This window comes from Schistocerca gregaria, chromosome 1, assembly GCF_023897955.1.
Source record: "Schistocerca gregaria isolate iqSchGreg1 chromosome 1, iqSchGreg1.2, whole genome shotgun sequence".
Lineage (NCBI taxonomy): Eukaryota > Metazoa > Arthropoda > Insecta > Orthoptera > Acrididae > Schistocerca > Schistocerca gregaria.
Window position 1 is genome coordinate 1,141,645,694 of NC_064920.1, and position 144,179 is coordinate 1,141,789,872.

Consider the following 144,179-nt stretch of genomic DNA (forward strand, 5'->3'; position numbering starts at 1 on the left):
AACAATTCATGTTACCTCACTTCGCCTTGCTATATTAGCCGCTATTAATTTATAGAATTTAATTCGTAAACTGCGTATGTCCATACATTGCAGCTATTGAACTAATCTTCCTTCTGCAAGATTACAACATTAGATGCAAGAGTCACCCAAGGACACAGACTATAGACGCATGTTTTTACCAGGCAATCGTAGTTATGAATGTGGCTATAGATCGTCACCCCCTGATTAATTACTATTTGCTATTTTTCAATCATTTTTTAATTTTCTCTCGTCTGCTTTCCTTCCCTTCTGTGTGTGTGTGTGTGTGTGTGTGTGTGTGTGTGTGCATGGGCGCACACGTTTTCGTGTTTTAATATTAACTTTAGCAACACGCACTTAAAAACTATACAACAAGTATTGTAAAAGTTACGTGAAAGTGGTGTAGAGACGGAAACAAGCAGGAGGATTTACGTGCTTGATTTCCTATAACAGATTTTACTACACGAAACTGTGCCCTATTTATTAAAAAATAAACAAAACCATGGAAGTGAGCAGTGCGCAGCTCGTATTAATTTGTGGGCACGGTGAATAGCTTTGATATGTTTCATGGGTGTGGTAGACGAAGTGCTCTTTCGATCAGTTAATCATCCTGATTGGGTACTATTGTGGTTTCATTATCTCTCCCCATTGTTCCGAGCGTCTGATATTTGTGACGCCGCAACTAATTACGCACCAGGACAGATATTAAAAGTCTGGTTAACTGACACGAGTCCATCAATGATTTGCAATTACTTTTGTTTTGTAGCGAAAAGAGCTACTGATATGTTCCTGTCTGCAGCGTCCCCTACCGACGTCACACTTTCATAGAATTAATTCATGCAAAATGCCTTCAATGCTGCTGTCATTAGCGAAACAAATGCATGCCGATTACGCACAATGTTAAATGACATTTATTATTGTTCCACGGCGATGAACGCACGGTTCTGCTACGAGTACTTGCACCGCTTGCTACACCTACTGTAAGTGAAATCCGTAACCTCAGCAGACAGGAACTCAAACTTACTATACTGTGACTTTATCACTATCAATGTGCTGTGAATATTAGTCTTCATTTTATTTGCAGGTATAAAATAAACTAGTGCACATTCCTCTATATCGATTTTCTACCACTGCTCTTTACACTCATCAAACATTGTTTCATGCTGTTAAACACAAAAATAAATAGCAAATAACTAATACAGACTACTGAAAACAATGCTGCAGCGGAAGCAAACTCATTTCGAGGTAGTATCAATTGGCGATAAATTAATGTCAAGCTATTTTCCCCGAAAGGGATGTTGGCTTACGGCCGTGTCGTAGCTATGTCTTTTTACACACTTGCCATAACTGTGTTGATATAACACAATAATTATATTCTGCATGGTTGTTTCTGTGGAGAGTATTACTATTGGAATATTACTATCGATCCTTAGGCGACAATAATTTTTCTATAAATAAACCTTCCACAGCTACATTTGACTTCTTTATTCATATAATTTGTTGTAAATCATTTCGAGGGTAAAGCCTGATTATAAAATGTTCGCCGCCATTATACAGCCTTAACAAATGGAACAGTTCATAGTATACTGGAATGGAGACCGAAATTAAAATTAGTCTGTGAATCCAAACCACAGGATGACATTGTATTAAACGCCGTATGTTAAGCCACATTGCATTTAAAATTTCGTCTTAGATGTAATTTATAACTTATGAACTGTATACAAAAGACAAAATAACTGGTAAAGATTTGTCTTTTGATAAAAAAATAAAAGAAAAGAAGATTATCAAACGAGATAAATATAGTTCTACAATGCATAGTGTCCACAGAACTCAATCTTGAGTCTAACGTATAGTAATAAATGGCAGCAAATATCTTCGAACGCGTAAGTACAGGAAGATCTCAAACACAAACCTGTCAGTATACAAACAAAGTCTATGTAATTCTGATGTCAGTAGTTTAGGATTGTTGCTCAATGTTTGTAAGTATGCTGACCATATACATGATCTTGTGCTCAGACGCTAAACCCCAATCTTAATTTTCCTTCCTTCAAAGATCTACGATCGTGTATATTCGGCTCATCATTTGTGCTTCCCTAGTTCCATGCGATGAACCCGTTTGCTCAATGCCGTATTTTCATGTGTAAGAAAAAGAGAGGATAAAACTCGGATATGGCGTGCAGTTTTCTTTACTCGGCTAACATGGGTCCATGAGACATTACTTTCTGCATCTGCATCTACATTGCTACACGGAATTTCAGAATTAAGTGCTTCGCAGAGGGTTCACAGAAGCATTTCCAGACTGTTTCTCAATCGTTCCACTCTTGAATTGTGGAGAGTTGAACATCTCAGTATCTCTGTGACAGTTTTGATTTCTCTCATTTTACTTGGACGGACATGTCTCCCTATATAGGTGGAGGGTCAAAAAATACTTTAGCATTCATAGAGCGTGTTACTGAATGAAATCATGTCAAAAGATATCGTCGCAACCATAAACATCTATGTTTTAATGATTTTTCACCTCAGCTCACGTAGTATGTCGATGACATTCTGTTTCCTTCTTTGTAGTTTTTCAATCTCCTGTGGCAAACCTGTCAGGTAAGAATCCTTCTGAACAACAACAAGCTAACAGTCTCCTTACTAGATTTGTTGCCTGTTCTAACAGTTATAGTAACAAAGTGCCTTTACCACATTACTTTCCCATAGAATGTTCCATGGGCAGGAACAGAAAATCTTTGACAGATGTGTGGTCTAACGTACAACGTAAGCGCAAGTTCCAATAAACAGGAACCTTGCTCATGAAGTTCTGTTCTTTTATGTCTCAAACGAGAAAATAAGTTAGGTAGCTTTGGCGCTTAGACGAGAGCTAACTGCTGATTTGCACGCTGATATGCATAGCATTTATGTCATACAGGTTGATGCGTATCAGATGATCAAAGAATACAAGAACATAGGATGCCATACCGCCATTGCCATCCACAGAGAATAACTGAACACAACTTCTTTTGCCTTTTCTGTGCGTTTTGTATACTAAGAGTGGGATGTTTCTGCTGCATTCTTCTGCTTTCTCTTGAAACACGCAACTTTATTAACCGTTACATTGGCGACAGCATCGAGTCGTCCCCTGCATTTAAGGGTTTTGTGCAGTTGCGAGTTGAGGAGGGAGAAATAAGATACGCGGCCATTGATCCCCTGGCCACCGTCTCGTGCCGGTAGGCTTACAATTTGCTGATTTTGGGCAAATTTGAGCGTAGCAATCTGCGATAGCACGATCGACGCACCAAGCAGCTCGCTACTTACATGTTCCAGCATACCTCATGAATTGCGTATTTGACTTTTCAGTTGTGATTTTGACCCATTAACTTTGAACCTGGCAGCTACCCTCATAAGGATATCCTGTTGTATTTTCTACAAACACTCTTCCATATGTACCTCCCCAAACTGTTAGCACTGTTAGCGTGATTCTATGAATATCCAGATGAGATTTCAGAGAACTATGCTCTCTGTCAGCTTCTAGTGAATTGTGTTCATCAATTATAGTAAATAAAAACTATAGTAAATTATAGTAAATAAAAATGTGTTATAAGCATACGCTCTTAAATTACGACATCTTTTAACTGCAGATGTTTTAACTGTCCTCCAACGCTTCCATGGTCAGGTGACCCAGTAATAAAAAATATAGCCTATTGTACACCTAAACTCGTTGTTCAAACTGCGATGGTGTTATGGTTTCGCACAGCTTCCAAACTGAACGCCCAGTGACTTATTCAATGAAGGTAACGAGCATTGCATTCGCTAGTCTTGTATGATTACAGATTTATGTTTTTCACTTGGCAGGACTGTGTCAGTTTCTCCTCCGATACTAACTTTGCTGTGTGTTGTTTCATGATAATTCAACTAACGACCTTTCAGTATTCATATGTAATAAGCAACAACATTTTTATAGCAAACTGCTCCCCTGATCCAAGACGAGCTATCACACAACTTTCTTAAGGCGATAATGACAGAAAACCATGAAATCGCAATCAATCAGGAATAAAATCAAAATCTGTTTAAGTTAGTAAATTACACTAAAGCGCCAAACATACTGGTATAGCCCGTATAGGCATGCGTATTCAAATAGAGATATGTAAACAGGCAGACTATGGCGCTGCGGTCGGCAATGCCTATATGAGATAAGTGTCTGGCCCAGTTGTTAGATCGGTTACTGCTGGTTGAATGGCGTGTTATCAAGATTTCAGTGAGTTTGAACGTGTGATCATAGTCGGCGCACGAGCGATGGGACACAGCATCTCCGAGGTAGCGACGAAGTGGGGATCTTACCCGTACAACCATTTCAAGACTCTACGGCGGATATCAGGGATGCGGTAAAACATCAAATCTCCGACATCTCTACGATTAGAAAAAGATCCTGCAAGAACGCGACCAACGACGACTGAAGAAATTCGGCCAACGTGACAGAAGTGCAACCCTTCCGCAAATTGCTTAGATTTCAATGCTGGGCAACAACAAATGAAAGCGTGCGAAACATTCAATGAAACATCATAGATATGTTCGAAGTCGAGGGTCCGCTTGTGTACCCTTGATGACTGCATGACACAGAGCTTTACGTCTCGCCCATCAACACCGACATTTGACTGTTGATGATTGGAAAGATGTTGCCTGGTATGGCGAGTCTCGTTTCAAATTGTATCGAGCGGATGTACGTATATGGTTATGGAGACAACCTCATGAATCCAGGACCCTGCATATCAGTGGGGGACTGTTCAAGCTGGTGGAGACTCCGTATGCTGTAAGGCGTGTGCAGTTGGAGAGACCCCTGATACGTCTAGAGACGTGTCTCACTGGTGACGCATATAGAAGCATCCTGTATAATCACCTGCATGCATTTACTTCCATTGTGCATTCAAATGTACTTCGTCAATTCCAGCAGGACAATACGACAATTGCCTGCCCATGTGGCCGAGCGGTTCTAGGCACTTCAGCCCGGAACCTTGCTGCTGCAACGGTCGCAGGTTCGGCTCCTGCCTCGGGCATGGATGTGTGTGATATCCTTAGGTTAGTTAGGTTTAAGTAGTTTCTAAGTCTAGGGGACTGATGATCTCAGATGGTAAGTCCCATAGTGCTTAGAGCCGTTTGAGCGAATACGCCAACCCACAGGTCCAGAATTCCTACAGAGTGGCTCCAGGAACACTCTTCTGAGTTTAAACACTACTGCAGGTCGCCAAACTCCCTAGACATGTACATTATTGAGCACATTGGGGGTGCCTTGCAACGAGCTGTTCAGAAGATGTCTCCATCTCTTGGTACTCTTACGGATTTATGGACAGCCTTACAGGAGTCATAGTCTCATTTTCCTCCATTAGTACTCCAGACATTAGTCGAGTCCATGTCACGTCCTGTTGCAGCACTTCTTCTCGCATGGGCCCTACACCTTATTAGGCAGGTGTACCAGTTTCTTTGGCTCTTCACTGTGGACTGCTGTTATACTGTTTCTTTTTTACAGACGTTACAAGGTGCTGAAACTAGCTGCGATACTCTTTGTGCCACCTAAGGTTGGAAAACCACAGTAAAGGTATATCATTTACTATGCGGTCACCGTCTTCGCCTTAGGAAGAACCCCCATTGATGGAGTGACTTCGAACCTAGGATAAATGAGCCACAGACAGTCATGTCATAAAAATACCTGGAATTAACGACATGAGAAGGTAGCTTCAATAGTTGAAGACAGCTTAAGAGGATTCTGTAGGCTTTCTGTAAAAGTGATCACATGCGGTTGCATGGGTCATACCTGGATACTGGTCAAGTGTACAGGTTCCATATGAAGTTAGATTAACAAGGTATGTAGTGCGTGCGCAAGGAATGCTGGCGCAAACGGTCGCTGGTTTGTCTAAGAGGAGACTAAACCAAAATGCGGAAAACCGTTGTTTATGTCGCGAGAAAATGTTATGGATACTCCAAGGACAATCTTTCGTGATTGTAACTTCGAACGTCCTCTAGCACCTTACATATTGATTATGTACTACATAACTGAGGACATAGATTGCAGCAGTTGCCCTAAGAAGAATGAGATGTAGAGGTTAGCACAGGAAAAAATTCGTGGCGGGCCGCATCAACCCAATCAGAAAACTGATGACTCCCCCAAAGAAAGTCAATAAATTAGGCTGTTATTAGCTCTTACATCTTCAGCCCATCCTCCGTCGGGCAAGTAAACGAGCAGAAACTTTCATATGAATTGCAGTATGATCTTGGCCCCTGCTGTGCTTCATAGGATTTCGCAATCTACCCATATAAATGTGGAAGGGGTAATCATACTTTTAAAAAAACCGAGCTGTTGGCGTGAGAACTGGTATTAGTCTGCCTGTGCACGTTATCCATTCAGTATGACACACGTGCCCTAACGCTGGATGACTCGGCAAATACTGTAGTTGTAGATGACACCATTTTTGGTATTCACGAGACACTTCATTTCGAAAACCATCTCGCTTTCATTTCGGATATTCCTACCAAGCAATGTTTTTTTATCCGAGGAAAGTGAAAGAAATCACTGGCTTCCATGTCCAGATAGAGGTGTGGGCATAGGAATGGGGGGAGGCAAAGTGCATTTGGCATTTTAAAGTTTTTAATGTTGTTGAATTTTAAGTGTTGGGCCTTCAGTCGATTTTGAGTTTGTGTTGTTTTGCTCTTAAGACCTTCAGCCTATATTCAAGAACTATTACACATAAGGCCTTTGGTATTTTAAAAAAAAATAATGTTATGTAGTTTCAAGTGTTAGGCCTCCAGCCGATTTGAATTTAACATGTTTGCTCTTGAAGTGTCTGATTCTTTGGAGCTTCAGCCTAAAGGACTGTTTTAAGATAAGGCTTTGCGTTTTAAATTTCTCTTTTGGTTGCGTTTTGCCTAATTAAGAACAGTTTTAGGTAAGGCTTTGTTTTTTTAATGAATGTTGTTTAGCCTTAAGTGTTGGGCTTTCATCCATTTAGAATTCAAATTGTTTCATCAGAAAATCTCAAATCCCTTGCGCCTTCAGCCTAAATAAAGAACTGTTGAAGATAAGGCTTGCCTTTGAAATTTCTGATTATACTTGCGGCTTAAGTTATTGGCCTTCAGGCGTTTATAAATTAAAGTGGCTTTCAGCCGGTAATTAAGTACCAAAGATTAAAGCTGCTGTGTTTAAAAATATTTTTTTTTCATCGCTTGTAATGTTTGATCAAATAATAAAGTTGTATGTTCGAGTGTAACTGACAGCCCTTTATTTTGGCCCATTTCCACCATTTAAACGCCTGTCCCGTCCTGCAGGTTAAGCACGACGTATCAGTATGGAGTGATATTGTCCATTTTCGATTTCAGACAACTCCTGAGGGGCTACACTGCACGCAGTCTGCGTGATTGAAACCCATAGGCCCTTGACCAAACCATAATTACAAGCGTCATTTTGTTTTCCTTTCTATTGAAAATTTTAAGTAAAATTTAAAATACACTAAAATAATTTATTATTAAGTAAAACAATATAATCAATCATAATCCCCAAAGAAATGATTTATATGTCTTTTCATTGTCTCAAAAATAAATTTTTTGCTTATTTGAATGAGAACCTAGCCTAAAGTGGAAAGTGGTGGACGGAATGGAAATTCGGAGGACCCGTTAACAACCCAAAGAACTGAAGACGATCGCTCAGATTTTCTAAATGGACTCGCCGTTTTGTCTTGTCTACATCTACATCTACATATATACTCCGGTAGGCACCATGCGGTGTGTGGCGGAGGGCACAATCCGCGCCAAAGTCATATTTTCCTCCCTCTGTTCCACTCGCGGATCGCACGAGGGAAAAACGACTGTCTGAACTCCTCAGTAAGACCTCTTATTTCCCTTATCTTTGGAAGATGATCATTATTCGATTTGAAAGTTGGTGGTAATAATATATGCTCTACATCCTCGGTGAAGATTGATTTCGGAATTTAGTGAGCAGCCCCTTCTGTTTGGCGCGTCGTCTATCTGCAAGTGTGTCCACTTCAAACTTTCTATGAGATTTGTAACGATCTCGCGATGGCTAAATGTGCCAGTCGCGAATCTTGCCGCTCTTCTTTGGACCTTCTCAATTTCTTGAATCAGACCCAACTGGTAAGGGTCCCATATAGACGAACAATACTCTAAGACTGAAAGATCTGACGTATTGTAAGCTATTTCCTTTGTTGAAGGACTTTATCGCTTCAGGATTCTACCAATAAACCTAGAGTTCGCCTTACCCGTTACTTGTGTAATCTGATCATTCCATTTGAGATCATTTCGAATAGTCACACTCAGATACTTGACTGATGTTGCCGCTTCCAAAGACTCATCATTTATTTTCTACTCCTTTAGTGGTTTGTTAATGTACTGCGAAGGAGTTTTGAGTGTGTATTAGATTGTAGATATATGTGTACCTGATGACTGAAATATTGTGGCTAACTCTCGGAGGAACGAGAGCCAGGTCGGCACGCCATATCAGCTTCAGCATCCCGAGGAATCTACCCTCGTGGAGAACGTTCAGCTTACAATATTGAATACGGCAGGTATGCGTCAGCCCGGCCGAAACTTATCCCGCGCAACAGCAGCAGCAGCAGCAGTAGCAGCAGGTGGGAGCGAGCTTTAACCAAAATGGAGACTTGTAGGGTTTACGCCGCGGCAGGCATTCGGGAGCCGCCCTCGCTGGAGCACGCGCAAATTTGCAGCCACTTCAGGTTAACAGCAAACAATACGCGGTCATGTGGCGGTCCGCAGACTCTGAGGGGAAAACCGGCGGCGGCGGCGTCTCGGCAACAACGGCGGTCCAGTCCAGCGCAGAGGGCGACGGCCAAGTTATATTGCGGGGGGCCGACTGGCGAGACAAAGTGCGCCGCGAATTAGCATAGCCGGCGTATTTGGACGCGGCGTGTGTACAGCGCGGCCCAAGTTGTTTGCCGCGGGCGCGGGCACGGGCCGGGTGACACTGTTTGCGCAAGTCGCGCGCCGCGCAGACACGCCGTCGCGAGCCACCGCCCCCACAAAGCCGTCGGAAATGCGCGTGGCCGCGAGCGCAAGTGCAGCCTTCCCCTCCTCCTGACCTCTCCACCACCCCCACCACTCACTCACACTCTCTCTCTCTCCCTCCCTCCCTCTCTCTCTCTCTCTCTCTCTCTCTCTCTCTCTCTCTCTCTCTCTCCCTCCCTCCCTCCCTCTCTCGCTCTCTCTCTCTCTCTCTCTCTGTCACACACACACACACACACACACACACACACACACACAGAGACACTTGTACACATGGGGCAGAAACAGGCGTGTCTCGGCTCGACCTTCTCAACGGGTCGCGGGGGACCATTGTCCACAACGGCAGCGGCCATGTAGCCATGAAACTGAGCGGCGTGTAGCAGGGAACTGCTGTTCCCTCGGCTGCTTACTTCCCCAGCAATTCTCTTCCGTCCTAGGATAGCCAACGTGAGATTCAGCCTGTCCGTATCTGTTGTGATCCTTCCAGGGCGTTTGATCGCTTAAGCTATGTTGCTCTCTTATAATTACACAAATTTATATTTTGTACAGTTGACAGTGTTACAAACAAGTGGTCTGAACCATAAGAGATGGTTTATCTCTCTTACCGATTTTGTTTTATGCAACTCGCAGTGTTGTACCAAAGTTTGAAGTTCCTCCTGATGTTCCTTCGATGTGTGCGACTTATAATTTAGGTTTAAAAAAATATCATTCTTAGGCAAACACTCTTTATTTCTTTTCGTTCCGCCAGACACGTTTCGACACCAATTTTCCATCTTCTGCGGGTCGAATTTTATTCCTAAGAATTACGTGTACATTGCCACTAAAACAGGGGAGACAGAAGGAATTGTATTGTATGTATTGTATGTTAACCGGTGACCTAGAAATGACGGAGAGGCTCCGTTCCCGCTGTAGCCGCAATGGTCCACAACCCCATCACGTCTACTGCATTCCACTTGACCCCTCCACCGCCACACACCGAACCCAGGGTTATTGTGCGGTTCGGCCCCCCAGTGTACCCCCCCCCCCCCCCCTACCCAGGGAACGTCTCACACCAGACGAGTGAACCCCTATGTTTGCGTGGTAGAGTAAGTGTGGTGTACGTGTACATGGAGAACTTGTTTGCGCAGCAATCGCCAACATAGTTTAGCTGAGGTGGAATAAGAGGGACCGGCCCGCATTCTCCGAGGCAGATGGAAAACCACCTTAAAAACCATCAACAGACTGGCCAGTTCACCGGAACTCGACACAGATCCGCCGGGCGGATTCGTGCCGGGGACCAGGCGCTCCTTCCCGCCCGGAAAGCCGTGCGTTAGACGACACGGCCAACTAGGCGGTCAGACAGAAGGTCTACTCGAATCATGTTCTACCACTTTTAGTGGAAAATACATGTGACACATTTAGTCACCAATGTGCCATCTTCAGCGTTTCGAATTTTATTCCTAAGAACTACGCGTACATTGCTACTAAAACGGCGGAGATAGAAGGTATCCTCGAATCATGTTTTATCACTTTTGGTGGATAATACATGTGACGTGTTTCGACACCAATGTGCCATCTGCTGCAGTTGAATTTTGTTTTTAAGAATTACGCGTACATTGCTACAAAAAACAGCGGTGACAGAAGATACACTGGAATCAGGTTTTATCACTTTTACTGGAAAATACATGTGACAAATTTTGACACCAATGTGCCATCTTCTGCGGATCGAATTTTATTCCTAAGAATTACGCTTACATTGCTACTAAAACAGCGGAGAGAGAAGGTATACTCGAACCATGTTTTATGTCTTCTAGTGGGAAATACGTGTGAAGTAAAGTTGCGAAAGTTTTAAAAATAACAGTGTGGATAGAGTGTACTCAATAGCAGAAGAAAGAGCTATCCGGCAGATATGTGCAGCAGGACGGAAAATATGACATGCGGTCAAAACGACAGAAAAAGGCAGAAAAACCTATCTATGACAACGCAGTCTCAATAGCAACGTAATTTTCAGAAATAAAATTTGTACCAAGGAAGATGAAATAGGTCTCAAAGCATGTCGACCGATTAAAAAGATATGAAGTTGGCATAATTGGATTATCAAAACGACAGAAACGTTAAAAACTCCCTGGCAGATTAAAACTGTGTGCCGGACCGAGTCTCGAACTTGAGACCTTTGCCTTTCGCGGACCCAAACGTTACATCTAGCGTGCATAAATCAAGCGCAAGATTTTCTCTCACTGGATAGGCACGAACTTTTAAGCCAACAGAAAGTAAGTGAACAGGACCTTTTTGTATTGAGTTTTAGCTAAATTCCGTACTGGGACGCGTTTTCACTAGAGGCCGCCGTTTTCGAGTTATTCAAGACAAAAATACAAAAGTGACCTTAAAAAGCCAACCCATTCTCATATTTAGTCCCCAACGGTCAAGATTACTATACTGCATTCACCGAAACGAAAGAAGGCCTACAAATACACGAAGGCGTATGGCAGGAGCGCTGCCGTCGAGAGATGAACAAGACAGTCTTCACTCCCTCAGTGTAGAGGCGTCCCGCTGCGGCTACTGTATTAGCGATAGCGTGTGAGCGTGCGATAAGTGCAAGGTCATACACTCTTTGAAGTCATCCAACAAAGACAGATTAAGACAGAAGCTTTCGCAAAGTGTAGATGACTTCTATAGAAAAACGATACGAAGTAGAGTACATGAATGTTTCTTTACACCAAATTGCCAGCAACTGACAAAGTGATTGCTGCAGTGAACGAAGGGACAGAATTGGGCAATTTTTAGAGAATTACGTTTTATAAATTATTAAAAGGAATAAATTTTAATACGTTCGCCGTGGACGCGATAAGGTGACAGACATGATATAATTTGAAGGAGGTGGCTTTATCTACGAATCATTAAAATGTTGAGAAACGAAGGAACACCAGTTCGTTATTTGGACGAGACATGGTTGAAATCTCGACGTACCCAGTGTAACATCCCGGTAGATAGTGCCAAAAATCCTCAATACAAGCGTTACTATCCGGATTCTCCACCGAAATCAAGGGCCCACTGGGTAAAGGAAAACGTTGGATTATCACACACATTGGGGGAAAAGAAGGTTTTGTTGAAGGCAGTTTGTGGATTTTTTGACTTCAAGAAGAGTGGAGATTATCATGAAGACATGTGCGTCCATACGCTCTGAAAGTGGTTTCAAAATATACTTGCCGCGTTGAGTAGCAGCGGGGTCTTAGACGCCTTGCCACGGTTCGTGCGGCTTCCCCCATCGGAGGTTCGAGTCCTCTCTCAGGCATGGGTGTGTGTGGGTGTGTATGTTGTACTCAGCGTAAGTTCGTTTTAGTTAGATTAAGTTGTGTATAAGCCTAGGAACCGATGACCTAAACAGTTTGGTCCCATAGGAAATTGCCGTAAATTTTCAAGGTGTACTTCTTCTGCTTTAAGAAACCGCAGCTACTGTTCTTCATAACGCGCCATACCATTCCCGCCAAAACTAAAAAATTCCTAATGCGAATTCCAATGAGTAAAATGTATCAAAATGGCTAAAATCTGAAATATCGCTTTTGAAGACAGTAAGTTGAAGAAAGAACCATTATAAATTGTAAGAAAAGGAAAAGAAATAATTGTAGCACACAACGAACACGCAGTAGATGAAATTTCAGAGTTAGTTTGGATCAAAATCAAAGGCTATGTTGCATAAAAAAAAACAGAATTCAAAATCTCAGAAGTTAAAAACTTTTAGAACAAGCCGTAAGAACAGTGACTGCGAAGAGTGGCACAAATTCGTCCTCCGAAACTCAAATATGGAAATTAGACTGGAGTATAGATGAGAGAGAAGAATATTGTGTTATTAACCTAAATGAAAATAGTTCAATCTCGACAGAATGAAATTAGTTGATTTTTACATGTTGTTACTATTATTGTAACTGGTATTGTTCTTAAAATCGCTTGCGGTTGAATCTACTATGCTATCTGTCGGTTTCTTACGCTTTCTTTCCTTATATTCGTAGTCCAGTGTCATAATACAGGTTTCTCTCACGAGTGACACACGCTTCGCTGTGACGTCAGCCCGCTGGCCAACTTCACTTCGTGCACAAACGATTTTCGGTACCCTACTTTAAGTGGAAGAGGTGATGTTCAGTCATGTGAAACTGTTTACATTTCGTCCCAGCTCTCGATGAATTGACTAATGTTGTTCGTTGTACTCTGTCCTACATAAGTACATAAATTTGCGACTCCACGAATTATTTCGCACATCCGACGTTGTATGGCTTTTGTTAACTGACCTTAGCACGCGATCGGCTTCGGCCAGCACTTACAAATTGTGAAATTGACGTTTGTGTAAATTGTGTTAATTTTAAAAGCACAGAATAAACAACTACAAAGTTGTATTCGTCTGGCCTTCTCACTACGAAACTACTGTACTTGTATGAGTTAAGACCGGACGTAATTGTCAAAGTAATTGGTTTTAGCATAACGTTTACAAACGTCGTTTTCCTTTCATGAGCTCTACGGGCATGTTTAAACTAATAATGTTAACGAAATAGCTGACTTATGCTTGTGACCCAGTCAACAGAGACCGAAAAGTTCGAACATCGGGAGCAGTTCATGCAGGTGGAAGCTTTTGTACGGTGCTGGGAGGAAGCGCTACAAACAACATATTAGAAAACCTTACTGGTGAGGAATCAACGTAGGGGCGGAGAACTGGTTGAAGGTAAGTCTTGTAAATTTTTATTAGAAAATTGTGACCCCGAGGGATAACATATCCTAGTACAAAATTCAATTACATGAAACTTCCTACATATAGGTCTTGTTCATTTTTCACACAGGATAACACTTTACACGTAACTAGCGAGAAAATATGCAAAACTTCGGTCGTGATTTACGAAGCCAACGTATTGTATTGCGGGTTGCATAGAACGACATCGATATGGGATCTGAATCACCATGTTTGTATCAGACAGAATGCAAGAATTTGTGGTGAATAATTCAAACAATATTGGAAGAGAAGAAAATGTTTGTGACTGGGGAGAAATAAAGAAGCGAGATCCACAGAGTTCAATCTTAAGGCCACAACGTGACTCTACAGGTGCAAAACTATTTTTATCAGTCCTAGAAAAAGCTGTTTCTAGAAATTAAATAATCTGAAATTTGTTGATGGCATTGTTTTCTTTGAAAATAGTGTAGAAGTACTTCAAATATGAGTTTGAGAACCTACTTTAATCTGCTCTGGAATGGTGAAAACCAAGGTCATGATAAATGAACGGACAACGGAGGCAAATACATGTACTGAAACTCTACAACTAAAAAAGAGTCAGAAAATGTTTCTATCCAAGCCACCGTACAAAAATGAAATGTGATTTAAAACTAGAAATATATCTATTTATTATATTCGGCTGGCAACGTTACAGAAGATGCTCTTCAGGTTTCCGAGCTATGATGTTGGCTGGGCTGAAGAAAACTGTTTTGGAACAATGTATTCTTCCAGTCATAACTTACGCCTATGAGACATGAACACTGACTGAGTTCATTGTCAAAAAACGTACAGTAGCTAAGTGAGGAATGGGAAGATAAATGTTGGGGTACACGAAGACAGAAAGAAAGCGGTAGATATAAGACGCACAGCAGAAGTGAGTGCGATAATGCAAGGAGCAAATATCTTGGAATGCCAATGGGCTGGTCATGTCGCTCGAAGAAAGGATGGCCAATGGTCAAAACAAATACTAGACTGGAGCCTAATTCACCAGATCGCTGGACAGATGGGACAGAGACGTAACGAGACAGCAGGAATCAAAAGGGAACAGGGAACTTAAGATCGCCAGAAATGGAAATACCTGCTGGTTATGTTACACGCTGGCTCAAAGATGCCAGACCAGCAGCTGACTGAATTGGCTGGTGATTATATGTAGTTTGGTCAGAAAGAGAAAAACTTGTGAGGATGTGCCGCGGTAGGTTGTGCTGAGAAATAATTGCTAAGAAAAAAATTCGACAAGTTGCACGGTTTTAGATTTAATTAACACTGATGTGAGGCAATCAGGTCGTTGCGAGCACAAATTCAAGCACTTCCGTACTATAAATGCGGCAATGTATAGACATCTGTGACATCGTCAGTTGTTGAGATGATTATTACCAGCTGAAATAAGGCTTTTTCATATGTGATACGAGGCTTGTTTTTTAAGTAAGTACTGATTTGAAATTAAAAAAAAGACTTGCTAAGATATCTCAATAACTTCATTTTTACGTGAAAGCCGGCACCTTAATTTACTTTTCTACATAATTTCCGTCAATATTGAGGCACTTGCCATAACGTTGTACCAGTTTTTGGATATCCTCCTCAAAGAAGTCTGCCGCCTGACTTGTTAACCATTGCATCACCACTGTTTTGACTTCGTCATCGTCTTGAAGGCGCTGACCGCCCAGGTGTTTCTTCAAGTGCAGGAACAGATGGTAGTCACTGGGCGCAAGATCGGGGCTGTATGGAGGATGATCTAGAGTTCCCAATCGGAAAGATGTGATGAGATCTTTGATCTGATTTGCCACATGCGGACGGGCATTGTCTTGCAGCAAAACGATGATCTTGCTCAACACCCATGGGCTGTTGCTTTGATTCTGGTGTAACGTAGGCCACTCATGTTTCATCGCCAGTAACAATTTGGCTTAAGAAATCATCACTGTCGTTGTGGTACGCTCAAGGAAAGTCAGTACACTGTCTAAACGTTTGGTTTCGTGCACATCAGTCAACATTTTCGGTACCCAACTTGCAAACAATATTCGGTAATTTACGTGCTCGGTCACAGTGCCATACAAAACACTATGAGAAACATTAGGAAAGTCATCCCGCCAGGAGGATATCGTAAAGCGTCTGTTTTCTCTCACCTTATTGTCCACTTGCTGCACCAAACTCTCATTAACGATCGAAGGACGCCCACTCCGTTGTTCATCATGCGCATTTGTGCGGCCATCTTTAAATGCTCTCACCCACTTTCTTACCATTCCATCACTCATAATGTTTTCTCCATAAACTGCACAGATCTCACGATGAATATCGATCGCTTTTAGGCCATTAGCACTAATGAATCTTATAACAGCGTCAGTGGGACTCAAGATTATCGGAGGCATCTTAAACACTCAGTACACAAAGTAAACAAGGAAGAATCAGACTGTAATGGCGCCAGTGCGCAGATTACGGCACAGGCTTTCATGTAAAAATAAAATTGCTGTGATATCTTAGCACGTCCTTTCTTAAATTAAAAACGGTACTTATTTAAAAAAACATGCCTAGTAATTTAGAGCTAGATGAGCAGAAGGTAAAGTTGCTCGATTCGAGGAACGCAAACGAAGAACATTATTTGCGGTACTTCCTCTAGAAGGCTACTTGAATCTGCGCGTGCAACGACCTGACTGGCTAACTTCAATGCCAATTAAATCGGAACGGGGCAACGAATCGAATTTATTTCTTAACACCTGTTTTTCAGCACTACTTGCCCTGCAAAACCCATTTAAATTTTTCATACTATTTCTGACTATCCTGTGAATGACAAATGACCTCCTATTTAACATCCACGAAGGAGAGTTGGTTCACCAAGAAAAGCGAAGTAAAGCCATTCTTGCATACCATAAATCCCGTAAGAAAGCAGTAGATGGATGGCTAAGCGTTTCTCTGACTCTCCCATAGATTTTAGAAAATATGTTATATTCAGTTGTGTATAACAAATATGGTCATACCAACTATTTTTGTAGCAAGTGAACAGAAGTAAATATACAGGGTAGACTGCACCAAATGTTTTTGGTATAGGTGATGCTGAAATCTTGGTCTGTGGAGGATGTACTACTGAGCAGTTCAGTCATTTCAGCTACTTTTGTTCTTCGTATAATTGCTGGTCGTTGAAAATAATGTATTTTGCATATTTCCACTGAATATTGCCGTTTTCTCTGTTTCTCATTACTTGCAGAGAAAATATTGATTTCTGTAAAGCTAGTAGTGAGAATCAGACGTGATTTTTTACTGATAGTCATCTAGCAAGTACCTCTTCAAACAATCAGAATTTTGACTGCATCTTCCGAATATACGCAGGGTGTTAAATCGCTGTCTTCATTTGTGTGGAAAAAAAATTGTATAGAAAAATTTTATCTGAAGATGCAATTTCGTTTCGCTGAAAATATTAATCATTGCTTGTTTTTATGGGATCGGGGCTAATAAACGTCTGTAATAAGAAACATCATAAAGTATTTTATCTGCAGTGTTTTTTGCTTCCAGATTTTTTCCTTCTATTACAGAGAAAATTTGGTGTAGTTGCAAATGATTGTTTATTACAACAAAAACAGAAAATGTGACAAGAAACCCAGGAATATAAAAATAATTAAATTCACAAATGAAGTTTGATGTCCGTAGCTTAATCGTGTATGGAACCTGAATTTCATTTTTAAAGACCTATCATTAGTAAATGGAATGGGGGTCACATTTTATACGACGCTGAAGTAGATTAGTGGGTGATGGGAAAGACTAACGGAGAAGAGAAAGCGTGGCTTGTCACGTGACGACAATGATGACATCATTGACAAGAAATGGCTTACTACAGTCCTAGATTGTTATGTCAGTGACCCTGCATATAGGCAACTTGCAGTATTACTCGCACTTGACATGAGTGATTTCGCAAGGTTCAATACCGCATTTAAGTGCAAAGAATGCTGGGGCCGCCGTATACAGGGTGTTACAAAAAGGTACGGCCAAACTTTCAGGAAACATTCCTCACACACAAAGAAAGAAAATGTTATGTGGACATGTGTCCGGAAACGCTTACTTTCCATGTTAGAGCTCATTTTATTACTTCCCTTCGAATCACATTAATCATGGATTGGAAACACACATCAACAGAACGTACCAGCATGACTTCAAACACTTTGTTACAGGAAATGTTCAAAATGTTCTCCGTTAGCTAGGATACGTGCATCCACCCTCCATCGCATGGAATCCCTGATGCGCTGATGCATCACTGGAGAATGGCGTATTGTATCACAGCCGTCCACAATACGAGCACGAAGAGGCTCTACATTTGGTATCGGGGTTGCATAGACAAGAGCTTTCAAATGCACCCATAAATGAAAGTCAAGAGGGTTCAGGTCAGGAGAGCGTGGAGGCCATGGAATTGGTCCGCCTCTATCAATCCATTGGTCACCGAATCTGTTGTTGAGAAGCGTACGAACACTTCGACTGAAATGTGCAGGAGCTCCATCGTGCATGAACGACATGTTGTGTCGTACTTGTAAAGGAACATGTTTTAGCAGCACAGGTAGAGTATCCCGTATGAAATTATGATAATGTGTTCCATTAAGCGTAGGTGGAAGAACGAAACTAAAATGATCTCTAACATGGAAATTAAGCGTTTCTGGACACATGTTCAAATAACATCTTTTCTTTATTTGTGTGTGAGGAATGTTTCCTGAAAGTTTGGCCGTACCTTTTGTAACACCCTGTATATACTACTATCTAGCATGTTATCGAACGACCTACAGTTAAGGTAGGTTCCAAACCACATTGCAAATTCACATTTGTTATCTATACAAAGAGATGCGTGCATTGGAAGAAACGATAATTGCCGACTTACGGATTTTTAGTCTGACACTTAGCCACCGAAATAATCTCTTAGTAACGCACAACGCATTTAGAGCTATCGTGATATTAAGGTACTGAATATAATAAACTTAATATTCCACCTGTTGTGGATTATAGTACTTCAGGAGTAACAGACAAAAGGTTGTTAGTCACTAAGCAAGGTTCTGTTGACCGTCTGATGTCTGAGACTGCGGCCCGGCAGATCAATCATACAGCAGAGTTATTTATAGTTTATGTTGGAATCCGAATAACGATGCATTTTCGTGTTTTAGCATTCACAAAAAGTGACAAGGTTAAAAATGACGTAAACAGGAAGAAAGAATTCGTTTTCTTGGTCCGTCACATAATGTGCCTTATATTCCATATTATGTAACAGCAGACTGTAACTTTTGACCAACACGTATACAAAAAGTAGCTCTCGGTTAGTGTTACATTATATGCACTTACCATCTTAACAAGTAAACAGAATCGTTATCAGGGTGCAAAAACACCATATCGGGCAACAGTGAGAATTAGGTGGTTAATACAGGAAATTCAATGTACGTTGCTCTGTAAATCATGAGACACGCTGTTAAATGGGGGGTATCGTTATCAAGAAGTACACTGATGGAGCCAGAAGAGTACCAATGGAAACGAATTCTTTCGATATAAATACAGATAATCGCATCGAGTAATTATAATTACTTTTGTGATTTAATTGCAATTATCGGCCACTTCCGAGCACCATAAATTCGCTGACTGCCCACATTGCAGGTATAAAGGGACAAAAGCGGTTAACTCCGGCGTAGCGACAATGAAAACCCGTTAAATGTGAAATACGCCCATTGTCACCTGAATAATACACCATTAACCTATAACGTAGCGATTGGCAAAGGTGACGCGAGGCGTTTCGGGAACTACGAGAGTAATTTCCACGTAAATTCAATACTGGAGGAGAGGAAATTATGGTTTCGTATCACCAGCAATGAGTCCAGTCATACATATTGTTCAAAGTTAGACTGACGTTATTAATGCCTTCTCTTAGTCGAAACACGCTCTGATAGTTATTTATACTTCATTTAATGGAAATGACACAGGCAGCAGACTCGCGGAAACTACTTAAATTTACGACGTATAACTTCTAGATGATTCACCAGGCCTATCTGTCCACCGTAAAATTACTGAATGTTATATACAATTTAAATTACAAGAACACATCTCGTGGTCGTGCGGTAGCGTGCTCGCTTTCCACGCCCGGGTTCCCGGGTTCGATTCCCGGTGGGGTCACGGATTTTCTCTGCCTCGTGATGGCTGGATGTTGTGTGATCTCCTTAGGATAGTTAGGTTTAAGTATTTCTAAGTTCGAGGGGGCTGATGACCATAGATGTTAAGTCCCATAGTGCTCAGAGCCATTTGAACCATTTAAATTACAAATGAGCAATGCTAACGTCTCAAACCCTACCGTAAAGCGAAGTATCTTAGTATTTGCTGTTAAGAAGCTCTGCTGCTGCAGGAATCTTCGGCCGGCCGAGGTGGTCGAGAGGTTCTGGGCGTTTCAGTCTGGAACCGCGCGACCGCTACGGTCGCAGGTTCGAATCCTGCCTCGGGCATGGACGTGCGTGATGTCCTTAGGTTAGTTAAGTTTAATTATTTCTAAGCTCTAGGGGACTGATGACCTCAGATGTTGAGTCCCATAGTGCTCAGAGACATTTGAACCATTTTTTTGCTGGAATCTTCACGTTCACGAATACCACCGTTAAAACTAATGATTGAGTTAAAATTAACGATGATAACGAAAACATACTAGCGAAGATACGACAACATAGTTATTAATGCCCAACCAAATACGCGAGTAAACATAGAAATCACCGATACTGTTTTAGATATTTGAAGGCTCTGGATAGATTCTTTGGAAATATAGTAGACATAAAGGGAAGTATTCAGCTGTATCACATTCATCCCGTAATCCATCCATCACTGCATCTGTAATCCACAAGACACCTCGCGATACTTGGCAGAGGGTACTTCTGCTACTGTTACCATTTAGCACTATTCCTTTTCTATTAGCAAATAGTGCGTGAAAAGAATAATTGCCGCTAGGTCTCTGGGATTTTCTCCACTATTGCGGTTTTCTAACTTAACTTCTCGCTAGCAATAGATGATGGCAGAAGCAGTACTTACTGACTTATAAAATGTATAGGACTCGGCAACGCATCAACGTTTCTGAACTAACGTACACTCATACGGAGTATCAAATCCGATGCGGAGTGAAAATCTCAATCTGGAAAAAAAATTATGATTGGACTGAGGATTCCTTGGTAGGGAAGACGAAGCATATTTTCTAGAGACTCATCAAAATATGTGAAAGTACTCTCAGGAATGCTTTAGAGAAGTATGTTTGGTCTCTTGCTATTCAGGATGTCTATAATGGCCTGACTGACAATGTTAATTGAAACCACACTTCATAAAGATGACACAGTCGTCTATAATGAAGTAGGGACTACATTCCAAAAGAACTTTACCAAGATTCACACAGATCTTGCTAAGATTTCCAAGTGCTACAATGACTGGCATATGGCTACAAATCTGTAGTGTAAGACTGTGCATTCTGTAGAAAGAAGAAAAATAGTGTCCTACTATTACAGCAGCAATGAGTCATAAGCGGAATCAGAATTTGTCAACTCATATGATCACCTGAGTGTAGCAGTTTCCGAGGATTTGAAGTGGCATTTATTTTATTCTTTAAGTATTTATTCATTTTCCATCCTTGGATCACTTTTGGCAGTGATGTTGGATACGTCAGGATGTACATGAGTGTGTTACAAAGTATCTGGTATTTACCTAAACGCACAAATATATATTATGATGAATGATAACTTAGCAGCGGTTGTAGGTCAAGCAGGGGGTAGTCTTTTGTACAGGTGTAAGAAACTGTGAAAATGGAGTCTGTCTAAAAATAAGAATGCTTACAATGCTCCCTCGTGACCCCTCCGAGAAGCTACTTTGATCCATGCCAATAGGACTACAGGATATTGAACGTATAGATACTGTACGTACACAACAGGGGCATCTTTAACCGTCATATGTTTTCTTTATAGTATGTCGCGGAAGTGCTGAAACCTTAAATACTGTTGTTGAGACAGCCATAGTGCTGCTTTGATCGTCACTGTATGGGCATTTGTTGTACAAAGGTTTTCGCCTGTATTGTCACATTTAAGATACGGGTGGTCTGAATGTGGGCAGAGGTGTCCTAACATAGTCACCATCAAGAAATAGAAATAATACTTCTTAATGAGGGGGCCACAACAATTTATTATATTATAAAACGAGTTGCAGACTATTTTTCTCATGCAGCATTCTGCAAGTTCCTAAAAGGGAATTTTTCAAGCTGTCGATTTTTTTTAGTGTTATGAGGTGACGTATGGCGTCGTGTTTTATAGTTTGAGAGTCACCCATCAATTGCCGCAAATCCTTCAATGCCGAGAGACTGAGGAAAAGGATGGAACAACCCACGGGAACGTTTTGTCCTCTGCTCTGATTCATCGACTTGAGCAAGGACTCGTCATGACGGGGAAATCCGCACTGACATTACTCTTTTTTTATTTTATGCTTTTTAAATCATCATCAGTATAGTTGATGAATTAGCAAAGAATTTTGCAACATTTTTTTTCTAAATTTTTCTTTCCACAGCTTCAGTAATAAACTCTGTTGCATTAGTTGAGACACTTGTTCCCTCTAGCACCCACGGCTTCAAGAAACACAGGTTGACTACAACACAATGTGACAGCAGACTGCTTGGGATATAGGTCGAAGAAACAAATTCCAGGTGGTCTGATTCTGTTCTAGGAATCTGAGAGGAAGCGGTCTACAAATTATAGAGAGTGCTGTAGGCCTGACTTCAAATTTAAAAATGTTGGTGACATAGACGTCCGCAGTGGGGAAGGATGGGGGTTGTCAGAGGAAACAATTGCCCCCTTCTGCCAACCTTATCGCAGACACCTTATTCAATGTAGAAATGGTTCTATGACACACTTAACTCCGGATTCAGCAAAGCCGAGTGAATCGGGAAACACTATGGCTGAAGAAAGGGCTGCATAACTTGGACTTCTTTGGTTGTCAGTATGTTCACGGTAAATCACGGCGTTTACTTTCTGCAGTGGTGATTTTGACGCTGCGTTTCGATCATGGTGGATGCGAACCCTTAGAACCACTGCCGAAGTATATTCGTCAATCACACAGGCTTCGAGTTACCAACTGCGAAGTCAACTGGGAATGGCTGCACAACGTACCAAATTGAGGGGACGACTGCTCTGTTGGTCCAGTCGTAGGTCCAAATGGTTCAAATGGCTCTGAGCACTATGGGACTTAACATCTGAAGTCATCAGTCCCCTAGAACTTAGAACTACTTAAATCTAATTAACCAGAGGACATCACACACACCCATTCCCGAGGCAGGATTCGAACCTGTGGCTGTATCAGCAGCGCGGTTCCGGACTGAAATGCCTGGAACCGCTCGGCCACAGCGGCCGGCTCAGTCGCAGATTAATTATCGGTCAATTTGAGGGCTATTTAGGAAGGTTTATCACATTCATCTCTTTGAACGCTGGCCTTGGGTTACATTTTACTAAATTTTATTAAACTTTTGCAATGACAGACAAAACAAAAGAATGGAAGTATTGAAAGTAACGAAATAGATGTATTAGCATTATCAGATATGAAATTTTGTAAGTAAAAAGGATTTTATCAATCACAGCAGAATAAGTCTTTTTCTTCACTTACTAGAGGAGTATCAAATAGAGACATTTGTTGGTGCTTATTTTCGCTCATATCCAATAGGATTTCTTAAATGGATGATTTTTTTTCTCTTTGGGACTTGTAATTTTCGGCACCAAACTGCCATTGTTACCGTACTAACAAATCTATATTGTGGAAATATTTTCGAACTGTGTTTCGTAAGTCGCAGGCTTTCACCATTTCATCATAAAAAAAAGAATTGTACTTCGCAGATACTACTGAAAACAGCAACAAGAAACACTTCCTCACGTTAAAAGTAAACTACTACATTCGAAGAAACCATAACAGAAAAGAAACAACTCCTAAATGATCAGACCATCTTGTCAAACCACACAATCTTTTAACTAATTGCCGCGCGGGGTAGCCGCGTGGCCTGGGGTGCCATGGCACGGATTGCATGGCCCCTCACGCCGGAAGTTCAAGTCCTCCCTCGGGCATGGGTGTGTATGTTGTTCCTAGCATAGTAGTGTGTAAGTCTAAGGACCACTAACCACAGCAGTCTGGCCCTTTAGAAATTCATACAGATTTGAACATTTTTTAAACTGATTGACTACTTAATACATTAAATTAGCCACAGGCTCCAGTTACAACTACCATCTCCTCCCAGATTCTGTCCTAAGTCCCTATCCGGTCCCATCCCCGCCTACCACCTCCCCCTCCAAACCCCTGGAAATATATATTAAACCCACCCCCACTCCTCTCAAGTCTCTGCCTACGATAGTACTATTACTGGGGCAATTTTTTGTCATTTTCTTAGTGTTAAGCAATTATTTCAGCTTGAAGCAATTGTAAGTCTATAAAGTCTGAATATTCGTATCTTCAGTATCATTGTCGTCGAAGACAAGTCCACAAATTTCACACTCACACACACATTATATATATATATATATATATATATATATATATATATGCCTTTTGTTTCACGGGTTGGTTACACTCACAACCTTGAATCAAAACAAACAGACATAAACACTATGACAGTGCGGAATGAGAAATAGTTTAAGAGAGTTAAGTGTAAATAATGCAGTGCAGTAAATACTGCAGAATGCCAAAATCTGCCAAGTACAAATGTGAAATGAAGCCTTCCGACACCAACTGCTGCTATCAAGGAGGGAAGGAACAGGGTATATAAAGAAACACCGTAATAATGTGCAGACCAGTTTTATTAAGAAAACGATGTTTTTTCTGAAACAATAAAAAATGTTCATACGTATGTGTCCAATTTACAGAATAAAGACGGAAAATGCTTTATAAATAAAAGCGAAATGCGTCTGGTGTAATTTTTTTCTAATTAGACTGCAGTCAGCTCAAGACGGATAACCTGTAATAACAGATACTGAAATATCTTTTACTTTTGGATTTGAAAGTAATCTTAGCTTCACAAACATTCTCTGAATGAACGTCAAACGTTTGAGATACACGTTTCGTGTACTCCCTACCAAATTTAGTTCTTACGAAATAACATGTTTTCATGCTCGCAGAAACTTATACACAAATGGAAATTTAAGAATGATTTTATCTTGGAACTCTGCCATTTGATCCGTGTTTGCATAGAAAAATAGTAATATTAGAAAAATGAGTCCGCCTTCATGCAAAACACCTTATTATTCGTTTATTTCTTTATTCTTCCAAACTACTTTCGGGCGACAAATATCACCATCATCAGTAATCTAAAACATGCACAAAATAGCATGCTTATACAAACACAGTAGTACGTAATTGCATTTTTACTATGCGTTTTTTTTAATATAGTTTAGTATGGACAGTTTTATACTACCTTATTTATCGTATGTTACAGCATGTTTTAAGCAGTTATTGTCGCTGTCTAAGACATATTTTCTGTGCTGTTTTTTATGTTGCCTTTTTTACTTAGCGAACATGTTTACTAACAGCCGCTCACATGGTTGCAGATGATGTTCGCTAAGTAAAAAACGGCAACAGAAAAAAAACGCACAGAGAATATCTCGCAGACAACGAAAATAATTGCTTGAAACTTGCTGTAACATACAATAAATAAGGTAGTATAAAAGTATCCATAGAAAACTATATTAAAAAAAAGAATAGTAAAAATGTAATGCTGTGCTACTGTGTTTGTATAACCATGCTATTTTGCGCAAGTTTTAGAAAAAAAAACCTACTGATAATGTGATATTTGTCGCCGAAACTAGTTTTGGAGAATAAAGAAATAAACGAATAACAAGGTGTTTTGCATAAAGGACCGACTTGTAGCAGGAGAGGCACCACAGGACATTTTAATTTCCACTGTCTATACTTTTACAAGTAAATTCATAAAACTTTGTCAACATGACTGGGAAGGATTCAGAATGCACACTCATTACAGTGGAAGTACGAAAACATAACGAAGTAATTTTTTCTTACATGTGAAATTTCGTCATTTTTTTCACTTAACCGAGTAGTGGCGAAATTCTTAAGGGGGGTAGGAGGTCAAACGGGCCGACTTGGAGCAGGACAGACATCGCTGCACATTTTAAATTCCGGTGTCTATACTTTAAGAAATAAATTCATAAAACTTCGTCAGCATCACCAGGAAGGATTCAGGATTCACTCCCATTGCAATGGAAGTTCGAAAATATAAGAAAATATTTTTTTCTTACGTACGAAATTTCATACTTTTTCACTTACTAATGGCAGCATTTGTTGCTATAGTTACACTTTTCTTCATAAGTAAGAGAGATTCTTCGATGAATTTTGCACAGCATACGAACCATACTTAAAGGTGTATGAAACTCTAGAATTTTACAGATCTATTAAAAACTGTGGTAAACATTGAGATAATTAAGCATAAAATTTGTGTTTTTTTTAAACATGAAGTTTAAAATATAACAGTTCATTCGTTTTTCATAAATTAAATAAATTGTAGAGTTTCATACACCTATCAGTATGGTATATATGCGGTGCAAAATTCATCGAAGGATCTCTCTAACTTATGAAGAAAAGTGTACCTATAGCAACAAATGCTGCCATTAGTAAGTGAAAAAGTATGAAATTTCGTACGTAAGAAAAAAATATTTTCTTATGTTTTCGAACTTCCATTGCAATGGGAGTGAATCCTGAATCCTTCCTGGTGATGCTGACGAAGTTTTATGAATTTATTTCTTAAAGTATAGACACCGGAATTTAAAATGTGCAGCGATGTCTGTCCTGCTCCAAGTCGGCCCGTTTGACCTCCTACCCCCCTTAAGAATTTCGCCCCTACTCGGTTAAATTGCTGCGGACGCCAATGGTTAACGGGAAGCCCTCATTACAATTACTTAAAATTACCCAAATTACCGAAAGACATAGATCTTTTTAATTTTATCGAGAATTTTTGAAGGGACCGGGAAACCTGTTCACTTTATTTAGAGTTTCAAGCTATCGAGTGCATATCGCTTTCGATTGCAGTGGCAGTCTTAACAGCTCGAGGATCCCGACAATACTGCCCCGCAGTTACCAGTGTCGAGAACATTCCCTGCAGAAGTTGGCAGCGTTAAAAGCCGGCGCTGGTCGTAGTTGTTGCGGGCTCTGTCAGGGGCGAATGCGCGTCAGCGTAAAGCCAGCCCGCAGGTGCAGGCGGCTAACGGGCTGCGTAAACCGGGGCGCGCCCGCTGTTTGCGTCACTCGCTCGGTGCCCACCAGAGCGCTGCGCTGCGCCCCTCTTTCCGTGGAAGCGTGCTCCGACGGACGGGGAGCGGAGCCGACCGGCGCTGTTAATCTAATTCACCGCGCAGGTACAGGGGAAAACGAAGCCATTAACGCCGAAAGCGCGTGCATTTATCCGCGCGTGTCCGAGGCTTGGACTGTTAATTCCGATGCAGATTCGGACGAACTACACGGTTAGCAAATTTTCACAGTTATTTCGCTGCTAAAAGTCCCGCCCCTAAGCGCATCCTGTTAATGCACTTTTCGCGCTTATCCTACGGTCTCTTAAGCCGTAGATATTTTCGAAACTCGCGCCCCCTTTCTTTCTCTCTCCCTCCCTCATCTGCGAGCGCGCACAAACACACACACACACACACACACACACACACACACACACACACTCTTTCTATGTGTGCTAGTGTCTTACATGGTGCTAATATCATTATCGATGAAACTAAATTTTATTCATTTGTTTCGCTAAAACGTATTATTACCTTATTTCGCATACTGTTTGTCCCGTCATGTTACTATGCCGATTAAGTATGACTAACGTATTCTGAACCAGGAAAAGAGAACATCAGGCAGATACGCAATGCCTTATACGCCTTTTCGTAAAGTACATTAGTCGGAGCCACGATGGCGAATTTAAGTCGTAACGATCACTATTAAGTTCTAAAGGATACGAAACAAATGCAGATACCGTAACCGCCCGGAATTAGCCGAGCGTCCTAAGGTGCTGCAGTCATGGACTGTGCAGCTGATCCCAGCGGGGGTTCGAGTCCTCCCTCGGGAATGGGTATGTGTGTTCGTCACTAGGATCATTTAGGTTAAGTAGTGTGTAAGCTTAAGGACTGATGACCTTAGCAGTTAAGTTCCACAATATTTTACAGACATTTGAACATGTGAAGATATTGCCGGCCGGGGTGACCGTGCGGTTCTAGGCGGTACAGTCTGGAACCGCTGGAACGCTATGGTCGCAGGTTCGAATCCTGTCTCCAGCATGGATGTGTGTGATGTCCTTACGTTAGTTGGGTTTATGTAGTTCGTAGTTCTAGGGGACTGATGACCTCAGATGTTAAGTCCCATTGTGCTTAGAGCCATTTGAACATTTTATAGACATAACCTATACCATGTATACTGTCTATTCTTTCATAGGTTAAAATTATCTCGGTTGCTTCACTACAAGAATTCACATGATTTTATGTACGATGTATTATGTTCCAGGCGGAAATGTATAAAAAAAGTAATTAATGTGTTACAATCGATATGTACTAACAGTTAAAATTTCTGGCATACTTAAAATTGATATTATTAATTGCGCAATCAAACGTTAATTATTAAATTTGTTTCTGGGTTTCTTTATGAAATAATGATATACTTTCGTAAAGAGTCTTCGCCTGTCAAGAAAATTTGTAACTCTTTTGCTTTTTAAAATCTTTGGTAATTGTGAGTACTACAGAATGTAGCGAGTAGAGGACATGCCTCAGATGGAAGTAGACGTTTTTAGAAATTTGTCACCAACAATATAATTATTGGTTTTTGAATGTGGAAATTATAAAGTCGGTGTGATATAGAAGAATAGAATAAAATAAGAACATATCCTTAGCAATAGGCAACGTTTCATCAGTTATATCGACTTCAAGACCAGGCAAAGTTAAATCAAAATTTTCAGCAGTAAGAATGTACTCCTAGACGCAACAAGATTTTGAGCCAGCAACAACAACAATACTAAGGTAATCAAGATAAGTAAAAATTTCTTCTGTTTTGATTTTACTCCTATTGCAGTTTTCAAAATTTGTGCAATTCAATTTTCATTTCGCTCACACACCATTTCGCTCATTCACAGAGCTACGATCTTCCAGTTATTCATATGTCATGTTTCGCCAATTGTAAACTATTTTCCTGAAACAGGATACTCTTAGTTTCTTTAAGGAAAATTGAGAACTACTTCAGCAGACTTTCAAGGTGATTGGTCAACCATACAGGATAATTCCACTTTTTGAAATTCGATATCACTTTTCACCATAGTTCACGCTTCAGTTACACACGACGCGGAACGCATTCTAGGAGTCTCTTCCTCTAATCCAGACTCGTCTTTGGTACAAACAGATTTCTTATACTGAAAGAGAAGTCTTTCTTCCGGAGTAGAGCATTTCTAACGTTTTCCTTACTTTGGCTGTCTTAGGTAATCTTGTCAAGACACCGCAGAGGTTGGTGTCAACGATATCGCTCTTCGTGCGTTGTTACATCAGTTGTTGTTTCGTTTTACGTGTAGTTAGCATTATTCTGCTAAGCGCACTGTCCTTTCCACTGAACGTATCTTTCAATTCTTACTTTGAACCACAAGGGTTACGTCACCGCCATTTTTCTCTTTCTAAGGAAGAAAACGCATCATATTAGTTCACTGTCTGTTTCAGTGACGACATCAGTCTGAACAAGTTACGTTAGTATATTCATTATTCGATCACTTCAGATTTAGTCCATCATAATGGAAACTGACCGCGTGTCGCATACAATGAATAGTTGTTATTCTGCAAAGCCGTTCCATCAAAACTTTTCTATAAATCGTTCGAATAAACCAAATGTTGTACGTTGTACGTTATTTAATCAGTAGGGATTTTCACTGCTTAAATGTTCCGGTGAAATTCACACTGGTCATGATCTTGGGAATAATCTGCATTATGCAGATACACGCGATGTAGACTGGTCGTTGTCAGACCAACATACAACTGGTTAATTAAAGGCAAAAGCATCTAATTCCCAAGTTCATGTCGTGCATGAGTCGCATTCGATGACCTACGTAAAGAAAATTTATAACGGACAGTTGGCCTGTCTTTTCCTTGATAGTGGACCACTCAAGAATACAGTCAAACAATAACGTTTTTAACGCAGCTGAAAGGTTTTCTTTCAGATACGATGACCTGAAATTAATGCAACCTCCAGAGCCAATGTTCGCAATTATTTTTTTATTTTTTAATATGCAAGCTATGACACATTTTTTAGCCAGGATTTTTAGTTCCCTCATCTAATTTTTGAAATCTTTACTTATTTTCTGTACTTTTTCATTTTCGTCTTAAAAAATTCATTTCACTTTGTAAATCAGAATTATCATCTTGTTGCTTCTTGAATTACCACGCCTAATATTAGACATAATTATCAGAGTTATCAGCAAGCGAAATGTATTCACTAATAAGCAGTGGTGTCCCTGCAGCATGTTAACATCAAATTTATCCCCCTGTTGCTTGTTGAATCATTACGCATAATAATAGGTGAAACAAGCAAAATGATCAGCACGCCAAATACAGCTACTAATAAGTAATGACGTACATGAAGCACAGCAAATTGGGATTTTCCTGATCAACGGCCACTTCAGTAATTAATTGGTCAGTTCTACGAGAGACAAAACGTTTCAAATAAACATTAGCTCGTCACCGATTGCTGTTCTGCCTTTAACATCGGAAGCAATTCTCTTCATGAGTTCTTCTCTTTACCATAAGTACTTCAGTGCTTAAATGAGTAACAGGTGACGTTTCATTACATTTCCAGGTACTTTATTTCCCGCTTCCGTTTAAATCCCAACAAAGGCTTTTTCATTTTCTGACGTCAATTGAATTCTTCATTGGCGATTGACAGGACAGAAAATAATAGGAAAAACTAAATATCATGAGAACGGTTTCGTGTCGATATCAAACATTTAGCCGTCGGAACTAAACAGCCGTTCTCATTTTAATCGCCTTTACTTACGATCAAAAAATTTTAGACGCACAGCTAAAACTGTACTAGATGATGCCAGGGCCAGCTGTTCTCGATGGCAGTGGAACTTCCACGTTAAAACAGAAGAGTCACAACCACGTAGAAGCCACAGAAATGAAATTCCTTAGTACTTACTGGGGGACACTCGTCTTTATGAAATAAGAAACAGGACACACGGAATCAATTACAAATATTTTGCACTACAGGGAAAGTGGACGAAAATAGAAGCTACTGGGAAGAGCGTATAGAAATAGTGGAGAATACAGGCGTTCGGAAAATGACACATTCATGTACACCTATTGGCCGGACGCGGTGGTCTAGCGGTTCAGGCGCTCAGTCCGGAACCGCGCGACTGCTACATTCGCAGGTTCGAATCCTGCCTCGGGCATGGATGTGTGTGATGTCCTTACGTTAGCTAGGTTTAATTAGTTCTAAGTTCTAGGGGACTGATGACCACAGAAGTCCCATAGTGCTCAGAGCCATTTGAACGATTGTTTTTGTACATCTATTGGCCTAAGAAATCCAGGAAGTCGGAGAGCAAACATAGACTGAGTTCGGAATCGGCCAAAGGACCTAACTGCTAATATGATGATGATTCTCAGTATACCAAATCGGGTTCTATTAGTCTAATGAACTATACTGGATGATATATTTGTGAAGACAGTAGATATTTTCGCGTCTTGGATAGTGGGTGACCTTTCCACTGGCATCTATTATTTTCAGAGTGTAGAATAATAACAGAACATCAAATAGTGATGTATATACACTACTGACCATTAAAACTGCTCCACCAAGAACAAATGCAGATGACAAACGGGTATTCATTGGACAAATATATTATACTAGAACTGCCATGTGATTACATTTTCACGCAATTTGGGTGCATAGATCTTCAGAAATCAGTATCCAGAAAACCACCTCTGGCCGTAATAACGGCCTTGATACGCCTGGGCGTTGAGTCAGAGCTTGGATGGGATGTACAGGTACAACCGCCCATGGAGCCTCAATACGATGCCACAGTTCATCAAGTGTAGTGACGGGCGTATTGTGACCAGCCAGCTGCTCGGCCACCATTGACCAGACGTTTTCAGTTGGTAAATGGAGAATGTGCTGGCCAGGGCAGCAGTCGAACATTTTCTGTATCCAGATAGGCCCGTACACGACCTGCAACATGGGATCGTGCATTATCCTGCTAAAATGTAGGGTTTCGAGGGGATCGAATGAAGGGTAGAGCCACGGGTCGTAACGCATCTTAAATGTAACGTACACTGTTCAAAGTGACAAGGCGTGTAACCAATGGCACCCCATACCGTCACGCCGGACGATACGCCAGTATGGCGATGACGAATACACGCTTCCAACATGCGTTCACCGCGATGTCGCCAAACACGGGTGCGACCATCATGATGATGTAAACAGAACCTACATTCATCCGGAAAAATAACATTTTGCCATTCATGCACCCAGGTTCGTCGTTGTGTACACCATCGCAGGCGCTCCTGCCTGTGATGCAGCGTCAGGGGTAACCGCAGCCATGGTATCCGAGCTGATAGTCCATGCTGCTGCAAACGTCGTCGAATTGTTCGTGCAGATGGTTGTTGTCTTGCAAACGTCTCCATCTGTTGACTCAGGCATCGAGACATGGATACACGATCCGTTACAGCCATGCGGATAAGATGCGTGTCATCTCGACTGCTAGTGATACGAGGTCGTTGGGATACAGCACGGCATTCCGTATTACTCTCCTGAACCGACCGATTCCATATTCTGCCAACAGTCATTGGATCTCGACCAATGCCAGCAGCAATGTCGGGATACGATAAACCGCAATCGCTACAGGCTACAATCCGACCTTTATCAAAGTCGGAAACGTGATGATACGCATTTCTCGTCCTTACACGACTCATCACAACAACGTTTCACCAGGCAACTCCGGTCAACTGCTGTTTGTGCTTGAGAAATCAGTTGGAAACTTTCCTCATGTCAGCACGTTGTAGGTGTCACCACCGGCGTCAACCTTGTGTGAATGCTCTGTAAAGCTAATCATTTGCGTATCACAGCATCTTCTTCCTGTCGGTTAAAGTTTGCGTCTGTAGCACGTCATCTTCCTTGTTTAGCAATTTTAATGACCAGTAGTGTATGTAGACTGCAGAGGTGAATGAAAATTTGTACCAAGGCTGGATTCGAAACTGGATCAAGCGCTCACTAAGCAGGGCCATTCCAATAGAGTTGGAAAGTCTCTGCAATGCTGTTGGAGTTTACGGGGAATAAAAAATTCGATAAGACGTGAATGGAATTTGGACTGAGGAGGGAGGCATGTTAGGGTAGTCTTTGAAATAGTGCAAAGCCTCTGTGCCCGTTTTAGTGGTTAGCGCATCTGCCTGGTGATTAGGACAAAATCAGGAGACTCGAATCCTGACCTTGGGAAAAATTTTCATTCGTCGCTTCAGTCTGCCCGTATACATCATAGATATCCGAGACTTGAAAGTGTCTCTGGAACCATACTGTTTCATTTGCTCAAAAATTGGTTTCACACCGTAATACTGATAAACAAGCGGTTGAGATATTCGTAGGTCGTCCTGTTATAAATGTTTGATGTTCTAAGGTAAATGGTTCAAATGTCTCTGAGCATTATGGGACTTAAGAGCTGAGGTCACCAGTCTCCTAGAACTTAGAACTACTTAAACCTAACTAACCTAAGAACATCACACGCACCCATGCCCGAGGCAGAATTCGAACCTGCGACAGTAGCGGTCGCGCGGCTTCAGAGTGAAGCGGCTAGAACCGCTCGGCCATGTTCTAAGGTAAACATAAATTTGAGAGAGACATGAAAATAAACGTTGTGAAGACTCTCAACACAAATTCTCCGCAGTAGTACAGTCGACTAAATGTCACAACACGCCTTTACATTATCGAGTTCGTCCTTTCTCCGCTAGTTAGACTAGTTGGCACAACTACTAAACGGTTGGTATGCAAATGATATCTGCCTCTCCCAACGTTTTCCACTATCAACTTAGCCCCCAGACAGCTCAAGCAACTGCTGAAGGGACTTGACACCGCCTCCTCCGGAATGTTAAGAGGTTACACATGTCACTCCTTATTATTAAGCCGCCCGGCAACATTCCTCCCGAAACGGTACCCTAATTTCAGTCCTCGTAATCGAATCTTCTCATTCCGTAAACATCCGCTCTACCGCTCAATGGGACTGGTTCGCTCTTCCTACCTAAAATCATTACCATTAGTTTCGGCAGTGAAGTACGTGCCCGCTAAACGGCTGCCAACATGTATCACGCCGCCTGCAGACGAGATAACGAGGGTGCCGAGTGAGGGGTTGGAGGGGAGATGGGAAGAAGCAGCAGGGGGAAGGCGAGGGTGGAGGCGCTGCTGCAGCGGAGATACGAGGCTCCCTATTGTCCCCCGTGCCGCACCCACCGCCGCCCTTTGCCGACTCCTGAGGGCCTCTCTGGCTTTAATGAAATCACCGCGCATTACCGTTCCTGCGCGAGCCAGCAGCAAACTGCAAACAGACGGCAGCCTTTTCAAACATTTATTTCTCGGAAGGGATATGAATGGCGGAAATGGGCAGATGGGGCGCCAGTCTGCAGGACACTACAAATACAATCTTCTCGATCGCCGTAAAAGGAGCTGACAGTTGTTGAACGATAATCTTCATATCTACTAGTAGTAGAGAGAGGCCATTGTCGGTAAGAAAAGTTACAATGGAGTGATTTTATTTATTTATCGTGTGATGATACCAAGTTGAGATCAAATACATAATTTTAAAAGTATACAGTGTAAGAAATGACAATCAAAATACATGTACAGAATCAAATGTTCAAAATATTGTGCCAAATTATCTACGCATGATTCTTAGATTTCTAAGTCCAATCTGTTGATCCAGTTGAGCCCTTCAGTTGATGCATGGTGGATGTCATTTATTGATCCCTCAAAGGCGTGTTTCGGGCATTCACTAAGAGAATGAGATTATCACTCTGCAGCGGACGGTGTGCTGATATGAAAATTCCTGGCAGATTAAAACTGTGTGCCGGGCCGAGACTCAAAGTGGGGACCTTTGCCTTTCGCGGGCAAGTGCTCTACCAGCTGTGCTACCCAAGCACGACTCACGCCCCGTCCTCACAGCTTCACTTCTGCCAGTATCTCGTCTCCTACCTTCTAAACTTTACAGAAGCTCTCCTGCGAGATACTGGCAGATCTCGCGGCTAAGGCGATCAGTCCGGAACCGCGCGACTGCTACAGTCGCAGGTTCGAATCCTGCCTCGGGCATGGATGTGTGTGATGTCCTTAGGTTAGTTAGGTTTAAGTAGTTCTAAGTTCTAGGGGACTGATGACCACAGATGTTAAGTCCCATAGTGCTCAGAACCATTTGAACCATTTGAACCATACTGGCAGAAGTGAAGCTGTGAGGACGGGGCGTGAGTCATGCTTGGGTAGCTCAGTTGGTAGAGCACTTGCCCGCGAAATGCAAAGGTCCTCAGTTTGGGTCTCGGCCCGGCATACAGTTTTAATCTGCCAGGAAGTTTCAATGTGATTAATTGCTTGCAGGGCAGCTCCACAGTGACAATCTGGAGATGTTTCCCAGCACCGTTTGTGCTTTCGATATCCGCACTTCCCTTGCCCATTTCGGAGGTGGTTGATGGTTCTCCACTGGCGTCTGGGGATTGTGAAACCTGGAACTCGCATGGAAGGCTTTTGAACAAGATGCCCGTTGAACACTGACGATTCTTCCCAGTGACTTCTCCATACTTCGTTGATGTTAAAGTCGGAGGCTTTAAGATGTTGTGCAGTTCGCCACTGTGGTTTTCTTGACTTCTTATTAATATATCAGTGTGTACGGGTAGCTGGGGGTTCTTCTGAATGTTTCTCCACATCTTCAGGAGAGCATCTGATCTTCGTAGAGCTGGAGGTTGGATGTTACTTAAAACTGGTTGCCATGCAGTTTGAGTGCTACGTATCCAGCCTGTGATAAGTCGCATTGTCTGGTTGAGTTGCGCATCTACCTTGATACAGTGAGCACTGTTCATCCAAGTTGGACAACAGTATTCAGCGACACAGGATGATAGTGTCAAAGCAGTTGACCTTAGGGTTTGAGCGCTGCAACGCCAGGAGGTGCCAGAGAGCTTCTGAATGGAATTATTACGGGTCTTCACTTTTGCGGCCACGTTGGAGAGATGTTGTCGGAAAGTTAGGAAACTATCGAGTGTTGTTCTGAGGTACTACGGTGTGCTGCAGTACTTCAAGGTTTGGTCTCGGAGTTTAACTTCTGGCTTATAGTGAGAGTGTCTGTTCCGTAGATGGAATGCTGAAGTAAAAGTTTTCTTAGGGTTTAGGCGGAGGCACCATTTCCTGAAGTATGTGTACAGGATTTCCAAATGGTTCAAATGTCTCTGAGCACTATGGGACCAACTTCTGAGATCATCAGTCCCCTAGAACTTAGAACTAGTTACTCATAACTAACCTAAGGACAACACACACATCCATGCCCGAGGCAGGATTCGATCCTGCAACCGTAGCGGTTGCGCAGTTCCAGACTGTAGCGCTTAGAACGCTCGGCCACTCCAGCCGGCTCAGGATTTGCATGTTGGCAGTTAATGTGCTTTCAGCAGTCGTGAAACAGGAGCTCTTGGCTAACAAACAGATGTCATCAGCATATATGAGTTTGCTTGAGGTTGTGGCTGGTAGGTCATAAATGTGTAAATTGAAGTGATGAAAAGTACAAAATAAAAAGATAAGTACTAAGACTGCAAACGTACTATGGCTCCTAATGCAACTGCTGTCATAAAGCACATTGGGAGTAACCAACATGGGTGAACAGCACACAGGGTCAGCAAATAAGTTTCTCATTGAATAACATCACTGTAGTACATTAAGGAAAAGAATATTTACGCCTGTTAAAAGATACAAAAAATTCCAAATAACGGAAGGCAGCAGATTTAATATCCTAACAAAAGCAGCCTATCAGAAAATTGCGTTAGCAGTCATTCATAAAAAAGCGGTTGTTACGTACCTCGCTAACTACTATTAGAAAGTACGCTAAACATTACTCACAATTATTAAAACATGAAAATATAGTTAAACTAATGTGCATTAGTGACTGATTTGAAATCTGAAATAAAAACGTCCAAGCGTTTCGCACTCGACTCCATAATTAACAGCTTGGCACATTATATAACATTCCACTAATAGTTTGTTGACTGCGCACAATGGAAAGACCATGACATTGAAACAACAACTGAATATATTTCTGGCTGTAACAAATATATTTCATAAACGGTAGTGTATTTTACAGATACAAAAATATTTATTTAAAATTAAACATATCTCTTGAAGTAACAAAACACAGATATATAATATAAAAATGCTAAAGCTAAAAATGTGGGACTTTGGTTAACGTCCACAAGACTGAAAGACTAAGAGACTTCGTTTACGACTTCGATAGAAGCTGAAGAAATGAACTAGCGAGTGCTCGAACCCAGGTTTCCTTGCTTACTAGACAGCTGTGCTAACCGTTACACTACTGTAGCAGTGTTGACAAAATGGCTGCCCGGAGCAAACTAGTCTAATGCCCTTCTTAACACACACTTTAGTTCATATCTTGAGCGTAATTTCCCCTTTTTAAATCGACAATATTGCCAAGGCTGAGCACCATATCTGAGAAAAATCACAGTTTCAAATTAACGGGAGAAAATACCCAATGAATTTTGGATTAAAGAAGGACAAAGAAACAGTTCAGTGTAAACTGCTCAGAGTATGGACTCTGAAATATGAAACTTACACTTTGCAAAAGGTGACTCTTCCTTGTTTAAACTGCACAGTCAGCTCGTGACAAAGCCTGCAACCGAATCATGAGAATTCAAAGTTCTCCATTATCCAACGGCATACTTTAGCCGATTTCAGGAAAATAAAAGTGTGCCAGAAAATTAAAATATTGTTGAAGGCTACATAAGTGTACCCTGACAAGGCGAACAAATACGCATAAGCAATTTATTAAGTTGGTACGGAGTTTGAATGTCTTTTTAATATTGGTTGATATAGCACCCCCAGTGACTAAGAAATAAACAGAAGTGGTCAGGCAGATATCTTGATGATATGGTACAAAAATTCTCACGTTTCATGCGAAACACGAAGAGGTAGTTTTATTGTTGACATATATGATGAACAGATACTTGCCACGTCTCATGTGGATACTTATGGCTGAGGCACCTTTGCGACGGCCCATCAGGTATTGCCGCTAAGAAACCACTGCTGTAGAGTACAGGGAAAGGCGCTGGGAAACTCCAAACGCTGCCACCCAAAATCTGAGTAAGCCTTTTCTGCCAGAACCTGATAATAATCGCGGTATGCACCCCCGTCCCTCTATAATTATGTATTGCCGCTTTTACGTACGAAGTAAAATGTACATGAACTGATACAGAATTCTGAAACGACCTGTAACAGCCATATTGTAATAGCTGTTCCATAGGTGAGTGAGTAATAACTTACGATCCACATGCACTGCCAAAAACTCCAAAGTACTGCTCAATAGAGAGGTCTGAATTCACAAATTCAGTAAAGTAACCACAATTGTATTAAAATTTGTTGGAATGTGGACAATGAAAAAGGAGGAAGAACAATTAGAAAATGTAGATTCTCTGTAGCACTGCAACCCAAACCTTTGAATGTTTAATACTCACTCACCGACGCAGACATCTATGTCCGTTCCTGGGAAGATTTGAGACGTCCGTCGTTTGCTGTAGGCTCCGGTACATTAAACTAAATGAATCTTTTTACAACTATTACTGACTGTATACAGACTTTGTAGTAAATGAGAATGCTGTTCGTGTTCCAACGATTTATGAGATCTAGTTGATCTTTTGCAAACTATAAAATGTGCATTTGGTTTATTTTAGCAGAGAAGATCTTATCAGTATTATCCAAAAGATACAACAGAGAAAGTAAGTATATTTTAATGGTACATATGTACACGAACTTTCAGAAAAATGAACTGTGATTTTTTAAAGGTTAGTGCATGGAACATACACAATGCCAAGGCTTTTCATTTTATGAGTAGCAGTCAGTTCCATCTATGCCACACTTTTGTTTAAGGCACTAGAACATTGCACACATGAGATAGGTACCATCAATATTGCCTCAGGTACTTGTGCTGCAGGAGGCCGGAGATAAATCGATCTTCGAACTTAGTACGTCAGAAAAACTTTCAAAACTTAAATGTAGCAGCTGATTGCTACCTGACCTACTCTTATACCATATTGCGAAGAACTAAAACCTCATAACCACAAAAGCTTTTAAAATCAAAAAGCAAACTGTTTTAAACCGTCAGAGTCGTCTGAGAGCAGTAAATATTGTCGTGTGCTGGCAGTTCCCACAGAGATGCGGTCACAGATGAGGTCGATTGGCCATACGAAAACAAGTGACACAATGTTAACAGTGAGTCGCTCAACCAGTACTGGGAATTAGATCTAGGAACTCATTAACTGTATCACAACAAATCATCAAATATATTAAAATGTAAATTATTGTAGGAATCTCTTCGTATGTTCTTGATTTTCTAGGGCGAATTCTTTTTACTGAAGATTTCGATGTCTTGTACTACACTCCTGGAAATTGAAATAAGAACACCGTGAATTCATTGTCCCAGGAAGGGGAAACTTTATTGACACATTCTTGGTGTCAGATACATCACATGATCACACTGACAGAACCACAGCCACATAGACACAGGCAACAGAGCATGCACAATGTCGGCACTAGTACAGTGTATATCCACCTTTCGCAGCAATGCAGGCTGCTATTCTCCCATGGAGACGATCGTAGAGATGCTGGATGTAGTCCTGTGGAACGGCTTGCCATGCCATTTCCACCTGGCGCCTCAGTTGGACCAGCGTTCGTGCTGGACGTGCAGACCGCGTGAGACGACGCTTCATCCAGTCCCAAACATGCTCAATGGGGGACAGATCCGGAGATCTTGCTGGCCAGGGTAGTTGACTTACACCTTCTAGAGCACGTTGGGTGGCACGGGATACATGCGGACGTGCATTGTCCTGTTGGAACAGCAAGTTCCCTTGCCGGTCTAGGAATGGTAGAACGATGAGTTCTGACGGTTTGGATGTACCGTGCACTATTCAGTGTCCCCTCGACGATCACCAGAGGTGTACGGCCAGTGTAGGAGATCGCTCCCCACACCATGATGCCGGGTGTTGGCCCTGTGTGCCTCGCTCGTATGCAGTCCTGATTGTGGCGCTCAGCTGCACGGCGCCAAACACGCATACGACCATCATTGGCACCAAGGCAGAAGCGACTCTCATCGCTGAAGACGACACGTCTCCATTCGTCCCTCCATTCACGCCTGTCGCGACACCACTGGAGGCGGGCTGCACGATGTTGGGGCGTGAGAGGAAGACGGCCTAACGGTGTGCGGGACTGTAGCCCAGCTTCATGGAGACGGTTGCTAATGGTCCTCGCCGATACCCCAGGAGCAACAGTGTCCCTAATTTGCTGGGAAGTGGCGGTGCGGTCCCCTACGGCACTGCGTAGGAACCTACGGTCTTCGCGTGCATCCGTGCGTCGCTGCGGTCCGGTCCCAGGTCGACGGGCACGTGCACCTTCCGCCGACCACTGGCGACAACATCGATGTACTGTGGAGACCTCACGCCCCACGTGTTCAGCAATTCGGCGGTACGTCCACCCGGCCTCCCGCATGCCCACTATACGCCCTCGCTCAAAGTCCGTCAACTGCACATACGGTTCACGTCCACGCTGTCGCGGCATGCTACCAGTGTTAAAGACTGCGATGGAGCTCCGTATGCCACGGCAAACTGGCTGACGCTGACGGCGGCGGTGCACAAATGCTGCGCAGCTAGCGCCATTCGACGGCCAACACCGCGGTTCCTGGTGTGTCCGCTGTGTCGTGCGTGTGATTATTGCTTGTACAGCCCTCTCGCAGTGTCCGGAGCAAGTATTGTGGGTCTGACACACCAGTGTCAATGTGTTCTTTTTTCCATTTCCAGGAGTGTATATTGAGTAACCTTCCCTGTAATGTCAAATGTTTTCATGTTATTATCGTTGTCACTAGGAGTGTACCTTTCCGCATAATTAATCATTCCGAAAGTTGTTTATTTTCGGTTTGCTCCCTAAACCGTAGCAGAAATTGGCGTCCAGTTTGGTCAATATAAAAAATACAAGTAACAATCATTTAAACTAACCGTATACTTTCTGGAATTGAAAAACGTTTGTGACAGATATTGTACTGTAGCTATAATTGTAGGATCCTTACTTTACTTTCTGAGTGTATCTTTGATCCGTAACCACCATTAAAAGAAAACTCGTTTTTTTTTTTTTTTTTTCACCAGATGCGTCTCGCTGTGTTGGAATTGTTAGTGGTCTGTAACTAAATGCATTTACAACTTGATTCGTTTTCTGCATCGAAAAACAGTACTTAACTCACTGCAGGTTTTTACTCACTGTAACATCTGCTTTGTTTTTCGTCCACATCAGGAAATGCCGCTTGCTAGCACGGTTTTGGATCCTTTTTTCACTTAGCATCGATAGTTGTGATCTATTTTATGCCAATTTGCAGATCTGTGCATTGTTTACGTTTAATACAGTACAATTTCGCATACCGCTTTTCACTGTTTATTTATACTTCTAAGTGAGCATCGAGTTTTCTAGTGCTGCCGTCATTTCCATTAGTTTTTTAATGTATACTTTTTGTATAATGGTCAGCTCTTTTTTGTAAACAAAAGTGTATAGGAGGGATCGTGTTTAGTGTGTTGAACTGAGCTGGCCGTTATAAAACAAATAGCATAAAAATGGACACAGAGAACACTGGTAAACAAACCAAACCGGAAAATAAAGACACAAATAATGAAAAAACTTACCAAACCACACCAGTTACATGATGACCAAATAAATATCGGAAAATAGATAAAATATAATATATATAATGACATGAAAAAGGGGATTTTTCATCCTTCCCTCTCTCCCCCAATTCCCTCCTCCCTCCCCTCCCTCCCCCCATTTTTATTTGACTTTGCTGCTGCATACCTTTCCCTCCAACTAGCTCTACATCACACCACTATGCACTTACTGTCTACTCATCTTTGCTTCCGTCCCCCTCCACACCCCCCCCCCCCCCCTCCCCATCTATTCAACACACAAAATTTAAACACAATCAGTATTGCTTCATTTCTGTTACCCAGTGCATAAATGCACAATACCATAATTAAACAGAATAACGCATAACTATAAACTACACACACAGAGAGAGAGAGAGAAAGAGAGAGAGAGAGAGAGAGAGAGAGAGAGAGAGACAGACAGAGAGAGAACCTATAGATCAAAGAAAATCTAGGGGAAATGTTGGCAACACCACGAAACACGATACGCATTTTGAAGTATACAAATAAACAGTGAACAGTGGTGCACAAAATCGTGCTGTGTGAAAAATTCATAACGTTAGTTCTATCATACAATGTAAAATTAGCACAAAATTATCAGTTCCTAAAGAAGAACTAATAACGTTTTAGCAGACATACCGTAAGTGGAAATCAACAGTTCGTTAACTAATTTATTTTGATGTAGAAAACAAATCAAATTGTAAATGTGTTTCATTGTAGGCCACTGATGATGCTTTACTTCAATAAACAGAAACTCACCCAGTAAGAAAAAACCATGAATTTTCATCTAGTTGCAAACGATAGAACAAAAACATCTTCGGAAACTGTAATGCAACTAGGGACAGTATGGCCTTACAAATGAAGAAATTTTACTTTATATTTTTTGAAATACATTCTAATTACTTGTCACATCTTGTCGTTGTACGTTACGGACACATCTTTAGAATCTCTTTGCTGTTGCAAATCGAATTATTTACATTTACGTTTTCTTATTTCTGACCTCCTTGCAAACGTTTGTGACGGACTGGGGTATATACAATTGTGTCCTATCGTTTTCTCTTTCATCTACTCGTATTTTTGTAGGCGTCATCCTTATTCACGTTAAAAAGTATGAGGAGTGAACAGAATCTCCCCATATTTTGCATTTGTCATCCAGAAATTTCGATATTCTGCGTGAGTTCTAGTCTGTTCCGTCAGTCAAGCTGTAGAATACACTAGCATGGGCAGAATTCTGAATATGAATTTCTCTTTTAAACTGGCTACATTAAAGTTTCATACTTCGAGATATTTAATTCGAGAAAATTACATTCAAATTCCACGCGGAAGTATAGAAACGAAATAATTTGGCCTCTTATGCTCGGCTTTTCCCCTTTTTCTGCTGGCTTGTATTACATCCTCCACTTCTGTCTTCTTTTTTTTCAGGCATTCATACGGGAGAGAACGTCTGGGCCTTACATCGCAAAGCCTGTGAAATACCGTGCTTCTCTTTGCCTTCATTCTTTTGTTTGTAACTTATATTTAAACGTCGTGTTGTCGGAGAATTTACGAAATAATAATTATTTTTTAACTTTATTCTCTGGTATCTTTTGTTCTAATAACGTCGTGCAGAAACTTATAGCCCGTCATCAGGCTGATTTGAAAGTATCGCTAGTACACAATCGACTAGTTGTTAGGTGAATTAATAATAATTTTAAGACGAAAATGTATTAAATTTGCCGCAGACTATGAGTGACGCGACTGAGACCCTGTGATACTACACCATTCTCAATTTTACAACATATCTAGTTTATTTTTCCACATAATCACCGTTCTCTTTTAAACTGGCTACATTAAAGTTTCATACTTCGAGATATTTAACTCAAGAAAATTACATTCAAATTCCACGCGGAAGAAAGGATATAAGATGAACATCAACAAAAGCAAAACGAGGAGAATGGAATGTAGTCGAATTAAGTCGGGTGATGTTGAGGGTATTAGATTAGGAAATGAGATACTTGAAGTAGTAAAGGAGTTTTTCTATTTGGGGAGCAAAATAACTGATGATGGTCGAAGAAGAGAGGATATAAAATGTAGACTGGCAATGGCAAGGAAAGCGTTTCTGAAGAAGAGAAATTTGTTAACATCGAGTATAGATTTAAGTGTCAGGAAGACATTTCTGAAAGTATTTGTATGGAGTGTAGCCATGTATGGAAATGAAACATGGACGATAAATAGTTTGGACAAGAAGAGAATAGAAGCTTTCGAAATGTGGTGCTACAGAAGAATGCTGAAGATTAGATGGGTAGATTAGATAACTAATGAGGAAGTATTGAATAGGATTGGGGAGAAGAGATGTTTGTGGCACAACTTGACCAGAAGAAGGAATCGGTTGGTAGGACACGTTCCCAGGCATCAAGGGATCACCAATTTAGTATTGGAGGGCAGCGTGGAGGGTAAAAATAGTGGAGGGAGACCAAGAGATGACTACGCTAAATAGATTCAGAAGGATGTAGGTTGCAGTAGGTACTGAGAGATGAAGAAGCTTGCACAGGATAGAGTAGCATGGAGAGCTGCATCAAACCAGTCTCAGGACTGAAGACCACAACAACAACAAATCACCGTTCACATATACACACTTTCTGTAATGTTGCAACAACTTCTTTAACTTTCTGCATAGAAGTCTGCCGCCTGATAACTGAACCAGTTGGGAACGCCTGTCCTGAGTTCATGGCCCTTTTGCAATATTTGTCCACCCAGCCACTTTTTCAAATGCAACAACAAGAAATAGTCATCTGGTAGAAGACCGGGACTGAAAGGAGAATGATCGAAGAGCTCCCAATCAAAATTTGGAATCGTCTCCTGGATTTCCGAAGTGGTGTAAGGGCGCGCTTTGTCGTGAACAAGTATTATGACAAACGACAGTTTCTCGAGGCACTCCTTAGTTTGCTGACCCACGGTCCATGACATCAATCAAAAGGACGCTCTTTTCGTCCCAAAAAATGGTAGCCATCATTTTTCGATTCGAGAATTAAGATTGCTTGAACTTTTCAGGTTTGGACGAACTTGAATAGCACTACCGCATTTACTGTTGTTTCGCTTCTGCATCTGTGTACGACAGCTTCGTCTCATCGCCCGCAACAATGTGAGAAGACAAATCGTCTCCATCTTTTCTATGGCGCACCGAAACACTGTGCACTACTCATTCATCGCTCTTTGTGCTGATCAGTGAGCAGTTTTTGAACACACCTCGCACACAGTTTGAGATATCCAATCTGCTCAGTGACAGTCCTGTAAACTGAGTTTCGAGAAACATTTTGTAATTCCTTAGCCGCACCACTAACTGTCAATGTCAACCCCCTACTACTTCAAAGTTTTTGGTTCACTTGATCAACAATGTCCTCGGTCCGAATACCGAGCCTGCCTCTCGGCATTACATTGTGAACATTTATGCTGTCATTCTGAAATTCTTGACACCATTTTGGAACGTGACTGTTACTCATTATTTTATCCCCATACATTAGAAATGACTCACGATGGAATTCAGCAGCTGAAGATCGTTTTGCCAGCAAAAATCTACCACGCACTTCTCTACTAGCAGGATCTACGATTGCCTAGGCTATTGCAAATCTGCACTGACCGACTGGCAAAGACCACTGAATCAAACCGACACTGCAGTAATTACCTACAGAGTCAGTAGACAGAGCGTCAAGCGTGAAAGTCCTTTCAGACCTACCATCAGTTAAATGTCGGTCACTAGAGCTTAGTTTTGGAAGAGGCCTCGTACCTTAGCTGATGCTAGGGTTAAGGGTATTACCCACACAACATAATTATGTTCCCCTGAGCCCACCATCACTTTCCGAAACCTATGTTTCTATATCTTGAACCTTTCAGGAATAATAGAAAAGTAATTTTTACGTAATTCAGTCTGTATTATGAACTGACCGAAGGACGGATGTAGCGTTGCCGTTCGCTATGAGAATGGAGTGAAAAAATTCTATTATGCAATAGTATAGCCAACAACGTAAGGAAGGCGACTTTTAAAAAGTTCAATAGACCGTTCGCGAGATAACAAAAGTTATAATGAGACCTTCTGCAAATTCTATGAGCAAAATACAGTGTCCTAATTCTGAACTAATGACTAAAGTATGTCGTAGACTATGCAAAGTAATTACATCTACTACATCTACATCTACATCTACATCCATACTCCGCAAGCCACCTGACGGTGTGTGGCGGAGGGAGTTAATTAGTAATTGCAGTGTAAATATGCAACAACGTAAGGTCAGGTGCCTGTTTGTTTTGATTATTTTCAAAGGAACACGATCCATATGGCGTAAATATTTATCAGGAATATTTGTTGCTCGTAAAAGGACAATACAAAAACAACGGCTAAAAATCGAACTGAAGACAAAACAGGAATTTTGTCGCTTGTATTCGCTAATTCCTCCCGTCCATGAATATCACATACAACCCTTCTAACATAGTTATTGTAGGCCTAGTTAAACTATGAAGTATAACTCTTAGAAGGAATTATGGTTAAAATATGTTTAACATTGTTTACTGATTAGAGGCAAACTGTTATTGTAGTTGGTGAGGACATGGGAGAGCCTATTTCTGATGTTATCTTTGCAAACCAGTGGATATCATATGAACGTGATGGGATGTGGCTTCCCAACCCGCACTTCCCGAACGTAAAACCGATGTTATAACCACAACACCACTTTCCTCATTTATTTACGTTCTAGTAAAAAGTGGAAGATTAGGATTGACTCCCCGACGACAGTGAGGTCATTAGAGGCGAATTAGTGGAAGCACTTTTTTACCCTCACCAATGTAGGAAACCTAAACGCTGTTGGCCGAGAGGGGACTTGAATCGCGTTCGTCGCGAATAAGCCATCTTCCCGACGCATCCAAGAAAGTATTACGGCTACGTTGTTATGGGTCTTCCTGTTTAGTGGACATAAAACCTGCCGGTTCGATTTACGCATAATGTGCCAAATGCTTTATACCACACACCGTTGTTCTTCACTTGGTTATAGTTTATAGAAAACTCTTTCCGGAACACTTTCCCTTAGTCTTCTGCAGCGCATTTACCATTCAGACTTACAACCAGGACTCAGAAGGAATATATTTTAGGCATTTTTTTTTTTTTAGCACGATGTCTGATAGCATATCAAGAAGGCTATCTTAGGTATTATTTGAGCTGCTAATACTTTAGAGGTAGGACATGGATCTACATATTTGCGTGATAATAACAAAGGAAACATTTTATATAAATAATTGCTGTTCAATCATCGTACAAGACAAATGCGCTCAAACCACAGCTGGGCTTGAACGTCACAGTGCATAGTCAATTGGAGGTTGTTTGCCCCTTCCCTTCTCTGACTTTTTAAGTGAGTTGTTTAGTTTTGAATGGACTCAAAAATTAACATGGACTGGGAACCGCGCATCAGCGTGTCATTTTTCACGTGCGCAGTTCACAGTCACAGAAGAAGGTAGTGACAAATGTCAGAAAAACCCTTTGACCGTTTGAGGACTGAAATCCAAACTTTTAGAATTTTAGTCTGACGCTCACCAACGTAGAAACCCATATCGGTACCTATGAGGACTGGAGATTTTCGTCGTTTCCTGTAGACTTCAATGAATTAAACTAAATTGATTTTTTACTACTATTACTGATTGTATAAAGATCTTGTGCTATAATGAGAATGCATTTGGTATTCAAACGATTTGTGAGATCTCGTTGATCTTTTCCGGTCTATAAAATGTGCAACATTTCAATTTATCTCAAAAAGTCTGTAACACTATTTTCGAAAACAAGATAGAAAAGCAGTATATTTTAATGGTACATATGTAGGCCTACTCAGAACTTTCGGAAAAAAATAGTTTTTGGTGATTTCAAGAGCAGAACACGGACAATTCATTATGTCTAGCTTTCTCACTTCACGAGTAGCAGTCGTGTTCATTTTAAGTTACATTTTCTGTCACACTTTTGTTTAGGGCATTAGAACATTAAACACATGGCCGGCCCAAGTGGCTGAGCAGATTTAGGCGCTACAGTCTGGAACCGCGTGACCGCTACGGTCGCAGGTTCGAATTCTGCCTCGATCATGGATGTGTGTGATGTCCTTAGGTTGGTTAGGTTTAAGTAGTTCTAAGTTATAGGGGACTGATGACCTCAGCAGTTAAGTCCCACATTTCTGAGAGCCATTTGAACCATTAAATGCATCAAAATGGTTCAAATGGATCTGAGGTCATCAGTCTACTAGAAATTAGAACTACTTAAACCTAACTAACCTAAGGACATTACACACATCCAAGCCCGAGGCTGGATTCGAACCTCCGACCGTAGCAGTCACGCGGTTCCAGACGGAAGGGCCTAGAACCGCACGGCCACAGCGGCCGGCTTAAACTCGAGTTGGTTGCCACCAGTATTGGTCCTCGTGAATGTGCTAAGGTAGTCTGAAGAGAAACCTATCTTCGAACATGGTATTAAAAATAAGAAATGAAGTGATTTCAATTATATAGCTGTTGCTTGCTGTTTCACCTGCTCGCATAGCTTATCATGCAAAGCCCTAGCCTGCTCGACAGGAACGTGAGACAGACCTGATAGACTCGGCACGGCCGATTAATAAATTTGGTGTGATATACTGACCAGTCTGAGTGTGATTTTTACGCAGTTTTCCACGTTCGTCTAGGACCTGGGCAGATGCTGTGCTGGTGGCCGATCTGCGAAGCAGAAATTTTGAAACGCTAGCAGATAAAACACAAAACACACCGTACAAAGTTTACATCATCCACAGACAGACGGCGTGCGGTACTTTCCTCCTTTTGGTTGGGTGACGACTATACGACAGGCCAGCGCGGTTCCGGACCGTAGTGCCTAGAACCGCTCGGCCACAGCGGCCCACACATTCTGAGTAACAGAACGGATGGAAGGTCCTTAAACGATCTAATTTTTTTAAATTTTCCATCATATTTCACATTTGTATCAGATCTCATCAGAACTGGATTTATGAAGCCTTTCATCTTAAACAGTTGCAAATAATATTTGACAACGTCTGGCTTATACTAATGTATTAGTGATTGTATAATTAGGCAATACTGACTTTTACGATTTCTAAACGTACGTATCCTTATAATAGTACACGTCGTTCAGCAATTCAGATCTTCCTGCCTCTCGTAAAACATTTTCCAATCACGAAAACCGTGATCAGCGAATCCCCTCAGAGAACTGCCAATGTTACCTGCCTTGTCATTGATATACATAATGAAAAGTAACCGTCTTGCACCTCAGCAGTGATGCATTTACTATGGTTTAGTATTGATTTACTAACGAATCCTCCAAAAAATCATTTATCAGTATTTCTCTCCCTGATCACATAAAGGGTGAGTCAAGAGAAAAGGTACACGCTTTGACGGGTGATACTACTGGTGATTCTGAAAAAAATAATTCTAATAAACATATGCCCTTTTCTTAACTGTCTCCGGGTAAACCACTGAAAACAACTAGGGACGGGAAAGATGCAGGTGACAGTAAATTAAGATACTGTTATGTTAATTTTCAAGTTCATGAAAATGTTTCCTTTCGAAACTATGGGAAAGTGACAGTGGCTAATTGCTGGGTTTTAATTTTCACCACGACATATCTCAGACTGCTGCTCTTCATACACGCTTATTGTCGTCCAGACTGTTGCTTAATTGGTGACTCCTCTTTCTCCATCGACCGGGCGACGTCAGCGGTGAGGCAAAGCCACAGCCTTTGTTGGGTCGCCACGAAAATCTCGGATACCGCAACATCTGCTCGTCATCGGCAATCAATATCAGCGGCAGTAGCAGCAGCAGCAGCACCACAACCCGAGGCTGTGGCCGTGGTGATGGTGGAGGAGGAAGACACAGCTGCGGGCGAAAGACGAGACGGGAGGCTCCAGGGGCGAGGGGGTGGCGAGGGAGGAGTCCACTGTGCGTCTCGGCGGTTGGATAGAATTCGGATGAAGCAGTGAGGGCGGCAGCGAATACTCGATCAGAAATTAATCTCTCTGAGGACTTTTTCATACATGGATTATCCACAATCCGCGATCTGCTCTTCTACTGTAAAACATAGCTCGCGCACGTGTGAGAGGTGCGGATCGAGCCATCATACTTGACAATTAAGAGGTGTAGCTGTAATATGATAGTCCTCTCTTTTTATTCTCAAGGGTGATACGATAAAAAGGATTAAAGACATCAAACAGATATGAGCGGCGCTGATGCAGAAACAACTTATCCGAAAGCTGAGAAGCGAAACGTGTAGTGGAATAACTCTCCCAGACAGATACAAGAATCTCAGAATCGTTACTCGTTAGGAGAACATGAAATTCTGTGCTTAGTAACCGACACTGTAATGTAGGCAAAGTTTACCGACAGTTAAATGTACGTCTTAAGGAGAAGATCGGCATTGGCTGTAGAATACTTTTTACTGAAGCTCACGACCGGTTTCGCGCCACTAGAAGACGCATCCTCGGCTGATATGTAGAAATAATACGGAAATTATTGTTACGGATCGTCACAGGATGCATCTTCTAGTGGCGCGACACCAGTGGTGGCTTTTAATAAAAAGTATTCTACTGCTAATGAGGATTAATTCTTTCAAAAGTGGCTGCGGTTGACAGATAGTCTGACCTTCTCTATTAACAAAGTTTGTGTGATCACAGAAACATCACTGAGTAATTTTGACTGATTTGAAGCGCCGCCACGAATTTCTCTCCTGTGCGCAAACATTTCATTCCAGGGTAGCATTGCAGCCCACGTCCTTAATAACTTGCTTGATGTACTCCAATCTTTATCTCTCTCTACAGTGTTTGCCCTTGACAGCTCCCTCTAGTACCAAGGAATTTACTCCGTGATTTCTTACACAATTCATACAACTCTGTCGCTTCCTGTTGTCAGTCTTTTCCGTCAATTCCTTTTCTCGTTGATTCTGCGGAGAATCTTCTCCTTCTCTACCTTATAACTCTGTCCAATTTTGAACATTCGTTTGTTGCACCACATCTTCAGTATCCCGATCTTTTTCTGTTCCAGTTTTCCCACAGTCCATGTTTCAGTACGATACAATGCTGTGCGCCAAACAAGTATTTCCAGAAATCTCTTCGCCAAATTAAGGTCTATGTTTACATCTCTGGACCAAGAATGCTCTTTTCGCCAGTGATAGTCTACTTTTTATGTCTTACTTGGCCGGCTACTGTGGCCAAGAGGTTCTAGGCGCTTCAGTCCGGAACCATGTGGCTGCTACGGTCGCAGGTTCGAATGCTGCGTCGGTGATTGATTTGTGTGATGTCCTTAGATTAGTTAGGATCAAGTAGTTCTAAGTCTAGGGGACTGATGACGTCATATGTTAAATCCCATAGTGCTTAGAGCCATCTGAGCCATTTTTGTCCCACTTGCGCCGTGCTTCAGGGGTTAGTTTGCTTCTAGGTAGCAGATTTACTTAAATTTGTCTACTTCGTGATCATCAACACTGATGTTAAATTTCTCGCGGCTCTCATTACCGCTACTTCTCGTTATTTTCATCTTTCATCGATTTACCATCAATCCATATTCGGCACTCATTAAACTGTTCACTACAGCCATCATATCCTGCATTGTTTTTCACACCCACTAATGCTAGCGATGTCGTTAGCGATCTTATCATTGATATCCTTTCACCTTGAATTTTTATCACACTCTTGAACCTTTCTTTTATTTCCGTCCTTGTTCCTTCCATCTATAGATTGAATAGTAGATTACAATTTAATAATGATGAGTAGTAAGCTGAATTTTAAGAGACTACTCAGGAAGAACCAGTGGGCACATAATCGGGATACTGAGGTACTAAGGAATGAAGAGACACGCTTGAGTTATCTGAGGCTGTAGTTACAACTCAGTAGGCGAGTTCAGTCGAAGAGAAGTGGATGTCTCTAAATTAGGAACTACTGGCAGCTGTGTAAGCCAGATTGTCGCAGGAATAATTGACCTCTTGTGACATTTTAGATTCTATATTTTTGGCTCATTATGAAGAAACCTTTGGAGAAACACACAGCCGTTTGTATAGTCTCTTCCACTGCAAGTTTCTGTGTGCATTTTGGCGCTCTCTCGCTGATGTAACAAATCCATGGCGATTCTCTTGTCTTCTTCTTGAATTTCCTTTCGGGTATCGAAAATGGTGTTTGCCTAATGAATAATTCTGGGTAATAGAAAAGATTGGAGTTCCTTAATCCATCTGCATTTTTTCTAATTTTCCGTCGTATTTCACATTTGTATCAGCTCTCCTCAGAACAATATTTAAGTAGCCTTTCATCTTAAACAGCTGCAAATGGATTTTTGGCTAAGTCTGGCTTCTACTAATTTCTTAGCAATTATACAATTAAACAATATTGACCTTTACCACTAGTAAACATACATATTCTTAAATCCGCACACATAGTTCAGCAATCCAGACCTTCCTGACTCTTGTAAAACATTTTATAATCATGAAACGCCGTCATCTGCGAATCCCCTCAGGGAGATGCGTATGTTACCTGCCTTGCCATTGATATACGTAATGAAAAGTAACCGTTCTGCACCTCAGCAGCGATGAAGCTCTGCTGTTAAAATGTCACATTCTCATTTAGTATGGTTTAGCATCTCAAGTTGATTCCGTATTTATAGATTTCCGGAAAGCTTTTGACACCATTGCTCACAAACGACTTCTAATAAAGCTCCGGGCCTTTGGGGTATCGTCTCAGTTGTGTCAGGAAGGTCGCAGTTCGTAGTAATAGATTGCAAATCATCGAGTAAAGTGAAGTGATTTCAGGTGTTCCCCAGGAAAGCGTCCTGGAACTTCTGCTGTTCCTGATTTATATAAATGACCTGGGTGACAATCTGAGCAGTTCTCTTAGGTTGTTCGCAAATGATGCTGTAATTTACCGTCTATTAAGGTCATCCGAAGACCAGTATCAGCTGTAAAGCGATTTAGAAAAGATTGTTGTATGCCGTGGCAGATGTCAGTTGACGCTAAATAACGAAAACTGTGAGGTTATCCACATGAGTTGCAAAAGAAATCCGTTAGAATACGAGTACTTGATAAATAGTACAATTCTCAAGGCTGTCAATTCAACTAAGTACCTAGGTGTTAAAATTACGAACAACTTCACTTGGAAAGACCACATAGGTAATATTGTGGGGAAGGCGAGCCAAAGGTTGCGTTTCATTGGCAGGACACTTAGAAGATGCAACAAGTCCGCTAAAGAGACAGCTTACACTACACTCGTTCGTCCTCTGTTAGAATATTGCTGCGCGGTGTGGGATCCTTACCAGGTGGGATTGACGGAGGACATCGAAAGGGTGCTAAAAAGGGCAGCTCGTTTTGTATTATCACGTAGTAGGGGATAGAGTGTGGGAGATATGATACGCGAATTGGGATGGAAGTCATTAAAGCAAAGACGGTTTTCGTCGCTGCGAAATCTATTTACGAAATTTCAGTCACCAACTTTCTCTTCCGAATGCGAAAATGTTTTGTTGAGCCCAACCTACAGAGGTAGGAATGATCATCAAAATAAAATAAGAGAAATCAGAGCTCGAACAGAAAGGTTTCTGTGTTCGTTTTTCCGCGCGCTGTTCGGGAGTGGAATGGTAGAAAGATAGTATGATTGTGGTTCGATAAATCTTCTGCCAAGCACTTAAATGTAAATTGCATAGTAATCATGTAGATGTAGATGTTTACTAACGAATCGTCTAAAAAAATCTTTTTTTTTGTATTACTCTCCCTGATGACATACAGGGTGAGTCAGGAGGAAAGGTACACGCTTTGACGGGTGATACTACTGGTGATTCTAAACAAAAAACTTCTAATAAACATACGACCTTTTCTTAACCGTCTCCGAGTAAACCAACGAAAACTACTAGGAACGGGAGAGAGGTAGGTGACGGTAAATTAAGATACTGTTCTGTCTACGTTTCCTCACAGAATATGTTCATACAGTCCAACGTCATATTCAGTGCAAGTTGCGGCTCTTGTAGACAGGTGTCGTGTAGCTGATCGGCGCTCTAGCATTCCTTTACCTGGGCACTAGCATGTAAAGTACGAGCGAGGAGTTCCTCTCCTGTGTCCACTCTCCGTTTGTAGACGTCGCTCTTCATCCACCCTCACAAACAGTAATCCAGTTAGGTGAGACCTGGTGACTTCGGTGGCCAGACGATGACTCCACGGCGACCGATCCAACGAACAGAATACGTTGTGTTGAGATACTGTGTCACTGACCATACGGAATGTGTAGGAGCTCTGTCATGCTGGAAGCACAAACGAGCTCTTGCTGCCAAAGATATATCCTCCACCTATTCTGGTAACACATTCTGAAGAAACTCAGCATAATGTGTCTCAGTAAGATGGTTATCCAAAACAACTGTACCGATGAGTTGGTCATCAATAAGAATTCACCACACGTTGACTGAGAAACTTCGATGAAAATTCGTTTCCACAGTAGCGTGCACATTTTCATTTGCCCATACATGAAAGTTGCGCGTGTTGTTGATTTCGTTGCGGTGAAGTGTCGACTCATCAGTGAACAGACTACGTGGAATTAATCAATCATTGGCAGTGATAGATTGACAGAATTCTTGCAGCATCTCCACGATGCAGATGTCGTACACTCTGCCGATGAAAGGGATACAGACCGTGCTCGTGTACTGTGCGTATCACTCGTGTTTGCGTAGTAATTCTTCTAGAGCTAGTGGTAGGATTGCGTTCCACTACTTGAATATTCTCAACTTCATTAACCTCTTAACATATGTATTATTTACAAAATGATGGTTCGTTTTTCAACTAATTTTTTTAATGCCAAAATGAAATATTCAGTGAAGCATAATAATGACAGTAACAATGAAATAATTTTTAGGTACTTAACAATGGACATTTTCATCTCTAAATAGCCCCTGGTTTAAAATCATTAGTATACTCGTGATATGTTTAACCTTTTTTTTTCTTCATAACATTACAGAAATTCTGTGCATCGAAGGACTAAACGTGCTTTCTGGAACACAGTTGTTTCTAAATTTGGCTGACAGGTAGCTCACAATAGACCATACTTTATTCAGTTTGGGATGTGGATTGCTTTCTGCGTTATAGGTTGCATTGTCCGAAAAATGTAAGTTCCTCTTCAAATTGACAGACCTCTTGAATGGTAGAACCTCTCTAAAAATTGGTGTGGCTAATGTAGCTCTTTTAGTCCAGTACATCTAAGTGGGTTTTTCCACAATGCTTTCTAACAATATTACAGCACCAACTATGTACATCTCATCAATTGTTGTTGGCTTTCATGCCGGGACGTTTGTTTGTGTTGCATATTTGTTGGTCTCGGTAATCAAAATTTGCTTGTATCCGTCATCAATGAACAGTCTAAAATAATGCAAGACATCTTCAATACAGGGTTCACAATTAATTTGAGGTTTACCTGTAAAAGGAAAACGTGGTGGAGCAGGTGGCAGTGGCTTAGATGGATCTATCTCGTACCACACTCTGGCGCTTTGCAATGTCACACTCAGAAGAAACTGATTCATCACTACCTTCTTCCGAACTCTCTTCATAGCTATCTTCAGAACTCTCAGACCCACTACATTCAATATCAAACTCATTTTCAATCTCCATTTTCATAAAACATGAGGAAATAACAGGCAAACTGCAAGAACAGATTGTAGAGTAACCGCTAGTACAACTGCCTGATTCAGAGACATCTCTTGCGAGAAATATACACTTCACAGTAACACACCACAGTGAAATCTATCGAAAATATCAAGGAACTGCCAAAACACGAGATAGAACGAGTATATTCGGCCTTTTAAAACGTGTGCCAGTCGGAAATGATAAGCCCGAGTATACTCGGCGTTTTATTATTTCGTCAGAATTACAAAAACGTGTATACTCGGGATTTTATGTTAAGCGGTTAAGAGTTTTTGTACGGGACGTTCAGAGACAACGTTTACGCTGCGAAGCGTACCACCCTCACGCAATCCGTGAAACACACTGCTAAACACCCTGCTATCTGGTACTCTGCGATTCAGAAATCGTTGTTGGTATCCTAGCACAGCAGCTCTGGACTTCCTATTGGACAAATCACAGACAAACACCATGTGAACATACTCTACCTGCGTGAATATCCGTGACATTTTCAGTACACAAAACTGTATTCGTTGTTCACATAACAACACTGTGGTACCGTGCACAACGGCAAGCACTGTCGCACTGAGACTCGAGGTAAACAACTGCACCATGCGCAAGTGAACTGTGTACTGACACGGTTAGTAAGGACGACGCTACACGTTTCCCATTCCTAGTTGTTTTCAGTGGTTTGCCCGGAAACGGTTAAGAAAAGGGCATAGAAGTTTTTTGTTCAGAATCACCACCACCATTATCACCTCTCAAAGCAGGTACCTTGCCTCCTGACTCACCCTGTATTTCGTTAGTACATGGCAAAGTGGACAACTAAAAAAAAGATCCCTAGAAGCTACGAAACATGTCACAAATTTTCGTTCTGAAATCCATAATCTGCTGGTTAAAACCAGGTTCCACAGAGTAGGCTGCGTGGCCGAGCGGTTCTAGGCGCTTCCGTCTGGAACCGCGGGACCGCTATTGTCGCAGGTTCGAATCCTGCCTCGGGCATGAATATGTGTGATGTCCTTAGGTTCGTTAGGTTTAAGTAGTTCTATGGTCTAGGGGACTGATGGCCTCAGATGTTAAGTCCCATTGTGCTCAGAGCCATTTGAACAGAATAGGTATTAATTCGTTCAAATGGTTCAAATGGCTCTGCGCACTATGGGACTTAACAGCCATGGTCATCAGTCCCCTTTAACTTAGAACTACTTAAACCTAACTAACCTAAGGACAGCACACAATACCCAGTCATCACGAGGCAGAGAAAATCCCTGACCCCGTCGGGAATCGAACCCGGGAACCCGGGCATGGGAAGCGAGAACGCTACCGCACGACCACGAGCTGCGGACTATTAATTCGTGATATTGCCAAATTGAATGACAGTTATTGAGTAGATTGTGGAACAGACATGCCAACAATGTATAGAGGAAATGTCAAAATACCTCCTAACTCTGCAATAAGCAGCTCTGAAAGTAATTTCAATCAAACTTATAGAAATAAGCCTTACTACACGGCGTTAAAAGTTTACACTGCAACGTCTGGATTGTAAAATAGTCATCGTATAACCAGTAGACATTACTGTGTCAATACTAGCAGTCCAGATTACCTTCTGAACTACTGAAGGATGTTGTTTAATAACGACGAGTTTCACTATAGACTTCATTTAATTACGGCACTTACGTTTCAGCACCAACGGCTGACTATTCCAAATTCTGCTAAGTACGATATTGTTTCAAATTCGTGCTGTGACTCCACTCCAACGGCGTATTACTTGTATTGCTTCGCTACCAAGGAGACTGAAGCAGTGTATCTTTAGAAATAAAGGAAACTAATCTCGTTTCTGTCTCGACCAAGACATAGGGATCTCATAGCACTAGTACAAGAAGAATTTCGACTACTCGCTAACTACAGCTGTATTCTTAACCTAAAGAGAAAAATGTCTTGAATCAGGAGTGGTTCCAAAGGAAATCGATTGATGCTGCACAAGTGTTCAGTTAGTGGCTTTACCTTCAAAGACGGATCCATGACAGGTGTCAAGCGGTTCCATTTGTTGTTTGCGCCATTCGAAACATGCAGAAAATGTAAATGTTATATGTTGTGACTATCCATACCCTGATGAACTCTGTATATCTTGCTTCAAATTCCCTGCCAATCTCCCAATGTTGATCACTAAGCATTTGGAGACCATCTTCAGCGAGAATACCGTAGACCAGACACAATAGAAGAAGATAAGAACATCAGAAAAGTCAATCAAGCTAGACAGCTAATACATGTTCAAGAAATGTTCCATATACACACAAAGGATTATCACAAAGAAAATAGTTACTCAATGACCAGATAAATACTGGAAACGAGGTATTGTATGAGGTAATTAAAAAAATCACGTAATGGAAAAAAATACATTTTCCTTCACCAACTCTCACTTTCTGCCACTCTACCTAACCTCTCCCGCTCCCTTCATTTAGCTTCTCGCTCATCAGCCCTTTTCCTCCAATATACTCACCATTCCATTACTTCGCATTCCTGTTCTATCATATCCCCCTCCCCTCCGTCCCTGCTGTCTCCGTCCCTCATCTCCTCACATAATCAAACGACTTAACACACACACGCACACACACACACACACACACACACACACACACACACACACACACTCACATGATCACAGATGAGAAAAATAATATTTTCTAGGTCACAGAAAAAACTACCGGTAAAGTTGGTAACACTTCACAAATCGCACGAGGCATATGTAGCCAGAAATTCAGAAACCGTGGTGCTGCTATATTGTGTGTGTTACACGTAAAGAAATTTATAGTTTTGCAAAGCAATATTACGCCTGGATCAACAGTGCCAAACAAGTGAATAACTGAACGTCGTGTTAGAAAATGACGTTTTCTGATGTGAAAAAAAAAAACAGGCAATAAATACCGTAAGAAAAATCAACATCTTCTGTAACCAAATGTTTTTGAATTTAGAAAGAAAGTCACTTTGTATTTATATTTCGTTACAGAACACTGACGATGTTATGTTTAAAAAAAAAAAAAAAGAGAGAGAGAGAGAGAGAGAAAGAGAGAAACGCGTTCGGTGACAGGAACACACATTTTCTTGTAGTTGCCATGACGAAATGAAAATACCTTCAGTATTTAGATAGCAGCTACGGACAATATGGCCACACAAATAAAGGTAGAAGAATACAGTAATTATGTGTTCCATTCTAATTTCCCCCTATCTCATTGTTTATTTTCTTGTCTCTCCTAAGCATCGCAATTTGTATATTTCCATTGCTCACGCAGCTTCCTCAACATAATGAGAGGCGAAGTACTAATTTGAGCTCAATGCACCATCCTGTAATTACGCTCGCTATTTGCAAGTGTTGCACTGTGCTACATAGGCATTAGCGTATACTACGGTAAACATTTTCTTAGTTCTACGAGCAGTCGACTCAGTATTGTATCTGTCCGGACAGTATCGTTAAACATGATAATTATTGCAGAAGGAGAAATAAAGGCAACTGCCTCCTACTGCCGTTATATGCCATGAAAACTGACGGAATCGTGTGTTCTTTGAACCTGTATGACGCGCATTTCAAATGCAAGAACCGATTGAGTGGAAAATATGACTGTCTGCAGAGATTATCTTGCGCTTACGCAGTAGTAAGCACAAATATTCCGTGCATGAGTGGTCAAAGTGTTTCTGGCCGTTATTGGATTTTCTTGGTATGACAACGAGTTGAAGCGGTCGCTAAAACGAGTAATGTCGTACGATTCGATTTCTCAGTGGAAACGGCATAAAGTGAAACTCACCGTGAATTGTACGAGATTTGTAGACTATCGGAAATGCATGGAGTAAAAATCCTAACGTTGTTGTGCATTTAGGCTTTACAATATGCATGTGCGAGAAAAGCTAAGGGATTTTTTGCGTTTAGTTCAGTCAAAATTCTTTCACATCGAGCGAATGAAAGAATGTTGGGAATCCTAATAAACTAGATGCAGCATATATACAGATGCCCCATGCGCTAACTTCATAGCAGTATTATGATCAATAAACTTTCTTTAACTTCGAGTGACATAGGAATAAAAAATACTGCACTTGTTTACGAACAGATAGAGTAATATACCTTTGGTAACGAACGAATGGATAGGCAATTTTAATAAGATCGAAACTGCTGACGAAAGCTAGAGCCTTCCACAAACGTGGCAAGTGTATAGCAACCCATGGCTTTAAATTTCAGCAGCGACAGAATAGTTCGGAGTGGAAGAGTGCTAGGTTTTACCCAAAATAGAGACTTGGTTTTTATTTATTTATTTCTTTTCAAGGGGACAGGTGGGAAAAATCATATGACTTGTTAGAAGCGGCCGCCTACGACTTCATCTTCTGTGTCAATCTCTTCATCTTTGAGTAACATGTGTAACACCTAAACCCAATGATTTGTTGGATACATTCCAAGTTCTCTGTTACCTTACTGTTGCCTCTAGTAGCATGGAAGTTGATAAATTTACCATACTGTCCATTCATAGACTCACTGATTTCCATAAATTTCTTTCTTCGCCTATTATGCGAAGAAATTTCCCGTATCTTATCATTCCACTCCATTCCCATCATTTTTCTGTAACATCACATCCCAAATTCTTAGGTTCTCTTCTTTTTCGATTTTTCCACAGATCGTCATCCAGTTCTATACTGTTGTGCTCAGCATGTAAGTAGTCATAAAATACTTCATCAGATGAAGGCCTTTGTTTAACATTGACAAAATTGTTTTAACATTATTTTCCTCCCAAGGTAGGAGATTACCTTGAATTCCTTCACATCTTGTTCCTCAACTTCGGTATTACGTATTTCGCTAATCTCTTTTACATAATCCTCATTATCTTCGTCTGACTTTGGTTTACTGGCGCTGAGTGCTATGGAACTTAACATCCGAGGTCATCATTCCCCTAGACTTAGAACTACTTAAGCCTAACCAACCTAAGGACATCACACACATCCATGTCCGAGGCAGTATTCGAACTTGAAACAGTAGCAGCAGCGCGGTTCCGGACTGAATCATCGAGAACCGCTTGGCCATAACGACCAGCTTTTAGTTTACTCCTACTAAACAAGTATATACGGTACGACCATTAGAACTCTCATTACATTCAATATCTCCTGTAATTCCTTTTTTTCTCTCTGCAGACAGGAATAACATCATCTAATCTGATAGCGGATAGTGTTTCACTCTGAATTCTATTTCCACTTCGTTACGACTTTCTTTTTTTCATTTCTGTCTCTGCTCCCTTTATAGTCCGAGCACTTCTCTCTCTGTCTTCCATTCTTATTTCCTCTTGTGCAGACTGTAAATTGCACTTCCTTCTCTAGATCTTGTGATATGTTCTGTTGGCGATATAGTGAACCTCAACATCACACAGAAAGTTTTTGTGTGTCCATCCTTCTGATTGGAGGCTTTACGTACTTCGGCCGTTCACTTATGTAATAAAATGAAACACCTTTAACCGTCCTTACGACTTTATTTGTAATATGACTGCAAGACATTCAGTCCTTAACTGACGCTGTGGGGGCTGACTCCAATCGCATACGCGATTCATAAGTTGGTAGTTGGTAATGGTTGGTGACACAACATAGTTGTTAGAGACAGTCTGTGAAAACCGGTTCATAGATGTTGTCAACTGATGAATCATGTATACAACTGGAGGTAACCCCTCAGCCTCAGTTAAGATCTGCAGACAGTGTACTGAAGCACAGAAACTGGTAGCGTCTTGAGGACGGTGTTTCATTTCATTACATCACACAGACAGCTCATGGAAACTCTTGGAACACTTGGCATGTTTGGTCGACCGTAGTCATAATAAATCATATTCGTTCTGCCAACGGCCTTGTCAAAGAGGGTGGAGGAGAGGTTCAGGACACTTTTCTCGTATGGATGGAAAGGTGGAAGAATCACCAGTGATCAACGGCATGAGAATGCAGAAGGAAATGGAAACCTCAGCATTAAAGACAAGAAACGTGTATCCACAGGACATGTGATTGTAATTGAAAAAGTGTCATGATGATATCTATATTGGCAAAAGATTACGGATTAGTCCCTCATTCCGATCTCTAGGAGGCGACTGCCAAGAAGGAGGTGATCATCAGAAAAAAAACCGAATCACTAACGAAAGGATAATGTTCTAAGAGCCGGGACGTGGAGTGTCAGTAGCTTGAACGTGGAAGGGAACTAGAAAACCTGAAAAGGGAAATGACAAGCCTCAATCTAGCTACGGAAGTCAGCGAAGTGAAACGGAAAGAAGAAAAGCATTTCAAGTCAGACGAGTAAGGGTAATTTCAACAGCAGCAAAGAATTGTATAACGGGAGAAAACACGTTATGGATAGGAAGGTAGGGCAGAGAGTGTATTACTGTGAACAGCTCAGCGATAGGGTTGCTCTTATCAGAATATACAACAAACCAACACCGACAACGATAGTTCAAGTATATATGCTGACGTCGCAAGCTGAAGATGAAGAGATAGAGAAAGTATATGAGGATATTGAAAGGGCACTACAGACCGCAAAGGGAGATGAAAATCTATTAGTCATGGGAGACTGGAATGCAGTTGTAGGGGAAGGAGTAGAAGAAAAGGTTACAGGAGAATTTTGACTCGGGACAAATAATGTGAGAGGAGAAAGATTAATTGACTTTAGTAACAGGTTTCAGCTAGTAATAGCGAATACTATGTTTAAGAATCACAAAGGGAGGAGGCATACTTGGGAAAACCCGAGTGATAGGGAAGATTTCAGATAGATTACATCAGGATCAGATAGAGATTCCGAAATCAGATACTGGATTTTAAGGCGTAACCAGGAGCAGATGTAGATTCAGATTACAATACAGTAGTGATGAAGAGTAGACTGAAGTTTAAGACATTAATCAAGAAGAATCAATACGCAAAGAAGTGGGATGCAGAAGTACTAAGGAATGACGAGATACACTTGAAGTTCTCTAAGGCTACAGATAAAGCAGTGAGGAGTGGTTGTCATCGGTCTCATCAGAAATTTGGAAATTTGTGGTACGGTCTTATAGGACTGAACTGCTGAGGTCATCAGTCCCTAAGCATACACACTACTTAATCTAACTTCAACTAACTTACGCTATGGACAACATACACTCCCATGTCCGAGGGAGGACTCGAACCTCCGACGAGGGGAGCCGCATGGACCGTGACAAGGCACCCTAGACCACGCGGCTAGCCCGCGTAGCTTATTAGGGAAGGATGGGGAAGGAAGTGAGCCGTGCCCTTTCAAAGGAACCATCTCGGCATTTTCCTGAAGTGATTGAGGGAAATCACGGAAAACCTTAATCAGGATGGCCGGACGCGGTATTGAACCCTCGTCCTCCCGAATGCGACACCTCTCTCGGTAAAACAATAAGGAATAGCTCAGTAGGCAGTATGGTTAAACACATACCATACGACTTTCAGAAAAATATCGTCTACACAATTCCGAAGACTGCAAGAGCCGACAAGTGCGAGATTTAGCGCACAATCAGCTTAACAGCTCATGCATCCAACTTGCTGACAAAAATACCATACAGAGGAGTGGAAAAGGAAACTGAGGGTGTGCTACATGACGATCAGTTTGGTTTTAGAAAAGGTAAAGACATGAAAGAGGCAACTCTGACTTTGCGGTTGATAATGGTAGCAAGACTAAAGGAAAATCAAGATGCGTTCACAGGATTTCTTGACTGGGAAAAAGCCATCGATAATGTAAAATGGTGGAAGATGTTAGAAATTCTGAGGAAATTGGGGTAAGGTACAGGGAGACAAGGGTAATATATGTAGAAGAGCCACAGACTAATAAGAGTGGACGACCAAGATTGAAGTGCTCGGATTACAAAGCGTTTAAGACAGGGAAGTTGTCTTTGCCCCTAGTGTTCAATCTGGACATCGACGAAGCAATTTATACGTGGGGAGAGCTTTCATGCTATGACTTCATGTAATATAACATGTCAGTTTCATAGCAAGTTCCATAGGATACGTCGAATTGTAAATATTTTAAGCAATCCGTCATATGAATTATAGTCTCCTACCCTATTTTATTTGTTTCGTCTTTGATTCGATTATGGCAGCATAAGAACGTTGGAACATGTCATCCTGGAACAATGAAAGTGTTTACACCGCGGTCGCTGTGTACAAAGTGTGTTCATTTTTATTATTGTACGCTGTTATACAGGGTGAATCACTTTAAAACTTAAACAGCAGATGTTGCGGATGGAGGGTGCTACTGATATGTGGTTTTCACAAAATGGACTGGTAGCCATTAGCTCTTATTGTTAGCCAAACAGGTTGTAATAGTACTTAGAAAGTGTATTTTTGTGCAGACGCACACTTTTTTAAACTGGACGATGACTATTGACATTATAAAAAAAAGTAGAGTAAATTATAATGTCAGTGGCGTTTGTCTGCAGCTCGTGGTCGTGGGGTACCGTTCTCGCTTCCCACGCCCGGGTTCCCTGGTTCGATTTCCTGCGGGGTCAGGGATTTTCTCTGCCTCGTGATGACTGGGTGTTGTGTGATGTCCTGTGTGCTGTCCTTAGGTTAGTTAGGTTTAAGTAGTTCTAAGTTCTAGGGGACTGATGACCATAGATGCTAAGTCCCATAGCGCTCAGAGCCATTTGAACCATTTCAGTGGCGTTTGTTGCAGGTTGGTTGGTTGGTTGTTTTGGGGAAGTAGACCAGACAGCGAGGTCATCGGTCTTATCGGATTAGGGAAGGACGGGGAAGGACGTCGGCCGTGCCCTTTAAAAGGAACCATCTCGGCATTTGCCTGGAGCGATTTAGGGAAATCACGGAAAACCTAAATCAGGATGCCCGGACACGGGATTGAACCGTCGTCCTCTCGAATGCGAGTCCAGTGTCTAACCACTGCGCCACCTCGCTCGGTTATTGTTGCAGGATTCTAGGAACTATAGCAAACACGCTACCGCCTATCGGATTATGAGCTGTTCAGCCGGAACATTATCACCTGCCTAATAGCAGGTGTCTCCACCTTTGGCATCGGTAACAATGGCGATGCATAGTGACATGGAAGCAGTGTGGCCTTGCTAGGCGCTGGAGTGGTTTGGCACCATTTCTGCGCGCACAAATCTCCTAATCCCAGTACTTTAGAGGAGGTGGGCGATGAGGTCAGACGCCACGATCAATCAAACTCCAGATTTGTTTGATTGGGGGTGGCTGCACATCTATTGGGACTCGCCACTATGTTCTTGGAACCATTCCATCACATTACTAGTCTTGTGACATGGCGCATTATCTTGCTGAAAAATGCCACAGCCGTCGAGACACATGAACGTCATGAAGGGGTGTACGTCTGCAACCAGTGTGCGATTTTCATTGGCTGTCACGGTGCCTTGCAAGAGCTTCATTGATCCAGTGGATACCCACATGGATGTACTCCAGAGCATAACGGTACCACCGCCAGCTTGTCTCCGCCCCATAGTAAAGGTGTCAAGGAGCTGATCCACTGGAAGACAACGGATTCGCATGCTCCCATTGGCATGATGAAGAAGGTATCGGTATTCATCAGACCATGCAACGCTGTGCCACTGGGCCATCGTCCAGTGCTGATGGTCAAGTGCTCATTTCAGTCGTATAGTGATACAGATTAAGCATTAGTGAATTTCTGTATGACTACAGAACTATTGAGGATCAAGTGACGATGTCGCAAAAAATTAATTACCGTACTTGTTCCACCGAATTAGTCTCGAATACAAATCGATATCTTACGATTTTAAGTAATCAGAAACAAGTAGTACAACAACGTTTGCTCCTTTGGAACAGGAAAGCAAACCACATGATGGTGAGTGACGGAGAGTCCTTTGTAGACCTGTCCCGTTCGAATATAGTGTGAGGGTAGAACAACTGTAGGTGTATCTTCGTAAGATAAACTGACGAGAAAAAACTGCAACATAAAAAATAATCAATGTAGAATAATGACGTTAGGGGAATACATATTTATAGGTAACATATATAAGTGATGAACACTGAAAGATGGCAGTCTAATGTAAGCGTGAGATAAATTATAGCAAATGTGAGATATTGGCACATTAATAACCGGTGTAACGGCCGAAATGCTGAATGCAAGCGTGTGGACGTGCATGCATTGCGTTGTAAAGATGCCGGATGTGGATGGAGTTCCACGCCTGCTGCTCTAGGTCGGTCAATAAAGGGACGGTTAATGTTGTGTGGATGACGCCCGAGTTGTCGTCCGATGATGTCCCATATGTGCTCGATTGGAGAGAGATCTCGTGATTAAGCAGACCAAAGCAACATTTCCACGCTCTACAGTACATGTTAGGTTACAAGAACGATGTATGGAGCTTCGTTATACTTTTGGAAAACATCTCCTGGAATGCGTTTCGTGAATGGGAGTACAACAGGTCGAATCGCGAGAGTGACGTACATATTTGTAATCAGGGAATAGCCAGAACAGTACTCCTGCTGTCATTCGAAATAACATCCCAACCATAAATACAGACGTAGGCCCAGTTTGTCTAACACGTAATCTGTTTTGTTGCTGGCTCTCAGGTAGCCTCCTTACAATCGACCACTGGCACCGAGGCAGAGTCAGCTTTCATCTTAAAACACAACAGACTTCTAACAACAGACTTCTACCACCTGCTTCAATGAGCTCTCGCTTGACTACACTGATATCGCCAATAGCTGTGGTTTGGGTTTAATAGAATGCACGCTACAGGGCGTCTGACTCGCAGTTATCCTTGAAATAACCGACTTGTAACAGTTCGTTGTGTCCCTGTGGTGTCAGCTGCTGCTCCAGTTGCTACTGCAGACGAAGTGATGCGCCAGAACCATATACCGAACGCGATTCTCGTGACCACCACTGACAGCAATCATGTCTAGTGGCTACATTCCTGCCAAGACTTTCTGTAACATCGCAGAAGAAACAGCCATTTTCTCGTAGTCCCATTGCACGTCCTCGTTCAGACTCACTGAGGTGTCGATAACGACTTATTTACCGCCTTAAAGGCATGCTTAACAAATATCAGCTCATCACGTCCAATCTCAAAGGTAACTAACGCTCACCATAGTTACGGCGTGTTTTTAAAACAAACCTGGATTGCATCCTCATAGTGGCGCTAATTGACATCATGTCTGAGATGTAGAAACACGCCCACCATGTTGCACAACTCCTTCTTGGTGCAGCAGGTTTTTTTTTCTTTTTACGTCAGTGATAGATTTAAGAGTAATTATTAAATTCCCTTTTTCATTTTGGAGAGTTCCCTATTAACATTTCTTGGTAAATCTCTCTTTGGTAAGAAACACAATCCATGTGCAGTGTGCCAGTGGTATTAGATTACAACTTACACGATACTTCATCTCTGCCATCAATTTTACTTGATAAAAATTTTGAAAGTGAAATGGATAGGTTAAAGTTAGATATAGTGAGAATTAGTGAAGTTCGGTGATAGGACATTTGGTCAGGTGAATACAGGGTTATAAACACAAAATAAAATAGAGCTAATGCTGATACTATAGCTCCCTACTTAGCACTCATATACAACCGCTCGCTCACCGATAGATCTGTACCTACAGATTGGAAAACTGCGGAGGTCGCACCAGTGTTCAAGAAGGGTAGTAGGAGTAATCCATTTAACTACAGACCTATATCATTGACGTCGGTTTGCAGTAGGGTTTTGGAGCATATACCGTATTCAAACATTATGAATCACCTCGAAGGGAACGATCTATTGACACGTAATCAGCATGGCTTCAGAAAACATCGCTTTTGTGCAACGCAGCTAGCTCTTTATTCGCACGAAGTAATGGCCGCTATCGACAGGGGATCTCAAGTTGATTCCATATTTCTAGATTTCCGGAAAGCTTTTGACACCGTTCCTCACAAGCGACTTCTAATCAAGCTGCGGAGCTATGGGGTATCGTCTCAGTTGTACAACTGGATTCGTGATTTCCTGTCAGGAAGGTCGCAGTTCGTAGTAATATACGGCAAATTATCGAGTAAAACTGAAGTGATATCAGGTGTTCCCCAGGGAAGCGTCCTGGGACCTCTGCTGTTCCTGATCTATATAAATGACCTGGGTGACAATCTGAGCAGTTCTCTTAGATTGTTCGCAGATGATGCTGTAATTTACCGTCTAGTAAGGTCATCCGAAGACCAGTATCAGTTGCAAAGCGATTTAGAAAAGATTGCTGTATGGTGTGTCAGGTGGCAGTTGACGCTAAATAACGAAAAGTGTGAGATGATCCCCATGAGTTCCAAAAGAAATCCGTTGGAATTCGAGTACTCGATAAATAGTACAATTCTCAAGGCTGTCAACTCAACTAGGTGTTAAAATTACGAACAACTTCAGTTGGAAGGACCACATAGATAATATTGTCGGGAAGGCGAGCCAAAGGTTGCGTTTCATTGGCAGGACACTTAGAAGATGCAACAAGTCCACTAAAGAGACAGCTTACAACACACTCGTTCGTCCTGTGTTAGAATATTGCTGAACGGTGTGGGATCCTTACCATTGACGGAGGACATCGAAAGGTTGCAAAAAAGGGCAGCTCGTTTTGTATTATCACGTTATAGGGGAGAGAGTGTGGCAGATATGATACACGAGTTGGGATGGAAGTCATTACAGCTTAGACGTTTTTCGTCGCGGCGAGACCTTTTTACGAAATTTCAGTCACCAACTTTCTCTTCCGAATGCGAAAATATTTTGTTGAGCCCAACCTACATAGGTAGGAATGATCATCAAAATAAAATAAGAGAAATCAGAGCTCGAACAGAAAGGTTTAGGTGTTCGTTTTTCCCGCTCGCTGTTCGGGAGTGGAATAGTAGAGAGATAGTATGATTGTGGTTCGATGAACCCTCTGCCAAGCACTTAAATGTGAATTGCAGAGTAGTCATGTAGATGTAGATGCAGGAGTAGGTTTAATAATGAATATAAAAAATAGGAGTGCGGGTAAGCTACTACAAACAGCATAATGGACGCATTATTGTGGCCAAGGTACACACGAAGCTTAGGCGAACTACAGCAGTACAAGTTTATTTGCCAACTAGCTCGGCAGATGAGGAAAAAATTTGCTGAAATATGTGATGAGATACAAGAAATTATTCAGGTAGTGAAGATGGACGAAATTTAATAGTCATGGGTGACTGGAATTTGAGAGTAGGAAAAGGGAGAGAAGGAAACATAGTAGGTGAATATGGATTGGGGGTACGAAAGAAAGAGGAAGCCGTCTGGTAGAAATTTGCACAGAGCACAACGTAATCATAGCTAACATGTAAGACATTTCCAGGGGCAAATGAGGTCTCTGACCACATTGGTTATTGGTTATTGGTTATGAACTGTAGATTAAATCTAAAGAAACTGCAAAAAGGTGGGAATTTATGGAGATTGGACCTCGATAACCTGACTAAACCAGAGGTTGTACAGAGTTTCAAGGAGAGCATAAGGGAACAATTGACAGCAATGGGGGAAACAAATACAGTAGAAGAAGAATGGGTAGCTCTGAGGGATGAAGTAGTGAAGGCAGCAGAGGATCAAGTAGGTAAAAAGACGAGGGCTAGTAGAAATCCTTCGGTAACAGAATAAATATTGAATTTAATTGATGAAAGGATATATATATATATATATATATATATATATATATATATATATATATATATATATATATATATATATATATACATGCAGTAAATGAAGCAGGCATAAAGGAATACAAACGTCTTAAAAATGAGATCGACAGAAAGTGCAAAATGACTAAGCAGGACTGGCTAGAGGACAAATGTAAGGCTGTAGAGGATTATCTCACTAGGGGTAAGATAGATACTACCTACAGTATAATTAAAGAGACCTATGTAGGAAAGAGAACCACTTGTATGAATATCAAGAGCTCAGATGGAACCACAGTTCTAAGCAAAGAAGGGAAAGCAGAAAGATGGAAGGAGCATATAGAGGGTCCATACAAGGGCGATGTAGTTGAGGACAATATTATGGAAATGGAAGAAGATGTAGATGAAGATTAAATGGGAGATACGACACTGCGCGAAGAGTTTGACAGGGCACTGAATGACCTGAGTCGAAACAAGGCCCCGTGATTAGACAACATTCCATTAGAGCTACCGACGTCATTGGGAGAGCCATTCCTGACATAACTCTACCATCTGGTGAGCAAGATATATGAGACAGGCAAAATACCCTCAGACTTCAAGAAGAATATAATAATTCCAACCACAAAGAAAGCAGTTGTTGACAGATGTGAAAATTACCGAACTGTCAGTTTAATAAGTCACAGCTGCAAAATACTAACACAAATTCTTTACATAAGAAAGGAAAAACTGGTGCCGGCCGCGGTGGTCTCGCGGTTAAGGCGCTGAGTCAGGAACCGCGCGACTGCTACGGTCGCAGGTTCAAAATGGCTCTGAGCACTATGGGACTCAACTGCTGTGGTCATTAGTCCCCTAGAACGTAGAACTATTTAAACCTAACTAACCTAAGGACATCGCACACATCTATGCCCGAGGCAGGATTCGAATCTGCGACCTTAGCAGTCGCGCGGTTCCGGACTGAGCGCCTAGAACCGCTAGACCACCGCGGCCGGTCGCAGGTTCGAATCCTGCTTCGGGCATGGATATGTGTGATGTCCTTAGGTTAGTTAGATTTACGTAGTTCTAAGTTCTGGGGGACTGATGACCACAGATGTTAAGTCCCATAGTGCTCAGAACCATTTGAACCATTTTTTTGAAAAACTGGTAGAAAATGACCTCAGGGAAGATCAGTATGGATTCCGTAGAAATATTGGGACACGTAAGACAATACTGACCCTACGACTTTTCTTAGAAGAAAGATTAAGGAAAGTGAAACCTACTTTTCTACCATTTGTCAATTTAGAGAAAGCTTTTGACAATGTGGATTGGAATACTCTGTTTCAAATTCTAAAGGTGGCAGGGGTAAAATATAGGGAGCGAAATCCTATTTACAACTTGTACTGAAACCAGATAAGAGTTATAAAGAGTCGTGAGGCATGAAAGGGAAGCAGTGGTTGGGAAGGGACTGAGACAGATTTTAGCCTCTCCCCCGTTATTCAATCTGTATATTGAGCAAGCAGTAAAGGAAACAAAAGGAAAATCTGATGTAGGTATTAAACTCCATGTAGAACAAATAAAAACTTTGAGGTTCGCCGATGACATTGTAATTCTGTCAGGGAGAGCAAAGGACTTGGAAGAGCAGTTGAACGGAATGGACAGTATCTTGAAAGGAGGATATAATATGAACATTAACAAAAGCAAAACGAGGATAACGGAATGTAGTCGAATTAAGATGGGTGATGCTGAGGAAATTAGATTAGGAAATGAGGCAGTTAAAGTAGTAAATGAGTTTTGCTATTTGGGGAGCAAAATAACTGATGATGGTCGATGTAGAGAGGATATAAAATGGAGACTGGCAATGGCAAGGAAAGCGTTTCTGAAGAAGAGAAATTTGTTAACATCGAGTGTAGATTTAAGTGTGAGGAAGTCGTTTCTGAAAGAATTTGTATGGAGTGCAGCCATGTATGGAAGTGAAACATGGACGATAAATAGTTTGGACAAGAAGAGAATAGAAGCTTTCGAAATCTGGTGCTACAGAAGAACGATGAAGATTAGATTGGTAGATCACATAACTAACGAGTAGGTATTGAATAGAATTGGGGAGAAGAGGAGTTAGTGACACAACTTGACGAAAAGAAGGGACAGGTTGGTAGGACATGTTCTGAGGCGTCAAGGGATCACAAATTTAACAATGGAGGGCAGCGTGGAGGGTAAAAATCGTAGAGGGAGACCACGAGATGAACATACTAAGCGGATTCAGAAGGATGTAGGTTGAAGTAGGTGCAGGGAAATGAAGAAACTTGCACACGATAGGGTAGCATGGAGACCTGCATCAAACCAGACACAGGACTGAAGACCACAGCAGCAAGAACAACACCAACAGTAAATTTACCACAAAAATATGTGTAATAGGCTATAGTTGCAATGTTTTTAGTTTGCCTGCTGTCCACCGTTTCCTGTATACACTATAAGGTGTTTCAAAAAGGACTTTACAAGTTAAAAATTTCATATAAATTTCTTCAAAGAAGATACAGGGCTGGGTTTAGTGTTATTTTGAAGGGGGACACATCAAATTTTTCTCACCTTAAACTAAAAATGTTATATATTGCTTTCGTTGATTATTCTGCACACACAGCGTCGGAAGTCAGCTTCTTTCCAAACCCGTTGTAGCATTGTAGGTGCAGCTTGCTCAGTGGCGGCGAAAATTCTTGCTCTACGTTCAGGTAGAGTAGCCGGCACAGGAGGTACAAACATGATATCATTGATGAATCCCCCTTCCTCCCCCCCCCCCCCCCAAAAAAAAAACAAATAAAATAAAATCGAGTGGTGTCAGTTCTGGGGATCGTGGGGGCATCCAATTGATTCGTCACGACCAATCCATTATCCCAGAAAGCAGTTACTAAGAAAATCTCAGACGTCAACCAGGAAGTGGAGTGGTGCGCCCTTGCATGAACTACACACTTCGTTCTTGGTCATCTTCATCGATCTGTGGTATCAAAAATTGTTGTAACATATCCAGGTACGCTATCCAGTTGATCGTTCTCTCATGAAAATAAAGTGGTCGTACACTTCAATATTGCTCAATGCACAAAAAACATTCACTTTAGGGCTATCACGAACATGTTGCAATGTTTTATGTGGATTTTCACTGCCCCAAATACTAGAGTTGTGTGTGTTAACTTTGCCACTTGAGTGAAAAGTCGACTCGTCAGAAGCTACTATTTTGTCCAAGGAATGTTCAACCTCATGTAACCAATTTAACATATCCTCACGTACGTTCTTGCGAGAAATTTTATCGCTGTCCTTTATTGCTCGTACTATCGTCAATCTGTACGGTTTCAAGTGCTACACAGACGTCTGTTGGCGAGATGCATGCCGGGTCGAATTCGTAGTGCTGTTGACAAAACGTTGTCTCACTCGCTCAACTACGTCGCCAGATGTTATTGCACGACCTGATGATTTCCCATGTTATACCTAGCATACTGTTTCTACTAAACATTTATGCCACTTATAAGCCAACTTCAATTCTTCATTCCGAAACATACCGCCAGGACGCTCGGGCCCAGTGAAGGCAGCCATCTAGCGACCTACGGGACACCAAACTTTACGTATTTCACTTCAGCTTGACACTACAGTCACCTCCGAAGATACTATCTATTAAATCATATGAATTTTCAAAGTAGTAAAGTCCTTTTTGAAACACTCTACAGAGTCCTCAGGTTATCCTCTGGAACGGAGATGTCACGCTCGCTTCTCAAGTGGGTGTAGCAAAGGCCCAACAGAAATATTTGACACACGACCTTCTTTGTAATGAGTATTTGATACATCTGCATGAGAACGGAGCTTGACTACAGTTTGTTACTGGATGGCCTAAGAATGTACTAGTGACCGAAACCGGTAGCTAGGAAGCAAAATAAAAACTTGCAATTAAATACTGAAAAATAATTTTTTCTGTGTTGGTCACTGATGCAACCGACAATGTGTAGGGAATATGTACACTTATCATGGTACAAATACAGTATGTAGTGCTGCATCCCAAATTTTCGACCATTTTCAGTGTCAGATACTCAAAGTAACAATAAACTGTTGTGCGCGCTTGAGTGTTATGTACTGTACGTTTCGATAAATTTCCAACAGTTATGAGTTTCCTGCCGTCGGAAAAATATTACGTTGCTCAACTACAGCGGATTATGATTCCAACTGAACGTTATTGTCTAAAAAATGTGCAGCAAATAAGTTCAACTTACACAATTAATTTTGTTGTTCACGACAAGCAAACATTTTCAAATACAAAAAGTGTAGAAGTCAATATGAGTAAACTTTTTCAATGTCGAAGAAACTGAAGAAAGAGCTATATTTAATTTAGCTGGTGTAACTGCTAAATTTATTTCAAATGCTTCTTGAAAATTTTTAAAGAATGTCTTGTAAAACAATAAAGTCGTTTCCTTTTCAGAAGAAGAAGGAGGAACATTGTAGGTTAACGTCCTGTCGACATCTACATCATTAAAGTCGTAACACAAGCTCGGATCATTACAAAGATGAGAGTGGATACTTTCCGCGCCTTCTCAAAGGAACCATCCAAGCAATTGTTTGGAATGATTTAGGAAAATCACTAAGAACATAAATTTGGACAGCCAGAAACGGATTTGACCTGTCGCCCTGCAGAATTCGAGTGCAGTGTGCTAATCACTGCGCCGCGTCGCCCGGTTTGCTTTTCACGGAGTAAACTGTTTGGCTAAGTACTGCCAACATTTCGAGCAAATACGCAAATGAGCAGGTTACAGTACACTACACAGTTACGTATTTCGGTGCAGTGAAATGAGATAGATATGAACAATTGACACTGAATGCTTACCTGGTTGCTATATGGTTACAATAACAAAGTGATGAATTATACTGTACGTCAGTAATCTATACGCCTGATGACTGACTTTGGAACATACTAAATGGCGCAAGAACCATGGCCGACTGAAATATGACTTACAGTTTTTCATGCTTGTGATCACGTTTTATGAGCGTTAACATCCTGCTTTTCTAGGAAACACCTACTGCCCAATAACGATATTAAATTTCGAACTTTTGTAGTGTGAATGACTGCGCCCAGTGCCAGATTCATTTAGTTTAGGTGACAGAGCAGTTTACGTTTAAACAGTAGCTGACATTGTCGTACAGTAGTTACAGTAAAGAAAAAGTTACAAAAGTTTTATCGCTCCAGTTATTCGCACCTGTATTTTAAACCAACGATTTCAATGAAAACAGCTCTGTCACAGTTACAGAAAATATATGTGCGGTTTTTAATCGAAGCGTAAATTTTCACAAGTGAAATAAGAGTCAATACGCAAGTTTTTGTGCACTACTGATTAGTTCCCGCGCGGTATTTGCGTTCCAATAAATATACAAATCATGGTAGTGAGACTCTGACATCTCGAAACTCCTGACTGGACGGAAAAGAAATTTTGAATGAAACTGAAAACGCTAATCGTCAGTAAAATGCAGTACATTGATACAAATACAGGATGTAAACGGTATAAGCTGCTAAAAAAGTCCTGCTAGTAAAACGCAAGGAATTGATTTAAAACATGTAGTAACATGTTGTTCCATTTCCAACAGATGTCCCAGGATAAAACAAAAACAGTTCATCTCCGGATTGTTTTTTTCTAAGTAGGCGCACGAATTAGAGGTGACTCGTGGAAACGTTATGCATGATAGACTGGTAGACTTCATTAATCAGGATCAAAGCACAACGGGGTGCCTGCTCCACGCCTCCCCCGACACAGCTACACTTAGTAAACAATCGGTTCGTGTTATTTACCGCTGCGTGTATTGAGATCGCGATCGTTAGCCTCAAACACGTAGGCAAAACACCCTGCATGGTTGTTGAGTCACTGTAATACGCCAACTGTAGGTAGTCGTCGAGTTACAGTACCTGTGCAGACGTTATTGCGTCTCTGTTAAACTGCAGGATGGAAGGGGGATTTACTATCATTGAACTATTCGATATCCATTTAGTACATAGCGAGGCAAAAGGTGTAGCGAGGGCAGCTGTACGAATTTGTCAAGAACGCTTCCCATAACAAGATTTCCTGCACGATCGATATTTGTTGCTTTTTACCACAGACCTGTATCAGCATAATTCTCTACTTTTACTCGATTACTTTGCAATTCATTCGTAATGAAGCAAAGTAGTTATCTCTACCTTTTTGCATTTAATTCTGAATGTCATACGTATTGTCTGTTCTGATATGGTTTCGTTTTAACTATTAAATAAGTCATGACAGAACACAGCTCACAATTACTTGTTTAATTTGTATAGACTGAGAGATAGTGGCTCTTTACGACCCTCTTCAGAAGGCAGAGGCCTAAAACGTAAAGAACATTCATTGTAAACTGGAGAAAAAATTCTGGACAGCATCCACAAAGATCCTACTCAACGTACTCGAAGCATCGCCCGCCATGTGGGTGTATCGCATAATGTCGTTCATCGCTCTTTGAAAAAGGAACGTCTACTTCCTTATCACTTTCAGCGCGTACAAGAGTTGGTAGAGCAAGATTACCCTCCGTGCCGAGAATGCTCAGCGTGGTTTATATTACAAAGTGCGCGGCATGATTTTGTAAACCAAATACTCGGCACAAATGAAGTGTGTTTTACTAGCGACGGGAAAACTAATTTCCGCAACATGTCGAATACATGTAGTCCGCGCCATTTAGTAGCAACATATTTTCAGCGAGGCTTTTCCCCTAAATGTATGATTACATTATTGGAACTTACGTTTTACCTGCACGGTTGACTGGTAAGAATTTCATAAGCTTTCTATAGGAGACATTGTTACCAACTACATTAGAAAATGCTCCGTTAGCCGTATATCGTAACATGTTGTTCCTCTACGATGGGGCTCCATGTTGGTAACAGAGTACGAAGGATTTTGAATCGATTTCTAGGGCGATGGATAAGACGTTTTAGCGGACGTCGATGGCCAGCACTCAGTCCTGATTTAAATCCAATAGATTTTTACTTTTAGGGCCATATTAAGGAACTTATTTATGCTCGGCACGCAAGGTAATCTAGCTTCTCCGCCCGCTGAGGTCGAGCGGTTCTAAGCGCTCCAGTCCACTACGGTCGCAGGTTCGAACCCTGCCTCGGGCATGGATGTGTGTGATGTCCTTAGTCTGGGGGACTGATGACCTCCGATAGTAAGTCCCGTAGTGCTTACAGCCATTTGAACCATTTGTATTCTGACTTCAGCTACCAGAGACTGTGGACATATATGTGTCAGTTGCTTTTGCGTGAGTGAGTGTGTGTGTGTGTGTGTGTGTGTGTGTTCTACTTATGACAAAGGCCTTGTTGGTCGGAAGTTTATTTTGTGACATTCTTTTTGTTGTGCCTATCTGCGACTCTACTGCATCCCCGCGTATGTTGAGTAGCAACCATCCTTTTCATAATATTGCAGTAAGTAAATAATGTGGACGAACTTACGCAGAGGAATTTCGATGCTGTCAGTACGATAAAGGCAAATGTGCGTGTCTGTGGACGAGTGGGACGAAATTAGGTTCGTCGTAAAGAAGCTTGTGTCGAATCGAATGGTGGTTATTTTGAACGCTTACTGTAGTATTGGTGTAACAGGAATCAAAGTAATGTATATTGTTGCAGGAAAAGAGAAAAATTTGAATTTCATTTTCGTTTTGGTATTGTTGTAAAAACCGGAAACAGTTGATTGTAATTAATGTACGAATAATCATGAGGTAATTGGTTGATTTTGTACGAAGGGAAACAAATTTTATTTGATGTTAGCTTTTATTTACTACCACGACCTTCGTTATGGTAGTCTTGTAAAAGAAAAACGTCTGGTTGTACTTAATTCATTGTTTCCGTAAAACGAATTACACGTTCTTGGCAAGCCAACTACTGTTTAAACTGCGTCTTTCGGTAGTGTCTAGGTGCAGCGCCACGCCGTTGTAAACGTGCAATGTTTGCATTGCTCTCGTTCGTCCGTTGGCTTTCTGTGACCGCCGCGTCGATGTCGGTAATAAACAAGCAATGTCGGGTCCCCATGTCAGTTGACAACGTAAATAGGAATATCTCTACTGTCATATCTACAAATGTCTGTCTTTTAGGAATACCAAAATGAAAAACGTGATACAATATTTTATTAGACTTTTTGTCAAGCCCACCGACAGCCTGTATTATTTTGGCACTAGGGGACTGATGACCTCAGATGTTAAGTCCCATAGTGCTTGGAGGAATTTGAACCATTTGAAGTTTTACATTCTGCAGACGACGGTAAATACGTATATAGAGGAATCAATATAAAACAATTTTTAAATAGGAACTTACGGTCTTAGAACTAATGTTGAGCGAGGAAAAGCTTGTAATGTCAGGAAAGCAAGGACAATCAATACCCATGCGCCATAAATTCAGCAAAGATAATGCGCTCTTTGTGTGTACGTACAGCTACTTTTTATTCAGGAGAGTTCCGCCTGCGGTGGTGCCGTTATGGCCTTTTGTAAGAGCTGCGTCATAGGTACGTGTGCTTTCCATTCGCGCGCCCTGAGGCAAATGGGTTGTTTGCATTGCAGAACTGTTAAGGGCTGATAGTGCATACTGAGGCGTTACCGGAGGGAACATTCAGTGTTTGTCACACGAACAGAACATTGTGAAATGGAAAGGTGCGCACTTGCAGAACTACGAGAAATGCATTTCATTTATGGCTGAACCACTGGCAAGCGCACGAAGCTCAATATCCTTACAGACACCACCCACAACCTGCAACGTTACAAAAAGTGCACATCCGACTCGGGATCGCCTACGACGTAATCGAACAGTCCATGGGGAAGAAGATGCATGTGTGGAAGAACAACCATCAACAAGCACACACGCCATGTTATGTCTTAAAGTAGTGTTGGGCCCGTCCTACATGATAACTAGTTTTAACTTCATCATCAACGGTGAGTTTGGTGTTTGGGCGAGGGTGATTTCCAACAAAAAGTTTGATTCTGTGAACGGATCGTTCAGCGTTGTGAGAATGAGCCAAACCTTCTGAGGGATCTATTGTTCATAAATGAGGAACAGTTCACCAGGGCCATCAGTTGTCAGAACAACCAGACCTGGGTGCGTCACAGTCCTTCCGTCCCATTAGTGAGGTACAAGGTCTTCGTCGAACAAATGCTGTACCAGGATTCCCCACTTTGGCTACGTTCAGATTTAACGTAAGTCGACTTAGGAAGAAATATCAAAAGATTTCAGATGACGAACGGTTCAGCGCATTACTACCTCGCAATTTTTTTCAGTTTCCAGTTTCTTGCAAGCGGTTGTTAAGAGGCGAGGTTACACTACTTATACAAAATTGGGAAATAGACTATGTATGGGATAATTCGTCAAGTATTTTGAGCTGTCAGGATGAAATTAAAAGATATTGTGAGACTAACAGCAGATGAAGGAAAACGGATTGATACAGTAATTCTCTGGAATTTCACTACTACGCAGTATTTCCTAATTGGCTCGAAGGTTTCGATGGTAAATATTCAACTGCTTATACTTCACTTACATACATTTATGTCTCTTCTAGTATAGGCGCTATGTGACTTTGTTGCTCTGCCTGAGTAGAAATTTGCGCTTATGAAAAAAAAAAAGACGGCTGCTGAGGATTTATCAGGTATTCCAGTTTATACGAAGAACGCACCGGAAAATCTTAGTATGCAGCGAAAAAAAGACCTTTAACAGAAAAACCACTACATGCTCACTTCTCACATGACCGTAGGTGACGAAACCATTTGATGTGATGGGACATGCTGTGGAAAGTACCTGACTTATGAAAAAAGGGTATTTAACTGCCAGCTACTTTTGGTGTAGAGCATAATGAGTGCAGAATATTACATACACATGAGATTGTGCCGAATACATTGTAAATGCTATTACAGTACCTCAAAACTATGTTGGTATGAGGGATGTATTGAAACACGAAGACTTCTTAGAAAGAAATTTCACAAATTCTACCCACATTGAATGAACCATTTCTTCATCAGATAACTTTCAGGCTGGATTTACCAACTATTTTGTTAATGAAAATAGAGTTCAACATTCAGACCTATGGTATGAACGGAAGTGTACTTGCTAACAATAAATTTTTCTTACATTTCTTTATAAAGACATTTCCCTCATATAACACCCCAAATATAGAGCCCCTAATGACATCCCATTTGACAGCAAAAGATACGAATATCATTTACCCTGACCTTGACCCGTAGCCACTGGCAACAAAATATTAACACTATTGAAAGTTTGACAAACAGAAATATTAGGGAGCTAACAAAATCTATTCCACGGGAAGAACTAAATGATAGACTTATCACATGATCACTTAATCTTCAAAGCTTGAAACTCTAAATAAAGAATACAAAATATATGCTTTACGAAGGTTAAAACCCAGAGGAGCTAAAGTGATCAGAGATAACATTCATCCAAGAAAAGAGTTGTAGCCGCATCGAGCTGTAAGTTCGCTGTGACTACAATGAAAAAACTCAATGGAAATGTTAATTCACTCTCTTGTAGACATCGCGATAGAAGCACGCTTATTGAACGATACTAAATTGTTTCAGACCGATCTGGCAACTTAAAGTTTTTCAAGTATCGTCTTGACGTATTAGTCAATGTCATGAAGAAACGTGATAGAACAAAAAATGGTTCAAATGGCTCTGAGCACTATGGGACTGAACTTCTGAGGTCATCAGTCCCTAGAACTTTGAACTACTTAAACCTAACTAACCTAAGGACATCACACACATCCATGCCCGAGGCAGGATTCGAACCTGCGACCGAAGCGGTCGCGCGGTTAAAGACTGAAGCGCCTAGAACCGCTCGGCCACTCGCCCGCCATGATAGAACATTTACCGTTTAGCCAGACAACGGAACAGATATTATACGTGAGGGAATAGTAACTCGTGTGATACTTAATCAATTCTGATTCGTGATCTGTAATCGTCACGAACATTGAAGGACACAGCAATGTACCAAACGCCGACATTAACTCTACAAACAGACTAGAGTAGGAAACATATACACGAAATCATGAAAAATTCGCAAGGACGCCGTGTTGTCAGAAGGTGTAGTCAATGTCAGAATTGCTGATCTAAGTCGTAGCTTCCGTTACTTGAATGACAGATCGGTGTGCTTTCCAATGCAGTGGTTAAATAATTCAGAAGTTCAATAACCTCAGTTATAACTTTAATACTTCGTGTCGTCTACATAATTTAATTAAACACTGTATTACGACGTTTTCTGTACGTTATGTAGCGAATACATTATCTCTGGATTTATGACGTAGGGATTGTTGAATTAGCGCCGCAGCAACACATTAACGACGCTTTAATACTCCACAAATCAACATCCTCGCATGACTATAATGTGGTATTGGCTTGAATGGTGGAACTTATAATTCTAGATATCATATTACCTACATCTGAATAGTCATTCCCAAACCGGGCATAAAAACTACTGTTATCAAGCTCGCATAAGCGTATAAGAACGTCGCAAACACGCGAATGAGATTTGGGTTATTGTTTCAGATAAAGGGAGTTGTTGCGGTACCAAATTGTCCAGTCGCTGTGTGTAGTAGTAAAGAAGACAGACATCCTTCGAATACCATTGCTTCAATTATAAGCGAGGGCCGCTTATACATTTCGGCGTTCTACTCCATCGGTACGCGGATATCTGTTAAAGGAAGATAGTATCTGAAACTAAACAAAGCGAGGAGTTTGTTGTAGAAGTTTGTTATAGAAGATCAGAGTTATCGCGATCGACGGACACCGACCTGTGTCAGTCAGACCTGAACAACCACACCCATAGAGCCGTCACACACACACACACACACACACACACACACACACACACACACACCACACTCAGAAAAAAGCAAAACTAGTTGTATATAAGCTCACCGTGTCAAAATTTTATTCTTATCGAATTCTAGTCAATTACCAGCTTGAGGTCAATGTTCTCGCCTTGGTTTTCATTCACTTTTCGCTACGTCCGTCAAAGAAGAATTACATAAACACCCAGAAAATTCGTCTTCTCACGACGTTAACACGCGATCAACTAAACAGCACACGGTCTCCATCTGTCTTCATAACCGAGCGACAGCGAGCTTGTGCCCGCGTCTGCGTTAATGCGTCAACGAGCCTTAACTAGAGCTCTTATGGTCGATTATGAATTGGTGTTAGATGTCTGAACGCGTGAACTGAAAACGAGAGTCACATTTCTGTCACTTGCGAATAAAACTAGGAGCACATGCGCCCTTTTCTGTGCAAGTACGTGAAGTACCCAGTGCTACATACCTCAAACGTTGGATCGAAAGAAGAGGTCCAACTGCAGGGCAACCTGACTCCACTGACCCGAATTCTATTGATATCCTTTTTTGGGGAAGTTTTTCAAAAGAGATGTTTGCCTAACACCAGCTCCAAACGAAGAAAGTCTTCCCGCCAGGATACTTTCAGCGTCTGATGGAGTTTGTGCGACTCCCGGTGTACCTGGCAGAGTGAGCCAGAAATTTCTGCGAGGATGTTACGCCTATAATAAATGTGGTGGACAACATATTCAACAATTTCTGTAATGTACAACACAGTTGAGAAAACAGTACTTTATCTTTCCCGAAATTAGGAAGCGTGTGCATTTAACCTGACTTCTATGGATTTCACTGCCTCAGGACTACTTCCAAGATCATAAGTTTCAGTTCCAGGGTTGCAATATTTCATTGTTATGTGCATTTTTATACATGTGCAATTAAAAGTCCTACAATATTTTTTTTTAAAAAAGAAATTGAACGTCTCATTCTCCTGACTCGTCTGTAAATAATCCTTAACATACGAGAGAGCGTATTACTGGTTAAATATGAGGCACAGCAAGCACTGTCAAGAATTGTAAGCGTTGCATTAAGAATATTAATGAAAATTTAAAATATAAGACTAGCTGATGTTTACGCTTGTTAGTGTAGTTAACTGGCACGTGTCTTAATTAAGTTTCCTTTTCTTTTGTATTTTTGGGATGCAGAAAGAGATACATTTTGTATAAACTGTCTACGAGTCGTATCTCCAGTGACCAATTCAAATGAAATCTAAAAATATCTTGCGTTTTTTTCCTCACTGCATACTAAATCAGGAAACTTACAAATGCAAGGGAAGACCGGTGGGCACTCAGAGGGAGGAGACCTTGAAACGCTGCTCAGGACACAGCGGCGTAGCGGTTAATAATAATGACAGTGAAAGTCACGTGACTGATGGTTTTCGAAACGTTCTGTTCGGGCAATCGCAGAGGCTTCCATTCATTTCATCGGCTGACTCCGTCTTCCTGGCGCACCGTATTCTATCACTGTTGGTTACTGACAATGAGGCGTTCACATACTCATTTCTTAATTTCCATGTACTCGACCGCTTCTGAAGCGAATAGGCGATATGTTATGAACTGTCACCAGTGCACAGAAGTAGGAAATCTGATATACCAATGACTGAGAGCGTGCTTTTTCTTACAGAAGATCTTACACAGCCGTGATAACTGACTGAATTTATGCCTTATGAGTCATTCAATGCATAAATACCACCTTCCCCGTTTCCTAAGTGCACGTGCCTTAAATTTCGCTAAAATTGGAGCTAGACTAAATTCGATATTTTCTCGAGATGTAACTGGCTACTACAGCAATTATTAGGTCAACCCGAAAAAAAGTCTGTGATAGATTCCAACCAATGCCATATGCATAGTGATTACTTAGCAGCTGATCTGTTACAATACCATGACTAACAGCAGATATTATTTCTGTATGGCATCCACGCAAAATGATATTCTCTATTCCATTACAAACGTTTTCGATGCAATCGCAAACCTAATTAGATGTTGTATACGTTTTTCCTTTACAAGACGTCACGATGGAGTTGAACAAATACTTTTCGAAAGTACGGAAACAACAAATAAAAATAGTTTTTCCTTTTCGTGACATTAAGAATATCATATTTGACGAGAGCGAACGAAGCTTTCCCTAACTACACGTATTTTCATGGCGCATTCCGATTTCCAAGGAGTACAAAGATTGAATCCAGGCCTCTCCCAAGTCTTTTAGGATGGTACAAATGTAACAGCTGCATCGAATTTTTGTTTGAGATAAAGAGAATTTTTTTTCGGCTGAGTATCACAATGCCCTATTGTAGCATTTACATTAATGCAAGGGGATATTTTCATTTGTAAATATCATACTTAGAATAACAGGGTTCTAAAGCCAATTCTGAAATGAAATAAAGTGATGGTCTGGTATTATTGGCCGGGAGGCCTGTTAAGACTCCTTCACCAAAAATTATACTGTGTGTGAAAATTTTGTGTTTGCTTGTGCAAAGGAACAAGTATTTGATATTTTGACTCAGGTTCAAATAGCCCATATTCCAATATTTATACTATGTGTAGAAACAAATGATAGCGCTGCCTTCAGTTTCTTCGAAGGCTGCTAGATGATGCTTGGCAGTTCACTTTTGTCTTTTATCATCCTGATATTGTCATGTAAGCATCGTTCTCTGTAGCTCTGAATAATTTCTAATATTGTCAACTAACATTTACTCAAAATGTGTTTAAATACTTTATTACAATATCGGTTCACATATCTTAATAATCATTTTACTGTCTCCATTTTTCGGCTTTTTGTGAGAGAGACGCAACATTTCGAAGTGACGCCGATTCGTCATTGGCGTGATTTTGTTACAAAAATGAAAACACTTCATACGCAACGATCGCAGTGAAGACACTTATATTGTTCCAAGACAACTGATTTCAACAATCTCATGATGCCATCATCTGATCTTACCGAACGTGTTATAAAATTGCCATGTTACATTACAAAAAGTCTAAACATAAAAAGCTTTCATGTAATTATTTCCAGAAGATCAGATGATGGCTGCATAATACTGTTGAAACCGGTCATCGTGGAACAATAAAAGTGTTTGCGCTGCGATCGTGGCGTACGAAGTGTGTTCGTTTACAACCATACTGAGCGCCCCACAGCACAGCATCTATATCTTACTTCGTTACTAGCTTTCAGTATGTGTTTTGCCTTGTCTTACAAACTGAACCTCCAGTCATTCGCAGAATAAGTTTGAGAATTTTAACTAATTACACAGCATAGCTGTCACCTCGTGAGATGCAACTGACTTTCAAAAATTCCATCGGTCCATGCACTGCTCACGACTCCAATCTGGAATAACTACGACATGTATTACTTCACTGCTTCGATACTTATTAATCGAAGGTGGAAGTCAACTCATAGACTCCCATCTGTGTCTTTCCGACCGTCTGGTGCAAATCTTTTTTAATAGACGCCGCTTGGGCGATTTGCGCGTAGAGTGAAAACAACCTCCTTCCTGATGATGCTCAGTAGCAGAGGAGGTCTCACTGCTGAGGCAACACTGTGTACTGCACGAGATGATGATATTTGGTTTGCGTGGCGCTCAACAGCGCGGTTATCAGCACCCGTACAAATTCCCATTTTTTTCACTATTTAGGTTCGCCACTTTCCCGAAAGGTGATGAAAATGATGAAGTGGGGAGGACATCACAAACACGTAGTCCCCTGGCGAAGAAAATCCTCGATCCGGCAGGAAATCGAACCAGGGACCCTGTGTTCCAGAGGCAGCAACCCTAGCTACTAGACCACGACCTATGATCGTCGTGTTGCATACAAGATAATGACGGCACGTTTGATGAGAGCTGTGTTACTGCGGACCGTATACAACAGTGTACCTTAAAAAAGTTGAGCATTCAGTTCAGTACAGAATATAGTAACTTCATTTACGACAGCTGAGATGGTTCTTTTGTAAGTTAACGTCAGTATCAATACAGTGGCCACATAGATACCTGTTCTGAATTCCGAATGTCTCAGTCATAAAATGAGGTCTTTGTTCGCACACTGCTGCTCAAAAGCTGTACATTCAAATTCCAGAAAGCTGTGGATGAAATATGTCTTTCGTGTTGCCCAGTAATGTTCCGATAAATATGTAGTGGCTAGCACAGTGGATTGATGATCAATGGAAATCCTACACTCAACAGATTTCCCCAGTTGCCACGGATGTGGAGCGGGATATCCTTTTCTATTAAACAATAAGGAAATTAAAAAAAAAAAAAAATATTCCTCTTACACGCACGCACAACTGGGACCGATACATCGAAGATAACATGCCTGCTAGTGAGTCTACACAAGCATCTACATGCGAATTTCGGATGTTACTGTACGGTGTATGGATGATTGTAGGTAGTGTATCAAAGTCATATTCCTCCGTTAGTAATCCACTACTGGGTTGTACGCAGAAATAAAAGGTTTTGGTGAACTCACTTAACTCGAATTTCCTTAATTTTACCATCGTAGTACTGGTCATTACATGCGATGCATGTTGGAGGCGTTGTATATGTACCCAACACAGAATTTTATGAGGCAGCGGCACACTGCGCCTTTCTTATACCGTCCATTGTTGTACTTCGTTGAGCGTTCTGTGACTCTGTCACTACCGAAGGGTGTAAATTTCCTATGTATCTTTCCAATTTCCTAGATTAGTTAAACGAAGTAAGGACTTTGAATATGAAACACTATTCAAGAAACTGCTCGAAAGAACTGTTTCCTTACTGTTATGTCAGTAAATCTGAGTGCGGAATCCGCCTTCTCTCCCTGCCTCTCTCTCTCTCTCTCTCTCTCTCTCTCTCTCTCTCTCTCTCTCTCTCTCTCTCTCTGTCTCTCTCTCTCTCTCTCACACACATAAACACACACACACACACACACACACACACACACACACAAACACACAAACACACAGAAATTCTATTTGTCCTGTGTGGAACATTGCCCCGAAAAAGAATAGAACTAGTTCCAGATCGCCGATTACAAACAAGTTTATCAGGAATATTTTTCTTGATTGCCAGGCGATTGTCATACTAGTAATAGCTTCTCATTTACTTTCATATGGGAATCATTTCGTCCTACTGCCAGGTCACCCGACCCGCGGTCACATGAAGTGTCGGAACTCAAACCGTCCGTTCTTTACAAAGGAACTATCGAGGTTGCGCAGTGACTGGACTAACGTATCGAAGTCCGCGGATCTGAATTTAGGTTTTCCGTATTTTTCCTAAATTGCTTAAGGTAACTGCTACAATGTTTCCTCTGAAAGGACACCATCCGGTTCCTTTCCAAAAATCAGAGCATGCCCTCGGTCTCTGTTGACCTTGCCTTCGACGGGAGTGAAATACTAAGCGTTCCTTTTTTTCACTTTGGAAAGCATACTCCGTAACACTGCCTGTTGAGAACATTTCCAGTAGCTGATAGGTGATCGCAGAGCAGTGCGCTGTCGGAAGTATTCTTGCATCCAGAGGCCTTATATTGCATTTATTTGCCACAATAAAAAAAAAATTTACACACTTATATGCTTATGATTTTCCACTACTTTCATTCATCTAACAATTTACCAAAAAGGCTATTATTTCTTTACAGGAACAGACGGATATAATTCTAAAGTAGCCCAGTCACCTTAAAAATAGTATTACTTTTTTAAAAGAAAATATAAATGTAATCTTCAATTATGCTAAACTATAAAAAAGTAGTAGCATCAGGAAAATAAGAAATCTCGCAGCCTCTGATATTTCGCCCGGTGCCCTTTTACTCCTGTTTTGGTCTGTGGTTTTCCAGGCATTGAATCCATGGAATAACTACGATTTCCAAACCTACAACTTTTTCCCAATTAAATTTCGTTTCCCACACCTACTAATTTTATACCAAACGTTACCAAACGTTAACACAAAAGGCTCGCAACTTTTAGCTTTTGACTACAAGAACAATGTATCTCAAGTGAATAACAACTTAAAAAATGCCTGAATAACGAGTTTGTTTGTGTGACTATCATCCGCAGAACGCACAGAAATATTCGTTTTGGAAATAAAAGCCGCCTTTTCCTGCTGCAGTGTATTTGATCTCTTTTGCCTTTTACTTTAAGGCATCGTCAGTGCGATCTAGAATGATACAGCTTTGTTCTCATATGTGCGACCTCCAGCATGTGACAAGATAAGAGGACACGCAAATACCAACCAAAAACGATAAAAACTCTAAGTGTTCACATATTTACGTAAAAAGAGACTTGAACTGTTTTACAATGTACAAATATTACATATCAAAACTGTATTATGATATGTTCACTGACGACGCCTTAAGTAAGAGGCGAAACGCGTCTGGGAGAAATGAAACACATAAATACCTGGATGTAGCAGTTTAGAGAGGTACTAAATGAACTGACCACATACTTTTCGTCGTAGGTAAGGCAGTTGATACAGTTAGTTTAGTGGGCAATAGACTGGGAAAATTCAGCAAAGGAGACTGCTTACATAACACTTGGCGTGTCACTTTAAAATTTATCTCTAGGGTCCGGAGCACATGGCAAATAACATTGATCATTGACAAAGAAGCGTGGCACAGATGGTCACAGTTAGGTTGCTCACGGGGAGTACGAAGAAAATTCTAAGAAAGAGAAGACCTTATTTGGAAGACGTTTGTAGATAGATACACAACATCCTTACAAAGTTTTAGGAACTAATATTAAGTGAGGAATCTAGAAAACCTACGTATAGCCTCCTTATGGACCCTGAAGACAGAGTTAGATTAACTATACCACCCACAGAAGCATCCTGTAGTTCTTTTTCTTGCGCTCCATTCGCGACTGTAAAGAGAATAAAACTTAAAAGTCGGTTTAATACTAAGCACCCTCCACCCTGCTGTTATTTATTTTACGTTCCTCAAAGAAATTAGCAAAATGAAATAAGAAATTTGGAAATAGTGCGTAAAGAAATCCGTGTTGACGTCATAGTTTATGTTACGGAATAGAGGCGTTTTATATTTGCAGTCCACAGGAGAAGCAAAAAGACCAGATAGCCAATGCTAGAGGTTTAGGAAAGCCAGATAATGCAGTGTCTACAAATAATTTTTGCGACATCTTTTCTGTGTATTACGTTCACTATTAAGTTAATAAGGAAAATAATTTAAAATTTTCGTTATTTTAATATTCTTTAAAAAATAACAGTTCTGAGTTAAATGATGTGCAAATAAAAGTGGAGAGACGATGGAGTATTGGTCTTACGAATAAGTCGAAGGTCCGATGGCAAGCGTTTCAGTAGGCGTTGACTGTTGGCACGATTTCTGGCTTTCATAACAGGTTCGCTAGAAATTTCACCCCCGTGTACACAAGTGCTTCGTCTGCGAACACCTCATGGCAAGTACGGACTTTATACTCGATAGATACTCGTACCCACAGGACTAATGCAACTTGCTCCCGATGACGAAACGCCATTCTAGTTTGAGTGAGTAAACAAATGAATAAACAAGACTCACTCTCCGCTACGCGTGCGGCGTGCCAACCGCGTATCCCTCATGCAGGCACGAATCCGTTACGTCCACGCATTACATGCAAACTAACCGATGCCACCGCAGCCTGGCGCTTATGTTACCCGCGTAGCGCAGCGATGTCAAACCTGCGAACGACTAAGTTAGGTGTTTATTTTCCTCCGTTCATGTTTCGTATCTGTGCATCCGAAACGAGTCACTACTGTTCGCTACAAAACAACTGGCATTTTAGTGATAGGGCTTTTATATTCCATCATACATCAGCAGAGTTCAGATATTTTTTCACTTCTTTTGCCATCCTCACGCATTTGCACATCGTGAATTTTTAACAGGAGTCTCCGCGCTCATATGTAAACAACTGCGTCGCATGGTTCGCCACTCCTAATTCCAGGACACAGAAAGTAAGGAACACACGTATTAAAAGAGGAAAAAGGCGAATCGTAGTGGTCAGTAACTTAGATGCTTCAACAAAGCAAATGGTCATCCTTGCTAGCAGCTTACATGTTCTTCGGTATGTTCCAACTATTGGTTATTCCAAATCATCGAAAGTCTTCGTAGTTTTATTAGCTTGTGATATAACGATATCAACTTTGTTTATTCACGTAATATAAATCCTTATTTCCCGCTCAATGTTCTCTTGATAGGAATATTCTGAGCAAATTTTCGCTGGTTAGTCACATTAAGTATATGAAAACATGCACCGTGATTCGAAAACACTTTTCTGCAGAGACATTTTTAAAACTTGTACCCACGACACTACCTTCCTCTCTGCACCAATGACTGACATTCCTGTTAATGAACTCGAAGGGCTTCTCCTGTACATTACAGACAGACTCTCTTTCACGTTCCGAAACACCCTGTTTCATCTATTACACTCGTGTTCAAATATACTTACAGATTACATTGTCTGACACAAGAGGAAAAAGGCATCGAGATATGCATCGCTTAATATCTATGCCCGTTCGTAGTGATGGATAAATTAGTACATGTCAAAGAGTTCATCAGTGTTCAAAATCAAAGTGTACATAAAAATGAGTGACGATTCAGTAACTGTTGGACATAATTTTCTTACGACTATTACATCTAAGTAGAATGTCAGCATTAGTTACAACAAATCTAATGCATGTAAACAAATGTTACTCAGAATTTTGTACTATTTTTGTGTAACTAACTCCTGTTTCCGTTGAGAGAGACAAACTGACGAAAGACGCATTATTGTCTCTGTAAATTCTTTTCTGATCTACAGTATAGTGAAACAACATGTTCAGATATTGTAGAGCCAATAAAACAGACTAAGTTGTTTCATTAATGTCTCATATTATGTGTAAACTGAAAAAAATTGATCATTCAGCTCCGACTGTTTAAACCTTGTTGTAATTGACATGGTTCTCATTCAGATACTAGTATCGGGTTTTAAAGAAACAGCATAAAATAGCCGGGATTTTGTTTTTAATTACAAAGAAATTACCACCAGTGCAATGTATCGTTCAACATAGCTTCCCGTTCCCACATCGGCCTTTCATTTCGATGAATAAATTAGTATAAGCCAAACGGTTCTTGAAACTATAAGCTCTTTGCGATGTCCTGAAGATATATTGTGGAATTCCTATTGCACTCGTTTTTGTCTGAAGTAATTATATTAACCCGCATCCTTTATAATTGCTGTTCCAGGTCATGAACAATTTACAGAAATTATATATGGATAATTTTTACGTTTTATTTGCAACCATGTAATGTTCCGATCAGTAAGAGTTGAATTCCTCTTAATTTGTACTAAACAAGTTTCGTTCGACATATCTAGGGATACATTAAGATCACTACACGGAAACTTACCGAGACATATTACAGAGATTATTCCTGTCTCTTGATTCATTTGTATTATGTCACACATTTCGAAATTATAAAATCTATGAAGGGAAAATTTAATCACTTACAATTAACGTTTTGATAAGTACAGAAAGTGACTTTCTGTGCATAGAGACGCAAACTGTGTCTAAAATACCAATACTGCTGTGAGGACTGAAAGAATTCACTTAAAATAGTTACGAATTTTGATTTAATTTCAACCAATTACCACTGGTCCTGTGTACACAAAGAACAGAATTGTCAGAGTAATTACGCTTACCAAATTATATGGTTAGGAGTTTTTGCTAATAACAGTCGTAATATATCAAATACAAAACAAAACAAAAGAAGTTTTCGCCGTTGACAGGAATCGTCACATGAGGAACAAGGGTTTAATAAAACATATTTCAAACAGAATGGTAGGTAGCTATGTAGGAGGTAGGTATGTACAAAGGGATGGAGAGGAAGCCAGATTATAGCTACTGCATCACTGATCTTATTAGCAACATCGGTAAGTGTTGACTACAGATGATTGTTATGATAAACATCAATAAAAGATCATTCATAGCCTCGTTCGCTGAAAAGATGTGCAAAGCAATGCAGTAGTGTAAAATATTCAAATCCAACAAGGAGACCATCGGACTTGTTAATCACTGATTTTGATGAGTTTTAGGTACATTCAAAAAGGACCTGTACAGGATAGCCTGTGATCTGCTCTTCACGAGACGGGCAACAGTTTCCGAGAAAATCTCTATTGAAGTTTTATGCGTACCTCCTATACCTGTCACTTTAGTTATGATTTGGCCGACGGACTTAACACTGGCTCAAAGTGTTTAAATCATAATCATTTTCTTTTTTTCTCGGCTTCCTCTTACAGAACATCATTAAGTAGTACACGTCATGCAAAATTATTCAAATCAATCATTTTTGCAATAGTAATTTCGTTAATAAATCAATCATTACAGCAAACATTTTACACATGTTAATTGCGTTTGTCATAGAATAAATTACAAAATCACCATCGCTACCGCTTGCTGAACTGGAACACAAATTCGTAGGCCATGACACACATGTAATGGAATATACTGCCTAGCAGGCACACAGAAATTTGAGAAGCAATATCGGAAAAAAAATTAATGTTAGCGAGATTGTTCTTTCTTCGATCAACTTCGATCAGAAACGCGCTTTTTTATTATTCTTGTGAAAGCTGGTGCACTAAAATGGTGCAAAGGTATAGAACATACTGTTATGCATCTCCACTCGAAGCCATTTCTGTATTAGTCTGTGGTAAATCGGGATATTTTGAAATATTTTCGCGAAAATTTTAACCTATGTGTAATGATAAGCGTGACAAAGTTGGCAAAATGTTTAAGATGCACGCACGTGCTTCTCGTTCATCTATGAGGATTTGATCGTAATGTGTTTAATCAGGCTGGCATACCAACGAATCAGTCATGTACAGAAACTTTTCAAGCCCTAAGTACGGAGAATGACAACTTTTAAAAATTCTTTTGCGCAGCACTTTCGGGAACTTACCTAATTTCGTGCAGGTCACAGTTACATTTTCTAATTTACGAGTCAACTTCTCAGCGCCTTTCTGAGCAGCCCGACCAAACTTCTCGTATACACGTTAAATGTATTCATAACTACGAATATGGACAACCATCGACTGTAGAATGGAAAGGCCACAAAATACGTGCCGGAACGGGACTCGAACCCGCATTTCTCACTTAACAGCGGTCGCCTTCCATTTGACTATCCGTGCACGATTTACGGTCACACCCAAGCTTCAATAAGTCGTCAACCATATGTCTACAACCTGTACTCGTACACCCATTATGTATATTCCCGTACACGCGAGACATTTCACGTGAACATGTATGCATGCCCAAAGGAATGCACTGTAATTCAGAATACCACAGGCACTGCAATATAGCGTCAAGTTTCTCTGACGGTTCTTGCATACATGAGAAAACGTAAGGGAATATCTTGCTTGACGCAGTTATTGCATGGTGCGCAGTGAAGAAATGACTACTCTTGTTCACATCGGTTTCCGGAAGGGATCTATTGTACGTCGATTGGTACTGTGAACACTCTCGTCAGTCTTTGGTATCCTTCCGCAACTGCTATTACTTCGTCCATTGTTGCGAACTCTTTGTAATTGTCCAGATATGTGGAATTTAACTACGAACCACAAAGGGAATACACATTTGAATATTGTTTGCTGTTGTGATTGACTTATTAATAAAATTGCTATGGCAAAAGTGACCACTTCTGATTAACCATTTTTACTGGTGTTTTATACGATGAAATTGAAAAGAAAGAGGTACACAAGCCGGGTTTGAGACCGTACCGACAGCTTGTTAACTGCGAAGCTTAGCCCTGCACTATGCTCCCTCGGTTAAAGCATAGTTAATGTTAGGGATATATGAGGTATGCATAGAACTTCATCATCGATGTTCTCAGAAGCTAGTGGCCGCCACATGAAAAGCCGCTGGCCAGGTACTCGGGATAGCTCCCTATACAGCATAGCCAAGACGTACCAGAATTCGTGATTAACGGGTTAGATGGGCCTTGTAAGTACTGTTGTGTGTATCTAACGCAAGTAAGAGTCTGTCGGAAGAGTTATTTTGTTCGTAAAACATCACTGTGCTCTCACAACAATGAAAGTGGACGACTAAAGACACTAACACTTTCATCTGTAATGGTATTATCTCCTGTTTCCAGTTCTCTCAATTGCTACGAATCATATCTGGGACAGTTCCGGAATGTGCACTTTGCTCTGTACGAAACGATTAGGATGCCTACAAGATAAAAAAAAAAACCATTTTGCTCAAATTTATCTCCCCGCACACCCGTACATATACTGCAGGACGATACTAGAAGTAAAATGAAACAGACATTTTTCCTCATTATTTCTTTTAAACGTAACGGTTGACTTAAAAATTGAGGAAATACTCATAGAATTGTATGCTAGATGATGGACAGTATCGTGAAAAGAGAATATAATATGAACATCAACAAAAGTAAAACGAGGATAATAGAGTGTAGTCGAATTAAATCACGCGAGGCTGAGGGTATTAGATTAGGAAATGAAACACTTAAAGTAGTAAACGTGTTTTGCTATTTCAGAAGCAAAATAATTGATGATGGTTGAAGCAGGGAGGATATAAAATGTAGACTGATAATGGCCTGAAAAGCGTTTCTGAAGAAGAGAAATCTGTTAATATCAAGTATAAATGTGTCAGGACGTCCTTCGTGAAAGTATTGGTATGGAGTGTAGCCATGTATGGAAATGAAACATGGACTATAAACAATTAGACTAGAACAGAACAGAAACTTTTGAAATGTGGTGATACAGAAGAATGCTGAGTATTAGATGGCTAGATCACGTAACTAACGACAAGATACTGAATAAATCTGGGGAGAAGAGAACTTAGTGGTACAACTTGACTAAAGGAAGGGATCGATTGGTATGACAAATTCTGATGCATCAAGGGATATACATTTAGTACTACAAGGAAGCACTGGGGGAAAAATCTAGAGGGAGACCAAGACAGGAATGCAGTAAGCAGATTCAGAGGGATGTAGGTTGTAGCAGTTACTAGGAGATGAAGAGGCTTGCGCAGGGTAGAGCAGCAAGGAGAGCTGCAGCAAACCAGTCTCTGGACTGAGGACCACAACATCAACGTGATGTGTATTTTTATTTGCGTGTGATATGTTTCGATGGCAGCCAGCTGCATGTCAACAATTCATAGGAGATTAAGAATATAGTGTGACAGCAGCGAAAAGGAACAATACATCCAAAGATGACTTGTGTCAGTCGGGTTGCCAAAAAGGATATTTATCAGCTATGACTAGCGAGAGATGGAGTTCTCTGCTGGTGTGCAGTATAAATGGAAATGTAACTGTTAACAAGCACACAGAGAAGTATGACTCCCAATGTCAAATGGAAGAGGTATAGCTTTCTGGAATTCTATAACGCGCATCACAGTATGAAGGAAATACTTAATGGATATGAGTCCAAAAGCATGAGCTCTCTGGCATGAGAAAATATGACCACGTCATATAGAAAAGAATATCCAAGAACTTCCTGATCGAATATAATTCAGAGAAAACGATATTCACACAAAAGCTGACCCTTCACAATAAAGAAGAGAAAGGAAATGCGTGAGGTCTAATGACGTCACACTATCCGTAACCAAATATTCAAGTAATAAAGTAAATCACAAATAAATGGCATAGTACACAGAAATCGTGCTTTATAATGGGAAACATCCGTTCGTGCGAAATACAAATAAAGATAAAATCGTGACTAGTAACAGAAAAGCTATTTTATAAACAAACCCACTGTTTTTACGGTGTCAGACGTTTAGCAACCATTCCTAACTGATCGAACCAAATTAAAGGAGAGCACTTACTATTGTAAAACACAACACTTTGAAGAAAGTTATCGTTCCATGATCAAGTCACCAAAGAAAAAAATAGCCGTTATAAGGAATCCACTTTTATTACGCGTTTCCGTTTTTTGTTTATGTGCTTTACTGTTTTGAAAGTTACACAGCTTAAAGTTAAAGAGGTGAACCACAGTGGTAATAAGAGTACACTAAGTGCCTGTCCTGGATTACAATATATAATGACTCACTGACCGCTCTCCCCCCCCCCCCCTTTCATAAACCCATAGCTCAATCAAATGCAATTCTTAGATAAATATATTTAGATTTTTCACTGTAAGAAACGTTGGCAGCACAAAATTTGTGTAATTAATCTATTTCACTTGTTGAGTTCATATCTAAGTTAATGATTTTAGCTATCGGCTGTTAGATACTTTTTTTTTTAAAAAAAAGGGAAGTGCGCAAAATGTCTTTCATACTACTGCGAAAGTATTGGACGGAAACTTGTAATAAATTTCTAGTTTCACAGAGTTTTGGAATAATCACAATGCTGTTCATCTTCTGTATTAACGTACGTAAAAAGAAAAACCATGATAAAACCTTAAAAATGTAGTTGTTGCAGTAGTGATCGATTAAAAGCTAGATTCCTTTGTGACATCATACCACTCGAAGTAATAGCAATGAGAGATATCAAATGAAAATATATCATAATCTGAAGTGAAGGTAAGACATATGGCAAACAAGGATTAATTGATGCTGAGAAACTACTGTTTGTTTACAAAACACATTGTTTACAACAGGCTTGCGTGGCCTCTCTTCGAATATTGTTCAAGTGTGTGATATCAGTCTCTGAGACGACGGTTAGGAAAGGAGGTAGAGGAAAGTGTCGGGTCATTACGTGATAAAAACGCTGAATAAATAATACACAAAGAAAAAAACTCCATGTCTAGCATTCACCTGATATCTGCTAACAAAATTCCAACACCTATTCCGCAGCGTAAAATTTACGGATGCTCTGTACCCTCCTACTACTCACTGCCGTATTTACATTAAGAATCTCCATGTCTTGCATTCACCTGTTACCTACTAACAAAATTTCAACACCTGTTTTCTAGGGTAGAATTTCAGAATATTCTGTACCCTCCCCCTTCTCACTCCCGTATAAGTTGTGAGGATTACATTAAGACAGTTCTCGGGGCTATATCAGCGGTCGCCGTCGTGCGTGAATTGAACGGCTGTTACGAGGTTATGAAATCCTCCTGACGCTATTTGCACTGATTTCTTATGTATGAAGGTGTAAACAGTGTAATCGTAGAAGGAAAGGAGGCGACAGTTTGACATGTACATGGTCTTGAGAATTGGAGGACATCTTCAGTTGGATAAGGATGACAAACGAAATCGGTCCTGATTCATTGACAGTCATTCTTGAATTCGCGTGATGTAACTTAGGAGAATTGGTATATGTTGACAAATGAATGCTGTTTGAATCTTCCTCCTAAGACATCCCGATGTCTTACATTCAGTGCTACCTCGCTATGTAGGATAAAGGAAACAACGAATTACAACATGCCATTTTGAGAAGAAGGAAGTTGAAATAGGACCACAACTGACTCTAACGGTGAGAACATAAAATATGCCGAAAGAAAATTAACCGTGACCATAGATGGATATTACAGTTGATTGTATTGCTGCTTTAGTTCTATTAATACCTGATCTCTACTTGATGAACAAAAGCTACCACGAAACACCTGAATAAGGGGCCATTGACATGAACAGTCAACGATTTGGCATCAGAATTAGGTTACATAAAAAAATCTCATTTTCTGTGGGACGTTAAAAAATAACATACATTACTGAACATCATTATGTTAGCATAGATGAAAGCCATTGACATCTACCGTAAAATATAACATACTTTTATAATTAATGTCCATATTCAAGCTTAAGGAACTTTCTCGGTTATGCCACACCGCAGGAATGAACTGATTCGTTACCATGAACGGAAGTAACAATTAATTTTGTTTTGACTGTTGCTTCTCCGTTTAAAAGCAAAGTAAATAATTATCTAAATCCTGTGTGGCAATGAGAAGTTGCAATATAATGCGTCATGAATAAATTTGTCTGATTTCGTTGAAACGTGCAGAATCGGGACCCCGATATTTGCACATTACATTTTTATTCTATTGAAACAACAACCGTATTGACTTTAGTTTGAGCTTACATCAGTCGCAGAATAAATTCACTGCCGTAATATTAGTAACTCGTTCCATTTCGCATTTCGAAGGTTTTACTTCACCATGTTACGACAAAGCCTCTGGGTGGAGAGTGAAATATATTTATGTGTATCTGCATCCACATCTAAGCTCTGTATACGACGGTGAATTGCCATTCCAGTTAAGCGTAAAGCGTGGGAAGAATGTTATTTAAAAACTTCGGTGTGTACTATAATTAGTCTTTCCCCTAGCAGTCCCTTCAGGAGTGATAAAGAAGGCGTCTTCTGGCCTCGTGTAGCAAACGTGCAGCACTTCCCAGAAATACCTATACTTCAGCCATTTAACGGAGATGTTTTACTTGGATGTGGAGGAATAAAGGCGTCGAAAGACAAACTCGCACAAACATAAAAGATTAGAGAATTTTTGCATTGAGATATATTTATGTGCTATGCTGTGTATTTGAGCATACTCTCTCTCTCTCTCTCTCTCTCTCTCTCTCTCTCTCTCTCTCTCTCTCTCACACACACACACACACACACACACTCTACAAGAATCACAAGAACAGAAACGCGCAATTCGTTCATCAGACGGCAGCTCTCAAACAATTCGTCGAACTCTTCTTTAGATAGCGTCTATTTCGTAATTATACCACTGTTTTCGTCCGGACGTACTCTTCGATGCTCTCTGTGAGAACGGGCCAGATGGGTCGTGACACGCCCACTTCACTGGTGGAACGACGCGGACGGACCGTTTAAGCCAGTGAGAGCCCCTCCCCCCTCCCTCCACACAGTAGTTGAGCTGTGCCGCCTTCGCGATATTAACGCAGGCCGGCCCGAGTACTCTTGGAATGTAGCCATTTTGCCCGCACAGTGGCGGAAATTGCGACTCTGCCGCAACTGTAAATTCCGTCTCAATTGAGAGCGGCCCCCGTGCAGGCCAATAACGATATTTCACGGCATTCATACCTGTGGGCGGCCCCACCACCGATAGCGAAGTCGCGCTGTTTTTGTTGGGACAAATTCAGTTTTAATAAATTTCCGGCGCTGCTCTTATCAGAGGCAACAGTGTTCTTCAAATGGTCCAGCGCGACCGGCTAGGTCACCATCGAGGTTAGAGCAGGGTAGTGTGGAATGATACGAAGCAGTTAACGTTGACTACTTTGTAGTCAGATGCTCACTGACAGTCTTAGCTAAGCTGCGGTGAAAGTGGAAAGCCTAGAAAGTCTTAGTAATTTGACTTGTTTTTAAATTTGTTTCCAAAAGTTCTCTTCATGAACTATTTCTCCTTTATATGTTTAATAATTAATTGTCCTTCATTCTGTGCTTATAACATCATATGAGAATATACTGTGAAGAGCTGTCCATTACAAAATAATTATGACTAACGACGAATAGAAAAAATAACCGACTCAGTCACAAATTTCATAAACAAACCCCCGTTGATAGAGTTTCTGAAATATACGTGTGTCATCTACACCTGTTATATCATGAAACGTGTTATCAGCAATTAAATATGTGAATGAGTCTGGTAGTATTATTCTAGCTCAAACATACATTCTAATCTCAACGAGTCCAAAGTATTCCTATTTGTGTTATTTATTATGGAATCTGAGGAATTGAGAGTAAACTACAATATTACTTTTCGTGTTTTATTACAATGCTTTATTGTCCCTTTATAACATTTATCTTAAAAATCGCACCACCAATGCGTATGTCAGAGGTCCATCGCTAAATGAACTAACAAAGACAAGGAAATAAACAGAACCATTCGACAAAATTTATCGAATACAAGTTTCAGGTGTGTTGTAGGTTCAAGAGTTAAATTTGTGAATGAAGCGAGTAATTTAATTGCATTTACAACATACTTTGTACTTTATTTTCAAAGAACGACTCTTTGAAACTAGAGTTGGAGTGGTGCAAAGCGGTAATAAATTAGATTGTCTCATTTCATGTTGTCTTACGACACTCAGTTGTCGGTTTAGAGCCTTTGTTAAATAAAATCACACCGCCGACTACAGTGAATTTGACAGCTTTTCGCGGCTGACGTTTTGTTGCCATTTGTTAGCTCTACTTGTGTTCTACACAGAAGTACTAATGTCAGCAGAGGGCGTTTGGAATCTCAGTTATAAAGAAAAATCGACGATAAAACAAAACCGATAACGCTCTGTAAATTTGCAAATACCTGAATCCTTAACATGCCTGATAATATCCAGTTGCTGTACCTCTTAAGCGCTGATATTATAATATGTATTGGTCTGATGTGTTTGTTTCGAAGTGACCACATTATCGAGTTTAGAGTGTATCCATTTGCTCCTAAGCACGTTGTACGATCGGTCAGGGTATTATCCAAGACGTCCTGTTTTGAATATTTATACTGTCGTTTTCATGACATGTGACAGAAATCTGTAATAATGGCTAGGAGGAAGTCGAATATAGTTCAAAACAGGTATAGTTTATACGAAATGAGCCACGACGTCGCGCTTTTGACGCCGGACTACAAAAAAAATATTTTTATTTTATTTTCAATATGTGGAAGTCCTTGATACAATATTGTGCGTGTATAATTTCCGACACACTGTTAAATATATGTGTTGTTCATAGCATAGTTCTTTACAAATTGCATGTACTGTCTTCGTAACACGAACAGTAAGAAGGAAACAATTTTCATTTTAATACTGTGTCGCAGTGGGAATGAGGTATGATGTTGTCTCCGCAAAGGTAATGGATCGCAGGCGGCTTCGCGGCACTTAATGTCGCCTTACACACAATTATAAGCCAGTTATGAGTTTACGCTCCGAGTCACGTCGAGGAACGTAACCTAATTCCACGCGAAGACAAGTGTAACGCGATTTAATTATAAAATTTGATGTTCGCGTAACTCGTCGGGTAACTGGTTTACATCGGATCCAATTACATCCTGCAGACGGCAGCAATTCTCAGAGCAACACAGGAGAGAGAGAGGGGGAGCGCGCGATAAAGTTAGACGGGCCTCCTCGGAATACGGCAGACGCTGCAATAGCTATCAAGGGGTGATACGGCAAAGTAACACTCACCACTGACGGACAGCTGTAAGACGAGGGCCAACCACAACGAGTAACAGGCCACCATGGTCCCTGTCTTCGGGCTCGGACGCTGCTGTCGCTTTTGGTCGTGGCTGACGAACACCTTCTCTTTTGTCGAAGCTCGCATCGTCCCGTCACTGGTTTAGAGGCCTCACTGTGCTGGCACGGAGCTTCGCTACGCCGCCGCTAAGCATACCTTCGCGAACGTGAACTGGCAGCGTCTTTCGGAAAAAAAACAAATGTCACACGGGAGATAAAGAGCACGAGTGGAGACACTTCGCGGCTGTGACAGCGTCTGCGAGCACGACGCCTAAGGAGGGCAGTGGAGTAGCTGACGCCGCGGGAGTCCCCTGTTGTAGTCTCGGGCGTACCGAGCGCGAACGTCACGCGGCGAACAAGTGGACGCCGTGAGAGCGAGCGGGCGGCACAAGGGGCGGGCGCCGACGCCGAGTCGCGACCGACTACTGCCTACCGTCCTCGCAGCCGCCGCCGCCGCCGCCGCCGCCGCCGCCGCCGCACGTCCGCAACAGCCGGCGCGCAACACGGCGGCCCGCGCATGCGCACACAGCACGCTGGACGCCGCCGTCTTGGCATCCACGCCTCCCGCCAGCACGCCGCGAGCACTTTCGCTTGTCGCCGCTCAGCTCTGCTGCGATGTGCGGGGGATTCAAGTGACGGAGCTGTACCGACGTGATTCTTCGTAACTGCCCCCCCCCCCCCCCTTTCACCATCCACCGTAAAACTACACTACTGGCCATAAAAATAGCTACACCAACAAGAAATGCATATGATAAACGGGTATTTATTGGACAAATATACATTTTCACGCAATTTGGGTGCATAGACCTAATCAGTACCCAGAACAACCACCTCGGGCCGCAATAACAACCTTGATACGCCTGGGCATTGAGTCACAGAGAGCTTGGATGGCGTGTACAGGTACAGCTGCCCATGCAGCTTCAACACGATACCACAGTTCATCACGAGTAGTGACTGGCGTACTGTGACGAGCCAGTTGTTCGGCAACCATTGACCTCATCGGAGGTGAGGGTATCATCTGGAGTGCCCCAGGGAAGTGTGGTAGGTCCGCTGTTGTTTTCTATCTACATAAATTATCCTTTGGGTACTGAGGATAGACATGTGCGGCAGTTTGCTCATGATGCTGTGGTGTACGGGATGGTGTCGTCGTTGAGTGACTGTAGGAGGATACAAGATGTCTTGGACAGGATTTGTGATTGGTATGAAGAATGGCAGCTAACTCTAAATATAGATAAATGTAAATTAATGCAGATGAATAGGAAAAAGAATCCCGTAATGTTTGAATACTCCATTAGTAGTGTAGCGCTTGACACAGTCACGTCGATTAAATATTTGGGTGTAACAGTGCTGAGCGATATGAAGTGGGACAAGCATGTAATGGCAGTTGTGGGAAAGGTGGATAGTCGTCTGCGGTTCATTGGTAGAATTTTGGGAAGATGTGGTCCATCTGTAAAGGAGACCGCCTATAAAACTCTAATACGACCTATTCTTGAGTACTGCTCGAGCGTTTTGGATCCCTATCACGTCGGATTGAGGGGGGCATAGAAGAAATTCAGAGGCGGGCTGCTAGATTTGTTACTGGTAGGTTTGATCACCACGCGAGTGTTACGGAAATGCTTCAGGAACTCGGGTGGGAGTCTCTAGAGGAAAGGAGGCGTTCTTTTCGTGAATCGCTACTGAGGAAATTTAGAGAACCAGCATTTGAGGCTGAGTGCAGTACAACTTTACTGCCGCCAACTTATATTTCGCGGAAAGACCACAAAGATAAGATAAGAGGGATTAGGGCTCGTAGAGAGGAATGTAGGCAGTCATTTTTCCCTCGTTCTGTTTGGGAGTGGAACCGGGAGAGAAGATGCTAGTTGTGGTACGAGGTACCCTCCGCCACGCACCGTATGGTGGATTGCGGAGTATGTATGTAGATGTAGATGTGGATGTACTGGGGTTCCGTACCAGGTCGGATTAAAGGAACACACCGAAACAGTTCACAGGCGTGCTACTAGATTTTTTACTGGTAGGTTCGAACATCACGCTAGTTCTACAGACATGCTTATATAACTCAAACAGAAGTTCCTGGAGAGAAGGCGACATAATTTTCAAGGAACACTACTGAGTAAATTTAGAGACCGTGAATTCGAAGCTGATTGCGTAATGATGCTCCTGCCTCCGATATACATTATACTACAATGAACTCTAACATGGAAATTAAGCGTTTCAGTACACGTGTCCACAAAACATCTTTTCTTTGTTTGTGCGTGAGGAGCAATTCCTGAAAGTTTGACCGTATCTTCTTTTTGTAACACCCTTTATAGTGTGTTCGCAAGTTTGCCTAGTATTGAGTGTATCACACACTTACTTCGTTTTCATACGTTTTACGCATGACTTTAGCAGATTCTTATTCCTTCTTTCTTTATTTCATAGACTGCATTAATTAGATAATATAGATCATCCACTGTTATGGAATTTTATCATTCTCTGCTTGCAACGAAATACTGCAGGATACGAGGGCCACTCTACCGGTCACATTCCTCCAACCACTTCCCGCCTGTGCGGAATTCTAGAGTCAGCGCTAACAGAGGGCGCTGATTATGTGCTGAACTATACTTCCTTTCATTTGTGGCTCCTGTAGCGATTTGTTTTATGTTGTTTATATAACCCGGCGCAATATAAACGGTGTTTAATATTTATGTCATTGCCTAGAATATTGGCACTAGAGCATATGTCAACCGCTGTTCTTTAACTCTTCGTCTTTTTAACAATATTACTATTGTCGTGTTCTTAATTTATTGCTTTTTATTACTATAACACTTTTTATACTTTATAAGCTTATTACAGACTTTAACTATTGTATCCCCATTTTATTTTCGCTGTTTCAATTAATTATTGAAAACTAGGGTATGCTGACATTAGCGACATCTGGTCAACTTACTACACAAACATCTTGTGGCTACTGTGCGGCAGCTTGTTTTAAACAGTAGTTTTACTGGCAACATGAATCGTGCATGTCATGTGATTTTTGTATGTATTTGATGATGCTGGTGCTGATTCCGCATTTAACACTTGACTATGCCACTATGGCTGCAGTGCATTAGGACTTTGTTTTATGAGAAAGGTATGCCTCTTCACATTTAAAGCACTCAAATGTAAATTTTGTCAGTACTGCTTTTCAATATGTTCTATGTATTGTTCTTAAGCTGTACACATTTGCGAGTGTATTTATATTTTCCCATTTTTGCTGCACATCTTATGATGGTCATTAAAGACCGAAACCGGTAATCTGTTAAACAGCAAATATTGTGACCATAGACTTAAATTATAGGAAACCTTCCGCATCCTCATGAAACTGTCGGAGCTGAAGCGGGAATATTCACTATGTCCCACCATAAATTCCGTATTTTTTCAGCGGAAACTGGCCGAGGAAAAATATATGTGGCATTGCTTATTGAACGTCCCTTATACAAGTAGTTTTTATAAAAATGGGACAGCTGTCAGTCAGTATACATAGAAAAAATATGCGGAAAACGTAAAACAAGATACTCAGAACCATACACATCTTTAAAAACTAGCTGCGTCAGCTTGCTGACCACCTGACAGCCTACAACCATGAACTAATCACAATAGAAACATATAAAAATACTAAAATAGAGCTGCCACCTAAACCACAGACTTACGATAGAAGAAAATTCCACGTAGGGAAGGAATTGACAGAAAGAGAGAGAGAGAGAGAGCGAGAGAGAGAGAGAGAGTGAGCGAGAGAGAGAGAGAGAGATAGAGAGAGGGTGGAAGACAGAGAGAGAGAGAGAGACAAAAAGAGACAGAGAGGGAGAAAGTAAACAAAACTCAAATTAATCTTCGAACATCCATTTTTAAAATGGATGAAGGTGGTACACAGCTGGTATAATTTTTGTTAAATATGAAACTCCTCCAGCTGTACTTAAGATTTTATATTTATTTGGCTATACTAGTTTCGACGTTGCGTCAACGCCATCTTCAGGCCCGTACACTTTGATGAAATCAATTGTGTGTGGATCAGTACAAGAAGTCCGCGGTGAGACCAACACGTGCTCCACATGGATGGCGGACACGGAGATGAAACTCTAACAGCCATGTGGTACTGCAATACAGTTGTAGGTGAAGGAGTAGAAGAAAAGGCTACAGGAGAATATGGACTCAGGACAAGGAATGAGAAAGGAGAAAGTCTGAGGTCTGTAATAAACTTCACCTAGTCAAAGCGAATGATTTGTTCAAGAATCACAAGAGAAGGAGATATACTTGGAAAAGTTCAGGTGATAAGGAAAGATTTCAGTTAGATTACGTCAAGCCGAGACGGAGTTTCCGAAATAAGATACGGGATTGTAAGGCGTATCAAGAAGCAGATCTATACTGAGATCACAATGTAGTAGATATGAGGAGTAGGTTGAAGTTTAAGAGATCAGTCAAGGAGAACCAATACACAAGGAAGTGGAATACGGAAGTGCTAAGGAATTATGAGATACTCTTGAACTTCTCTATGGCTCTAGATACAGCAATAAGCAATAGCTAATTAGGCAGTAGAGTTGAAGAGGAATGGACATGTCTAAGAAGGGTAATCAAAAGGGTAATCACAGAAGTTGGGAAGAAAAACATATGTACAAAGAAGGTAGCTGCGACGAAACCATGGGTAACAGAAGAAGTGCTTCAGTTGATCGATAAAAGAAGGAAGTAAAAAAATTTTCAGGGAATTCAGGAATACAGAAATACTGTACATGACACTGAGGAACGAGATGAATAAGATGTGCACGGAAGGGAAGACAAAATGCCTGCATGGAAAATGTGATGAAAAAGGGGTAAGAAGGGCTAAGAAGGGATGTAGTCTTTCACCTCTACAGTCCAATCTGTACACTGAAGAATCAGTGAAGGAAACAAAAGAAAGGTTCAGGAGCGGAATTAAAATTAAAGGTGAAAAGATATCGATGACACGATTCGCTGATGACATTGCTATCTTGACTGAAACAGAAGAAGAATTACTTGAGCTCCTGAATGAAATGAACAGTCTAATGTGTACAAAATGAGGACTGAGAGTAAACCGAAGAAAGACGAAAGTAATAGAAGTTGCAGAAATGAGAGACACTTAACATCAGGATTGATGGCAATGAAGTATTGAAGTTAAGGAATTCTACTACCTAGGCAGCAAAATAACCAATGATTGAGCAAGGAGGACATCAAATCAGACTAGCACTAGCAAAAAGTTCATTCCTAGACAAGAGAGGTCCACTAGTATCAAACACAGGCCTTCATTTGATGAAGAAATTCCTGAAAACGTATGTTTGGAGCACAGCATTGTTCGGTATTGAAACATGGTCTGTGAGAAAACCTGAACAGAGAAGAATCGAAGCATCTGAGATGTGGTGTTACAGACGAATTTTGAAAATTAGATGGAGTGATAAAGTACGGGTTGAGAAGGTTCTGTGCAGAATTGGAGAGGAAAGGAACGCGTAGAGAACACTGATAAGGTTCAAATGGCTCTGAGCACTATGGGACTTACCATCGGAGGTCATCAGTCTTCTAGAACTTAGAACTACTTGAACCTAACTAACCTAAGGACATCACACACATCCATGCCCAAGGCAGGATTCGAACCTGCGACTACTGACAAGGAGAAGAGACAGGTGATAGAAAGCTGTTAAGACACGAGGGAATGATTTCCACAATACTAGAGGGAGACGTAGAGGGCAAAAACTGTAGAGGAAGGCAGACATTGGAAAACATCTAGCAAATAATTGAGGACGCATGTTGCGACTGCAAACCTGAGAAGAAGAAAACCGGCTCCTCGCTTCTGTCCTTGTGGAACTGCAAGTCCAATGGAAAGCTTTTGTCACGCCCGTGGGTTCTCGCCTTCCTCTTTTCTACTAGTGTCACACTAGTGAGGACTGGCCAATGTAAGTGCTTCTGTCAGAGTTGTTACTTTACCTTCATTCTTGAGTGTGTGTGATCACGTATTCTGAGACACGATTATGTGCAAGTGGTGCTTAGTAAAACCAACTTGAGTGAAATCTTAGGTAGTGCCTTCCACGTCATTTCCAGTGTGTCAGTAAGTTGCACTCAGTTTTTGCCCGTGGGTGTTAAAAGAAATTAGTGGCCATTTCTGACTGTTGCCGTTTGTTTAATTTGGTCCCAAAGCACACATGTAACTGATCTGTACTAGGTTTATGGACGTATGTTCGTACCGAAATTTGTTAATGTTCAGACGCAATCGCAGAGACTGCATTATCGTCGACTGTGTACACTAACGTCAGTATTGCATTCTGTTCTTCGTATTTTACTTAATTACCGCAATTTGCTGTCAACATCGGTTTACGTGCAAAACCAGAGTTGTAGGTTAACAAGTTCCAGTTGAGACCAGGTGATGGTTACTTGTAGGCTCAGTTAAAATTTATGTATTTTGCCTTGTAAGTGAGACGTGTTATTTCGTCGCTTCTATTGACAATTGTAATTAGCATTATATTTAGAATTTAAATCTTATTTTAAAACTAACCATATTATTTCAGCAGTAGGCGTTGTACCACCTCAGTTAAAACTTACACCTTAATCGAAACCTCTTCTGATACCTGACTACGCTACTGAAGTAATTGCCACTAAGCATCTGCTGCTAAGGCTCCTATGTGAATGGTGATTAATCCAAGATTTCGACAGATTGCTTTAATGTTTGCCCTGTATCTAACATTTAGTGTTTCACAGGTAGCACTGACTATTAAAGATTAATTGTTCTACCCTACTGAGGCATGGGAAATACCATATTATTTTCCAAATCTGACTCGAGTGTACATTGTTCATTAAGAATGAAAACGGGAGACTTAGTTCCTGTAATGACGCCGCACCTCAAGGACCTAGTGTACAATTTGAGATCATTCTCGTTAAACAAGCTGTATTTTTTAAAACCTCATACTACATACGTCAAGTACATGCTATATTATACCTTTTAATTATGTTTAAGTTCATTTCTGTTTTCTTCAAAGTCACCTGTATCACACATAGAGGCATTGTCTCTCTGAGTTCTGTTTAAACCAAATTCTGTATCCCCTGAGTGACAAAATGGTTGAAATGGCTCTCAGCACGATGGGACTTAACATCTGAGGTCATCAGTCCCCTATTACTTCTTTTTTATTTTTTATTCTTTTTAACAAAAAAAATCTCTATTGACCAATTATTATAATGATACAATTTAACCTACTACCTAAATACATTAGTAGGTCCTATTTTTTAACTATTACAATTTCTATCTGCAGCTATTATATTAAACACTACAGGTATCTACGATGATCCTTTACCATTATGGGGTTAGTCTACTATGCTATAGTACGTTGTTATTTTGGTGTTGCTTTGAGTCTATCTACTGTTAATTATGATACTACTTGTGGATGGTTGTTATTAATACTATTAAGACTACACTACCTGCAGCGTTACAAGTGTGCCAGCTTAGATATAAACCTAATTGTTGTCCGTTCCCACTAAGCTAATCCTAGTGGGAGTGCCCCTGGCACTAGGCTGGCCGGTGACATGTCGCTTCAGTTCTATGCTATTTCTATTTCCTGGTTTAACCTATAACTAACCTTATATCTAATGTCATATTCGGTGGGTGGTCTTGTTCGGGTATTGATGTACTGCCCCCCCCCCCCCCCTACCTATTCAGAAAACCTGGCGGGTTCCAGCCGTGAGGCGGCTGGCCAAGTCCAAGTCCCGGAGGAACTGAGGGGGTGTACTTGACAAGTCTGGTAATTATTTATTGATTGTTTCGTAAATATTCTTTGAGGACTTTACCTGAGATTACGTCCGCTAGATTATTTACGATGTTAAAGGTATTTTCGTGCCTGAGCAAGTGGTACGTGTTGTTATTTGCCAGCTGTTCATGTAAGTTCATGCAACATCGTCGAAGAGGGGACACTCGTACACCACATGGTCTGGAGTGCCCTGCACTGCTCCACAGTCACACGCTGGTGTTGCCCTTTTCCCGAACCGACACAGATATGTCGGGTAGGGTCCGTGACCTGTAAGGAAGTGCAGCATGCCTTTGGTTGGTTTCATGTATGTAAGTTTTAGGCGTTCCTGTATATTTGGAAGCAGCTCGTGTGTTCTGCGGCCAGTCTCGTCATTGTCCTAGAGCTCCTGCCACAATTCAATTCCTCTTGTTCTAATACCATTTTTATCCCCTACGTGTACCCCCATGATTTCTTCAGTTTTCTGTCTTCTATTCTTTTTTATCCAATACCAGGCCAGGTGGACTGTCCCTGATTTTTATGTCCAGTGGACATAGCCCCATTAGTACTAAAAGTGCCCCCCCCCCCCTGGAGTTGTTCTGTATGCACCTACTGACTGCAGGAGCACATTTCGCTGCACTCTTCTTATGGCCACGGCAGGCATGACCCTCGTGAGCCTGTGTGCCCAGACTGCAGACCCATAGCCTACTACGGATGTAAGGATACTGTTGTGATATAATTTGATTAGTTCAGGTGGGAGGTGAAATCTTTTATGTCCTATGCCGATTAAGTTGTTTAATACTATAAGTGATCTTTGTGTCACCATTTCAATGTGTGGTGCATAGTTCCAACTCTCGTCGACGATGACTCCACGATACCGGGCCTCCTTGCGCCTGAGTACTGGTAGGCCATTTATTCTAACGGTTGGATTTCTTATGAGTTGACCTTTGAGCAATAAGTAAGTTGACTTATTTGGTGCGACAGTCATTTTTGTTTTGTGGCGCCATGTGGTCAGTATTGTGATTGCTCTCTCTACTTTTGGTTCCAGATCTTCGCGGCCGCCGACCAGCAGGAGGAGGTCGTCTGTGTACGCTATGACCTCTATCACGTCTTCACTGCTCTTTAGTTCTTCTAAGAGTGGTTCCATGTTTATATCCCAAAAGAGTGGCCCTAGGGCGGATCCCTGAGGACACCCCTTGGTGATTTTCTTGCTAACATTGCCGCTAGGGGCCGATAGCCAGACCTCCCTTTCTTCACAATAGCTCCTGAGACAGCCATATAGCGGCCCTGGGCATTCCTTTTCCCGCAAGCAGGAAAAGAGCGAAGGCCACCACATGTTATCAAAGGCGCCACTGATGTCCACCATGATGCCGATTATATACTTGTGTGGGGCAGAGTCACAGACATCCGCAGCCAGGGCGATTGCGTCAGACGCCGAATTGTCTGTCGCTCATCCCGCACAGGACGCGGTGTGCAGCCAACCTGTCAGCTAGCAGCCTCTCAAAGAGCTTGCCCAACAAGACCAGTCGACATATAGGTCTGTATGACTTGGTTTCTTTGGGGTCTTTGACTGGGCCTTCTTCCATATCGAGGGAAATGTCTGTAGCCGTAGGCATTCGTTGTACAGCTGAGTGAGAGGTGCCACCAGCTGGGGGGCGAGGTACTGTATCACTTCCGCAGTGATGCCGTCTGGGCCAGGAGCTTTGCCTTTTTTAAGAGCTTTTATTTGGGAGCTTACCTCTTCTTCGGAGAAGGGGTAGACCACTCGGTTGTTTTCGTAGACCCGTTGGTTTTCTCTTCTTGTTCTCTGATGCTCATCAGAGTCCTCCTCCTCTCTATCGTCAGGCAGCAGGGCACGGAGTAGGACCTCCGCAGTTTCCTGCCAGGTTTCCGTCATCCGGTCCCCATCTCTGACGGTAGATAGCACCATAGGTGATTTGACGTTTTATCTTACTATTTTGTAAGGTAATCCCCATGGGTCTGTAGCCAATTGGCTTTGCACATAGTTCTCCCAGCTCCTCATCCTAACAGCCTTAAGTTCCTGTTGGAACTGTTCTCTGGCTTCTCTGTATACCTGCAGCCAACGCTGCTTTTCATGCCAGACGACGCACCGCTTGTAATACCTCGTCGCCCTCCTTACTGCCTGGCGCAATTGCCCCAGTTCGGATGACCATGGTGAGGGGGAGGCCACAACGGCCCTCCTCCTGGTTGGTACAGCTGCCTTCACTGCCCTGGTTAACGCGTTTGTAATCTCTCTGGCATACTCTTCTACGTTGACATCACCCTCCGGTAACGTAGGTATGTTACACTCCCTCGCCAGGCGGTCCCAATCGGTTTTATTATAGTTGAGCTGCGTCTCCCACCCCATGTCCCAGTGGCACTCGCTGTCTCCAATGGTGAATGTTATCACGTTATGGTCGCTGGTAGTAATTTGATCCCAAACTGTCCAATCCGATAATTTTGTAGCCAGGTTTGGCGTTATCAGAGTAACGTCAATTTTCGTTCCGTGTCCTCCCCCACCAGTGTAGGTGGGCGGATTTCCCTGTTTGTTAGCGACCATTAGTTGTAACGACATGATTGTGTCGACAGCTTTTTCTCCTCGGTCGTCATGAGTACTACTGAACCATAGGGGGGGATTTTGCGTTGATGTCTGTAGTCACAAGAATTTTTTGACCCGTAACGCCGTGGCTATCTGGACAAGCTTTTCCAAGAATTCATCTATTTGTCTTCCGTACTGGAAGCACATATTCACTACTTATAGTAATCCCGTAGGTGAATGAAGCTCCACGACGTTGCAGTGGTCATCTGAGAATTGTGATAGTACTGTGGCTCTCAGTGCCTTGTTTATGATTATGACCGCGGCTCTTGGTCCTCCTCCACTGTAGATTATTTGCCAATTAACTGCGGTGAATGGGATCCGTCCAGCCAGGGAGTACGGCTCCTGCATACAGAGTACATCCAGGCTCTTCTCCTCCACCACTTTCCGGAGTTCGTGCAGGACCGGTTTGCTGTTATGCATGTTTATTTGTCCCACTCTTAATTGGCTCACGTGCAAAGTATGTGTGTACGTGAGACTCCAGCCAGTTTTTGCGCCCGTCGTGTGCTATTCTGCCGTTAGGGATGACAGATTGGTTGTATAATTCATTAAGGTCGAACCTTTCATTTCGCCTTTCAAACACTTTCTTAACCAGGTCTCGCAGGGCTCCGAAATCTGTGGGGAGATTCATTGTCTTAAGCTGTATTCTGTCTACAGCCTCCATCACTGGGAAGGTGATGTCTCTGCCATATTCATGGCCAACACGCACCACATGCCTTAAGGCTGTTGTGAGGGTGGCCGGCTCTTCAAGCCTAGACAGCTGTAAGGCGTGCTCCAGGTTGGGGTAAATCCTAGCAGGATCTGTTCCTAGCCCTCGTTCAGTAGGTTGGCTTGTTGGTGTACTGGTGTTTATTGGTACACTTGTGCTGCTTATTATGTTGACTTGAACTTGCTCTTTCGTGTCTTCTGTCCGACATGATTTCCCTACCACAGGATGCCTGAGAGGTCGTGCTTGATCTTTGAACGACCTTTGTCCCTTAGTCGGAGGAGAGGGTGCTTCATTCTGATCACAAGGGTATGTTTGGGTGCAAACATCTTTCATTGTAATCGTGTATTGTTGTGGCCTGGTGATCTTCTGAATAAACTCTTTGAATTTATTGGCCCTTGATCCCTCAGCCTCTTGCTAGGAGACTTTCTTTTGGGCTTCCTGTTCCCATTTAGGGACTCAGCCATAATCGATTCTTGCTATAAGTCTCTGCTCAAGCATCCTGTAGGTAGGGCAGTTTCTGCCAGTTGTGTTACATGTCTTTTTACCTCTTTTTATACAAGGTATGCAGATTGCAGCTTTGCTGCAGTTCTTCCTCGTGTGATCTTCTGCCCCGCACCTGGAGCAGGCCGGCTTCCTCTCACAATGCTTGTGTACATGATCTAGGTCTCCACAGTTGTGGCATCTGGGAACTACTAGGTAATCTCGCACATTTATTGCGTGGAAACCTATATAGACTCTCCCCATAGTGGTGATTCTGCGCCACATCTTTCCGGAGACCTCGGCAACGTCACGTTCCCGGGGCCCTGTTCTGAAGCGTAATTTGAAGTCGTTTTTAAAAGTTTCCCACTCCATGTCATCAAAGTTCTGATTATATAATGTCTCATATATGTCGGCTTCCGTCTATGCAAGCGGTACGTCATAAAGGATCACCAGCAGATTCCGCTTTTTTGGTGGTTCACATTTGATTACTGTATTTAATTTAGTATTGTTCAGAATTTTATCTCTATCCTCCTCAGTTGCCACGTCCACTACTACTACCCTCCTGGAAATGGAAAAAAGAACACAATGACACCGGTGTGTCAGACCCACCATACTTGCTCAGGACACTGCGAGAGGGCTGTACAAGCAATAATCACACGCACGGCACAGCGGACACACCAGGAAACGCGGTGTTGACCGTCGAATGGCGCTAGCTGCGCAGCATTTGTGCACCGCCGCCGTCAGTGTCAGCCAGTTTGTTGTGGCATACGGAGCTCCATCGCAGTCTTTAACACTGGTAGCATGCCGCGACAGCGTGGACGTGAACCGTATGTGCAGTTGACGGACTTTGAGCGAGGGCGTATAGTGGGCATGCGGGAGGCCGGGTGGACGTACCGCCGAATTGCGTGGGGCGTGAGGTCTCCACAGTACATCGATGTTGTCGCCAGTGGTCGGCGGAAGGTGCACGTGCTCGTCGACCTGGGACCGGACCGCAGCGCCGCACGGATGCACGCCAAGACCGTAGGATCCTACGCAGAGCCGTAGGGGCCGCACCGCCACTTCCCAGCAAATTAGGGACACTGTTGCTCCTGGGGTATCGGCGAGGACCATTCGCAACCGTCTCCATGAAGCTGGGCTACGGTCGCGCACACCGTTAGGCCGTCTTCCGCTCACGCCCCAACATCGTGCAGCCCGCCTCCAGTGGTGTCGCGACAGGCGTGAATGGAGGGACGAATGGAGACGTGTCGTCTTCAGCGATGAGAGTCGCTTCTGCCTTGGCGCCAATGATGGTCGTATGCGTGTTTGGCGCCGTGCAGGTGAGCGCCACAATCAGGACTGCACACGACCGAGGCACACAGGGCCAACACCCGGCATCATGGTGTGGGGAGCGATCTCCTACACTGGCCGTACACCTCTGGTGATCGTCGAGGGGACACTGAATAGTGCACGGTACATCCAAACCGTCATCGAACCCATCGTTCTACCATTCCTAGACCGGCAAGGGAACTTGCTGTTCCAACAGGACAATGCACGTCCGCATGTATCCCGTGCCACCCAACGTGCTCTAGAAGGTGTAAGTCAACTACCCTGGCCAGCAAGATCTCCGGATCTGTCCCCCATTGAGCATGTTTGGGACTGGATGAAGCGTCGTCTCACGCGGTCTGCACGTCCAGCACGAACGCTGGTCCAACTGAGGCGCCAGCTGGAAATGGCATGGCAAGCCGTTCCACAGGACTACATCCAGCATCTCTACCATCGTCTCCATGGGATAATAGCAGCCTCCATTGCTGCGAAAGGTGAATATACACTGTACTAGTGCCGACATTGTGCATGCTCTGTTGCCTGTGTCTATGTGCCTGTGGTTCTGTCAGCGTGATCATGTGATGTATCTGACCCCAGGAATGTGTCAATAAAGTTTCCCCTTCCTGGGACAATGAATTCACGTTGTTCTTATTTCAATTTCCAGGAGTGTACATTTTTGGTTGCTTTTACTTTGTTAATTTTAATTTTATCTCTAGCAGGGTCTATGGTGGTGGTAAATAATTCTTGAATTTTTTTAACTGTCTGTCCGGGCAGTGGTCTTAAGAAGACCGCCGTGTCCGGCCTTTTTGATACCTTTGCAATCGCTTCTTTTGTTGTTTGTGGTTTTGTGACTGCTCGTGCAGCCACTGCAGCCCAGGTTTTGGTTGGTTGCTGTCTTAATCTGTTGTTTTCCTTTTTTAATTCCTCGAGTCGCCCCTCGAGCTTTGCACTTGCAATGGCCCAGGCGGCAAGCTCGTTTTTGATAGCCAGGACTGCAGCCTGGCTGATTTTCCCATTTTTCACACTAGAATCCTGACTGATTTTAGTGTGTCTATCTAGAGTGTTTTGCTCTTTTTGTTCCGCTTCTTCCTGTGAGGTGGGAACAGTCGCTGTCGACGCCCACGAGATCGCACTATAGTCACTCGTCTCTAAGTCAGCCATATTGATAGACGAGTGAAGAAAAGGACTACTTAAACCTAACTAATCTAAGGACATCACACACATCCATGCCAAAGGCTGGATAAGAACCTGCGACCGTAGCAGTCGCGCGATTCCGGACTGAGGCGCCTAGAAACGCTCGGTCGGCGCAGGAGTGACATATCTCACACTTGGCTCTTTGGTACATGTTGTATAGTTTAAGTAAAATTTATCTCTCTACAAAGTGGCGTACGTCACATTTTGATAAGTTGTACTTCTATGCTGTTAAGGTTAACGAACATTTTGTTCCAGAAATTTGATGCTGTTGGAGTAAATGTCCATTTCGCATACTGTAAGCAAGTGTCCGTTTCTGTTTTGGAATATTTGCGTGACTGTGATGAATTTAAGTCAATCTCTGGGCTAGTACGATTAATGTTTTGGTTAAAGAGATCTTTTCGTAATTTTATAAAAATTGTTTGGACCAAAGAAAAAATTATACAGAAGGAAAATTTTCAAAACTTTTTCTACATTGTTTAGATAAAAATTTCATTCTTAATTGTTTGTCTGTACCAGCACCTTGCCGCTCCTCCTATCCGCTACCCTGTCATTTCAAACGTATTTACTGCAACACTCTCTGGTCGACTTTTGATATACTTCAACGGAGCGAAGGAACAGCAAGAACTCCATGAAACGAAGTACTGTACTTATGAAGCCGCCGGCTGTGCGAACGCAGTGCTCTGTTGCCATATGAACCACGTTAGCATTAGACATCTGTTCGGCGTTAGTGGTGGACGAAATGACACGGTAGAAATGTCTTTCCGAGAGCAGCATGCGGGGTGAGAGAAAGGGTTCTCTTTGAAGGAAGACGATGGACGATGGGAATGGGCAGTAGGAGAATTCACGCACATCCCCTCCGTGCCTGCACCGTAGGCGTGGGCTTACTTCGTTTCTTCGCCTCACCATCGGCATGTCCATTCTCAGCTGACAGCTCCGGAGTCACTCTCCATTGACAGCAACCTATAACTTCCGATTAGATATAAACCAAGACAAGGCGCTGGACAATCTACTCCTTAATCTCAACTCCATAATTAATTGTAGAGATGAACAGTATTCAGGGGATAGGCAAAATAATGTAAACAGTGGTAGTAATGGACTGTGCGCGTTCAGTAGAGGTTGTTTTCGAGTAGAGCACATTTCGTATTTGAATTCGGAGGCCGAGGTCGACATTCAGTGAGAGACCTAACAGGTTTTCAAAGTGGGCCGGTTATGGGGGTCCGATTAGCTGCATCAGTAACCAATACAGCCAAGTTATTGAACGTTTCAAGAGCAACTATTTCAATACTCATGACACCCTACACAAAGCATAAAAAGACATCATCGTGACCAAGCGAGGTGGCACAGTGGTTAGCACACTGGACTCGCATTCGGAAGGACGACGGTTCAATCCCGCGTCCGGCCATCCTGATTTAGGTTTTCCGTGATTTTCCTAAATCGCTCCAGGCAAATGCCGGGATGGTTCCTCTGAAAGGGCACGGCCGACTTCCTTCCCCGTCCTTCCCTAATCTGATGTGACCGATGACCTCGCTGTTTGGTCTCTTCCCCCAAACAACCAACCAACCAACATCATCGTGTAAAAGTAATACAGGGCTCAAATCAAAACTAAATGACAGAGAATTGTGTCAAAACAACACAAACGGCGATTAAAGTGACTGCAGAGCTCAGTAGCCACCTTCGAGACACCGCATCTATCGACACTGTCCGCCGAGAACTCCATAAAGTGAATATTCACGGGCGAGCTGCTATACCTAAACCACAAGTGACGACAATCAACGCAAAGAAACGTAGAACATGGTGTCAGGAGCATAAATACTGGACCGCTGATCAGTGACAACACGTCATACGGTCCGACGAGTCAACGTTTTCGTTATTTCCAACACCGGACCGAGTTTCCGTTTGGAGAACGCCAAAAGAAGCCTACAATCGTGAGTGCTTGATTCCAACGGTCAAGCATGTGGGTGGAAGTGTGATGGTGTGCTCAGCCATATCATGGTATTCTGCTGATCCCATCAAAGGCCATGTTACGGCCAACGACTAAGTAAACATTTTACGGAATCAGGTGCACCCAGTGAATCAAATGTTGTTACCCAACAATGATGCCGTATTTCAAGATGGTAATGCACCCATTCACAAGTCGGGACAATACAATGGTGGTGTGTGGAGCATGCAACTGAACTGTAGCCTCTGCACTTGCCAGCACAGTTCCTGGACGAGAGCATTATCGTATCGTCGGGGGCGATATTGGAGCGCAGACTCCGTAGCAGATTTTCACCTCCCTCCTCACCTCAGGAGTTAAAAGGTTTCTTATCTAAGAATGGCGTAACATTCACCTGAAGATCATAGGCCAATCTTCCAAGACGAATCGTACCTGTATTACGGACAAGGGGCTCCGACCCCTTAGTAATAAAAAATGGTTCGAACGGCTCTGAGCACTATGGGACTTAACTTCTGAGGTCATCAGGCCCCTAGAACTTAGAACTACTTAAACCTAACTAACTTACATCCATGCTCGAGGCAGGATTCGAACCTCCGTCCGTAGCGGTCGAGCGGTTCCAGACTGTAGCTCCTATAACCGCTCGGCCACCCCGGCAGGCCCTTAGTAATTAACCATTCCCATGTAAGTACAGGAGTTCACATTATTTTGCCTATCCGTTGTACACCTATGTATTAAAAACATTCGATAAATAGCACCGATACATCTAAATGAACAGATGTGTTGTTAACGCCTCGACATATTCGTTGCGTCGATAATTTCTTTTACTATCTTATATGTTTTGTTCGTGTGACTCAAATCATTCTCGTCACCTGGGAGGGCAGAAACGCAGTACATGGTTATTCGTTTGAAAAGAACGCCCTTTAAGATTCAGTACTTTGTACGAATGCTATAGCAAAAGTTAATGATTTGTGAAGAACGAATTACATCAAAATGAAGAAACTGAATCCGACTCCGACTTGAAGAGACTTCCACATTACAATGTGACCTTCATAAATTTGTAAATCGAAATTGGAAGATTAATAAAATTGAAATTAGTTCTTCTGATACACCATTCACCTAAAAATTTTCGTATGAAGACACTTTCGAAACAATTTAAATTATCGTTCCAAACTACACTACTATAGAGGCAAGTCTTCGACTAACATAATTATCAAAATTCTCGGAATGTACGTGACCGACTTTCTTCAAACCTTTTCACGATACTGTACTAATTCCTACATAAATCTAAAGCAAAATAATTGTTTGTAGGATTCTTTAAAATTGTCAAACATAGATGATACTTCTAAGCGAGTTCAGCAAAGTAAGAGAAATTACCTACTGTATGTCTCAGGATTAACTTTTCTTATGTGTTACAATACAGCATCAACGATCTTTTGCGGTCTGTGTTCGTGAGACAATAAATTCACACATAGCGCAATAATGCTGCATCATTGCAGTACACATTGACTGGTTTCATAAAGAATAACATACAACACTTCTTAATATATAATATACTGAATAACGTGGTGGACAGTATCACATACAGCATCAAAAAGATTAAAATAATGGAACACGAGATGTGCAGAGGCAGATAATGTTCAACTACAGCAGAAAACTTATGGTAATGATAAATATACAGGCTATTTGTTGTAACCGACTGCGAGAGAGAAGATGCTATGCTGTCCACGACACGGAAAACGTGTGGTTTCGTTTTCTTTCTTGCAGAGAGTTTTACCTACGATAGTGGGGCGTGAGATACGTCGTTCTCACCCACACGTTCATTCTGTTTATACTTAATTTTAAGTACATCTTTATACACAATGAAGTTCTGTTTTGTTTTGTTGCTCACTGTCGGTTTTCCAGAACACAGGAAAGTTTTATTTATAACTTTTAACTTGTGATGAAAATACTACAATGGAATCAGATCTTCCGGATCTTTGTCATTCTCCTCATTTATTTGCAAAGCGAAGTAGCATATTATGTTTGCTTACTTAAGCCAGTTCTAAATATTTGATAAGAATGGATAAGCAGGTAATTTATCTACCAAGAAATGATATTATCCTCAGTACAGAAATTAAAGAGAAAATGAAATGGATGGAAGGAAAGCTGCAATTATTTACCTCTTTGTAAATCTACGTCCTCTCGTTATTCTGGCTGTATTAAGTAGGAAGATTTAGGAAAAGAGCACCCTTTGCCTGTTCTCAGGTGGATCCTACGTAGTAAAAGAGGAAAAATAAGTCCTTGGACAAACGTAACACCAATTTTAATGAGACAATTTCAGTACAGGTAGTCACATCGATCCACATCGAAACACAGACGTTGAAAGCGTCAGCCATGTTCAATAAAACCTGGTTGGAGATAAAAGTTCCGTAGTACTATAAACTGCCACTCATCCCAAATATTATGGTCTTGAAATTCTTGTGGTAACAGTGAACTTCTTTCCATGAGAGATATTTGATAATCCACTTAAGAGAAGCAATCATATCAACCGGAAAGTTTTTTTTTCTAATTACCCTTCTTGGACTTTATGCTAATTAAACTTCCCCCACACTACAAAATTTTCTTTAGAAAGTCTTAGTAGGTGGTGCACGAATTCAAATTTCCTATTCTACAGTGACCTATGAACGCCTATATCGTCCTTCACTTTCCTGTTAATTATCTCATCTACTTAAGTTACAGTGGTGTGTTTCGTCTATGATGACTCCCACATTACCTCCAATGAGTGCTATTAGGTCTTTCCTGTTGTCTCCCAGCACCAAAGTATCACCAGTACTCGCAGATAAACAGTTCAACAAACTGACTTCACTTATATTGACTTCACGAATTATTTTGTAATTATGGGTACATTTTGATCACTTAGAAGCGCCTATTTCCCCCAAACATAGACATGTCCACCACACTTTTATAAATTACAATGATGCAAGGAACGGTCAAGGGTAAACGTTTTCATTTTGTTTTCAAATTTAATTGTGTTGTCTGTCAGAGATTGGATATCACTGACTAAGTGATAAAAAATTCTGGTTGCAGCGTTTTGCACCCCTTTGGTGCTAAAGGCGAACTTGATGTTGCGTAATGAATGTCTTTTTTTTCTTTTTTTATTCTAATTATGTATATCATTGTTCCTTGTGAACTGCAGTGGATTAGTTTTTTTTTGCGTCATCAGTCTACTGACTGGTTTGATGCGGCCCGCCACGAATTCCTCTCCTGTGCTAACATCTTCATCTCAGAGTAGCACTTGCAACCTACATCCTCAATTATTTGCTTGACGTATTCCAATCTCTGTCTTCCTCTACAGTTTTTGCCCTCTACAGCTTCTTCTAGTACCATGGAAGTCATTCCCTCATGTCTTAGCAGATGTCCTATCATCCTGTCCCTTCTCTTTATCAGTGTTTTCCACATATTCCTTTCCTCTCCGATCCTGCGTAGAACCTCCTCATTCCTTACCTTATCAGTCCACCTAATTTTCAACACTCGCCTATAGCACCACATCTCAAATGCTTCGATTCTCTTCTGTTCCGGTTTTCCAACAGTCTATGTTTCACTACCATAGAATGTTGTACTCCAGACGTACATCCTCAGAAATTTCTTCCTCAAATTAAGATCGGTATTTGATATTAGTAGACTTCTCTTGGCCAGAAATGCCTTTTTTTGCCATAGCGAGTCTGCTTTTGATGTCCTCCTTGCTCCATCCGTCATTGGTTATTTTACTGCCTAGGTAGCAGAATTCCTTAACTTCATTGACTTCGTGACCATCAATCCTGATCTTAAGTTTCTCGCTGTTCTCCTTTCTACTACTTCTCATTAGCTTCGTCTTTCTCCGATTTACTCTCAAACCATACTGTGTACGCATTAGACTGTTCATTCCGTTTGTCACATCGTTTAGTTCTTCTTCACTTTCACTCAGGATAGCAATGTCATCAGCGAATCGTATCATTGATATCCTTTCACCTTGTATTTTAATTCCACTCCTGAACCATTCTTTTATTTCTATCATTGTTTCCTCGATGTACAGATTGAATAGTAGTGGCGAAAGGCTACAGCATTGTCTTACACCCTTCTTAATACGAGCACTTCGTTGTTGATCGTCCACTCTTCTCATTCCCTCTTGGTTGTTGTACATATTGTATATGACCCGTCTCTCCCTATAGCTTACCTTTACTTTTTTCAGTATCTCGAACAGCTTGCACCATTTTATATTGTCGAACGCTTTTTACATGTCGACAAATCCTATGAACGTGTCTTGATTTTTCTTCAGCCTTGCTTCCATTATTAGCCGTAACGTCAGAATTGCCTCTCTCGTGCCTTTACTTTTCCTAAAGCGAAACTGATCGTCACCTAGCGCATTTTCAATTTTCTTTTCCATTCTTCTGTATATTATTCTTGTAAGCAGCTTCGATGCATGAGCTGTTAAGCCGATTGTGCGATAATTCTCGCACTTGTCAGCTCTTGCCGTCTTCGGAATTGTGTGGATGATTCTTTTCCGAAAGTCAGAAGGTATGTCACCAGACTCATATATTCTACACACCAACGTGAATAGTCGTTTTGTTGCCACTTCAGCTAATGTTTTAGAAATTCTGATGGAATGTTATCCATCCCTTGTGCCTTATTTGACTGTAAGTCCTCCAAAGCTCTTTTAAATTCCGATTCTAATACTGTATCCCCTATCTCTTCTAAATCGACTCCTGTTACTTCTTCTATCACATCAGACAAATCTTCACCCTCATAGAGGCTTTCAATGTATTCTTTCCACCTATCTGCTCTCTCCTCTGCATTTAACTGTGGAATTACCGTTGCACTCTTAATGTTACGACCGTTGCTTTTAATGTCACCAAAGCTTGTTTTGACTTTCCTGTATGCTGAGTCTGTCCTTCCGACAATCATACCTTTTTGATGTCATCACATTTTTCCTGCAGCCATTTCGTCTTAGCTTCCCTGCACTTCCTATTTATTTCATTTCTCAGCGACTTGTATTTCTGTATTCCTGATTTTCCCGGAACCTGTTTGTACTTCCTCCTTTCATCAATCAACTGAAGTATTTCTTCCGTTACCCATGGTTTCTTCGCAGATACCTTCTTTGTACCCATGTTTTCCTTCCCAACTTCTGTGATGGCCCTTTTTAGAGATGTCAATTCCTCTTCAACTGTGCTGCCTGCACTATTCCTTATTGCTGTATCTATAGAGTTAGAGAACTTCAAATGTATCTCGTCATTCCTTAGAACTTATGTATCCCACTTCTTTGCGTATTGATTCTTCCTGACTAATATCTTGAACTTGAGGCTACTCTTCATCACTACAATATTGTGATCTGAGTCTATATCTGCTCCTGTGTACGCCTTACAATCCAGTATCTGATTTCGGAACCTCTGTCTGACCATGATGTAATCTAATTGAAATCTTCCCGCACCTCCCGGCCTTTTCCAAGTATACCTCCTCCTCTTGTGATTCTTGAACAGGGTATTCGCTATTACTAGCTGAAACTTGTTACAGAACTCAATTAGTCTTTCTCCTCTTTCATTCCTTGTCCCAAGCCCATATTCTCCTGTAACCTTTCCTTCTACTCCTTCCCCGACAACTGCATTCCAGTCGCCCATGATTATTAGATTTTCGTCCCCCTTTACATACTGCATTACCCTTTCAATATCCTCATACACATTCTCTATCTGTTCATCTTCAGCTTGCGACGTCGTCATGTATTCCTGAACCATAGTTGTCGATGTTGGTCTGCTGTCGATTCTGATTAGAACAACCCGGTCACTGAACTGTTCACAATAACACACCCTCAACCCTACCTTCCTATTCATAACGAATCCTACACTTGTTATACCATTTTTTGCTGCTGTTGATATTACCCGATACTCATCTGACCAGAATTCCTTGTGTTCCTTCCACTTCACTTCACTGACCCCTACTATATCTAGATTGAGCCTTTGCATTTCCCTTTTCAGATTTTCTAGTTTCTCTACCATGTTCAAGCTTCTGATTAGTTACAACAAACTAAATGAGGGAAAAAATATTGCGAAAGAGGAGTGAAAATGCCAAACCCTTAAACAGATGTGTAAAAGATGTTTGTGCGTAAGCACCAACAATTATTCTTACAGCACGTGTTTGAGCAATCGCGTCTGTCTTTCTTAAATATGAATTACCGCAAAACATTGCCCTATATGGAAATAAGAAATGAAAATACTGACTGATTCGACTCTCTCCATATTTCACGAAGATTCTAAGTGCAGATGTGGCTGAATGTAACTGTTATAGGAGATCTAAAATGTGCTTTATCCACTTTAAATTCTCATCCATATGGACACCTAAGAATTTTGAAGCTTCCATCCCATTTGTTATTTTCTCACTATGTATAACATTTATCAATGATGACGTACCTCTAGATGTGAGCTCAGTATGCTGCGTCTTTGCAAAATGGAGATGGAGACCATTCGTAGAAAATCAATGATACTTTTATCAACATTGTTTACCATTTGTTCTGTTGCTGTATGTACGCATACACTGATAACATGAGCAAAAGGAGTTTCCTCCTTGTTGTTATGTTGAACAGTAGATCGTTTAAATATACAAGGATCAGTAGTACATGACACAGAAATTATCACTTTTAAAACTGTGACTATTTGTTTCATAGAAACACCTTGCCACTTTTTAACGACTAAGTTCATTTTAATATTTTAATAAAATGTTATGCCATTTATAACTGAAGCTTAATTTAACACATGGTAAACGATAAAAAATGCACTGTAATTCAGAACTAAATTTTCTCATTCATTCAAACTGCTCTTAATGTATGATATTTCTAGTACTGAAACCTTCCAGTTTACCTAGCTGCATGAAGAACCTCACATTCTATGCTTGATCCTTTAGGGGACGACCACTTCAATAATGGCCATCCAGTTCTCTGGTTCTTGCAGATAGACCACTGTCAAAATTTTCCAAAATTCTTCTGGATGATACATTGCTGTACTTTTGAAACATGCCTTGAGTGAGAACAGCGTTGGGCTCATTTACTTCTGGAGAGACATTCGGTAGTAATGCATTTTTAATCGGAGTGATAGAAACGTGGCATTTGCAGGAGTTTTGGCAAAATTAAAACAGTACGCAGGCTGTAGAAAAGACTGTAGAGTATATTGAGAGATTAGCAAAGAAAGATAATACATACGTATTCTTTCTGAGAACTGAACACTTGTGCAGAAGCGAGTCTCAACGGTACCCCTGTTGATGACGCTTGACCGTAAGAGGTGCTGAACGTGTCTTTCATCCATTTCACTGTATCCCTCTGTTCCTTCAGCTTAAGGGATCTCGCACTTTCTGTTAAGTACAGCAGCTGCTCATGAAGGCCTAGAAGAAAAAGTGACCCATGGTTCCTACTAATCTTCACACTTGATTCCAGTCTTTCTTTTTTAGGTTCCATGATTCTTATTCACTAAATATACCACACGCTCCTCCATATCAGGTGTGTGGGCTTCGCAACTCCTTCCAATTCGTATCTATAAGGTGTTAGAGATTCTATATCAGTAAGGTAGTTGGAAAGTAGGCCGTAGATCCTATGCTATGCTTCTCTGTGACGTCACCGGAGGGGCAAGATCAAGCAAACTATGCCCACATGCTCCGCTGTAGCGGATGTTGCATGGGGGCTTAATTAATTACAATGCAAATAATTTTAATTTTAGTCACCGTTTGTCCGGTTACGCAGTCTCGTAACCGGTTGGCCCTAAATAATATTAGTACGCAATCTGACTGCATAGAATAACAACAAAGAATGAAAGGAAATTTCCGTTAACACAATTAATTCATTAAGTCGCCAGCAACTACAAAAGCTACGAAACAACAAAGCACAAATGTAACTGTTCTGTGTGTGGAAGTGTGATTCAACGTACACATCTGGCACGGTTCTACCTCAATAAGACAAGATATTTTAAACACGATTTACACTGAAGTAAATAAAAAAAACTAGAAATACTATAATTGTATATAGAAACCAGAATTACAGTCTAACACAAGAACACGAGCCAGATGCTTTGTTGACTGAACCTGTGACCAAGAGGTATTGTTATATAGGACATCAAAAATTAAAAAAAACACATTCATATATATTGACGAAAAATACACTTTGATCATTACAACATTCCCAATCGAATAACATATGGTGTCTTGCTCAACAGAACAACTAGTACTCTATCGACGTTTCAACGTGCGCACATCACGCCTACCTCAGAACTACAACTGCCCTCAGCAACTACTCAGCGGCAACTGCCAGTGGAGGCGGCTGAATAATACTCTTTGGCGCAATCTCTGGCGCTGTGACTCAGTGTAGCCACCTTTCAATGTTTATCCATCTTATCACTCTTGGAGTGTTAGGATCCTGTTATTAATGCGTGATTGAATATAGAATGGAAAATTTAACTCAACTATTTGTATATAGGAACATCGTAATAACAATAATAACAGAAGGAAACTCATACGTAGAGTAAACTAATAAGTAGGTAAGAAAACAAGATCACTCAGCAGAAAGTAAAAATAAAGCGCAAATTAGCGCTATTGAAACTGCAACGCAACACAATCATGAAGTGCTTAGAGTATTACCTACACAAGTGCTGTTAACACAGAAAACGGCCAGAACGCTTTGTTGACCCTGTTGGTGAAGATTCAACATCGGCAACCGAACATCTTTCTTACCCTCCTGTGATCAAATCTTTATAACTCTGAAACTCACAAGCGTGTGTTGTCCTATGCAGCTTAGGTTGCTGCGCTAGGACGGCGGGTTTTAATTGGTGACTTATAAGCTGTTACTGTTCTTTTAAAGCATTTTATTCACATCTCTTGAAAAGAGAATGCGAACTTAACTCACAAAGGAATGGGAATGAATAAAATTGGCAACAATCAGCTGAAATTTCTTAAGCGAACTGGTCAGGCAAGGGAAAGGAGGACAGGTTATGTTTTACTAATGATGTTACCTCGTGGCAATGTCATCATTATTCACTTTTTCACCTTAGTTCCTTCTTATGTGTCATACGTGATGAAGGCAAATCTCGTTGTTGCCACTTAAGCCATGTGGTGGCAGATGCCGTTAACATTGTGGTAGGAGTAACCAGTGTGGACACTCATCAGTGCCCACTCGAACTTTAAATGTGGTATTTAAAGCAAAAGCCGCCAGTCATTCTAACAGCTTGCCGCTTGGCTGGCAGTTTTTTTTTTAAATCTGTAGAGAGTGCAGTCGTTGAGGTTTTAGTCTGTGATTTACTTTGCAATACTAATTAATTTGAGTGGCAATCGCGAAAGAGTAAGTGGTTCCCGGTACCGAACATTCGCCTAAAATAAGGCAATGATGAAAGAGGAAATTGTGGGAAAGAACGCAAGTTGGTGTGCTATTTAAAAATCAAACACAGCCACCTAGTTCCAGTTAGTGCTCCCGCCTATAAATAACAGAGTGTAATAATGCGGTGAACGCTATCGAAAATATTGCAGCGTGTGGTTTGAGTCACGCGGTTTCTATATTAGAAATGACAGAAATGGCGAGGAAATAATCATTCCAGTTGACCCAAATGAGACATATAAAAGGAATGATAAAAATGATTCAGTTTCTGACGATCCTGCGAACTGGATGATAAATAAATACTTTCTCGATCATATCGCCGAACTAGGTCACGGGGTAGAGAATTTGGACAGTGATTTCAGTATTTCACGTAGGCATTATTCTGACTTTCAAAGGTTTGTTTTTCAGAAGCGTGACGTACTAGACTGATCCCCTGGCATTACACATGAGAATCAGCTGTTTTTTGTTATAACGAATTTTACAAAAGATGACTTTCCTGTTGAAAGATTTACGTGTTTAGTCGCCAATTCAGGGCATAAATCGGGAATTAGGTGATTCGTTAATAAATTTATTAAATAAATATGACTTGGACGTTCACTTATGTAGAGGTCACTCATGCAACAATGCAAGCAACATAGGTGGTACTTATTCTCGTCTCCAAGCTAGAATTAAACAAGTCAGCCCCTTGCCGAGCGTATTTTTTGTGCATCTCATTCCCTTACTTTACTAGGATCGTGTGCAGCACCGTGTTATCATCAAGCGCCTTGTTTCTCCGTTTGTTGCAATAAATTTACTCCTTTTTTCTCTGCTTCGACGACCAGTTGGAATATTTTGCAGTCATAATAAAATAGTTCAGTGTTCGTAAAACGACCTGTAGAAAGGCGCTGCTCCTGGGATCACGATAGCTGCTTTAGCTTCAGTGCTAACTGGGTAGAAATAGTATTAGCTCTGGAAGTTTTTCAGGGGGTGAAACTTAAAGGCTTCACCAAATTGCGAAGCGACTGGAATGCTGAGCAGTCTACAGAGTCTGGAAACTGCGGTAACAACAAATTTTAATCAGCGATGTTATAAATGTTAGTCTACAAATTACCACATTTACACATTTGGATCACTTCAGGCTCTATAAGACACAAAGTGTTGATGCTGATAATGGGGCTCTACTAAAGTTGAGCGATCCTTTATTTACATTCGTTCGAGCGAATTGATCTATGTACGAAGCATACCAAAACACCTCTATCGAAAAGAGTACGGTAAAATATCTACAAAACAGTTACAAAAGAGGGAAAAAGTTAAGAAAACTGAAAGTCGACGAAACAGTCGAACCTGGTACTACTTTTTAATGAAGGAATATCTTCCTGGGAATTCATTTCTCTTTATTATAGACAGTTTCATATCTGTATTAGGGAAAACAAGCATATGTGATGAGCAACGAAACAAAAAACCCCTCCTTAAGTACTTTGTGCAGGGTGCTGCGTGAGAACCACGTTAAAGAGCTTTCCTGAATTTGGAGACTACGCATTAACCAATTGTTCGATCGAGAGATCTTTCTCTCTGCTGAAAAACTCAACAATTATTTGCGATCATCTGTGTCGCAGGATCGAGTCAACAGTCTTACCACTTTCTCCGTCAGTTATGACATCACTCAGAAACTAGACTGTGAAGATATGATCAAGTAATTGCTACAAAGAAAGTAGCTGTGCCTGACTTGAAACGGTGTAAGACACGAGCGTCGTATTTCGCCCCTACAGCTGAAACTATATACCTAAGAAGCAGTGACGGACATGAAAGAAAGGTTCAAGAGTGGAACGAAATTTCAAGGCGAAAAGATGTTAATAATAAGATTCGGTGGTGATTTTGCTGACCTCGGAGAAAGTGAACGAGAATTACAGGATCTGCTGAACAGAATGAACAGTATAATGAGTACAGATTGTGAATTGACAGAAAATCGAGAAAAACGAAAGTAATGTGAAGTAGCATGAATGAGAATAGCCGTAAAAGCCATAACTTATCACCAGGGTCGATGATCACGATGTAGATGAAGTTAAGGTGTCCTGCTACCTAGGCAGGAAAATATCCCATGCTGGGCGGGCATAAAAATCAGACTAGCACTGGGAAAAAGGTATTCCTGGCCAAGGGAAGTCTAATAGTGTCAAATAACGGCCTTAATTTGGGGAAGATGTTTTTGAGAATGTACATGTGGTGTACAACATTGTATGGTAGTAAAGTATGGACTGTGTGGAAAGGAAGTGAATCGAAGCATTTGAGATGTGTTATTGCAGAAGAACGTTTACAATTTGGTGGACTGATAAGGTAAGGAATAAGGATGGTCTCCAGAGAATCGGCGAAGGGAGGAATATATGGAAAACATTGACAAGAAGAAGGGACAGGTTGATAGGACATGTGTTTAGATATCAGGGAACGACTTCCGTAGCATTAGAGGGAGCTTTGGAGGGTGAATACTGTAGAGGAAGAGAAATACTGGAAATTTTTTTCCTTTATTGTTATTTCATGCCTCAGCTGCGGCGTACCGGCAGCGGCCTACATACGCCGCTCTTCGGCCAAAAGACTCAACATAAATACACGGAAGGCACAGAAAACATAAAAAAACCATGGTAAACGCAAGATGAACACTGCACAAGAAATCAGAAGTCGTTCAACCAAAGACATTGTAATGAAGGGTGGCACCAGCTGAAAAGAGATGAAGACGTCCAGGTGGAGACATGAACATTGTAGAAAACACTGACAAAGACACTGCACGAGAGACACTGACGCACAGGAAACACTGGCGACGATGATTGGCGAAGTACTCTGACAAAATGGGTGGGGGGGACAAAGGGAAAGGTAGGAGGGTGGGAATGGAAGGGTGGGGCCAGTGGGAGAAAGGTGAGCGGGGGGGTGGGGGAGGAGAGAGGAGGGGGTTGGAAGCCTGGAGAGTGGGGTGGAAGTGGGAGATATGGGTGAGAGGAGATGGTGGGACTGAAGGTGAGAAGGGTGAGAGGGAGCCCTGTGGCAAAAAAGGGGGGGGGGATTGGGAGAGTCAGAGCTGGTAGGAGGGGTAGATGGACAGGACAAGGACATCATCAGGGAGAGGGAGTTGGCAGAAGCCACCTTGGGAAAGGGTATGGAGGGTGTGAAGATAGAGAGCAGGTGGGATGCAAGAATACAGGCATAGCAGCGGGCGGGGATGGGTGAGGATGGGTGAGACAACTGGGTGTGGGGGATCGAGCTTGTGGGGGGTGTAAAGCATCCATATCCATTCGAGGAAAAGGAGAAGGTGGGGGACGGAATCAAATCATATAGGACTCGCATGGCGGATGGGAGATGGATGCAATAGGCGAGGTGGAGCACATGGCATAAGGATTTGGAGGGACTTATAGTAGCTGTGAGGGGGGAGATCGAGGAAGGATGGGGATCGGAATACGTGCAATAAATAATTGAGGATCTAGAACGCAAGTGCTACTTTGAGATGAAGAGGTTGGCTCAGAAAAGGAATTCGTGGTGGGCTGCATCAAACCAACTAGAAGACTGGTGCCTCATAAAAAAAGTTTTTGCTGATATATTTGTGTCGAAATGAGGGGCATAAGTGTTTTTCTCTGCCTAGTGGTGGCAAATAGGTATTCCCACCTCTGCTGAAGGTACGAAGTATTTCTGGCGTTTATTGGATGTACAATGAGTGCTGCCACCTGTTAAAATATTCGGCACTCTTTCCTTTAACAACCTACAAATTTAATTACATCTACATCTACATCCATACTCCGCAAGCCACCTGACGGCGTGTAGCGGAGGGTACCCTGAGTACCTCTATCGGTTCTCCCTTCTATTCCAGTCTCGTATTGTACGTGGAAAGAAGGACTGTCGGTATGCTTCTGTGTGGGCTCTAATCTCTCTGATTTTATCCTCATGGTCTCTTCGCGAGATATACGTAGGAGGGATCAATATACTGCTTGACTCTTCGGTGAAGGTATGTTCTCGGAACTTTAACAAAAGCCCGTACCGAGCTACTGAGCGTCTCTCCTGCAGAGTCTTCCACTGGAGTTTATCTATCATCTCCGTAACGCTTTCGCGATTACTAAATGATCCTGTAACGAAGCGCGCTGCTCTCCGTTGGATCTTCTCTATCTCTTCTATCAACCGTATCTGGTGCGGATCCCACACTGCTGAGCAGTATTGAAGCAGTGGGCGAACAAGCGTACTGTAACCTACTTCCTTTGTTGTCGGATTGGATTTCCTTAGGATTCTTCCGATGAATCTCAATCTAGCATCTGCTTTACCGACCATCAACTTTATATAATCATTCCATTTTAAATCACTCCTAATGCATACTCCCAGATAATTTATGGAATTAACTGCTTCCAGTTGCTGACCTGCTGTTTTGTAGCTAAATGATAAGGGACCTATCTTTCTATGTATTCGCATCACATTACACTTGTCTACATTGAGATTCAATTGCCATTCCGTGCACCATGCGTCAATTCGCTGCAGATCCTCCTGCATTTCAGTACAATTTTCCATTGTTGCAACCTCTCGATACACCACAGCATCATCTGCAAAAAGCCTCAGTGAACTTCCGATGTCATCCACCAGGTCATTTATGTATATTGTGAATAGCAACGGTCCTATGACACTCCCCTGCGGCACACCTGAAATCACTCTTACTTCGGAAGACTTCTCTCCATTGAGAATGACATGCTGCGTTCTGTTATCTAGGAACTCCTCAATCCAATCACACAATTGATCTGATAGTCTGTATGCTCTTACATTGTTCATTAAACGACTGTGGGGAACGGTGTAAATCGCCTTGCCGAAGTCAAGAAACACGGCATCTACCTGTGAACCCGTGTCTAAGGCCCTCTACGTCTCGTGGACGAATAGCGCGAGCTGGGTTTCACACGACCGTCTTTCTCGAAACCCATGCTGATTCGTACAGAGTAGATTTATAGTCTCCAGAAAAGACAGTATACTCGAACATAATACGTGTCCAAAACAAAGACAAAGCAGATGTGGACATATAAGCGGATTTACCAAAGTCTTTATTAGCAAGTTCGGCCATATGGTAGGTGCGAAATGCAATAATGTCTCTGTCAACGAAACTTTCGAGTCCAGGAACATTTGGTACTCAGACTTGACTGGTATACGATTCTTCTTGTCTCCAGCTGTTACCATGGTAACACCACCGACTCACGATCTTAAATTGTAAATTGATTCAGAAAGTGAGCGTCAATATTACTCCGATTATTGCAGTTATTTTTATGATGCCACAAACTAATAACAGGCTAAGCAACTCTGGTTAGTATGCGGTACACGTAGTTTACATAATCGGAAACATCCTCTCTGGGTAATACGGTCCGAATGGCAGCAGTGGACGGTGCAGGCACGCTGGCCCTCCACTGTGTATTGTGCAGAGCCGTGGGGCCGTAGCGCTGTTGTCTGAATCCGGCGGAACACGCGCCGGTCGCAGCTTCATCTGGAGGCAGACACCGATGCCCATTGCCGGCAATAACATCGCATTAGGCAGCCGCCGTATCGGCCCACTCGTTAAGATACAGAGCTGGTGTGAGAGTGGGTGAGGGTGGGGGCGGGGGGAGGGAGCAGTTGAGTCGGCGTGAGGAGTGGGGAGGGGAGGGGTACATCCCTTCCACAAGCACCTCGGGCCATCCGCTGCTCACCCCCTCGCACCACCGAGTCGGTCTCCGCAACCGAATAGAAACACCGTAAAACCCTAATTTTCCGCTCGGGTCGCCGCGTCGATATAAAGGTTTACAGAAGATAATTGCTGGCTTTATTGAATTTCCAATTGTTTGAGAACGGGCTCAGGTAGAGGGTGTTAATGCGAAGCCCGTTCGACAGCGGCGATGGCCACACAGTGTATTAAGGAGAGAGAGAGAGAGAGAGGGACGAAGGGAGAGGGAGAAGGGTGCGAGTGAGACAGTGGAAGGCGAATAAAAGCGAAGAGGGCGGGGGACGACCTCACCGCCGCTAGACGCGGCAAGTCAGCGCCGTTTCCTGCTGCGGCGCGCGTATGAATTATGACAGTCGGCGCGGAGGGCGAGAGATTCAGAGGGGGCTGTGCGGAGCGATTTTCTTGAAATTTGTGGAGATGGGAGCTCCGTTCCTCATATTTTTATTTATGCAACGTCACGGTCCCATTGTGTGCGCCGTACGGAGAAAGGCAACCGAGTTTGCTCTTCCGCAGCGTTGCGCGCGGGCGCTGCCCCGATACCCGCCCATTGTTCCGGTGAGGGTACAGTGGATGATACGGTATCATTATCGCCTCCGACGATTGATGAGAATGAAGACAGAACCCCCCTCAAGCGTGCGACTGAGTGCTCAGCCAATTGACAGCACACACTGACAAGATTCTCTGTCGTCTAGTAGTCCATTATACGATTTGTGCCCGTTCCCTTAGCAATAATTACAGCGAATAAACATCTGTAACGAGGATGGTGCACTTAAACCAACACAAAGAAAAGCAGGGAAATATTAATGTGTCAAAACTGCTTGGCTTCTACGGACTATGAAGAATCATTTGACAAGATGAAACGAGCAGTTCTGCTGAGAACAGTATATAGACTGACAGTAAATCAAAGAGGAGCGTCAGAAATGAGATTAGCAACAAACTTAACGTGGACATTTGCGACCATGTCGTAGGAAACATTAAGGATTTTTACTACTTTGGAAGTAAAATGACGATGATGGGCGTAAGAAGGATATGAAAGCAGACTAACAGAGGCACAGATCCAAAAGAAAATAACTGTTGTCACACAGAGACCTTGAGGAGGAAATTTCTGTGAATATCAGAGGACGTGAACCACGGACTATGAGAAAGCTAAAAATGCAGATATTTTTAAGCGTTCGATGTAAGCGGTCGCGCGGTTCAAGACTAAAGCGTCTAGGACCGCTCGGACACTGCGGCCGGCGTATATTGACACCTAAGTGAGCTAATGGGGTAATAAGCGCTGATGTTCTTTAAATCTTGTTTTGAAATTTGGTGCAGTTTGTCCTACATAAATCTTCTCACAGTTATCGCGTTTTATCTTATAAACACCTGAACGTACAAATTCGCAGGACTGTTCTATTTTACAACAAATTTGTGATCGCAATGTGTTCTGCCCTCTAAAAGCTATTTTTAGGTTACTTCTACGCAGCGCAAGTCTGATTTTTTTCTGAATGTTTTTCCCAAATACTGTGTGACAGTGACTTGTGCGTCTTTGCTATAATTTGTCCTTGTTAAGATAATACGGTCTTTTATTTATAATAGCAAACATACACAATTCACCGTTATTCCATATTCGCGAAAAATTTAAAATAAAAAGAGATCTGCACTTAAGGAAACAGCCTAAAAATACGATTCAGAACCCACAAAACAATACGATTACAAATTAGTTCTAACGTAGAACATTCTGTAAATTTGGACGTTCAGATGTTTATAATTTAAAATGCGATAAGTGCCAGAAAATTTACTTGTGAAAACAGGACAAAGTTTCAAAACAAGGTTTAACAAACTTCTGAATCTGACTGTTATGGATCTGTCTTCATTTAGTACACACTTAAAATAACAAAACCACATAGCCAGTGACATGGTACCCTACCTATCAGTTCAATATGCTGCCGAAAACGGCAGTTTACTAAAATTTTGTTAAAAATAGAAATTTTTATATCTATAACGAAACATCCGGAGATTATTTTAAACGAAAAAGCAGATACAAAAAACAAAAATTCAGTAGATCTGTTTCGGTGGAGAATATCACCGAAACGAAAGAAGAATCGGACATGTTATTAAGTAAGAGTGGAAAGATAGACAATTTGTGGGAAGGGGAGTCGTTAGGGATCGCAGAAGGGCGTGATGATTTGATTCACAATATAAAGCAATATGAGCAGGAAAAATCTGAAAGTGGTTGGTTATACGGCCAAAGATTTGACAAAAGAGAGAAACGAAGATGGAAACGTCGGAAAGACGTCGTTGTCCGAAAATGAAAAGGATGGGGAAATAGTTAGCGCCGCTCAAGTTGCGCGAGCAGGAATTTTAGAGGAAGAGATTGGAAACGGGAAGGAAGGCGCAGCGCAAAGCATACGAGCTGCCAATGTTAGGAATATTTGTACTGAAAATAGGAAAATGATCGGTATATATAGGAATCTGGAAGGGGATAATATTCTCAATAGTATAGATGCGGTCCTGGATGACGAAAATCTCGTACTAGCAACGGTTGGTGATGGTCATGAAAATTTACATTCAGACGAATGTATGCGAATTACTGAAATCCAAGATGATTATACTAAATAAGAAATTAAAGTTGACGTCATCTGGAGTAATATTGAAGAAACACCTGTGACCGACATTGAAATACAAATATTAGGAAAGGTTCGGAAACTTAAAAATAATGACAATAACGAAAGATGAAAAGAAGAGCTGGCTCGTCGTGTCAGAGTAGTTTTCATGCTAGAATAAGAAATTTGGAAATTTGTGGTACGGTCTTATGGGACCAAACAGCTGAGGTCATCGGTCCCTAAGCTTACACACTACATAATCTAACTTAAACTAACTTACGCTAAGGACAACACACACACCCAAGCCCGAGAAAGGACTCGAACCTCCCACGGGGGCAGCCGCACGAACCGTGAAAAGACGCCTGAGACCGCGCCGCTACCCTGCGCGGCGCTAGAATCAGACAGTGAATGCGAAATGAGTGATAGTTCAGACGACGAAGACGTAGAAATAGAGGCAAGTGAACAAAGTATAACCGAAAATAAATCTGAAGAGCAAAATGAAGTTTTATTCTAAACAAAATCAGGCGGTAGATACGGAACCGAAAAAGAAAGAACCACCAGACGATACGGCACTGGGGTAAGATATGATCAGAGTCGTAAAAGACTTCGAACTCATAAAACCAAAAGAGCCACCTGACAATGCGATAACGGGGCAAATGTTGATTAGAGCTGTAAAGGAAGTAGAAATTAGAAGAAAACGAAGCGGAAAGCCACCAGAATTTTTGTGATTTGTCAATAAATAACATCTTGGATCGATCTGATGGTCGAACAAGATTTGTTATGGGAGGATCAGAAATTTGCGGAAAGTAGAAAACAATCTATCATCCCCGTCGAAATTTACGGTATTAATTTGCAGGGAATTTTACACACTGGATCCCAAATTAGTACTATCTCACAATCCCCCCTTGAACACATTTCAAATAAACCTGGGGTAGTTATGATGTCAATAAACGGTATGAAAATTTTAGGAGCAGCTGGCAAAACTAGTGAGCCGATTCGAAGACAAGTATTCTTAAATCTGAAGTTAAAGTAACAAAAATTGACCAAGGCTTCCTGGTCGTACCTGAGTTGAGTGCGAAAACGATTTTCAGTATTGATTAGTTAGACAAGGAAAAAGCATTGATTGACTGTGGTAACAAGATTGTCAAAATTAGTAGTAAATCTGGCATTTTGGCAATTGGGTTTGCTGAAAACGAAACTTCACAGGACACCAAAGTTAAGTCATTGGAGTTAGAATTAGACCCCAGAAATGATGGTTTGTTCAATTTATATAAAAGAATGTGAAGAATGTAAAGAATTTTGAATACCGTATTGAAACAGTAGAACACAATCCATTTTTCGTGAGACATTATCCAGTACCACTAGCAAAGAATGAAGCCGTACAGACAGAAATAGATTAAATCATTGAATGGGCGGTTATGGAAAGGAACAATAGTGAGTATAATAGCCCTCTCATTATTGTGAGAAGGAAGATGTAGGCGTTGATGATGAAAATATCAAAGGATTGCCTTGAATACAGAGTGGGCAGCATGAAAGACTTGCCGAACTGGGCAAAAACGTATGTCTGATTATGGTAAAATGTCGTCAGTCATAGACTGCCGTTCCTCAGTGACAGACAGTGTTCGATACTGAAGTTTCGTTTTGAGTGTTTTATGTTTTTAAACTTGTGTCAGAAATGAACTGCTATAAAATCCGAAGTGGGCAGTCAAATGTCTAATGTATAATAAAAATACAGAGTTGAAGTATTTGCAAACATGGACTGCCAAATGTTATTACAGGCAGAAAAATTATTTGGTTATTGTCTTAATTAATGTTGTGTTTGTTTTGCTATGGTTTTCAAAAGTGGACTGTCTGTTTCAAGTAAGGGCAGTGAGAAAATAATACTAGGTTTAATTTAAATATATGTCTATGTAAATACAAAAATATGGACTGCTGTTATTAGAATCAGCATTGAAAATTTCTTGCTTGATAATTTCATAACTATGCTATAGAATGTTTGACGTGTACATATTTAAAATTTCTTGTGATATTCTTATGTGTAGGCCTGTATATGTATACCTATATTTTTCTGTAATACGTACACCATGCTCTGCAACATTCCTGGTAATGTCGAAAAACTTGATTACTGCTTAACGTATCGTTCCATAAAATGAAAATTAAAAATCATAGGTCTACAGAATTGAATATTGATCATTCTGTCTTATTTTGGAAATGATGTGTGTGAAGCGTATTGTGTTTTAGTGTATTGTGCGACATATCTTTACATGCCCAACTATCGTTGGATTGATTATGTTTCTTTACTGTTCGACACCGCATAGGTGTTATTGATGTTTCGTTGATGTGTCTCCGTCCGAAAACCTCAATGAAACATGGGACATGTGTAACACTAATATCGATTGTAAGTAGGTTTATACTATGTAAATGTGTATCTTTGATTATGAAGTGTTTCTCCTCTGTTAGTTAAGGTTATTGATTTGTGTCAAGAAATTTAAAGTTTGTAAATCCGGAACCGAAGTGGCTTGGCGCGAGGTAAAAGGTGTTCTTGGCGCCCGTACTGGGCGGTTCCTTGGTGGGAACGGTACGCAGTCAGTGGCTAGCTGTTGCATGGTAAACATCGACGGAGCCAAGGGAGGCATTTGCAAGCAGTTTTGCACGGAAAATAGCCTCGGATGTGGATTTGACAGTTGCATAGTACTTTCGGCAATACAGAATAGCTCTAAGATGGTAAAAATGCGTCGCCAAGAAGAAATTGTAAGGAGCATTCAAACATCAAGAGCTGCTACGTCGCTTGTCACCACTATTTCTACACTGCTCTAGCAACTTCCGGCACACAGATATGTATTATAGCATGTACCAGCTAATTTGTGAGAGTGTTTTCAATAATAATCCTAGTGCTATAAACCCGTGTTTTGAAAATTAACTTTATCCTAATCATGAACCGAAGCAGGATCCCCTGATAAATGTGCAGAAAACCGACTATCCTGTTTCTATCTAACTAGTGAATTGTTTCTGTGTATTAAATGTGCAATCATTAAGTGCCAGAGACCGTATATGTTGCTGTCTGAAGTACCTGCTTCACAGGCGATGAAAAAGGCCCTTAAATTAAACTTATTTGAAAAGTGATTTAGTCTTGATTGCTAACATGAATGATTTTTTTTATTACTCGAGCTCTGTGTTGAGTAATTTGCCTTAAAGGATGTAAACATAAATTATTCCAAGTGAGGCTAAGAATTAATGTTGATTGAATGGAACTTTTCTTCTGAAAGAATCACAGAGTTTGCCTAGAGAGACAGTATCAGTTTATGGGCCCCCACTATATTATTCTCATATCGGAAAGATAATTGGGATTTTTATTGCTACTAAAAAAATCTGATGCTTTTCTATACATAGGAGTATAAAAAGTGTATATGTAGTATTATTTAATTTTATTTGTGGTATCTACTTGTCAGTTCAGTTGGAACTCTTCTCATGCCCAACTTTAGTTCGTTGTTTCCTGCAGTAACATCTCAGTACTGAGTTACACAATGATGTGATTGTAACTGTTATTATGAATGGACTACAATCTTGTTTTCTATGAGAACTGGTTTGTGCATTAGTGGCAACTATTGTTACGCACATCTTAAATCACCCTGTAGTCGTGTGTATCCAGTGTACTACTCAAAGGGAATCTCAATGAAAGTCACTACAACTACTAATGTTTAATTTCCATGAACAAATGTTTCAAATTAATGTGTCTAATTAGGCTGGCGACCGTTTATTGTTTCACTCGTAAGAACTTTTATACTTTCATTACCCCAAAGTAAAAGCCTGTTTAGTTTTCTATTAATTTTAACATCTACAAAATTACTGTCCGATACTCTTCCTTCCACTAGATAAACACACGGTCAAACTCAAAATTCCTGCCTGAGGGTAACCTAGTTTGTATCATAACAAACGAGACCTAATGTTATAACGTAATTGAGTGCCTCTTGTGTCATACGTCTCTACGCGAGAATTCCACACTCCTAAGCATCCTTAGGTCCACTGTTTTCGATGTAATAGTGAAGTGGGAACGCGAAGTACTGCACAAAAGCATACAGGCTGACCTCGTCTGTTGACTAACAGAGACTACCGATTGTTGAAGATGGTCGTAATGTGTAATTGGCAGACATCTACCCAGACCATTACACAGGAATTCCAAACTGCATCCGGATCCACTGCAATTACTTTGACAGTTATGCAGGAAGTGTGAAAACTTCTGTTTCATGGTCCAGCAGCTGCTCATAAGACACACATCACACTGGTAAATGTCAAATGCTCAGTGTAAGGAGCGTAAACATTGAACAGTGGAAAAACGTTGTGTGGAGTGACGAATCACGGTGCACAATGTGGTCGTCCGATGGCAGGGTATGGGTATGGTGTATGCCCAGTGAACGTCATCTGCCAGCGTGTGTAGTGCCTACAGTAAAATTCGGAGGCGGTGTTGTTAGGTGTGGTCGTGTTTTTCAAGGAGGGGGCTTGCATCCGTTACTGTTTTCCGTGGCACTATCAGAATACAGTCCTACAATGGTGTTTTAAGCACCTTTTTGCTTCTCACTGTTGAACAGCAGTTTTGACCACATAGTGTAAATGGGATTTGCCCACAAAGATACAACGTGCAAAAAGAGTGGGTAATAAGATACGACATCAGGATGTCACGGAATAACTGCATGACACTAGACAGAGCCGGAGATTGTAAACCGTTTAGAGAAGACGGGTTGGAATATATCCCGCAAATTATCGATAATGTTGGGAGTAACTGCGACGCACAGACCACAATTCTACTCATTAATAACCAAAGAAACAAAAAGGAAACTTAACCATTCTTCACGTACACTGTTGTTTATAGGTCTTTCAGGTGTGCGACGTCTCCTTGGGGAAACAAAATCACGTCTGCTGGCGGTGAGGTTAATCCTACCTCGAAGCTGTGGCGTAATTGTGGCGAAATGGATTTGTGATGGAGTCGGACGTTGTGGATAACGATATTGATAAAGGAGACGAGGAGCCCTTCCTCGAGCTGCCTCTTACAGAAGGATCATGTCGGTGTAGTCTGCTAACGTGTACTGAACCACGTTGCTCTAACACACACAGAAACGTGAATGAGTCTCGAATCATGTGAGAGAGGGCAAACTGGCGTCAAATGACGTCAGCCGATGCTACGTAAGCAATCCCCATTATGACTGCCCTGTTGCTGTCCTCCCTAGCAAACATGTTTTCAAGTGGCTGTACCTGGGAAACGGTACATTTTCGGACATTGGTTCCAGTTGAAAATATTGTCTACTCAGTCCCCTCTAGCAGTCGTACAAGTCTGTAAAGGGTATTTTAGAGCATCCTCTATAACAGGTTCTTATAATTGCAGAAGTTCTCTAGGACAAAAAAGAGGGGCAGAAAGGTACAACTTATACAGGAACCAACCTGCATTCGTAAGCGTCGACTGGCTTGAAAGGCAAGGAGTGCCGAGACGAGAGTGATACAGAGTCCACACATTAAACAGAAACGCTTTTCCGAAAATAGGAAGCATGTTAACATCTAAGATAAAATTGAGAACAGAGTAGAAGCTTTCGGAATATGCAGTGCTGCTGAAGACCAATGAAGGATGGATGGCTAGATAGTATAACTAATGAACGATTAATGAATCGAACGGATGGCAAGAAATGTCCGCAATCACTTGACTAAACGAATGTAGTGGTTGGCATTTCACACTGTGGATCATCAACGACTATGTAATTTGAGGAGGGAAAGAATTATAGTGGATTTAAAGTTGTCAAAGGCGGATTAAGGCGTGAATGCAGTAAGCAGGTTCAAATAGATTTAGAGTGAAGTTGTTACGCAGATGTCATAAGACTGTATAAGACTAACTCGTGAGAGCTCTATCAGAAATTTATCCGGACTGAAATTTTTTGTTACAATTTCTCTGGGTAGGAGGGAGAAGGCGGCAGGGAAATGCTGTAAAATCAGCCATTTTCCTGGAAATCGCTCTTCATTATTTAAGTACTATAGACTATTAATTTCAATGTGCCAGCGGTCAGGAACATCATTGTTGTGGTACAGCGCAGCACTGCGATGCAGCAGCATCAACTCTGGTTGGCTCGATATTCACAAGAGAGGTAAGTTCAGCATCATTCATCAGTGCAGAAGTCTTTCGTCTGATCAGTGGAAAGAGACTCTATTCCTGCGTCCGGAGCCTGTGCCTTCTCCTTCGGCATCACGCTGTATGCTCATAAAAAACATTTGGAAATTAATGGTGTTGGCTGCCCTCGGTTACTGTAAAAACCGATTGTATGTATTCTACAGCTATTTTAACAGCTGCTAATACTGCAGCTAATACTTTTTTTGAAGTGCACTACTTATATTTCCCTAGAAACAGGCGATTATTGCCCAACAGATACAATAATCAAGTATTCATATAGCCGTTTACGTAGAAGAAACAATACTGTAACATCTTACAGTTAATTCCGAAACTAACCGCTAAGATATCAGAGAGAGAAATATTGATGTACTCAGGAGATCGAAAATTTGTTTTTCTAAAGAAGTAAACGAATTATCAATAATTAACAGGTTTTTAATTAACGATTCTGTTACTGTCACATGATGTACGCGAAGGAACTTGCCCCCCTTCTAGCAGCGGTGTACCGTAGGTCTCTAGAAGAGCGAAGCTTTCCACAGGATTGGAAAAGGGCACAGGTCATCCCCGTTTTCAAGAAGGTACGTCGAACAGATGTGCAGAACTATAGACCTATATCTCTGACGTCGATCAGTTGTAGAATTTTGGAACACGTATTATGTTCGAGTATAATGTCTTTTCTGGAGACTAGAAATCTACTCTGTAGGAAGCAGCATGGGTTTCGAAAAAGACGGTCGTGTGAAACCCAGCTCGCGCTATTCGTCCACGAGACTCGGAGGGCCTTAGACACGGGTACACAGGTACCTGTAGATGCCGTGTTTCTTGACTTCCGCAAGGCGTTTGACACAGTTCCCCAGAGACGTTTAATGAACAAAGTAAGAGCATACGGACTATCAGATCAATTGTGTGATTGGATTGAGGAGTTCCTAGATAACAGAACGCAGGATGTCATTCTCAATGGAGAGAAGTCTTTCGAAGTAAGAGTGATTTCAGGTGTGCCGCAGGGGAGTGTCATAGGACCGTTGCTATTCACAATATACGTAAATGACCTGGTGGATGACATCGGAAGTTCACTGAGGCTTTTTGCAGATGATGCTGTGGTGTTTCGAGAGGTTGCAACAATGGAAAATTGTACTGAAATGCAGGAGGATCTGCAGCGAATTGACGCATGGTGCACGGAATGGCAATTGAATCTCAATATAGACAAGTGTAATGTGATGCGAATACATAGAAAGATAGGTCCCTTATCATTTAGCTACAAAAAAACAGGTCAGCAACTGGAAGCAGTTAATTCCATAAATTATCTGGGAGTACTCATTAGGAGTGATTTAAAATGGAATGATCATATAAAGTTGATCGTCGGTAAAGCAGATGCCAGAGTGAGATTCATTGGAAGAATCCTAAGGAAATGCAATCCGACAACAAAGGAAGTAGGTTACAGTACGCTTGTTCGCCCAATGCTTGAATACTGCTCAGCAGTGTGGGATCCGCACCAGGTAGGGTTGATAGAAGAGATTGAGAGGATCCAACGGAGAGCAGCGCGCTTCGTTACAGGATCATTTAGTAATTGCGAAAGTGTTGCGGAGATGATAGATAAACTCCAGTGGAAAACTCTGCAGGATAGACGCTCAGTAGCTCGGTACGGGCTTTTGTTAAAGTTTTGAGAACATACCTTCACCGAAGAGTCAAGCAGTATATTGCTCCCTCCTACGTATATCTCGCGAAGAGACCATGAGGATAAAATCAGAGAGATTAGAGCCCACACAGAAGCATTCCGACAATCCTTCTTTCCACGTACAATACGAGACTGGAATAGAAGGGAGAACCGATAGAGGTACTCATGGTACCCTCCGCCACACACCGTCATGTGGCTTGCGGAGTATGGATGTAGATGTAGATGTAGATGTAGATGTTGATTTCTTTCACCGTCGCTAGTATGCTCTTCAGACTAATTTTGGTACGATGTTCATTCGTTCTGTGACTCATGATATCTTGTTAATGATGTTTGTGCAAAATACAGAGCCCTGTTATTAAATCTCAAAATCTTCTTAGGTACCGGTTTTGTATTGGAGCTCTTATAACGTGAATATTTGATGGGTTTTTTTGGAGTGGGATATGATGTTCCGAAGTCACTCAGACATGTGTAGTACTCATTAATTTCACAACTGACTCATATTTCATAACCTTTAAATGCGAGACAGATGAAAATCGTCTTACAAGATTAAACGACAGGACTTCCATTGACTATCATGGACTTTAAAATTAGGTGTTTCGTGGATGTGTTTTTTCGATGGTTGCATTATGCAGCATATAGATCTCGTTAGCCAATATTATTCACAGATCAACGTAGCCCTACATTTCGTTCACGATGATTATCCCAGTCTGAAATTTTAGACCCAAAATCTCATTTGGTCTTGCGTGATATCCGCACTTGTTGCTTGTGTCCTTATACCGTGTTTGGGAAACTAATATGATCCATATGCCTACAGTAATATGCTGCAAACAGCTGCTAATTTTTGACACTAGTTCATAATGCTGTAATTCTAATCGTGTGAAGAAGAGCACTAGCTGCCAGAAATAAAATCTATTGTTAACAAATGTGCCTCATACTGTACATCTTGTTGTTGAATGCCATGTCGTAACATAGACTTTTTTGTCTGGGATTATGAAAAAGATGGCATGCATTGGGATCAACTTGCCATTTTACATACGACAGCCTAATCTTCTCCAAACATCAATTCATTCTTTTGTTTATACTTTGTTACCTCTTTTGTAAGGAATAGCCGTCTATTGCCCCACCCAATACCAAGTCCTCTCGCCACCTCTGCGGTGGAGTGTGCGCTCATATGAAACGACCTAGCAGATTAAGCCTGTGTGCCGAACCGAGACTCTAACTCGGGACCTTTGCCTGTCGCGGGCCAGTGCTCCACCATGTGAGCTACCCAATCACGACACAGCACCCGTCCTCACAGCTTCAATTCCGCCAGTACCTCGTCTCCTACCTTCATAACTTCACAGAAGCTCTTTTGCAGACGGTGCAAAACTAGCACCCCAGGAAGAAAGGATATTGCGGGGACACAACCTGGAGGATGTTTTCAGAGTGAAATTTTCACTCTGCAGTGGAGTGTGCGCTGTTATGAATTAGAGCACATTAGAGCTGTGTGCCGGACCGCATTCCAACTCCTGACCTTTGTCTTTCACTGGCAAGTGCTCTACCATCTGAGCTACCCAAGCCTGACACACGAGCCGTCCTCACAGCTTCAATTCCGCCAGTTCCTCGTCTCCTATCTTCCGAACGTCACAGAAGCTTTCCTGCACACAGTTTTAATCTTCCATTAAGCTTCTTACTCTCACGACAGTCGCATTTACCAGCTTACCATTCTATTAAGAAGACTCGCTGAAATATTGTACCAGCTGCGAACCACCGACACAGCACAGAGACGTAACTAGGACACAGCTGCGCACAACGACGTGCCTGGTAGGCATAAATGAAGCGTTTTCACTCTCATCCTGGGACACCGACCAACCTTCTGTAAGTTACCGTCGTTCAACCCGCTACCTCAATCAGTGCCTCTCATTCGAGGCATCTCTGCGTGACACAGACCTCTGAATGGTTATTCCCAGACACCTGCCTTTAAAGCTCACTGGCCAGTCCTTCACGTCAAACAGCTCAGGAGTAGTATGGTGTCCAACCTGTGCATCAACCGACGACGCCACCGTCAATGCACTCGTCGGGCCTCGAACCGCTGTCCTCCACTTGACCATCCTAGTGCAGCTCCCTGCACTTTCACGGAACTACAGCGTTGTAATCCAGCCATCACTGCATCTGTTAAGGTTCAATGGATGACTCCAGCGCCCTGTGTCACAGGGGTGAGGCATCGTTTACCGCGTTCACAGCGACATCAGCCGGTGACTCGTCATCAGTCTACGGGCACTTCCGCGAGACTGCCACTTTATGCAATGTCGACGCACGACCCGCGCTCCTACTGACACCAAGCTGGAAGGACAGCACATCTTTAGAAGCCAAGTCGTTGTATTAGTCATTCTCAGCAGGATTCAAGTCAAGCTGCCTCGAACTACCATGAATGTAAATAAACAGTTGTACAGTGTTTCTTGTAATTAAAATCACTCCACAGTCAGGTTTAGGGAGCATCTACTGACTAAAAGAGGCTGAAACAGAACTTGTTGTCCCGTTCCATAGTTTTTCCAATAAATTCCGGTACAGGAGAACTATAGCCAGAGTGTTTTGAATTTGCAGAAGCGAATTCCTTGTATGATAAACAGAAGAGAATGGACCAAGTGGTGTCTAATTATTTATTTATTTATTTTATTTCATGCGTGCCACCCTTTCCTTCTATACATTCCTGTATGAGACCTTGGACTGTATGGCTGAGACAGTATGTGATGTAGCAGAAAGCTCTGGTCAGAGGTCGTAGCACTGCATCTGTAGAGTCGTTCTGTGGTAGGAGAGAATGCGAAGGCCAGAGGATTGGCTCTGTTAGGTTGGCGAACCATCCCCTCCACCATCATTTGAACGAAGAACGGTTAGGCAAGGTATCCAGTCGAGCACTTGTTCCTGGGTCGCGGCTTTGGATAGACGTGGAGACGCAGCTCTCGTTTTGGTAATGTTA

The 144,179-nt window shown here is 41.6% G+C and overlaps 1 protein-coding gene across 1 annotated transcript; it reads left to right on the top strand.

Moving 5' to 3' along the window:
- The first annotated feature begins 8,652 nt into the window (after window positions 1-8,652).
- Window positions 8,653-100,504, top strand: LOC126293380 (uncharacterized). The gene is made up of 3 exons (XM_049986627.1): window positions 8,653-8,875; window positions 8,937-9,070; window positions 100,160-100,504. Exons 1-3 carry the CDS (start codon window positions 8,653-8,655, stop codon window positions 100,502-100,504), a joined length of 702 nt encoding a protein of 233 aa, XP_049842584.1.
- The last annotated feature ends 43,675 nt before the right edge of the window (window positions 100,505-144,179 follow it).

Bases quoted from the DNA above. Each gene is read 5' to 3' on its own strand.
- LOC126293380 (XM_049986627.1), top strand. From the start codon at position 8,653: ATGGAGACTTGTAGGGTTTACGCCGCGGCAGGCATTCGGGAGCCGCCC. The intron at 8,876-8,936 runs GCGAGACAAAGT...GCGTGTGTACAG, and splicing joins ATATTGCGGGGGGCCGACTG to CGCGGCCCAAGTTGTTTGCC. The intron at 9,071-100,159 runs GCAAGTGCAGCC...CCCCTGTTGTAG, and splicing joins AAATGCGCGTGGCCGCGAGC to TCTCGGGCGTACCGAGCGCG.